The 144,179-nt window shown below is 36.5% G+C and overlaps 8 protein-coding genes and 2 long non-coding RNA genes across 16 annotated transcripts; 5 read left to right on the forward strand and 5 right to left on the reverse strand.

The window, feature by feature from the left end:
- Nucleotides 1-1,182: 1,182 nt before the first annotated feature.
- On the reverse strand, nt 1,183-18,058 carry LOC104089609 (U11/U12 small nuclear ribonucleoprotein 65 kDa protein). 6 transcript variants are annotated; one of them, XM_070194908.1, is made up of 13 exons: nt 17,698-18,058; nt 14,865-15,057; nt 10,691-10,762; nt 10,329-10,553; nt 9,813-9,894; nt 9,518-9,691; nt 9,142-9,300; nt 8,885-9,052; nt 4,191-4,278; nt 3,916-3,974; nt 2,696-2,761; nt 1,885-2,023; nt 1,183-1,734 (listed from the first exon to the last, which is right to left on the reverse strand). In XM_070194908.1, exons 2-12 carry the CDS (start codon nt 15,029-15,031, stop codon nt 1,940-1,942), a joined length of 1,344 nt encoding a protein of 447 aa, XP_070051009.1. In that variant the 5' UTR covers nt 15,032-15,057; nt 17,698-18,058; the 3' UTR covers nt 1,183-1,734; nt 1,885-1,939. The 6 variants fall into 6 exon arrangements, with proteins under 6 accessions (XP_070051009.1, XP_070051008.1, XP_070051007.1 ...); XM_070194907.1 differs by having other exon boundaries at nt 1,920-2,023; nt 3,916-3,989; XM_070194906.1 differs by having other exon boundaries at nt 3,916-3,989.
- Nucleotides 18,059-18,395: 337 nt separating this feature from the next.
- On the forward strand, nt 18,396-23,176 carry LOC138906351 (U11/U12 small nuclear ribonucleoprotein 65 kDa protein-like). The gene is made up of 4 exons (XM_070194912.1): nt 18,396-18,511; nt 22,424-22,495; nt 22,632-22,811; nt 23,084-23,176. The coding sequence occupies exons 2-4, from the start codon at nt 22,428-22,430 to the stop codon at nt 23,115-23,117; spliced, it is 282 nt and encodes a 93-aa protein (XP_070051013.1). The 5' UTR covers nt 18,396-18,511; nt 22,424-22,427; the 3' UTR covers nt 23,118-23,176.
- On the forward strand, nt 23,149-31,029 carry LOC104088542 (U11/U12 small nuclear ribonucleoprotein 65 kDa protein-like; the record flags this gene model as incomplete). Its single annotated transcript, XM_070196553.1, has 7 exons — nt 23,149-23,289; nt 23,379-23,546; nt 26,386-26,473; nt 26,689-26,747; nt 27,956-28,021; nt 29,217-29,355; nt 30,727-31,029. Coding segments are annotated over 6 exons (606 nt in total), but the record flags the coding sequence as incomplete, so codon positions are not given.
- On the forward strand, nt 28,028-28,571 carry LOC138906352 (uncharacterized). Its single transcript, XR_011413612.1, has 2 exons — nt 28,028-28,217; nt 28,349-28,571. It is a non-coding gene; the product is annotated as an uncharacterized lncRNA (long non-coding RNA).
- Nucleotides 31,030-35,284: 4,255 nt separating the features above from the next.
- Nucleotides 35,285-39,438, reverse strand: LOC104088539 (ricin B-like lectin EULS3). Of its 2 annotated transcripts, none has more exons than XM_009593233.3 (4): nt 38,760-39,438; nt 38,540-38,662; nt 36,378-36,612; nt 35,285-35,546 (listed from the first exon to the last, which is right to left on the reverse strand). In XM_009593233.3, coding segments are annotated over exons 1-4 (969 nt in total). In that variant the 5' UTR covers nt 39,369-39,438; the 3' UTR covers nt 35,285-35,544. The 2 variants fall into 2 exon arrangements, with proteins under 2 accessions (XP_009591528.1, XP_018623776.1); XM_018768260.3 differs by having other exon boundaries at nt 36,364-36,612; nt 38,760-39,434.
- A 10,651-nt stretch (nt 39,439-50,089) lies between these two features.
- Nucleotides 50,090-52,669, forward strand: LOC104088538 (WEB family protein At5g16730, chloroplastic-like). The gene is made up of 2 exons (XM_033654076.2): nt 50,090-50,408; nt 50,879-52,669. Exons 1-2 carry the CDS (start codon nt 50,337-50,339, stop codon nt 52,196-52,198), a joined length of 1,392 nt encoding a protein of 463 aa, XP_033509967.2. The 5' UTR covers nt 50,090-50,336; the 3' UTR covers nt 52,199-52,669.
- Nucleotides 52,670-58,591: 5,922 nt separating this feature from the next.
- On the reverse strand, nt 58,592-59,683 carry LOC104090520 (ethylene-responsive transcription factor ERN1-like). Its single transcript, XM_009595629.4, has one exon. It carries the CDS (start codon nt 59,592-59,594, stop codon nt 58,665-58,667), a length of 930 nt encoding a protein of 309 aa, XP_009593924.2. The 5' UTR covers nt 59,595-59,683; the 3' UTR covers nt 58,592-58,664.
- Nucleotides 59,684-74,361: 14,678 nt separating this feature from the next.
- Nucleotides 74,362-85,872, reverse strand: LOC104108396 (mediator of RNA polymerase II transcription subunit 7a-like). Its single transcript, XM_009617418.4, has 5 exons — nt 85,508-85,872; nt 84,725-84,794; nt 77,646-77,812; nt 77,481-77,554; nt 74,362-74,852 (listed from the first exon to the last, which is right to left on the reverse strand). Exons 1-5 carry the CDS (start codon nt 85,640-85,642, stop codon nt 74,792-74,794), a joined length of 507 nt encoding a protein of 168 aa, XP_009615713.1. The 5' UTR covers nt 85,643-85,872; the 3' UTR covers nt 74,362-74,791.
- A 30,961-nt stretch (nt 85,873-116,833) lies between these two features.
- Nucleotides 116,834-120,789, forward strand: LOC104108395 (AUGMIN subunit 1-like). Its single transcript, XM_009617417.4, has 6 exons — nt 116,834-117,275; nt 117,728-117,860; nt 117,942-118,076; nt 118,275-118,398; nt 120,219-120,356; nt 120,438-120,789. The coding sequence occupies exons 1-6, from the start codon at nt 117,008-117,010 to the stop codon at nt 120,543-120,545; spliced, it is 906 nt and encodes a 301-aa protein (XP_009615712.2). The 5' UTR covers nt 116,834-117,007; the 3' UTR covers nt 120,546-120,789.
- A 2,990-nt stretch (nt 120,790-123,779) lies between these two features.
- On the reverse strand, nt 123,780-124,988 carry LOC104108394 (uncharacterized). Its single transcript, XR_689005.4, has 3 exons — nt 124,849-124,988; nt 124,524-124,620; nt 123,780-124,014 (listed from the first exon to the last, which is right to left on the reverse strand). It is a non-coding gene; the product is annotated as an uncharacterized lncRNA (long non-coding RNA).
- Nucleotides 124,989-144,179: the final 19,191 nt, after the last annotated feature.

Consider the following 144,179-nt stretch of genomic DNA (forward strand, 5'->3'; position numbering starts at 1 on the left):
TGATTAATACTTGAACAAAATCAGTCCACTGCATATGGAGATCATATAGTAGCGACATTTGGAGGACGATGCAGACTTCAACTCTGCGGTGGAGATGTTTGGAATTCATTTTAGCCTATGGACAATATACCTTGGCGCCTGGTGAGAGCTTGATAGGTGCTGCTTGGTATTTGCCAATGACAATTCGATTCACATACACTAATAGGAGAAGGAAGCATTCAACTTATCATATTGTAATAGTTAGTTCATTAGATTTTAGCTTTTCTATCTTTTTTAATAACTAGTAGCTTCGTGCAACTTCTATTTTGGTTTGGACATCTTGTAAGCATTGGACCCATTTTGGGATTTTATTTATATATTAGCCATTAGGCAAAAAAAAATTAAAAAAAATTAAGCAATTCAATAATCAAGAGGGAATTGAGAGAGAATCAGAGTAGAAGAAGAGCGCAAGTTGTGAGAAAAAATGAAAATGATGGAGGCTATTTATAGTTTTTAAAAGGTTAAAAATATAATTTATCAATTATTAGGGGTGGGGGCTATTTATTAATAGGTAGGCCAAAATAACTAAAATTGCAAAAAATGGTCGTTGCCCAACGGTCATTTTTGAATTTGACAATTGGCAAAGGTCAAACAAAAAAGAATTACCCAACACTAACCCTACTGGACCGGGCTGGAACCCGATAAAAACCCGTGAACGAGTTACCAGGCTAGCCGGGTTCCGGTGTACCAGAAGCCAAAAATGGCCTGACCCCGTCCAGCACAACCCCCTACCTTGCCAACCCGTCCGACCCACATGAAGAGAGAGTTTGTACCTTATTGTCCAAGAAAAAAGTACCCCAAGATTCCTTGTAGAAGGTAGACAACTACGTTTTCCTTAATTGGGGGTGAAATTTAAATAAAAGTACTCCAAGTAATTAAGAGTAAGCTTAATTCTCAAAAACAAAATTCTTTAATCGGTTGAGCCTTTACCTTTCTATATATGGAATTTTTGAAAATTCTTTTGTTGTCTTCTCTATGTATATTAACCTCATTGACAGAATAAAGACGGTATACACTCATGCTTTATCTCCCACAAAGAGTTGTTTTTAGTTTTCCTAAGAGTAAAAGAAAAACGATAGACAACATCTCAAAGAACGTCGCCAATTTTTTAAAGTGTTTAACAACCAAGTACTTACTAGGATATTGTTTTGTTACTTACTCTAGTGTAAGCAAGAGTTTGGGATTAAATAATTCATGATAGCTATTTTACCACACTGTTCTTATAAACTAGTAGAAGCTGAAGCTCCAACTATTTTACATTGCACAGAGTCCTTGCACCTATTTCATCGACTCACCACTGAAACAACATTGTTCTCATAAACTATAAACAAAGAATTAACCAAACATTGAGGCTCCATCATATCAATTGTGCTTCAATGTAGTGATCACAATAACTTAGTGTGTGTTTTTGGCTCCAGACACAAATCTTGTGAAACCGCTGTGTAGGTAAAACCTGACAGCCTGCCCATATTTTGACCTTCTCCAGTCTTGGAAGGACTCCCTACTTTCCTTGCTTCCCTCAGCAACATCTTCATTAGCTTGACTGACTCCTTTAATGTTACCAGGGCACAAGCTATCTAGTAACCAAAATGATGTTTGCAGCAATTACAGCCAAAAGCAAAAGATATTAAGATACAATAAACTCTATAAGCACAACTTTGCCGAAGTCGCTGTCCAAAATATAATCTCATCGTACTGCATTCATTACAAACAAGAGATGAGTTGCATATAGATACCATGGATTAAGGAATAATTACTTTGGTACAGTATTGAGGTTATTTAAGATATACGCGGAAAAAAACAATAATTAAAGCAAACTAAGCAATTCACCGTGTGCTTATATACCTGACTTAGAATGTTGAGCTGAGGGCTTAAATTACCTTTGTTGCAACTATTCTCTCTAGCTTGTTTTTGCTTTAGCAGGATCACGACCGAACTGAATGACGATAGGTTTGCCTTTAAAGACATACCCATTCACCAGATTCTGCAGTCATTCACTTCTTTGTATTAAATTTTTACAAGCATCATCAGGTGTAGTATACACCTTCACATAATTCTAGATAGTTGGATGTGATATAAATTAAAGTATATGACTGAAATGATTTCCTTCAATCCATATGACACATTTTTAGGCAACTTCAGGAAACTAACCATATACATGAATAATCTCGCGTTAAACAACCATTGGAAATTTGACACAAGTTCACGATTAAATTCAGAAGGTTTCTCACCTTCTGAATAAATCTATGATTTTGCTAGAATTAGGTTGAGAACTGTTGAGGTAGGCACTTGCACCATTAAGGTACACCAAGAACAAATTACTATTGTGCCAGGAACAAATTACCAAGAACAAAATAGCTTTGATTCGGAGTAGTATTTTAATAATGGAAGCATGATTCTTCTTTATTTTATAATTAAGATTAGATTGAGAATTACTATTGTGCCATTGTAGATAAATACCTCCAACTTTATCAGGTTCTTTCAAATTTCATGAACAAATATTTTTCTTCCAGTGGAAGGATAACCTATACAAGCAGTCATTCCAAAATCAGGCTCGTAACAGTAACTTTAAGAAATACATCAAATGAAAATTTTACTACGTATAGACCATCAAAGGAAATGAAATGAAGACAAGAAGCAAATTTAAATAACATACTAAAGCATCTTGAGCAAGTTCAACCGAGGGAAATGTAACAAAAGCTTGTCCACGCATTCTCCCTTCCTGGAAATGAAATCAGATAATCGGCAGCATTTAAGTCATGAATAAACAGCAAATTAGCAATGGAAAGGGAGTACTGATTACTATCTCACCCTTCTACATGAGAATACAATTTTTATGCCACAGAACAAGAAGAAAGTGAAACTTATGGTTAAATAGAGAAGTAGATTACCAATTGATTTTCACATCAAGTTTATGAAATTGGCCCTAAATTAGCTTTAGATATAATGAGCTTTTGCTGGGTCAGATAATGTTTAACCAGTCCCCTGACATCATACCCTACACCAAGCAGGGAGTTCGTGCTAATTGTACAAAGTGCATCACACCATTTAAGTCATCAATTCAGTTAAATCTTCCTCAATTGTTCCAGAAGAAATATAGAGACCAGGGTTTGGTTCATTAAGAGTGTCATGATTTTTGTTATCAAGAAGCAACTAAGGAAAAAGGAGAAACATTAAACGGAAGAAAATGTGATGAGAATATCAATAACACAACCTTTCAAGCCTTGTAACGAAGATAGTCAGTGATATCATTAACCGCGCTAGCCTCGGTATGGAAGTCATACTTGAACGTACTGCTCATTACTTCCCTCTAGACCTAGCAGCTATCAAAGCTCCATCTACGAATGGAAATTTTTCCAGATGCTTCACACGAAGAGAGGTCATTCTCTCCTTCGTATAGATAGAAGAACATTATAAACTTTCTTTCAACCTTCCTTTGACTGGGTTTATCACTCTCTTTCACCAAACTATTTATCATTCTAACTCAAACTCCTGAGCTTAGAGTCTCAATTTATTGTCAGCCAATGCCAATAGAGCCTAATGGGTGGCATTATGTAGTTGACTGGCACTGTAACCAGCTTGCCAGATTGACAATTTTCTTTATGTAACAGAAGACTTTACAATTTTAAGAAGCACACATATTCTCAATGGGCCCATGTATATCACATATCAACCAAACCAACAGAGGAGCCATGTGTCACAAAAGTGGAGCCAAGACCTCACATCTGATGATCACATAGGGTGATTCAGATAGTGTTACTTATATTTTTCCAGCATATACTCCCAAAAGAATTTGAGATGTATCAAATAGTGGATATATAAAGCTTCAAGTTTTCACAGTATTATTAAAGGTAGAGAAATACAGATGAACCTCACCTGCATTAACTTCACTGCCAGTCTGGATTTAGCTTCATCGATGCTTCCAAATAAAGATCCTGCAAAAATTATAGCTGAGAAGAAATATAATGATTCTAGTGCAAAAACAGGAGTTTCTAGTAAGTAGCATATATCCATTGAAGTAACTTCCTGTTATCCATTTTTTTGAAGGGGAAAAAAAAAAGTTGTCGATGTATTGAACTACAAGGAACTCTGAGGAAAAAGTCAGAAAAACCTGTTTTAACTTGTTAATGGATATGTACATTAATGCTTACCAAATATGAAGTAAAAATCATCAACAACCACTTCTTTTGCTAAGTTCTTCAAGTACAAGATAGGAGAAGGATTACCAGCACAATAATTCTGCATAAAGGAAAGCCCATGAGTTAAATATCCATCAGCGCTTTGCTGGGGATGTCCAAGAACCAACTTAATGCTTGGCTTTGCTCATTAAAAAAAAACTTTTGATTTACTGATTACGAAAAATGAATTAGTATAGCACAATTTATAGACTGGAAAGATACAATCTTAATGAATTCCTAATAGCAACGACTTGTCAGCTTAAGTAATCTAAACCGAAACCCTACTTATCAACAAGAAAGTGAATTCTTCTCACAAAGGAGGCTAAGCAGTTAAAAAACTACTAGAAATAGTCTGCTGTATTTAGGATGAACAATCTCATAACCTCATAAACAATTTTTCAGCAACCAGTTTAGTTCTATTCTTTTTCCTGCCATTTCCCCAAAATCAAGAACGTTTTATGGAGATGATTAGCCATCTATAGAAGTAAAGATAAACTTTATGGACATCATTTTTGGTTTCCACATACATAACTTCAAGCAATTCAAAGTAATTAGCCAAGAGCCTCTACACTTAAGAATCTTAAAAAACAAAATTAAATAGGAAAGCAGGTGTTTGCTCAGAACACTCGGATCCCTAATTTACATATTTCCCCAGTGACCTAGTTAGTATTTAGAAGTTAAACAGATAGGACTCTTTTTCCATGATTTTTAGTATTTTATTTCTGTCATACCTAATTTTCAAAAGTGGTAGTTCGTACCCCATCTTCATGCAAATTCCACACTTCTATCTTAAATTAATCTATTCATTGGTCTGAACAGACCAACATTCATCAAGTCAATCATCATCAATAAGACTAGGTGGGAAATGATACCCCTAGAGGCATACTTAAGAAAATTAAAAAATAACTACTCCCTCTGTCCCATATTATGTGACATAGTTTGACGGGGTAATGACGTTAAGAAAGACTTTTGAACCTTGTGGTCAAAAGCAAGCCATAGACATATGTGTGGCGGTAGATCATCTCAAAACGTATAAATGGGAAGTTAAATTATTTCTAAATATATTAAGGCATCATTCTTTTTAAACAAACTAAAAAGGAAAGTGTGCTACGTAAATGTAACAGAGAGAGTATAATGTATTAGAATTATTAATGAGATAGAATAGGATGGTATTATTTTAGTGTGCCCTATGCCTGTTGCCCCTCTAATGATGCAGTCCAAGAAGAACTGCTGAAGAAACTATGTAATGAAAGCATAATTTAAGAAGAATGGTTGATTCTTGAATACAAACAAAAAGGGAGTTACACTCTGATTTAGTGTCTGATTACTTTATCATAGTTGTTGGTTTCTGAAAACTTCTGCTGCAAGGTGTTATATGATTCACAGTTCACATACTATACCTCATTAAATAAAAAAATAAAAAGATTCACAGTCCACATAACTCACAAAATCCTTTAGAAGAGCCTGATTTGATAAACCTCGTTTAATTTTCCCTTAGGTGCCAATTATGTTTTGGTGACTTGAATTTACTGAAATAAACAACCAGAAGAATTCATTTCCTAGTTGTTGGTTTATTAATCCTTCATGGCAAAAAAGAAATCCTTCATGGGGTAGGATTGGATAGATTCTTAACTGAGAAATCCCTGAAGGCCAGTGGTGCATGGTTGGAAAGTCGGTGATAATGGGCCCGGCTGTTACGCTCAACTTAATAACCCAGCTATTGTTTGTGGCAGGTTTGAACCTGTGACATGCGCTTAATCCACACATCACGTGATGTGCTCTTACCACGAGGCAAAGTCCCTGAGGCAATTAGATTTTTTGATGAAAAAAGGTACTCCCTCCGTTTCAATTTATGTGAACATATTTGACTGGACACGAAATTTAAGAAAAGAAGGAAGACTTTTGGAACTTGAGATCTTAAACATACACATTTGAGTGGTTAGAAGACTTTTGAAATTTTATGGTCTTAGACATGCCATAACATTGCTATAAAAGGTTCTCATTAAGATAAAACGGAAAGTTCAAATAAAATTGTTTCCAAATTTAAAAAGGAGTCATTCTTTTTTAAACGGACTTAAGAGGAAATATGTTTACATAAATTAAAATGGAGGGAGTAATAGATTTCATTAAAGGGTACCAAGAACTACCATAGAAAAGTAAAATCTAGGAAGTTTTGTTGTATATGTTGAAGGAATGCAAAAGATTTAACATAGAGTTCATATCCGATAAGGGTACCAAGAACTACCATAGAAAAGTAAAATCTAGGAAGTTTTGTTGTATATGTTGAAGGAATGCAAAAGATCTAACATAGAGTTCATATCCGATACAATGTTTTTCCTACACCATAAGTATAGACTCTTCAAACATCTAGATTTAACATTAACTACGTTTTCTCTCCTATTATTAAAACATCTGTTATTCCTTGTTATTTCTCTCCTGCCAGATATTGCAGAAAAAGTTGCAGTGGGACTTTCCTCCAGAAAGTCTTCATTGTAAAATTGCTCCAAAGTCTTAAAGATATCCTCTCTCAAGATGTGCCAACAGTTTTGAAAGAAAGCCATATTGAAATCATCGGGCCCAGGCGCTTTGTCACCATTCTTGATCACAGCATCAAGTTCAAATAAAATTGTTTCCAAATTTAAAAAGGAGTCATTCTTTTTTAAACGGACTTAAGAGGAAATATGTTTACATAAATTGAAATGGAAGGAGTAATAGATTTCATTAAAGGGTACCAAGAACTACCATAGAAAAGTAAAATCTAGGAAGTTTTGTTGTATATGTTGAAGGAATGCAAAAGATTTAACATAGAGTTCATATCCGATAAGGGTACCAAGAACTACCATAGAAAAGTAAAATCTAGGAAGTTTTGTTGTATATGTTGAAGGAATGCAAAAGATCTAACATAGAGTTCATATCCGATACAATGTTTTTCCTACACCATAAGTATAGACTCTTCAAACATCTAGATTTAACATTAACTACGTTTTCTCTCCTATTATTAAAACATCTGTTATTCCTTGTTATTTCTCTCCTGCCAGATATTGCAGAAAAAGTTGCAGTGGGACTTTCCTCCAGAAAGTCTTCATTGTAAAATTGCTCCAAAGTCTTAAAGATATCCTCTCTCAAGATGTGCCAACAGTTTTGAAAGAAAGCCATATTGAAATCATCGGGCCCAGGCGCTTTGTCACCATTCTTGATCACAGCATCAAGTTCAAATAAAATTGTTTCCAAATTTAAAAAGGAGTCATTCTTTTTTAAACGGACTTAAGAGGAAATATGTTTACATAAATTGAAATGGAGGGAGTAATAGATTTCATTAAAGGGTACCAAGAACTACCATAGAAAAGTAAAATCTAGAAAGTTTTGTTGTATATGTTGAAGGAATGCAAAAGATTTAACATAGAGTTCATATCCGATAAGGGTACCAAGAACTACCATAGAAAAGTAAAATCTAGGAAGTTTTGTTGTATATGTTGAAGGAATGCAAAAGATCTAACATAGAGTTCATATCCGATACAATGTTTTTCCTACACCATAAGTATAGACTCTTCAAACATCTAGATTTAACATTAACTACGTTTTCTCTCCTATTATTAAAACATCTGTTATTCCTTGTTATTTCTCTCCTGCCAGATATTGCAGAAAAAGTTGCAGTGGGACTTTCCTCCAGAAAGTCTTCATTGTAAAATTGCTCCAAAGTCTTAAAGATATCCTCTCTCAAGATGTGCCAACAGTTTTGAAAGAAAGCCATATTGAAATCATCGGGCCCAGGCGCTTTGTCACCATTCTTGATCACAGCATCAAGTTCAAATAAAATTGTTTCCAAATTTAAAAAGGAGTCATTCTTTTTTAAACGGACTTAAGAGGAAATATGTTTACATAAATTGAAATGGAGGGAGTAATAGATTTCATTAAAGGGTACCAAGAACTACCATAGAAAAGTAAAATCTAGGAAGTTTTGTTGTATATGTTGAAGGAATGCAAAAGATTTAACATAGAGTTCATATCCGATAAGGGTACCAAGAACTACCATAGAAAAGTAAAATCTAGGAAGTTTTGTTGTATATGTTGAAGGAATGCAAAAGATCTAACATAGAGTTCATATCCGATACAATGTTTTTCCTACACCATAAGTATAGACTCTTCAAACATCTAGATTTAACATTAACTACGTTTTCTCTCCTATTATTAAAACATCTGTTATTCCTTGTTATTTCTCTCCTGCCAGATATTGCAGAAAAAGTTGCAGTGGGACTTTCCTCCAGAAAGTCTTCATTGTAAAATTGCTCCAAAGTCTTAAAGATATCCTCTCTCAAGATGTGCCAACAGTTTTGAAAGAAAGCCATATTGAAATCATCGGGCCCAGGCGCTTTGTCACCATTCTTGATCACAGCATCAAGTTCTTCAAAGGTGAATGCCCTTTGCAGCCATTTACTATCTTCTATGGATTAGGTTCCAAGGATTGTCCTATCCCTAAAGGAACTAAGTCATTCCATTACAAGACCTTGCCCTAGATCCACTTCATTTAGCTCTTAATAAATTAACTAATGAATACCATAAGAAACATGAACAACCAAGTAACAGGACCGCAACTAAAACTTAAAAGTAAATCCAATCTGCACACAAGCGGTTCATGGGCAAAAGTAAAATGCCCAAACTTCCAATACCTTAAACATAGGAAGCGACAGAATCTCTTCTGGGGGCAATCTTCCACTTTTTAATTCTTCAAGGGTCGCAAAAGGTTTATTATCATTCTCTTTATCTTCCACTGGCAATGATATTTCCCTCATGTCACCCTTCTCTTCATTCTGTACCTGCTTAGGTGCTACTTTAATCTGCAAGCACAGAGATCAACAACATAGTATCACAAACTTCAATGAAGAACAAAGGGGGAAGGAGGCTTTTGGAGATGCAAGGCTATCACCTGAATTATTGGGTTCTTTTTCTTAACTACTGGCATCTCTTTAGGAACCAAGGCAGCAGCTCTCAATCCAACAGCTTCATGAGCAACATCCTTGTCAACTGCAGGGCCTAAGATAGCCTCACGTCTGGTACGCTTTTGTTTAGGCCCGCCAACATTACTCTAATAGCAAAAGGAAATAGTTTAGGGTGAAAAATTAAAACACAAGGAACAAAGACAGAAACTTTAAGCCTGAGATACACTGCATAGACCATTAAAATTTAAGTCGGCTCCCCAGTATCGTTGAGCTTTTATACATTATATTTAAAGTCCCAGTTAACTGCATTTATCAAATTCAATTCAAGAGTAAACGGATGCCAAACAGCATAGGAAATATCACCTCATCTGAAGACTCCATTTCTGATTCACTACTTGATAAATTTTCCATCCTACTCTCAGAAACTGTTGGAGGAGGGGGTGGAGGTGGAACAGATAGGGAAGTTGGTAGAGGTGGAGTTGGCAGAGCCATCCGAAATGGAGCTGGAATATTCATCTTGTTCATCAAGTGTAAGACCTATAACATGCCACAATATAGGTATAAAAAGATGTTAGATAGACAAGTAGACAACACACACGAATAGCAAGGAAACGAGAAATATGAATTTGAGAAGCAGAATGGAAATAGTATAGATAACCTGTGTGTAGAACCGAGGAACAGCAATGAGAGCATTCACAATATTTGTAAGTATATGCCCATCAGGTGGGGGGTAAACATATCTGAATCACAAGCAGGATAGTCAGGATTATGAAGAATAAGCAGAAGCTGGTACTGTTTAAGAGTACATATGAAACTATATAAAGAACTATCAAGTGCTAGATCAAGCAGAATGACTGTCTAAATCCTCTTAATACTTTAGCTTCTTCTTCTCTTCTAGTTTTCTATGCATATACCAAACAGAACAAGAATAAAGTCTATAATTTACAAGTCAAACAAAGCTGGCATGCCTACAGACATGAGAAATATCTGGCATACAGGGATGATGCTAATCAGCTGTGATGTAAAAGAAAATCATGAGAAATGTTGTAATGTTTAGGTCAGGGGATGTTCAGGACAAAGAGAATGAGGAGCTACTTCTAGCCACTTATCCACCAAATCTGGATAGAAATTTAAAAAGATGGTTAAAAAAATCATGAAGTAGCTGAAAACATACTCGAGGTGAGGAGGAAATGGATAATCCACCCCAAGTCTTTCAGCAATGGGTTCGCTGCCAGGATAAGGACCTCTTCTAGATCCTACACCAAATTCTTTAGCAGTAGCATCGTTGATCAAAGAGACAGAGTCTTCTACAATCCGAGGTTCACTTTGTCGATATTTATCTCTCTCTATGCTTTTATTAGCTCGTTCAACTGCTAATGTTTTGCCAAGAAATCGTACCCTAACAACCACAAAACTTGGCAATCAGTCTTGCTTAATCTCCAAAGATAAATATAAATAAAGAGGAGCTCATTTGAATATATTTTATCTAAGATGATCACAAACAGGATACTCCGAAGATTCCAAAAGAAACAATACCCATTCAAATGCTGTTGCGCTTGATGTGCCAGACTTTCATCCTTGAAATCCACAAACACACAATTCATCACTCTGTCCAGGAAACATAAGATCCAGATTCAAACCTATTTATGTTTAAATCATAAAATATGTGATACTAGAGCTCAAGAATCGAGTAGCATTCATTTAACTTTTTTAACAGGTAAATAAGAACTTTTAATAAGCAGTCAAGCACAAAGTTAGTGCTTAAACATCATAAAGAGGGTGTTTGGATTGGCTTATTTTAAGTGCTTATTAGCTTTTAAGCACTTTTCTAGTTTTTTGTGATGTTTGTGATGGTAGGCTACAAAACCCATATTTTAGTCATAGTTTGCACTCTAATTACTAAATTTTACTTGGGGTTGAGCTTAAATAATGGTGATTTGCGCTTATTACGTGTTTTATGCCTTGCAGAAAATGATTCCGAGCTATTAAGATAATTTGGAGCTAATTTGAACAAGTTAAAGCTTTGAAGTCTAAGTAAAAGCCCAAGAAATAAAGTCGGGATCACGTTCGGGGGTCGAGGACCAAGTCTGGATGTCAAAAAGTGAGAAAACAAAAATCACTCTAAGATAATTGCACTACCGCGTCGCGCCATGCGTAGCGGGGCGCTAGTGCAAAATTCCTACAGAGTGTATTCTCCACATGCGCACCGCGTGGGGCGGCGCGCCATGCACCGCGCATGTGCAAATTTTAGAGAGTATTTCTCCTACTTCGGCTTGAAAAGGATAGTTTCGTCCGGGCCCGTTCCTACATGATATAAATATACCAAAAACACGATTTTTAGAGGACTTTTGACCTTGGAAACTTTGGGAGAGCATTGGAGGCTATAAGACACAGAATTTCATCATCTTTCCATCAATTCAATACGGGAGTTTGGATTGTAACGCTAGATTGATACTTTCTTACTCTTTAATTATAATTGTGATCACTTCTTCCATGATTATGGAATAGTTTACCGTAGGGTTTGACGGATATGGTATTTTGATATTATTTGTGGATTTTAACTCTAGTTCTTTGCTTGAATTTGTTTATGGAGCTTTGAATTGTTGCAACTTTATTCACGAGGAATATTTTGGCGATTATCTTTGCATTATTTTGTTTGATTTAATTCACTGATTCTCTTAAGTAATCGAAAGAGCTTGTGAATTGTTAATTAAATCAAGTTAGGAGAATATTCGAGAGACGTTTTCCTGAAGACTAATCCATTGACGCATGCTTGCATATTTTCACAGTGCTTATATTAGTTCACCTCGTAGAGTTAAGATTTAATTGAGAGAGGAGTCTTGACTACACGTTTGAACTAATCATCGAGTGAATTCGTGAGAATCATTAGAACAATAGAGTGAATTAAACTAGAGTTAAATCCCAAATAGCCATCTTGCACCTATCATGTCATGACACTTGTTCCTCACATTGATAAGAAATCAACTCTGTTAATCTCTAATTCTCTGCAGCCAATTGTCAATTGCTTTATTTTAGTAGTTAATCATAGTTCGTAACCAATCCAAATCAATTTTTGATCATCATGAATAGCAACTAAATCAGAAATTACAAGAACATTGTTTAAATCTCATCCCTATGGAGACGATAATTTAACTATACTATCTTTGGCTAGCGAGCAATAACTTTGTGCTGTGTTTTGAGCTCGTCGGTTTGGCAATGATAAAAAGTGCTTAAAAGCACATACTTTTATGAAAAGTACAAAAATAAGCCAAAAGCAAAAGTTGGGTATCATTTTTCAAAAAAGAAAAAGCCAAAACTTGGGTATTACCAACTTATGGCTTTTAGCTTATAAGTTGCTTTTTAAAAGCTAATCCAAACACCCTCAAGGTCAGGAACCCCCTATACATTAGCATTAACTTCATATCTAAGATGGCATATGGCTTTTAGCTTATAAGCTGCTTTTTAAAAGCTAATCCAAACACCCTCAAGGTCAGGACCCCCTATACATTAGCATTAACTTCATATCTAAAATGGCTAAAGAGGATTTTTGAAGAATTAGGCGTTACCTAAAGAATTTTGAGCGTCAATTAATGCTAATCAAGGAATTTTGCCCATGACTTGCACAGAAACTGCTGAGGATAATCCTGAGCGCTTGGGTTTTTTCTTTTTCTTGGGGGGGGGGGGGGGGATTAGAGCATAAGCTTTACGAGACGAGCCTTCCATATATGCCTCAGGTTTGTTTCGCGAACGCTTTGCAGTGAGGCGAGTTCCTAAAAAAGTCTTTTTAAGGACTAATCACAAGCACATTGATATATACAGAAATGTATGTCTGGATCAGACACTCAAGATCTTGCGAGTCGGGACAAAGTTTATTTTATGGGGGCGGCAAGACCTTTACCCTACGGCACTGGAAATTTCAACCAGAGACGTAGTATCAAGATCAAAAAGAGCAGGGCCTGTGCACATAAAGAATTTATTGAACAGGTAGCACACCCAAATATAGATTCCGCTCAAGAGATATATACATGATAAAATAATTCGCAGCTCCCACAGCAATGTACAGAGATGCAGAAAATCTACTGTTTGGTTATCCTTCAGCAGGGAAAAGCAAAATATGCTAGTCTAAGCTTTTAAGATGTAGAATTAACCATATACAGTTTGACACTGTTACATATCTGTTATATCCGCTTAAAGGTCATTACTACCTAATGTCTAGCAACATCAATCCCGAGTATAATTTGTGCATTGGTAAACTCAAGACATAAAATTGGAAAATTCATGCAAACTAATGGATTGCGAAATCAGGTAAGCTAACTATTTTTTTTTTTTTTGATAACCGTGGTGTCTGCACCAATTTGCGCGCACCTCGACTAATTCCACGGGATACCTGCCACCAGCAACAGGTACCAGGTAATTCTACCACCAAGGCTTGGACAGATGGGAAGAAATAACCTAATATTTTTTATCTCTGCTGGGGTTTGAACCTGAGACCTCATGGTTCTCAGCCCACTTCATTGACCACTAGGCAACACCCTTGGGTGCGTAAGCTAACTATTCTTTGATAAGTAATATTAAAGGCGAGTATCTCAACAATTTGAGTATAAGATGACAACTAGTTGATTCGCTATAAATAAAAAAGAAGTTGACAAGCACAAAGAAAAGGGATCAGAAACACATCATAGCTTCCGGAAGCATCACAATCTTATTAAATCATCTAAAATCTACTTTTTAGAAAGGCAATACAAGTTAGAAAATATTAGTATAGAAGAGGTTCCTTGAAACCAGTTGTCCAAAACAATATGTTGCTGTGAGAACATACTTTTTCTAGTTGTATTAACTTTAGAAGTCACAACGAAAGTCAATTCTTTATCGAGCCTAGTCCCGCTAATTCATATCCTCACACAAAAGAACAGTTTGCCATCATTTTGGATTGGGGAGAGTAATAGGAAACTTGATTAGGAAAAAGCAACTTTCACCGATGAAAAGAGGCCTTAGTCTAGTGGTTAATGTTGAAGTGCTTAAGACTACAAGCCTCAAGCTTAAAACCCATCTAGGTGTGAATATGCATCCAACTCATATTATGCTCTTTCTACTAGTTTGTTCTAGAAGCAGGGACGGATGCACATGGGTGGAGGCGGTGTCGCTGGAAAAAATATTAAATGTTTATACTAATATTCTGAAAAATGAAGCAAGATATAACAATGACACCGCTTCCTGCTAGAGAGTACTTCTTGGTCTGCTAGTCAAGCTCGTATTTGGGCTTGTAAAGGTGTAGATTCGAAACTGGACCTAGACATTCTATTTTTTGAAGATATTTGAGCGAACATTTTTGTTAAAATTTGAGGCTAAGGAGAATTGAAGCTACACCTCCCTTTGCAGTAATATTCAACTAAACTATTGGGAGAAGGCTTTCAACTTGTGAAAAAATGATATTAAATAATACTTATTTATTTTTCTTATTTATGTAGATACGACACAGCTTACAAAAAGTTCTACGTATGCCCCTGTCTATAAGGAGCCGATTTCCTCCGATCAATAGTGCGAAAATACAGTAGACATATTCCCGTTGATTTTTAAATAATACAAATTACACCAAACAAATGAGCACATAAACAGTTTTAAGAACATAAGAAAGCCAACCTTCTATACTGGGTATTAAAAAGAAAAGTAGCAGTGAAATTGATAATTAAGGAATCATTCTTTGGAATACCTGCCAGTAGTACAAGGACGAATAGAAGATGCGCCGTAATTGGAGAGCAATCTAGAAAGGGTTTCATGAGGAACTGCTTCTGGAAGATGCCGAATCAACAGGGTACACTCTTTAGCTTCCTCCCTCGGCCAATGATGAAGATGAATCCCAGTCGTGTAAGCATCCATTACAGTTCCTTGTACTCACTGAAGTTCTATGCTCAACAAAAATGACAGTCAAATTTTGGTTGACAAATCACAAAACTTCAAAATGCATTGAGGCAGGCAAGGGATTTAATTGGCAATGGGGCAGTGCGTGTACTGCGCGGGCGGGTCGAAATCAAAGCCCATGTTAAGATCCACTTTTTTAGTTAGACTATTTTGATTACATTATAAATTAACCAAAACTCACAGGAAATAATAGAAAAGGGACCAAAATACAAAAAAAAAAATCTTCTTCAAGCCACTTTTGCATAATGTGCAACAACTGATGTGCTGCTGGTGTATTGTGCATCGCAAACGCAAGCTAGTCTCGCATTCGCGAAAGATAAATTGGGGAAGGGCTGTTTTCTTCTACGTGAACGCGATGGATGGCTCACATACGCGACGGATGGAGGAATTGGCCTTCGCGAAACCGGTTGTTCTCACGTAAACGCGTAGGCCTGGGCTTGTTGGGAAAGCTGTGAGATTTTCTTCATCGCAAACGCGACCAATCGATCGTGAACACTGAAGATTAGGGGCGATGCCTTCGCAAACGCGATGGCCAGTGTCTTCGCGAATGCGACAGGTGATTCGTGAATGCGAAGAACACCTAACGCTCACGTATTTAAAGGGCTGAAATTTGAGATTTAACCATTTTCACTATTTTCGAGACCTAGATCACAGATTGAGAGATTTGCATCCCAACTTTGATTCGGGTGGTTTGGTGGCTTGTTCTAAGAGGGAAATTGTGTTGGATTATTAACTTGGTTTAAGGAAAGAGGTAAGTATCGTGGTTAACCTTTACTTGAGTAATTTAGGTGTGATTGGTGTCATGCCCCAACCTGGGGAGGCGTGGCCGACACCCGGTGTCGTACTTGCCCGAGTGAACCACTCTATAACGCATGATCGTTCGACAAAAACTAGAACATACATAGGCCGACTTGGCTCAACTCATTCTCTCTATAACTATCATGGGCTAACATGGCCACTGCCACACCTCCTTTTTCGAAATGGAAGGTTTGACTCTATTATTATTGGTCTGCAAAAAACAAAGTCCGGGTAAGGAATTCCGTTGACCGGGGAGAAGGTGTAAGGCATTCCCCGAGTCCCGTGGTTCTAGCACGATCGCTTTATTGACTACAATTGGCTTATATTATTTTTTGAGCAAACTGTGTTTTAATGGATTTTCATGTTTTACCTATCCGCTTTTAATTATCGCATTTTATGGATTTATCTTTGAAACGGGTCACATGTGCGTGACTTTGTTTTATTTGGGGCGTTAAAATCATGTCACGCGTACGTGTACACAATTAATCGCACTTTATTAATTATCAAGATTGTTTGGTCAAAGTCGCGCGAACGCGTACTTTGATTTATTTTTGGGAGTCATAGTCATGTCACGCGAACGTGTACACAATTACGACAGACGATTAAGTGCGCGCCTAAAGCATTGCTCCTAGCGAATAATATAACAAAACAAATAAATAAATAAATAAATAAATAAATAAAAGAAATAAAAGAAAATTTCTAAATCATGCTCAAATTCTTTTGACTTTTCATTTTCATGTGTTTGGACCGAGCCCAATTCCTAAAGCATGCCAGAAATATTTGATTACTAATGGGCTAAGTCTTTCCCAACTCCCACAACCCAACAAGCAATTCACATTCTACATACAAATGACGAAAATACAGGATAAATCTAGATAAGCACACATTCAATCACTTAAAGAAAACAGGTACTGAGAAAGGTAAAAGATCAAAGCTATCGGAAGAGCCGTTAAAGATACTACCCCACACGATCAATTTATGCTTTCAATTGCGTTCCATCCCTAGAGCTAAAATTATGACCGAGTTATTTACCTACTTTCTAACACACACTTCTTTTCCTAAATTGCTCCTCCTCGCTCAATTCAGCACTAGCACGAACAGAGAATTCAAGACCCTATTCACATGAATATTATGTTAGTTCATTCATTCTAAAAGAAACACATGTCTGTGCTAGAATTCAACCGAAGAAATAGTTCTTCAAATGCATATAACTTGGAAATGACAGAGAATTTAAAAAAGAGCTAACAAAAATCTTCTTTGATCAATCACAATGGAAAGAACACTCAATAACTAAAGTGAAGTAGAAACCACATGCTGGGAATTTCATTTGGGTACTCAACTCATTCAAATCAGTACATTATTTTAAAGCTAAAAGAAGAAAAACTTGAAATATGACCTTAGCTCAAATATTGTTAAATTCTTCCAAGTGCTTGATTAATTAAACCCAAACAGTAGTGCATAAATCTTAAAACAGTAAAAATTCTACTATATTCATCTCTTAAGATCCAAGCTAAAACAATATTAAAAATACAAAAGAAATAATAGCCAAAATCCGAAAATTACTATCTAGGGAATAAAGCCACTTCCAAATTCAAAGTTAATGCGTTGTCAGAAGATTCACTATGTGAGCATTTCACTAAGTGAGATTGAGCAACAAATAAGAAAACATAACTCTGATTTTTTTTATTTCGGATGAACAAGTTTGTAGATATCAACTTTTTTACTTAAACAACTTATACTCCCCAGATCTTACCCATCGTTAACAGCTTTTCCAAAGCTTATATAAAAATAAGATTAATATAGAGATGATAGTCATAGAGATGAACCTGTTAGGCCAAAATTTCCTTAATAGCAGTTGCAGAACCAACGGATACACTGTTTTCGACTCCAAAATACCGACGAGAATCGACAATTGAATTCGGACAGAACCGCGAACCAGTAACAACACTCGAACGGCGCCGGAAAACTTGAAGAGATCTTTTTATCCAGAAAATTTTGAGAAAACGTGGTTTTGGAAATGGGGCAGAGGCGTTTTTGGGGTTGAATTTCTGCTAGGTTTGAGCTGGGATTTTTTGATCATTTATGGAGGAAGAAAAGTTGTGCTCTGTGCGTCGAGTCCAGAAGAAGAAAGGCGCAGCCACTCCCTCTTTTTCTTCGTCTATGTGTCGCTCCTCCTTCAAGAAATTTGGGTTTAAATTTGGGCTAAGAATACTAAAATAATATAAAATATAAAAATTACTCTTAATTAATAAAAAAATAAAATTAAATATTAAAAGTAAAACTATTTTTTGTATTTTAAGATGTTATAATAAAGTAAAAAGTAGAGAAAATAGGCTAAAGTTGTAGTAAAATTAAAATAATATAAACATAAATATACTAATTGACATTAAACTAAAAATGAAAAAACTAAATTTAAGTCAAATAAATATTTTAAAACTAAAAATAGCTATAAAAAAAATGTCACGTCCAAAAATTACGTGCTTACAACTTGGATTCATCTTCATCATTGGGGCCGAGAGAGGAAGCTAAAGAGTGTACCCTATTGATTCGGCATCTTCCAGAAGCAATTCCTCATGAAATTCTTTCTAGATTGCTCTACAATTACAGCGGATCTTCTATTCGTCCTTGTACTAGTGGCACGTATTTCAAAGAATGATTCCTTAATTATCAATTTCACTGCTACTTTTTTTTTTTAATACCCAGTATAGAAGGTTGGCTTTCTTATGTTCTTAAAACTGTTTATGTGCTCATTTGTTTGGTGTAATTTGTATTATTTAAAAATCAACGGGAATATGTCTACTGTATTTTCGCACTATTGACCGGAGGAAATCGGCTCCTTATAGACAGGGGTATACGTATAACTTTTTGTAAGCTGTGTCGTATCTACATAAATAAGAAAAATAAATAAGTATTATTTAATATCATTTTTTCACAAGTTGAAAGTCTTCTCCCAATTGTTTAGTTGAATATTACTGCAAAGGGAGGTGTAGGTTCAATTATCCTTAGCCTCAATTTTTAACAAAAATGTTCGCTGAAAGATCTTCAAAAAATAGAATGTCTAAGTCTAGATTCGAACATACGACCTTTACAAGCCCAAATACGAGCTTGACCAGCAGACCAAGAAGTACTCTCTAGCAGGAAGCAGTGTCATTGCTATATCTTGCTTCATTTTTCAGAATATTAGTATAAACATTTAATATTTTTTACAGCGACACCGCCTTCACCCATGTGCATCCGCCCCTGCTTCTAGAACAAACTAGTAGAAAGAGCATAATATGAGTTGGATGCATATTCACACCTAGATGGGTTTTAAGCTTGAGGCTTGTAGTTTTAAGCACTTCAACATTAACCACTAGACTAAGGCCTTTTTTCATCAATAAAAGCTGCTTTTTCTTAATCAAGTTTCCTATTACTCTCCCCAATCCAAAATGATGGCAAATTGTTCTTTTGTGTGAGGATATGAATTAGCGGGACTAGGCTCGATAAAGAATTGACTTTCGTTGTGACTTCTAAAGTTAATACAACTAGAAAAAATATGTTCTCACAGCAACATATTATTTTGGACAACTGGTTTCAAGGAACCTCTTCTATACTAATGTTTTCTAACTTGTATTGCCTTTCTAAAAAGTAGATTTTAGATGATTTAATAAGATTGTGATGCTTCCGGAAGCTATGATGTGTTTCTGATCCCTTTTCTTTGTGCTTGTCAACTTCTTTTTTATTTATAGCGAATCAACTAGTTGTCATCTTATACTCAAATTGTTGAGATACTCGCCTTTAATATTACTTATCAAAGAATAGTTAGCTTACGCACCCAAGGGTGTTGCCTAGTGGTCAATGAAGTGGGCTGAGAACCATGAGGTCTCAGGTTCAAACCCCAGCAGAGATAAAAAATATTAGGTTATTTCTTCCCATCTGTCCAAGCCTTGGTGGTAGAATTACCTGGTACCTGTTGCTGGTGGCAGGTATCCCGTGGAATTAGTCGAGGTGCGCGCAAATTGGTGCAGACACCACGGTTATAAAAAAAAAATAGTTAGCTTACCTGATTTCGCAATCCATTACTTTGCATGAATTTTCCAATTTTATGTATGAGTTTACCAATGCACAAATTATACTCGGGATTGATGTTGCTAGACATTGGGTAGTAATGACCTTTAAGCGGATATAACAGATATGTAACAGTGTGAAACTGTATATGGTTAATTCTACATCTTAAAAGCTTAGACTTGCATATTTTGCTTTTCCCTGCTGAAGGATAACCAAACAGTAGATTTTCTGCATCCCCGTACATTGCTGTGGGAGCATCCCCGTACATTGTTGTGGGAGCTGCGAATTATTTTATCATGTATATATCTCTTGAGCGGAATCTATATTTGGATGTGCTACCTGTTCAATAAATTCTTTATGTGCACAAGCCCTACTCTTTTTGATCTTGATACTACGTCTCTGGTTGAAATTTCCAGTGCCGTAGGATAAAGGTCCTGCCGCCCCTATAAAATAAACTTTGTTCCGACTCGCAAGAGCTTGAGTGTCTGATCCAGACATACATTTCTGTATATATCAATGTGCTTGTGATTAGTCCTTAAAAAGACTTTTTTAGGAACTCGCCTCACTGCAAGGCGTTCGCGAAACAAACCTGAGGGTGTTTGGATTAGCTTGATGGGCAAAATTCCTTGATTAGCAGTAATTGACGCTCAAAATTCTTTAGGTAACACCTAATTCTTCAAAAATCCTCTTTAGCCATCTTAGATATGAAGTTAATGCTAATGTATCGGGGATCTTGACCTTGAGGGTGTTTGGATTAGCTTTTAAAAAGTAGCTTATAAGCTAAAAGCCATAAGTTGGTAATACCCAACTTTTGGCTTTTGGCTTATTTTTGTACTTTTCATAAAAGTATGTGCTTTTAAGCACTTTTTATCATTGCCAAACTGACGAGCTCAAAACATAGCACAAAATTATTGCTCGCTAGCCAAAGATAGTATAGTTAATTTATCGTCTCCACAGGGATGAGATTTAAACAATGCTCTAGTAATTTCTGGTTTAGCTGCTATTCAGGATGATCAAAACTTGATTTGGATTGGTTACGAACTATGATTAACTACTAAAATAAAGCAATTGACAATTGGCTGCAGAGAATTAGAGATTAACATAGTTGGTTTCTTATCAATGTGAGGAATAAGGGTCATGACATGATAGGTGCAAGATGGCTATTTGGGATTTAACTCTAGTTTAATTCACTCTATTGTTCTAATGATTCTCACGAATTCACTCGATGATTAGTTCAAACGTGTAGTCAAGACTCCTCTCTCAATTAAATATTAACTCTACGAGGTGAACTAATATAAGCACTATGAAAATATGCAAGCATGCGTCAATGGATTAGTCTTCAGGAAAACATCTCTCGAATATTCTCCTAACTTGATTTAATCAACAATTCACAAGCTCTTTCGATTACTTTAAGAGAATCATTGAATTAAATCAAACAAAATAATGCAAAGATAATCACCAAAATATTCCTCTTTCGATTAAATAAACCGGTGAATAAAGTCGTAACAATTCAAAGCTCCATAAAAGAATTCAAGCAAAGAACTAGAGTTAAAATCCACTAATAATATCAAATACCATATCCGTCAATCCCTAAGGTAAACTACTCCATAATCACGGAGGAAGTCAACACAATTATAATTAAATAGTATGAAAGCATCAATCTAACATTACAATCCAAACTCCCACATTGAATTGATGGAAAGATGATGAAATTATGTGTCTTGTAGCCTCCAATGCTCTCCCAAAGTTTCCAAGGTCAGAAGTCCTCTAAAAATAGTGTTTTTGGTATATTTATATCATGTAGGAACGGGCCCGGACGAAACTATCATTTTCAAGCCGAAATAGGAGAAATACTCTCTAAAATTTGCACATGCGCGGTGCATGGCGCGCCGCCCCACGCGGTGCGCCTGTGGAGAAGTTCAGAGAGTTGATTCTTACACTATGTAGGAATTTTGCACTAGCGCCCCGCTACGCATGGCGCGACGCGGTAGTGCAATTTTCTTAGAGTGATTTTTGTTTTCTCACTTTTTGACATCCACACTTGATCCTCGACCCCCGAACGTGATCCCGACTTTATTTCTTGGGCTTTTAATTAGACTTCAAAGCTCTAATTTGTTTAAATTAGCTCCAAATTATCTTAATAGCTCGGAATTATTTTCTGCAAGGCATAAAACACGTAATAAGCGCAAATCACCATTATTTAAGCTCAAACCCAAGTAAAATGGAGCGATTAAAGTGCAAACTATGACTAAAATATGTGTTTCTAGCCTACCATCACAAACATCACAAAAAACTAGAAAAATGGTTAAAAGCTAATAAGGCCAATTCAAACAATCTCTCTATAATGTTTAAGCACTAACTTTGTGCTTGACTACTTATTAAAAGTTCTTCTTTACCTGTTAAAAAAATGAAATGAATGCTACTCGATTCTTGAGCTCTAGTATCACATATTTTATGATTTAAACATAAATAGGTTTGAATCTGGATCTTATGTTTCCTGGACAGAGTGATGAATTGTGTGTTTGTGGATTTCAAGGATGAAAGTCTGGCACATCAAGCGCAACAGCATTTGAATGTGTATTGTTTCTTTGGAATCTTCTGAGTATCCTGTTTGTGATCATCTTAGATAAAATATATTCAAATGAGCTCCTCTTTATTTATATTTATCTTTGGAGATTAAGCAAGACTGATTGCCAAGTTTTGTGGTTGTTAGGGTACGGTTTCTTGGCAAAACATTAGCAGTTGAACCTCGGATTGTAGAAGACTCTGTCTCTTTGATCAACGATGCTACTGCTAAAGAATTTGGTGGAGGATCTAGAAGAGGTCCTTATCCTGGCAGCGAACCCATTGCTGAAAGACTTGGGGTGGATTATCCATTTCCTCCTCACCTCGAGTATGTTTTCAGCTACTTCATGATTTTTTTAACCATCTTTTTAAATTTCTATCCAGATTTGGTGGATAAGTGGCTAGAAGTAGCTCCTCATTCTATTTGTCCTGAACATCCCCTGACCTAAACATTACAACATTTCTCATGATTTTCCTTTACATCACAGCTGATTAGCATCATCCCTGTATGCCAGATATTTCTCATGTCTGTAGGCATGCCAGCTTTGTTTGTCTTGTAAATTATAGACTCTATTCTTGTTCTGTTTGGTATATGCATAGAAAACTAGAAGAGAAGAAGAAGCTAAAGTATTAAGAGGATTTAGACAGTCATTCTGTTGGATTGAGAGCTGTTGAGAAGAGAAGAAGAAGCTATCTTAGGCCCTGCAGTTGACAAGGATGTTGTTCATGAAGCTGTTGGATTGAGAGCTGCTGCCTTGGTTCCTAAAGAGATGCCAGTAGTTAAGAAAACGAACCCAATAATTCAGGTGATAGCCTTGCATCTCCAAAAGCCTCCTTCCCCCTTTGTTCTTCATTGAAGTTTGTGATACTACGTTGTTGATCGCTGTGCTTGCAGATTAAAGTAGCACCTAAGCAGGTACAGAATGAAGAGAAGGGTGACACGAGGGAAATATCATTGCCAGTGGAAGATAAAGAGAATGATAATAAACCTTTTGCGACCCTTGAAGAATTAAAAAGTGGAAGATTTCCCCCAGAAGAGATTCTGTCGCTTCCTATGTTTAAGGTATTGGAAGTTTGGGCATTTTACTTTTGCCCATGAACCCCTTGTGTGCAGATTGGATTTGCAGTTAGTCTTTTAAGTTTTAGCTGTGGTCCTGTTACTTGGTTGTTCATGTTTCTTATGATATTCATTAGTTAATTTATTAAGAGCTAAATGAAGTGGATCCAGGGCAAGGTCTTGTAATGGAATGACTTAGTTCCTTTAGGGATAGGACAATCCTTGGAACCTTATCCATAGAAGATAGTAAATGGCTGCAAAGGGCATTCACCTTTGAAGAACTTGATGCTGTGATCAAGAATGGTGACAAAGCGCCTGGGCCCGATGATTTCAATATGGCCTTCTTTCATAACTGTTGGCACATCTTGAGAGAGGATATCTTTAAGACTTTGGAGCAATTTTACAATGAAGACTTTCTGGAGGAAAGTCCCACTGCAACTTTTTCTGGAATATCTGGCAGGAGAGAAATAACCAGGAATAACAGATGTTTTAATAATAGGAGAGAAAACATAGTTAATGTTAAATCTAGATGTTTGAAGAGTCTATACTTATGGTGTAGGAAAAACATTGTATCGGAAATGAACTCTATGTTAGATCTTTTGCATTCCTTCAACATATACAACAAAACTTCCTAGATTTTACTTTTCTATGGTAGTTCTTGGTACCCTTATCGGATATGAACTCTATGTTAGATCTTTTGCATTCCTTCAATATATACAACAAAACTTCCTAGATTTTACTTTTCTATGGTAGTTCTTGGTACTCTTTAATGAAATCTATTACTCCCTCTATTTCAATTTATGTAAACATGTTTCCTCTTAAGTCCGTTTAAAAAAGAATGACTCCTTTTTAAATTTGGAAACAATTTTATATGAACTTTCCGTTTTATCTTAATGAGAACCTTTTATAGCAATGTTATGGCATGTCTAAGACCATAAAATTTCAAAAGTCTTCTAACCACTCAAATGTTATAGTATGTTTAAGATCTCATGTTCCAAAAGTCTTCCTTCTTTTCTTAAATTTCGTGTCCAGTCAAATACGTTCACATAAATTGAAACGGAGGGAGTACCTTTTTTCATCAAAAAATGTAATTGCCCCCGGGACTTTGCTTCGTGGTGAGAGCGCATCACGTAATGTTTGGATTAAGCGCATGTCACAGGTTCAAACATGCCACAAACAATAGCTGGGTTATTAAATTGAGCGTAACAGCCGGGCCCATTATCACCGACTTTCGAACCATGCACCAGTGGCCTTCAGGGATTTCTCAGTTAAGAATCTATCCAATCCTACCCCATGAAGGATTTCTTTTTTGCCATGAAGGATTAATAAACCAACAACTAGGAAATGAATTCTGCTGGTTGTTTATTTCAGTAAATTCAAGTCACCAAAACATAATTGGCACCTAAGGGAAATTAAACGAGGTTTATCAAATCAGGCTCTTCTAAAGGATTTTGTGAGTTATGTGGACTGTGAATCTTTTTATTTTTTTATTTAATAAGGTATAGTATGTGAACTGTGAATCATATAACACCTTGCAGCAGAAGTTTTCAGAAACCAACAACTATGATAAAGTAATCAGACACTAAATCAGAGTGTAACTCCCTTTTTGTTTGTATTCAAGAATCAACCATTCTTCTTAAATTATGCTTTCATTACATAGTTTCTTCAGCAGTGCTTCTTGGACTGCATCATTAGAGGGACAACAGGCATAGGGCACACTAAAATAATACCATCCTATTATATCTCATTAATAATTCTAATACATTATACTCTCTCTGTTACATTTACGTAGCACACTTTTCTTTTTAGTTTGTCTTTAAAAGAATGATGCCTGTCTATATTTAGAAATAATTTAACTTCCCATTTTATACGTTTTGAGATGATCTACCGCCACACATATGTCTATGGCTTGCTTCTGACCATAAGGTTCAAAAGTCTTTCTTAACGTCATTACCCCATCAAACTATGTCACATAATTTGGGACAGAGGGAGTAGTTATTTTTTAATTTTCTTAAGTATGCCTCTAGGGGGTATCATTTCCCACCTAGTCTTATTGATGATGATTGACTTGATGAATGTTGGTCTGTATCAGACCAATGAATAGATTAATTTAAGATAGAAGTGTGGAATTTGCATGAAGATGGGGTACGAACTACCACTTTTGAAAATTAGGTATGACAGAAATAAAATACTAAAAAATCTTGGAAAAAGAGTCCTATCTGTTTAACTTCTTAATACTAACTAGGTCACTGGGGAAATATGTAAATTAGGGATCCGAGTGTTCTGAGCAACCACCTGCTTTCCTATTTTTTTTTTATTTTTTTTTATGATTCTTAAGTGTAGAGGCTCTTGGCTAATTACTTTGAATTGCTTGAAGTTATGTATGTGGAAACCAAAAATGATGTACATAAAGTTTATCTTTACTTCTATAGATGGCTAATCATCTCCATAAAACGTTCTTGATTTTGGGGAAATGGCAGGAAAAAGAATAGAACTAAACTGGTTGCTGAAAAATTGTTTATGAGCTTATGAGATTGTTCATCCTAAATACAGCAGACTATTTCTAGTAGTTTTTAACTGCTTAGCCTCCTTTGTGAGAAGAATTCACTTTTTTGTTGATAAGTAGGGTTTCGGTTTAGATTACTTAAGCTGACAAGTAGTTGCTATTAGGAATTCATTAAGATTGTATCTTTCCAGTCTATAAATTGTGCTATACTAATTCATTTTTTGTAATCAGTAAATCAAAAGTTTTTTTTTATGAGCAAAGCCAAGCATTAAGTTGGTTCTTGGACATCCCCAGCAAAGCGCTGATGGATATTTAACTCATGGGCTTTCCTTTATGCAGAATTATTGTGCTGGTAATCCTTCTCCTATCTTGTACTTGAAGAACTTAGCAAAAGAAGTGGTTGTTGATGATTTTTACTTCATATTTGGTAAGCATTAATGTACATATCCATTAACAAGTTAAAACACGTTTTTCTGACTTTTTCCTCAGAGTTCCTTGTAGTTCAATACCTCGACAGCTTTTTTTTTCCCCTTCAAAAAAATGGATAACAAGAAGTTACTTCAATGGATATATGCTACTTACTAGAAACTCATGTTTTGGCACTAGAACCATTATATTTCTTCTCAGCTATAATTTTTGCAGGATCTTTATTTGGAAACATCGATGAAGCTAAATCCAGACTGGCAGTGAAGTTAATGCAGGTGAGGTTCATCTGTATTTCTCTACCTTTAATAATACTGTGAAAACTTGAAGCTTTATATATCCACTATTTGATATATCTCAAATTCTTTTGGGAGTATATAAGTAACACTATCTGAATCACCCTATCTGATCATCAGATGTGAGGTCTTGGCTCCACTCTTGTGACACATGGCTCCTCTGTTGGTTTGGTTGATATGTGATATGTCATACATGGGCCCATTGAGAATATGCGTGCTTCTTAAAATTGTAAAGTCTTCTGTTACATAAAGAAAATTGTCAATCTGGCAAGCTGGTTACAGTGCCAGTCAACTACATAATGCCACCCATTAGGCTCTATTGGCATTGGCTGACAATTAATTGAGACTCTAAGCTCAGGAGTTTGAGTTAGAATGATAAATAGTTTGGTGAAAGAGAGTGATAAACCCAGTCAAAGGAAGGTTGAAAGAAAGTTTATAATGTTCTTCTATCTATACGAAGGGGAGAATGACCTCTCTTCGTGTGAAGCATCTGGAAAAATTTCCATTCGTAGATGGAGCTTTGATAGCTACTAGGTCTAGAGGGAAGTAATGAGCAGTACGTTCAAGTATGACTTCCATACCGAGGCTAGCGCGGTTAATGATATCACTGACTATCTTCGTTACAAGGCTTGAAAGGTTGTGTTACTGATATTCTCATCACATTTTCTTCCGTTTCGTGTTTCTCCTTTTTCCTTAGTTGCTTCTTGATAACAAAAATCATGACACTCTTAATGAACCAAACCCTGGTCTCTATATTTCTTCTGGAACAATTGAGGAAGATTTGTACAATTAGCATGAACTCCCTGCTTGGTGAAGGGTATGATGTCAGGGGACTGGTTAAACATTATCTGACCCAGCAAAAGCTCATTATATCTAAGCTAATTTAGGGCCAATTTCATAAACTTGATGAGAAAATCAATTGGTAATCTACTTCTCTATTTAACCATAAGTTTCACTTTCTTCATTCCAGTGCCATTTTGTTGGTCTGTTTCTTACCTGATCCAGACCACAAAATTGACGTACTCCTTTCTAGTTCCATATGCTATGTTGCCAAGAGATCGATTGTCCTGTGGCATAAAAATTGTATTCTCATGTAGAAGGGTGAGATAGTAATCAGTACTGCCTTTCCATTGCTAATTTGCTGTTTATTCATGACTTAAATGCTGACGATTATCTGATTTCATTTCCAGGAAGGGAGAATGCGTGGACAAGCTTTTGTTACATTTCCCTCGGTTGAACTTGCTCAAGATGCTTTAGTATGTTATTTAAATTTGCTTCTTGTCTTCATTTCATTTCCTTTGATGGTCTATACGTAGTAAAATTTTCATTTGATGTATTTCTTAAAGTTACTGGTATGAGCCTGATTTTGGAATGACTGCTTATATAGGTTATCCTTCCACTGGAAGAAAAATATTTGTTCATGAAATTTGAAAGAACCTGATAAAGTTGGAGGTATTTATCTACAATGGCACAATAGTAATTCTCAATCTAATCTTAATTATAAAATAAAGAAGAATCATGCTTCCATTATTAAAATACTACTCCGAATCAAAGCTATTTCTTCCTCTCTATGATGCCTGCAGGTCAGTCATTTCCTTTTCATTGGGGAAAGAAGGGGGGAGGCCAGAAGGGGATAAAGTAAAAGGATGGTTTAGAAGATTGAAAAACGAAGAAATCAATATGAAACATTAAAATTTATGATATCCACATTCCTCTTTTAAAGTGGCAGTGGATTACTTTTTAAACTGCTGGATCATGGAATCATATATCAAAACATAGCAGAATCTGGGGGAAACAAGAGGAAAAGCAGGTAATTTGGTATTTAGTTTTCATCCTGGGCAGCATGATTGTGAAGTAAACACCGCGAAAGTACTTATAGGCTTTTATGAACCTCTTTCAAAAATAAATCTCTTAATCCGAAAGCACCACATACGAGACAATCTTTTGTCTTTCACGGTTAGCATTTTGGAAGTCTCATTAGATGCAAATCTGAAATTTGAATAATATGACTTATGCTGACATTTTCAAATTGTCGTTTGTGGCGTTTCTGTTAGCCTATTCAAATTTCACTAAGCTGATAAAATTTGCTGTTCAACTCCAGCAGTTGGTATTAAGGTTTTGTTCTTGGTGTACCTTAATGGTGCAAGTGCCTACCTCAACAGTTCTCAACCTAATTCTAGCAAAATCATAGATTTATTCAGAAGGTGAGAAACCTTCTGAATTTAATCGTGAACTTGTGTCAAATTTCCAATGGTTATTTAACACGAGATTATTCATGTATATGGTTAGTTTCCTGAAGTTGCCTAAAAATGTGTCATATGGATTGAAGGAAATCATTTCAGTCATATACTTTAATTTATATCACATCCAACTATCTAGAATTATGTGAAGGTGTATACTACACCTGATGATGCTTGTAAAAATTTAATACAAAGAAGTGAATGACTGCAGAATCTGGTGAATGGGTATGTCTTTAAAGGCAAACCTATCGTCATTCAGTTCGGTCGTGATCCTGCTAAAGCAAAAACAAGCTAGAGAGAATAGTTGCAACTAGGGTAATTTAAGCCCTCAGCTCAACATTCTAAGTCAGGTATATAAGCACACGGTGAATTGCTTAGTTTGCTTTAATTATTATTTTTTTCCGCGTATATCTTAAATAACCTCAATACTGTACCAAAGTAATTATTCCTTAATCCATGGTATCTATATGCGACTCATCTCTTGTTTGTAATGAATGCAGTACGATGAGATTATATTTTGGACAGCGACTTCGGCAAAGCTGTGCTGATAGAGTTTATTGTATCTTTTGCTTTTGGCTGTAATTGCCGCAAACATCATTTTGGTTACTAGATAGCTTGTGCCCTGGTAACATTAAAGGAGTCAGTCAAGCTAATGAAGATGCTGCTGAGGGAAGCAAGGAAAGTAGGGAGTCCTTACAGGACTGGAGAAGGTCAAAATATGGGTAAGCTGTCAGGTTTTACCTACACAACGGTTTCACAAGATTTGTATCTGGAGCCAAAAATACACAGAAGTTACTGCTGAGGGAAGCAAGGAAAGTAGGGAGTCCTTACAGGATTGGAGAAGGTCAAAATATGGGCAGGCTGTCAGGTTTTACCTACACAGCAGTTTCACAAGATTTGTGTCTGAAGCCAAAAACACACAGAAGTTATTGTGATCACTACATTGAAGCACAATTGATATGCTGGAGCACAATGTTTAGTTGTTAATTCTTTGTTGTTTATAGTTTATGAGAACAATGTTGTTTCAGTGGTGAGTCGATGAAATAGGTGCGAGTTCTCTCTACTTATTTCATTAGTGGCGGCTTTGGAGAGAATTCTTGTATTGATAACAGTAGGTATTTGATGCAAATGATATTGATTGCAAATTTCGACTATCAGAATCTGCAGTAGCTTGTTAACTACGAGCTCTCATTTCACTTTGCAGAATCATTTATGCAATGTAAAATAGCTGGAGCTTCAGTTTCTACTAGTTTATGAGAACAGTGTGGTAAAATAATTGTCACGAATTATTTAATCCCAAACTCCTGCTTACACTAGAGTAAGTAACAAGAAAATATCCTAGTAAGTACTTGGTCGTTAAACACTTCAAAAAATTCGTGACGTTCTTTGAGATGTTGTCTATCTTTTTTCTTTTACACTTAGGAAAACAAAAAACAACTCTTTGTGGGAGATAAATCATGAGCGTTTACAGTATTCATTCTGTCAATGAGGTTAATATACATAGAGAAGACAACAAAAGAATTTTGAAAAATTCCATATATAGAAAGGTAAAGGCTCAACCGTCGATTAACGAATTCGTTTTTTGAGAATTAAGGTTAGTTTGCATTAATTATTGTTTTTTCCTGCGTGTATCTTAAATAACCTCAATACTATACCAAAATAGTTATTCCTTAATCCATGGTATCTATATGCGACTCATCTCTTGTTTGTAATGAATGCAGTACGGTGAGATAATATTTTGGACAGCGACTTCGGCAAAGCTGTGCTGATAGAGTTTCTTGTATCTTGTACTTTTGGCTGTAATTGCTGCAAACATCATTTTGGTTACTAGATAGCTTGTGCTCTGGTAACATTAAAGGAGTTAGTCAAGCTAATGAAGATACTGCTGAGGGAAGCAAGGAAAGTAGGGAGTCCTTACAGGACTGGAGAAGGTCGAAATATGGGTAAGCTGTCAGGTTTTACCTACACAACGGTTTCACAAGATTTGTATCTAGAGCCAAAAATACACAGAAGTTACTGCTGAGGGAAGCAAGAAAAGTAGGGAGTCCTTACAGGACTAGAGAAGGTCAAAATATGGGCAGGCTGTCAGGTTTTACCTACACAGCAATTTCACCCAATTAAGGAAAACTTAGATGTCTGGCTTCTACCAAGAACCCTGGGGTACTTTTTTCTTGGACAATAAGGTATAAACTCTCTCTTCACGTGGGTGGGACGGGTTGGCAGGGTAGGGGGTTGTGCCGGACGGGGTCGGGCCATTTTTGGCTATCGGTGTATCGGAACCCGGCTAGCCCGGTAACTCGTTCACGGATTTTTACCGGATTCCAGCCCGGTCCCGCCGGGTTACCGTTGGGTAATGTTTTTTTGTTTGACCGTTGTCAACAGTCAAATTCAAAAATGGCCGTTGGGCAACGACCATGTTTTGCAGTTTTAGCCATTTCGGCCTACCCCGTAATAAAATAGCCACACCCCTAATAATTGATAAATTACATTTTTAACCTTTTAAAAACTATAAATAGCCTCCTATCATCTTTATTTTTCTCACAACTTGCGCTCTTCTTCTACTCTAATTCTCTCTCAATTCCCTTTTGATTATTGAATTGCTTATTTCTCTCAAGTTCGCAATTAATTATTATTTCAAGTATCAATTATTTACGGTAGTCATTAAAAAATTATAATTATCAAGTGAAGTGTGGTTTCAGTATCATTTATATCAATTGAAGTGTGATATCAAATTTAGTGCGGCATCCGGACTCCTGGTACACTCGTTCCGTCTCTTTCTCTTCTTTGGTGTTTATTTTTATTTTATTATTTAGAATTATTAATTTAATTTTTTAAATTTAATTTACATAATGAATATATTTAGAGTAGCCAAAAAAACGTGTACTAGTAGGGGTGGTACTAGTAAGAGTAAAAATACTAAAAAATCAAGAGGTGATACTGGTTCTTCTAGTAGCTTTACACATATTTCTGCTCACCTAAAAATTTAAATGTAGATTATGAGAACCTTCAAGAAGATTATAGTATAGATGATAATTTAGATGATATTTAGTCACCTCATAATCTTGAAACACCACCACCTACATCTGGTACTACTAGTCAAAATACTAGGGCTGGCGGTCGTGGTAATACAGGTAGGCCTCCCCTCCCTATTAAAAAGAATCAAAGATTAAAAAAGTAAGTGTTGACAATTTTTTGAAAGACTAGAAGAAGATAAAAATTATGTAAGATGTACTATTTGTAAGGAAGTTTATAAACATGAGACCGGAGGTAAGCAAGGGGGAACGGGTCAACTTCGTAGGCACATGGTAGATAACCACCCTATTGCTTGAGGTGTTGATGAAGAATCTTGCCAACAAAAACTTAACCCGGGTACTGGCGGTTTAATGAGTAAATACGATATATTGAAAGATCGAGAAGAATTAGCTAAAATGATTGTTTTAGGTTGTTTACCTTTTAGCTTTGCTGCTTCACCATAATTGTTACTTATATTCAAAGAATTTATAACCCTTTGTTTAAAGGTATTCCTAAAAGTACTTGTAGAGCCGATATCTTTAGGCTTTTTGGACAATATCAGACATATATCCGTTATTTGTTCGCTAGTCTTCCTTGTAGAGTTTCTCTTACTTCTGATATTGGTCGTGCTGTTAATGAGAATGATTATTTGACTGTTACATGCCATTGGATAGATGATAATTTTTGTATGCAAAAACGTATTATTGCTTTAAAATATGATGAAGATCAAAGTCATACTGGTGCATTTATAAGTAATATTATCCATGAAGTTGCTATATTTTACAATCTTGAAGAAAAAGTTTTGTGTATATCATTTGATAATGCTTCTAACAATAATGCTGCTATTTCACTATTAAAATTACATTAACACCCACCACTTCCTGAAATATTTCAAGTGAAGAGTGCATGCCATATTATAATTTAATTGTTAAGAGTGACCTTGAATTATTTAGAAATGAGATCACTTTAGTTAGAAGAGCTGTTGGTGTAATTCAAGGAAATAATAGAAGTGCTAGATTAAATGCATTTAAGGATAAATGTGTACATTATGGACTAAAACCAAGACTCATGCTTGAAGAAATAGTTATTAGGTGGAACTATACTTATTTATTCTTAAGATGCTGTTATAAATATAGAACGCCTATAACTGAAGTTGCTAATTCTCATTGTACCGATCCTAGCCGTTTGTTAACAGCTAGTAATTGAGATGTCATTGAAGATATTGTAAAAATTTTACAAAATTTTTATGTAGGTTTTCTTGAGTTTATTATCCTACTATTGCAAATGGTTTAGTACATATAGCTAAAATTTCTCTTTTACTCCATAATTTCAAGAAGAAAGAAAGATATAGTTTGTTGTTGAATCTATGCTAGATAAATTTAAGAAATATTTCTATCCTATCCCCCCTATTTACCTAATTGGTGCTATTTTAAACCCTTCTATCAAAATGACTACTTGTCGCCAATTAATCACTGCTTTATATGCTTATATAGATATCGAACCAAATAAAACCCCTGATATTGAAACTTGCATTTCTGATCTACACAAACATTTACAAGCTTTATATAATTATTATATTAACATTGTTGATGCTTCTTCTGCTGTAGATGCAAATATTCCTTCAAGTTCAGTTTCTACATCTGCATCTGGTGCTATGGAGGATAATGACAGTGTTGAAGATTATTTAATTTGGTCTACACTAGGAAAGCATCAACAAACCAGTAGCAGTAATATTGATGAACTCCAATTCTACTTGCAAAAGGCAACATAGCCCTGCATAAAGGAATTTCTACCGCTGGCTTGGTGGAGGACCAACTCAAATCAATTTCCTATTCTTTTGGCCATGGCTCGAGACGTGCTAAATGTGCCGATTTCAACAGTTGCATAAGAGAGCGCATTTAGCCAAGCAAGACAGCAACTAGGAGATACCCATCATTCATTGGGTAGCAACACTTTGGAAGTTCTATTGTGCTTCAGAGATTGGATAAGATCAGAACGACGAAATCAAGGGTGTGAAGAAGTAGATGAATCGGAGGACCAAGAAATTGAAGATATAAAGGTTTATGGTTCCGATTCAAGCAATGCCGGAAATCAAGAACCTCACATTGACATGGATGAACTTACAAAAATGATGCAAAGCATGTGATGTACTCTTTCTTATTTTTTATAATTGTTGTAAACTTTTAGTTTGCAAGTTCAAAAATAAAAAAATCAAAATAGAACTTGCAAATTAATTTAAAGTATTATTATGCAATGAAAATATGAAACAAAAGCCTTTGAAGTTTGATCCTTAAATATTGATCTTACTAAATAATTTTATGTAGCCACTTAATATCAATTTTCAAATTCAAATTAAAAACTTTAAACTTTAAAAGTTTAATTTTATGCCTTAAAATACTTATTTTATTATTTAAAACTTTGCGAACACTTAAGTATCAATTGCATTCAATAAGGAAATATAATACACTTAAAAAAAACCTCGGCCCGGACCCGATAAGCCCGAACCCCGACAGGTCTAACTTAACCCGAAAAATCCCAGCCCACTAACCAGCCCGCCCCACTAACCGGACGGACTGTTTTTTCCATGTTCAGCCCAGTCAGCACGTCCGGTAAACAGCTCTATTCAAGAATATACCTAGAGCTACGAGTTAGTCACCATTTGGTTCACTATACCTGAGTTAATATGAATATAAATATTTAATATTTGGAAAAAGGTCGTAATATAAAGCAAAGCAGTTTTTACCTAAAAAATTATTACCCAGTAGGTTATGCACAAAACAAAGCATCAGATATGGTGCTTCCCCTCAGAGATCAGGAATGACCCGAAGCACGGAGCTCACAGTTTTCTAACCTGCAAAACATACCGCTCTGCTTAAATTTTCAAAAAAGACAAATCTTGTAACTAATTCAACCCATCCGCGGCGTAAGATCTTCTCCGCCCCGCACCATTGCCATCTTTATGAGGGAGCAGCTAATTCAACTAGTTCAGAAAGCACTTGTTCACTAGGTTTTAACGCCAAATAGCCAGATAGTAAGAAAACAAAGGCCAGAAGTAGTAGTACACCCTTTCCTCCTGGAAAGATGGTAAAACATCGTATTGGTAAAACATAAAAATAAGGAACTGTATCAGCAACTATAAGCACATTCCCAACTGCCGGATGACGGATGGCTAAATTCATGGTAAGGAACATGAGCAATTTCTTTGAACTTCATTAGGCTGTTGTGATCCTTTGTCATATCTTAGTAATAAGAAAGAAGATAGAGAAATAGGCACAAACTACCAAGCTTCAATTTGGTATAACGCCAAATCAAAAATAGAAGTTAAAACACATACATACCATAGCCATGACACCTCCCACACAATACATAGTAATTCCCTTGTTTTCAATTTCTTTTACATTCTTGGAGGGACATTGAATACAATACAAAATACGTAATAAGACACACACACAAAAAAAAGAAGAAAAAACAACGAGCATCAACTCCATTATTTAAACTCATCCAGTCATCATTCACGAGCCAACATATCCTGCAATTATATTATTTAGGGAAAAATTAATTAATATAAATGCATGAAAAAAATATGTGTAAAATTATTGGGATGAAAGCTGATAGTAGCATCCAGTATTGCTTGTTAACTGAGAAGTAAATGACATCTAGCTTAATGAAAATAGGTTTGGTACTGAATCACTAGGTAATAATAAAGTTTATGAGAATGTTCTATAAAGAACACATCTTTCCTACATAAGTTTTGGTTTTTTTGGTCGCACAAACAGTAGGGGATGATGGCGCTTGGTGATAAGGTACTGTGGGAGGGTAGCTATGTTCGTGAAAGAGTATCAGATATAATAAGACAGAGAATTTCTAGTTAAAGCATCTTAAGGCTTATGGTACTGAATCACTAGGTAATAATAAAGTTTATGAGAATGTTCTATAAAGAACACATCTTTCCTACATAAGTTTTGGTTTTTTGGTCGCACAAACAGTAGGGGATGATGGCGCTTGGTGATAAGGCACTGTGGGAGGGTAGCTATGTTGGTGAAAGAGTATCAGATATAATAAGACATAGAATTTCTAGTTAAAGCATCTTAAGGCTTATGGACCTAAGACTACTAAACACAGGAAATATTTCGTTGGAAAAATAATTTTCGTGAAAGTAATTTATATCAAACAACATGGAGGCTAAGTGTGAGAGAAAATCTTGCAAAAAGAAAACAGAAAAAAAAATCAATGGCCTTAAGGGTGAGGATGGCTAAACTTTAAATGGAATATAAACTTGAAGACAAGGAAGAGAGAGGAATTCAGGTTCTAGGCTTTCCAAGCAAAAAAATCATTTTTTGCACGACGTTGCAAGACTTACAGTAGGGAACGATCTTCCAATGTTGGTTCCGGTTGTCTCCTTTCCACCATTCCCAGAGAGCAACAATGGTCCCGTCACGGACACCTCCATGTTCTTTATCAGCATTCCATGCATCTAGATTGAGGCGAATGTTATTAACCATCCTAACTGCTCGATAACCATCACTCACGTCCCTGCTCTCTGTCCACAAGACTGATGCATCAAGAACATCAGGGTCGTAAGGGATGAGCTGCACCTGTAAAGGAATTTTAATAGGAATGTAACTTTCACCTTCCCAGTCAAAAGCCATGTAACATTAGTAAGGCAGGGCCCTTGAACATCAGTGTGTTCATTACCTTCAAGCATATGTAAATTCCATTCTCATGCATTTGCAACAATCAAGGTGCATGGAGCAAGGCTAATATTAGTTGAAATCACATATAGTACTAAAATAGGCAACATGACAATAGCAATTCACATCACAAAGAATCAAGTTTAAGATGCAAATACTTCTTGTATAAACCCAAGCCACAAACGTCTATGTTTCACTAATTTCCTCTTAGCAACTTTAAGGTTTTCTGCAGTTATTGAATTCAAAAATTAAACTCAACTTGGTCATGAGGTCTCTAGTTCTGATTTCACCCATAGCCTCAGCTTATCTCACAACCATTGCACATTATTTCTTAATTGAAGAGAGTGCATATACTGTAGGAGAAAATAGTAGATGAACTAAAGCTAGAGCTAGTATGAAACTGCTTCCAACTATTCTCTCTACAACATGGTCAAACTGGTGTAATGAGGGTGTTGCAGTGAATCAGCATACATACTTGGACGAAGAAATCATCCATGTACTGGAATCAGCATGGAACAATATTGCTCTGCTTTAGTTCTATTTTGATCCTAATTGCTCGAACTCGGGTGCGGATCTAGAGGTCGGCTTCTTCATCATATGAATTTTAGAATTCGGGGGTATGGATCCGAGTGCGAATACGGGTGCTTGGATACGGCTAATGTATGCATGTTACGACATTTATAAGTATATGTTTCTATTAATTAAAGTTAGTGAACAAAGACTAAGAGTAAAGTTTAATTCTTTATAAACACCTAATAAATTCTTCACAAGATATCTCATAAAATAGCAAAGCATTCTCATATTTTATATAACCATATATATGACATAAACCCACAAAATCAAACCAGATACCCCATCAATCGATACTCCTCGGCCATAGATATAGTCAAAGCACCCACGGTAAGTTGTCCAAATCCAGTGTAGATTCTACACCTACACCCATGTAGTGTCGACATGGGTGCGGCGAGGATTTTCAGGAGTCACGCAACATAGCTTTAGATAAAAATAATGCACACATAATCATCATTACCATATTTTCCTTTTTAAAGAGTAAATTCCAATTAATAATAAATGCTCAATAGTGTTTTAACTTCTAGATACTTGTTTAATTTCTAGCTTATGCTCATTACCAATAGACTATAAGTTATGCAAGTTGAAGATCTCATCTATCTAGCCATGCTATGAATAAATCAAAGAGAAATAGTGAAACTTATGAAGCCGTTTTGCGATGATATGGCCTTTGTACAAAAAGTGGTGCTTCCTGATTTAGCAAGACAAAATGTCCATTTCTTCTTGGCACCTAAAATCCATACTATTATGTTTGTCATTTACAAACCCCTCCACCTCCTTTTTTTGTGGATAAAATCAGCCCGTTTTGTATATAGACAGATCAGTACTGATGCCAAGAATTAAGATATTTTCAGGGGTTAGCCGTACTTCTGGAGGGCACCTAAAATCCAAAAAACCATTAATTAAAAAAAACACTTCAGTCTACATATTGGGTTAAACTTTCCTTCAGAACATATAAGGTTTCTCTCCCCCCATAGTGTCCAAACGATGCATACTTGAATCATACTTGAATCCTATACTTCTAAAAGAAGTCATAACTGAGCATCTCAAAAGATCCATTTCTCTGATTTCTCTAGCCAATCTGTGAAAAATTCATAGTATGCATCATTTGCAAGTCATAGCATTTGTATTAGGTGGAAATCTCTAATATCCTTTTCCAGGATAAAGTAATGGGTTGGCTATCAAGGTTTAACAATTCATTCAATAACAAACAAATATCTACTTTATTTTTCAGATATGGTCAACAAAATATAGAACATACAGGGTGAGAGGCGCCAATAGAGTGTTTCATGGCCAGTCCTGCAGCTTTATTAACCAGAGCAAAGCTTGGAAACCCCTCTTCATCCTTCACTTTAGTGCTGTACTTCTCATCTTTATACCAGTGCTGCAAACAAATTCACACAGAAAAAATTACATCATATTCACAGAAAACAAGCAACAAAATTCAAAAACAGGAAAAAAGAAAAAGAAAAAGGACCTACTTGAAAAGGATCGGATGGATCAGAAGAAGCAAGAACGACTTTGCCGTCACGGATAGTGAGAGAGTAATTGGGATCAGCCTTTGTATAAACCCTAAATGAAGGCTTATCGATGAGCTCTGGATGTGGTGAGGTCTCATGGTGGAAGAATGAAGGCACATGTGGTTGAAAACGATGATGATCATGATGACGATGAACAGTCTCACTCTCACTCTCGTGAGACACGTGTTCGACGGAGGAATAACTAGGTGGTTGCGGTGGTGGTGGGCCCTCATAACAAGGCGGTGGACGATTATAAGATCCACCATAGTTCTCCTCCATTCGCGGAGGCGGATAATTAGTACGACCATAACTATCCTCCATTGACGGCGGAGGATAATTAGTCCGGCCATAATCATCCTCCATAGGTGGCGGTGGCGGATAATGAGGACGACTATAATTAGGCTCCATCGGTGGTGGTCCACCTACATGGGAAGTGTGATAGACATGGGTAACTTGAGGCGGTGGTGGTTCGTCGTAGGCTGACGGTGGTGATCGTCGTCCGGGAGGTGGAAATTCTTCTCCACCGTCGTCGTCGCGACGGTGGTGGTGGTGTCCAAAAGGAAATTCCATTATGACAAAATTAGGGCAGTCTGAAGTCTAAACTTACGACTTTTATTCAGTTCTTTATATTGGCTTTTGTTACGTGTGTTTTCCTAATTTATGGTATTGTATTGTACATACAAACAAAAATTATTGTATGAAAAAAATAGGATAAAAAATAAAATATAATTATTTAATAATAAATAAAAATAAAATAAAAGAAAAGAAAGTAAGATAATAATGTTACCACAAAAAATTCCTCATACATTAGTAATTTGACACTCTGAATCCGATGCTGAAAACAATAGAAGTATGAACACGCGTTGTTAAATAAAATATAAAATATATATTTTAAACATACACTCGTGAACGTTTGCTTGCTGAGAGGGTATTTTGGTAAATTCATATGGACTAGTTTAGTTTGATTGGTCCAAAAAATCAATTATTGTGGATGCTTTAACAGTTTTTGGCTTGCGTAGACGCTTTTGCCCGTGCTATCGTGTATGTTTACAATGGGCTCATTTCAATTGATCATTGTGGCTGACAAGTGCACTCTCTCGGTGGGCCCCCTTTCTATCTGTGATTGAACTGAACGTTGAAAACTCCATTTGTTTTTGTAATTTAAAATGTTTAGGCATTGCCAGCTTTCATACATATTCTGTTTTTATTTATTTCAACATTTTTAAACATCAAATTAAGCTTCTGTATTTGTCCAAAGCTTCTAAAATTAATAGACTCTTTGGCCAAGTTTCTTCCTAATCCAATAAAGTACTTTTAAAAAAAAAATTGAGGTGTTTACATAAAAACCCATAAAAAAGGATTTGATCACAAAATTGGACATTGAATTGAGAAATTTTTTATATTTGAGTTCGTGATCCTATGAGTAACATTTATTTTTGAGAATTTTTGAAATTCGGGCGTGTGGGCCTGGGGTGTACTTTTATTTATTTTTCGTGTGGGGTTGAGAATTATTTCTAATTGTTAAATTATAGATTATTGAATATGTTTTGACTGGTTTGCACGTTCTTTGGCTAGTTTCAGATCATTTGGCATTAATTTGAGGTGTTAGAGAAGTGTTGGAGTTGATTATCTAATTTCGGAGTAAGGTAAGTCTTTTGCCTAATCTGATAAGAGTGAACTTATCCCTGTAGATATTCTATTTTCTACATGCTACGTATGTACGAGATAACGAGCGTGTTTGCAAATTTTGAGGTGGTGTTTGCATTACTGTACCTTCAATAACCAACAATTACTAAAAGAAGTGCTGACACACAAGACTAGTTAAAAGGCAGTGTAGATGATAAGGAACTGAACGCAAGCATTATTATGAAAATAAAAAAGATAAAGAAGTATAAGTTACCCGGTTGGTTTGGAGGGCGGTTATCCATACGGATGACCTGAGATCGATTCCCCCCTCAATATCTTCTGGGGTTGAGCCTGTCGCACAGGGCTTGCCTAGTGCGGTTTACATCCTCTGTGTAGTTTGCAGGCTATTATACAGAGGGAGGTTTACTCAGTGCGCACAAAGTGCTCACCACAGAGTACTCACCCGAAGGGCAGAGGCTGTGGCAGAGGTTGTAGCGGCTGCGGGTTTCCCCTCTTACCAAAAAAAATCACAAACTTAACCTATATAAATATCCATACCTTGACAGTAGTTTATAAGATTAAAGAAGCAAGGTGAGACAATTAATGATATTAACAAAGAATATAAGTATGCTTGCCCAGTGCACTAAGCTTCCGCTATACGCCGAATCCGGGGAAGGACCGGACCACAAGGTCTACCGTACAACTTTGTAAGTATGCTACAAAGTTACACTAAATATAATTCAACTGAGTAAGCAAGACAAGTTTCAAATGTTCACTTTGTCAGTCTAAAATTTAGAGTCCTTTAGTACATGCTGGCATATACAGTACTTCTCAACCTTTTTCTTTCTCATGCAATTATAGAAGCGTTTATATAGTCTTTGAAAGGATGAGAGAATCTACTGAATTATTGGTTGGGGAATTATTGGTGGCACAGTGTTATCTGTCATGGTTGAAAATCTTTTTTAACAGTTGTATATTGGTATCGGTGCAATCTCCAAATGATATTGAAGGTGCAAAGAAAGAGAAGAAAGAATTGATGGAAGGAAATGCAGAAGCATATTGAAGAAGCATAGTAGAGATTCTTACTTAAAAAGAAAGAAAGGAGCAACGATACCTTATAAATAACAAAGAACAAAGAAGCTGTCATAAAAATGGGGTCAAAGAAGAGAATAATTTTAAGCAAATCTCCTGATGCATTTGATTTCACATGTCTTTCAAAAGATTTAATTTCTTTTTGTTGAAAATTTAGGGGCAGGAGTAGATTTTTCAGAAAGTTCTATGTTAGCTTTTTGCCTAAGTTTGAAGCATATCTAATGCATTTGGGAAATTAAGCTTTGTTTTGATTGCTATAAGCTGCAGTCCAAACGTTCTTTCTTTTTTTATAATCAAGTTTCTGGAATTGAGATTTTGGAACTTCTTAAATCTTAATGTAAAATTTTGCATTAGGTAAGATAATATCTTTCCTACTTTTATATGGGGTTGTACTTTCCTTATGATACTGAAGTTCCTTGTTCTTTAGACAAGGTACTGAAGTTTCCATATAATTTACTACTAATGCTATATACCACCTCCCAGCAAAAGGTGTGGCCTAAAGGTTTATAAGACCTTTCAATATGGAGTACCTCTGGAGTATTTCGCCAATATTACCTTATGGAGTTACTCCTGGCGGCGAGCCTTGAGAGGAACTCTTACTAGCTTCGACTTCTTTTGAAAGCTACTAGCTATTATAGAAAATATGAGGTTATGTAACGACCCGACTGGTCATTTTAAACTTTAGTAATCTGTTCGGCGGTTTGATATCTTGAGTAACTTCATATGATGTATATGATTTGCGAGTATGGTTGGTTTTGATGTTCGAAATTGATTTGGAAGAGTGATTCCTAAATTGGAAGCTTTAAGTTGGGACAATTGACCAGGGTTGACTTTTGATTAAAGGACCGAATCGGGATTCGAAAGTTTCTATAAGTTCATAAGGTGATTTCGGACTTGGGAGTATGTTCGGGTTGAGTTTTGGGTGGCCCAGGTGTGTTTTGGCGCTTATTGTCAGAAGTTGGCATTTTGAAGGTCATTGAATTCACTAAGTTTGACTTGTAGTGGACTTTGGTATTATTGGACATCCATTGTAGTTTTGAGACCTTGGATAGGTTTATTTAATTGATCGGAACTTGTGTGTGAAGTTTGGTCATAATCCGGAATGTCTAAGTATTATTTGGACGCGTTCGACGAAGTTTGAAAGTTAAGAGAAGGATTTTGGTCGTCGATAATTGATTTTGATATTATTTGTGGCGTTCCAAACCGTTGGATAAGTTTGGATAAGATATTGAGACTGGTTTATATGATATGACAGGGGTCGCGGGGACCTTGGGTGTGTTTCAGGGTGGTTTAGAACCATTTTCCTTTGATTTTAGTTGCTAGTTTCTGGTGGCAATGGTATGCATCACGATCGCGAGGTGAAGCGTGACCGCGGAGAGTGATTTGGGACCTGGGTAGCATTGTGCTACGTGATCGCATGTGGAGAACCATGTTCGCGTAGGGTGCTTGGTAGTTTGGAAGCTGGTTAATCGCATTCGCGCCATGGAGCACGCGTTCGCGTAGTGGCCTGGGCTAGAGCTTTGCTTTCGCATGTCCAATATGTATTTGCATAGGGTTGAAGTCGGGCTGGGGAGAAATGGTCTTCGCGAACGCGAAGAGGTCCCTCGTTCATGGATGCGCGGCTGTTTGTATTTCGCAATCACGGATTGTCAAACGTGATCGCGTAGACAGTTTTGGGCAGCTGGGGTATTTTTGCTTCGCGGCCGTGAGACTGTGAACCACGATCACAATGGGTAATGTTTGGTACAAAATAACAATTTGCTCATTTCATCTCATTTCTCTCTTGTTGAGGCGATTTGGAGCAATTTTAAAGGGTCATTTTCATCATCTATCATAAGGTAAGTGATTCCAACTTGTTGTGAGCTAAATACATAGATTATATATGAATTTTAACATGAAAATTAGTAGAAATTGTAGGATTTTGGAAGAAAACCTGGCAATGGTATTTTTGAGGTTTGACCACGAAATTTGGACATGAAATTTAGAATAATATTACATATTTGAGTTCGTAGTTGTATGGGTAATATTTATTTTCGAGAATTTTCGGAACCCGGAAACGTGGGCCCGAGGTTGAATTTTGTCGAATTTTCATGTGGGTTGAGAATTGTTTCTAATTATTAATTTCGAGTTTTTGAGTATGTTTTGATTGGTTTGCAAGTTCTTTGGCTAGTTTCGGATTGTTTTGGCATTTGTTTGAGGTATTAGAGTCGATTATCGGATTTCAGAGCAAGGTAAGTCTCTTGCCTAACTTTGTAAGAAGAAACTTATCCTCATATGTGCTATATTTGTTACATGCTATATGTTATGGGAGCTAGGTACGTGCGAGGTGATGAGATCCGTGCGTATGCTAGATTTTAACATGTCCGATAGACTTAGATTTTACATCATGCTTTAATTGTGCTACTTGAGATAATATGCATGTTTAAACATTTAAATTCATGTTTTAGCGTGAGACTGGACTTGCATAGGATATCATGCTTTGTTATTCTAGAGACTTTGCGCGCTACTTGATTAGCTGCAAAAATTATACTTTCTCTTACGAATTACTCCCTTGTTGAACTTTAGAAGCATATGGATTAATTGTCAATTAACGACAGTTATCTTGGAGTTACTATCAGAGTTTGATCGTCTTGATTTGAAGCCTATTTCTTCAAGAGTGACTTGATTGGTTCGTGGTTCTCACCTTAACTCCATCTCATTTGCTCACAAATTTATGTTATTTGAATTTAAAATTAGTAATTATTCAAGTAATATAATATCAAGATCCTTTTGATCTTTTCTTTTTTAAATAAATAAGGGGCACAAATACAATCGTTCCTTAAAAACAAAATTTTCAGGAGTTTGAATATGTGTCTTTTTGCAACTTGAGTTTGAATTTGTTTCAAATAAACATGACTTGATAGTGCATATTGAATATTTTGTTCATTTCTTCTAACCCACTTGTTTTACAAAATTCAACATGAAAAAATTAGACGTTATTCTTAATTTCATATTCCCTTTATGTTTAGTTTTCTTAAAGTTCAGGACAAATGGCGGAGAACAAATAAACCATTCCTTCATAGATTAATATAATTTATTAGTTCATAACACCACTTTTGAATAGCTATATAATAGTATTATTTAATAATAATAATAATAATAATAATAATAATATATAAAACAAAATGTTGTATCTTTTTTCTCACAAAATATTGAAAAGTTTATTCCTAACGGCTAAATTGTTTCTTTAAAATTTATGTACTATGTAAAAACAAAACTATTTGGAAAAACACAATATAATCAATATTTTTTGTTAAAAGGGTATTTTGTCTTCTTTCTCAAGAGGTATATCAAATTCATGATAAAAGATCACCAACCTTTAAATAATATCTAAATGTAAATCTAATTTATTTCATAATCTCAAAAATATATTCAAGTATTAATGTAAGACTAACCACGTCTTACCAACTTTAGAACTATAATCTTTCACATAAAACATGCGTGAATTTAAATTGTATACCAAAAACCCAATTTCACATGTCAAAATTAAAAAATAAGTAATATAAACTTTCTTGTTTCTAATCGTAACATATGCATGCAAGACGCAATATATATTATGAAACCATGATCCTCTACCCTAATATTTATAGAAATTGTATTTCATAAATCACCAAGGGTAGAAATTAAACAAGTAAATCATAAGTTGAGTAAAAGAAAATAGAATCTATTTTATCGTCATCAAACCATTCCAATCTCTCCAAATAATGGTCGGGCATAATAGAATCCTTGACAATGTCATGTCACACTTTCTTTCATAAAACCGTATTACTTTAACGTAATATTACCGGGCACTATTCATAGACAACTTTGCAAAGTCAAGCACCGCTCCTTTAATTTGTAGATGCCCTTTTATATTGATGTATCAGTGCTCTTAAAATTAATTCTTTTCAGTTCATCCACCTATGTTCCTTTACTTCTTTTTTTTTGGATCGTTAAAATTATTGAGTTTGTTTTCTATTTGTGTGTCTTTAAGATAATTGCTTTAATTTTCAACAAATAAGATCATGTTTTTCCCCTCTTCAACATAATATTTATTCAAGAAGCTAGGCATCTCATTCAGTCACAATGAACTTGGGTTTTAATGTTTAGAGACAACATAATTTCATCATCTAGTTCATGGGAATCAATATGTACCGGTAATGGTTGCAACCGTTGGTAAAACAATATCTTTCACTATATAAAATTCAACAGTACTAATATTCTCATTTTCTATTCCCTTTAATCTGAAGACCAAAGCAACGTATTGTTCATAAAGGCTGATTCGTGAGTAGCTTTGTTTAACAAAGGCACAATCGTACTTGGAAGGCCCCTAATATGAAGAGTGGTATAAATTTAGAGAGTATGCAGGAATCGTTAGTTAGTAATATAAACATTAGTAACTAATCTTTAAGGGTTGCATCCCTTCAATAAACTTGATATTTTTATTTAACTTTTTTAAAAATAATAAATTGGGTATTTAGATTTTTTGGAAGGATATTTTGGTAATTTAACTTTTAAGTTATGGGCTTCCCACTTTTAATATAATATAGATATATATGTAGTTCTACAACATCCCTGGATCAATTAGAAAATGAAAATTTCTAAATTCTATCACGACCCGAAATTCCCACCATCGGGACCGTGAGGGCGCTTAACATTTCAATTGCTAGGCAAGATATAATTACTAACTATTTTTAACAATTCAAATAAAATGATAATAGTGGAACTGAATAGTCTGAAACATGGTGATAAACTTATAAATGACGTAATCCAAATACAATCCCAGAAACTGGTGTCACGAATACATGAGCGTCTAGAATACTACAAATAATAGTCTGAATAAAACAACTGTCTGAATCATAATAAACAGTTAAGATGACATAGAAGGGGACTTCAGGGCTGCGGACGTCGTGCATCTATACTTCAAGTCTCCACTGATAGCTAGATCCAAGCAATCTTACTCAGCGTTGCTGGGACCAACTCTGGTATCTGCACAAAAAGTGCAGAGTGTAGTATGAGTACAACCGACTCCGTGCACTCTGTAAGTGTCGAGCCTAACCCCGACGAAGTAGTGATAAATCTAAGGCGGGTTACTTACAATAACATGTACGCAATAATAATAATAATAATAACAAGAAATGGAAGTAAAACAGTTAACTCATAAAAACGAACTCGAAATCCACTACCAGAGAGCCCACGATAACAAGTCTCATAAACTTATCTCAAAATACATAGACAATTCAACATGCCACAGACAAATACTACATATACAATCTGTTGCAGCGCGCAACTCGATCCCACCATATCATCATCTGTCAATATCATAATCCGTCCTTATTCCGCCATTTCAATTCATTACCTTTCAATTTCCATTACAACATGCAACTCGCTCCCCAAACAATTTCAATCAACAATAGCGATTCAACAACCAAAATTTACAAGAATTTCTACATCAAGAGAGTAACTGTACGAGGCAATGAAGAATCACATAATAATCAAAGAATCTCTAAAAACTCGAACGTCTCAACCTTACCAACTCATCGGTATCTATCAATTAGACAACTCATACAAGTGAAACCACGTTATAGAAAGCAATAAATATTATAAAACTATAAGGCAAATAAAACATATGGCAATTTAGATATGCAATTAAAGCAAGTAGAGACAAGTAGCAAACAAGCATGGAATCATGGAATGGATGGGAAATTTAATACAAGAATAACTAAATGACAAGTAACAATTATGGCATAAAAGTCAATAAAGCATGTAGCAATTAAGGCATGAAACATGATATATCATGAAGTAACGAAAACATGGAAGCAAGTATCATAACGACATATATACACTCCTTATCCCGCATATACTCCGTTTCTCATATAATTCACATAACACATAGTTCAAGGTTCCCTAATTTCCCAAAATTAAGGTTAGACCCAACAGTTACCTCACTCTGCAATTCAAGCAATCAATCAACCACGACCTTACCTTTTGAACAAGCCCCCATACCAACCAAATCTAGCAAATTATTGACCAAATGATTCAAAATAAGCTTTAGAAACTACTCACAAATGAAAGAGGTTCAATTTTAATCCTTTTTTTAAAAGTCAACAAAGGTCAACCCCATGCTTGCTTGGTCAAAACCCGAGTTCAGGCCAAAACCCGATTACCTATTCACCCCCGAGCTCAGTTATGTGATTTGTTTCGAAATTCGATCTCAATTCGAGGTCTAAATCTCAATTTTACACCCCCCCCCTCCCAATTCCACCAAAATCCTTAATTTCTACCATGGAAATCCTAAATTTAATATTGAAATCTCATGAAATGTAATGGGTAATTGAAAGAAAATGGATTAAAGTCACTTACCAATGAATTTGGGAAGAAAGGCCTCTTGGAAAATCGCCTCTAGAGTGTTTAGGGTTGAGAAATGGTGTGAAATGAGCTAAGTATCGTTTTCCCCCTCTTTTACCCAACTGTAGGTGTCGCAATTGCGAACATGACTTCGCAATTGCAAACACCACAAATGCGAGACAAGGGTCGCAAATGTGAACCCTGCCTCAGAGCCAGATATATTGCAAATACGATAAAATGATCGCAAATGCGAAGTTCTCACCTTCGTAAATGCGACCGACATCTTTGCAATTGCGAAGGAATACTGTTTTGCGAGGCATCACAAATGCGACCAAGTGATCGCAAATGCGATCTTGAGCTGTTCGCAATTGCAAACTCTTTCCTCCAAATGCGAGGTTACCCAATCACATGCCCTACTCGCATATGAGAACTCTTGTTCGCAAAAGTGAGGCTCGCAATTGCGAGCTAGACATCGCAAATATGAGATCTGCAGTAGACACCAAGCAGGTATTGCACGAGAAATCTTCACAGTAGCAAAACTCATCCGAAATACGTCTGAAACTCACCCGAGCACCTCGGGCTCCATACCATACATGAACATAAGTGTAATAATATCATACGAACTTGCTCGCGCAATCAAATCACCAAAAAAATATTTAAATCTACAAATCAATCCTCAAAATGAATGAAATTTGCAAAGTAAAACTCAAGAACACTAGAATTACATCTAAGCGTCTAAATCATGTCAAATCAATTCCGAATTGCACCAAATTTTGCAAACACGTTTCAAATAGCGATATAGACACATTTCAAGTTTCAACATCAAAATCTGAACCCGTTAGTTAAGAAGTCATCTTACGGTCAATCTTAGAAAATTTTCAAACTTTCAAAATACTAGTTTTTGACAAAATGAGTCAAATCAATTTAGGGACTTCCAATTTCAATTCCAGGCATACGCTCAAGTCCAAAATCACGATACAGACCTACCAGAATTGTCAAAATACCGATCCGATATCGTTTTCACAAAATATTGACCGTGGTCAACTCAAGTTGTTTTTAAAGTTAAAAATCATGTTTTCTTTAAATTTTCACATAAAAGCTTTTCAAGTAGTGACGCGGACCACACACGCAAACCAAGAAACATCAAATGAAGCTAATTGAGGTCTCAGAACAGGGAATTAAGGGCTAATACTCAAAATGACCTATAATACTCAAAATGACCTATCGGGTCATCACAAATTCCAATATGATATCTTGTTAAGATGTATGATGCCATCATCTTTAAGCTGTTAGAAAGGTGATACATTTATTTATTTAATTATATCTTAACAAACTTAGATATATAAGGTTGAAACGGTTACTTTTCATGTATTAATGTGAACTTATTACACAAAATCTACAAAAGGCAGTTTGATGTTACATTTCAAACAAAGGGTTTAGGTTACAATTAAAACTTGAAAAGCAATTCATGTAATTAAATTGTGTATTGAATTCAAACCAGGCATTTTTGTCAATAAACATATATCATCTACCTGTCCTATGGAAGTCATTCTTCATTGTCTTTCAACTTGTACTGTTATTTATTTTTTTGCAGTTTATGGAGATTTTTGTCGTTACAACACAATTGCAAATAAAACCAGCCAACTCCCAACTTTGTCATATACGTTACACTCGCGTTTGGCCATAAAATTTGGGAGCCTTTTTTTCAAATTTTGTTTTCGAATATCTGTTTGTTTATAGATTTTAACAATTTTTTGGCAGATTTTAAAAACAAAATCTTCAAATCCCAAAAATAGTTCTAGAGTAGTTTTTGAAGTTTTCTCTTTTGGAGTAAAATGCATGTCCAAATACAAATATAACTTTCAAAAATCATTTTTCATCCCATCTTCAAAAAATTATTTTTCCAAGTTTCAACCAAATCTATGTCCAAACGCTAGCGTAGTGTCTTCTCCCAACACATCAGACCACAACCATTTTGCAATATACACACTAAATGAATATTGATTCCAAACGTATACGGATGATGTTACGTTCAAAGTCAAGGTGCTTCTTATTTGCTGCTATTCATGACATATTTGTCTCATTTTTGCCTTTTGTTTTTTTTATAGTGGTGGTGTCGGGGCGGATACCTGATACCTCCCACTAGCACATATACTAGAATTTATCCACTAAGACTTATACAAACGTGATCTCCTATGTTTGTACTACTCTCATTTATATAGGGTGACAATTTTATTGGATTAAAGTTGTATTCTTGGATTTCATTTGTTGCTTTTGATGTCCTGAAGTTGTGAATATTCATGCATGTTTTTCTGTTGTATCTTTTTTAAAGACTGAATTTTTTTATGTTTTTGGAGGATTTGTAGAGCTGGATCCATTGATTCTGGAAAGAGGAGACATGCTTCTATTTTTTCAAGAACAATTTCTGCATCCAAGCTTTGCAGATGTGATGCAATGGGATCACAAATTGATTCAGATGCTCTTGTTTCTCTTGAAAGAAAACCCACTGTTAAGCATTCGTCTGAGGTATTAAAACCTGTTTATGTCATGTTTGATGCTCCATCACTATTAGTTTTTTTTTCTTCCTGTGGCTAAGTATATATATTCCAAATATTTTAAAGTTTCTTCAACTTTAAAGTAACGGTTTATTTTTTGTTTAGGTTCTCAATATGCAAATTTTATGTCAAAGAATTGATATTTAATTCACAAACATGGAGAAATTGATAGTGAGAATTGATATACCTGACACCAAGTAGCTTGGGATTGTGGCGTAATTGTAGTTGTATTAAGTTGACACAAAACTTAGATGATTTGACTCTCATACATCAAAACCCTGATTCTTTATTGTATGGAGGGAGTAAGTGCATTATAAGGAATTATGCAAATAAATTCTTGATTTTTCCTTTTTGGGAAGTGAATTTTTGGTGAATATGGATAATAAGTATTGTCCAAAAATATTTAATTTTTATTTGTTATATTTATTTTTGTTTGTGTAGAATGGAATCAACAGACTTTTGATTGTGCAAGAGCAAATGGAGAAACTTGAGGAGGAGCTGAGAGAGACAAGAGAGCAACTAAATTTTGTTGAAGAAGAAAAGAGCAGAGCCATTTATGAACTCAGTGAGATGAAACATGTAGCCTATGAGACCAATGTGAAGGCAACTGATGGATTATCGCCAAGAAAATCAAGGGAACTTTATGCAGAAGTTAGGACTTTGAAGGAGTTGCTAACTCACAAACAAGAAGAATTGAAGATAAAAGATAAGAATATCAAGTCTTTGAAGTTGGAGCTCGAAAAGGCGAGACAATGTGAGCTCAAGTTACTAGAGAAAGATCCTAGTTTAGGGAAAGTGAAAGAAGGATTTAGTCATGTAAAAGCATTCAAGATTCGCGTGACAGATTGGTTGTCTGATTTTAGAAGAAGGGTTCAAGAATTAGAAGATGAATTGGAGAGCAGGAAGTTATCAGAGTCCAAAATATTTGATGCTTGGTTGTCAAAGACAAGGCAGTTTGAACAAATCAGGATTGAACTCGAAGAATCCAAGCTCGAGATTGCTTCTCTTCACGAAAAGATTGAATCTTTAGACACTTCTTTCAAGCAAAATGGCAGGTATCTTAATCATTCTTGCAATGAGGAGATTGCTAAATCAATAGAGAAGGAAATGGAAAACCTCAAGTCTGAACTTGAATTGGCAAAAGAGAATGAGAAGGTGGCATTATCAAAGGCCAAGGCTTTGAATATTGAGATGAGCTTGCTGAAAAATGAAATGAAGTTGGCAAATGAGGCAGAAGAAAAGAGCAGAAAGGCCTTAGATGATTTAGCGTTAGCATTGAAGGAAGTTGCTTCGGAAGCATGTGATGCCAAAGAGAAACTTAGTGCTACACAATTAGAACTAGGACAAGTGAAAAAGGAGGCTGGAAATCTGAAGGAGATGATCAAGAGCATTAAGGCTAGATATAAAAAGCTTTTGGATGAAGCAAAAGAGGAAACAGAACTATTTAGAAACATAGCAGACAGATTGAAATTAGAGGTGGAGGAGTCACTATCGGCTTGGAATGGGAAAGAAATGAGCTTCATCGCGTGTATAAAAGAAGCTGAAGAAGAACGGGATCTTGCTCTCCAAGAGGCCGCTAAGCTCAACGAATCTCTTAAAGCAGCCGAGCAAATGACTAAAGCAGCAAGGGAAGAAAACTATAAATTGACAGACATCTTGAAGGAGGCTGTCAATGAAGCAAATGCTGCAAAAGGAATGAATCAATGCCGTTTTCTCTCTCGAGAAAATGCAAGCCTTGTGATTGATGAAGCTGCTTCATGAAAGTAAAATGGTTGCTTTCTTCAGAATCAACAGAATACATAAATGCAGACTAGAAGAATGAGGGTTGAAGTCACCAAAGGCAATAGTAGAGGAACACGAAGATCACAAAAGCCAGGAAAACTTTCAGCTTCAATCTTAGTCAGCTAAAATTGGCTTGTCATCATCCGACTGCATGATTCATTTGCTTTCACATATAATGGAGACAGAACTTCAATAATCCACATCATAGCTATTTTGACAATTTAGATAGTAATATGAATTTAACTAAGAGAAGAAAATTATTCTTCTGAGAGTGTTGGCAACTCTTAATGAGGTATCATTTACACAGGAAGAAAATTAATTTAGTTTTTATTCTTAGGAATTTTTGTATGTTTGTATTTGGGATTGATGTATACTTGATTGATATTGATTTGCTATGTTTTTGGCCTTTTGGGATTGATGAAGGAGGATTTAGAAGCAATTGAAGAACTTGTAATTTACTATTTGGGATGGTGTTAGTGATTTTCTTGTTTAACTACATTCACCAGCAGTTTCCGAACTTGTAATGAGGTTTAGAGGGTTATGACTTAGTTCTATCAACCACTTTTACAAGAAAAGTGGTTGTTTTTTATTTCAAGCTTGGTGTATAGAAGCATTGGTTAATAAGTTTTACTCTCTTGTTTACACCATAAGTTATGATCTTGATGGCTTCAGTAAGTTTTAAATTTCTAGGGAACTTTGATCTCCCAAATTTAATTTTTGTTAGGTTGAATTTCTTTGTTTATGGTTTCGAAAAAAGCTTATAAGTTCAGGATTTCAAAGTGGGGATGTTTAAGTAGCTTCTCTTTAAGCCTTTCCAACTGAAGACCATTTTCAAATTTACCAGTACACCTAGAATGGACTTTCAACAAGAGAAATCCGATAAAAACTAGTTTGTTGCTTTTATTAAAATTTTAGTTTCCTTCTGGATCTTATGAAAATTTGTTAAGTTCTCATCAATTTGGTTACAACTAGGGGAACTTTTCTCTTTCCTTTCTGCTGATCATGACATTCCATGCCGTTTGAATAGATATATGCTTACCACAAAAAACTTGGTAGATTGTGAATTTCTTAAATAAAGCATTCTTGGTAAATTGTGTTATTACTTCAAAAGATGTTTGATGTTCCAGTAAGAATGACTTTATACTGTTGCTGTTCCAGTAAAAAGCATCTTTAGCCCTTCAAGATATTGACTAATCCCTGAATATTAACTTTCTTAAAGTAATCTGGTTTTAGAAATCTCTGAGTGTCCTGCTTGTGATTCTGAATTTTTATGCCTAACTATCATGTCTTTTAACTTGCAGCGACAGATCAGTTGGTGTTACCAATGATTCTTTCAATATATTCTTCAACGAGAACAGTGCTGGCAAAAATGTACCTAGAGCTGTATTTGTTGATCTGGAGCCTGCTATTGTGGATGAAGTGAGGACTGTCGGGGGCGGCCCAACGGTCAAGCCACTAAAGCAACGGCTTTAGGCCCCAAATTTTGAGGGCACCAAATTTTTCTTTTATTTTTCTACTCGTATTTGTATTGAGACCCCGACTAATCTAGATTTGTACCGCGTAATACCTAGTAAAAGAGAGAACACGTTTTAACAGGTAATATATTTAATTAAGGTAAGTTGGATCAAATACATCTCACAACAATCTTTAGAGGTAGAGTCTAAATATATTGGGTATGTTAAAATAAAAAATAAAATATTTTATAAAAATTCAAGATAACTTTTAATTTAGTAGTGATGTAACCGTTTGAGCAAAAAATGCAGAAAAAGAATCACTCTCCCTAAACCCTTGTCGCGAATATAAAACTTTTTATTATTTAAATTTTACGAGTGACATCATTAGTGAGGTATCTATATGAATTTGGTTCTATTATCTAAGATCAACAATATCTTAGGAGAAACTAAATTATTTATAAAAGAAACTATTAACAACTGATGTTAGGCCAAAATTTTATACTTTTAGCACATTACTCGCCCTATATTTTGTTGGTTTAAGTGAGTTATTGTGCGGCAATTGTGCTAAATTGTGTTGTTCTATGTGTAGGAACATCGGAATGAATCATCGATGTTATGATAATTTTTTTTCCTGAAAGGCCCCAAATTAAAAATTGGCTTTAGGCCACCGATCTTCTTGGGCCGCCCCGGACTGCGCATACAAGCAACTCGTCCATTCTGAAAAACTTATTTCTGCAAGGACGATGTATTTTCCAGGGGACAATATACAAGTAAAATTTCATTCTATCAAAGACTCAAGTTAAAATCAGTTTCATCTGCAATCAAATGTTGCGTCTTAACTGTCGGTGCACTGGAAAGAAGTCAAACACTTGGAAATAACATTTATCCGTCTCCTTAGGTAGCTTTCTTTCCTACATATAAGAAACCTTGAGTTGTAAGTCTTTTTATTTGGTCCTGCATGTGTTGTATCCATATTACTGGTTAAACGTATCAAGTGCTGAGCTGTTGCAACATTACTTTCATAAATGAGATCTAATCCCCAGCTTTACGTAAAATGAATCCTGAAATAATTAAAAGAAATGGTAGTATCTAGTGTCATAGTGTGTCAAAGGACAGTCAAAATCATAAGCAGTATAGAGGAGAGGAGAATGATTATGTGAAAAAACTGGAGAACTCGTTTACCCGAAAAATGGATAGAGTTGAATTTATACGCAGTTCCGAGTATATGTGGCGTAACTTAACACAAAATGTAAGGATCAATAGAAATATAAATACAGATTGCAGAGAATGCAAAATAGATAAGGTTGTCAGGGACAATGAATCTTAGGATTCAACAAATAGAATCAATGTAACCCTGGGAAAAACTTGTCCTACAAAAATAATAACCAAACCCTTTTATAGTGGAGGGATTTGGCTCTAAGCATAAAAAAATAAACATTCAGTGGGAGACCCATGATAAGTCAGTTTTTTCATAATTTCTGTCAAGATTCTCTCTAGTGGGATTGCAACGGCTTTTGTGTGCGAGCTCGATCTTGCTTAGAATCCTTGATTTTGGTTTGAGCTTGATTTCGGCTCGAACTCGTGATCTTGGTTCGAGCCCGATCCTGGCTCGAGCCCTCGAATTGATTCGAGATCAATGTTTGTTGGTCTCTGGATTATCAGCATGATAGATCTACTCTGCATCATGGTTCGATTTTGATTCGAGCTCGATGATGATATCGAACTCGATACGGATCGGCATCCCCAGGTTCGAGGTTAGTTTGTTTCACCTTCGGGATCTTGCTTCGATAAATCATCGTTCGAACTCGATCGGACATGCTAAGGCCGAAATCTATTTCGACCGTATACATCGAGAGAGTTAAATAAAATAATCGGTTCTATATTTAAGTGTGTTGTGCTAGTTAATAGAATAACCTGAAAATAAATAACTATTTCCATCTATATGAGTGTATTTGTCTGATTTTAAACTCATAATAAACAGGCCTCAACTGCAGTGTTTGAGCCCTATAATACAGCTGTGTTGTATCTACTCCCTCCCTCCTGCTATAAATGATATAATGCAGGAGCCTACACACACAAAGTTGAACCGTTTGATTTCCCAAATTATCTCATCATTGATCTCTTACCTTGAGGTTTGATGGAGCCGTTAATGTGGAAATCGCAGAGCTAGAAACCAACCTTGTACCTTATTCTCGAATAGTTATCTGTTATGTGCTGTTTGATGTATCATTAGGAAACTCGTTCCTAAGGATGTTATACACTCCTTTTGCTACTGTTGGGACCAAACGCACACGCAAGTATACGCGGTCGTCAAGTAATAAAGTGACTAAAAGTCGGATGTCGAACCCACGAGGACTTATGATTAACTATTAACTAAATTAGACTATCCTAATTATCTAAACAAGAATTAAATCTAAAAATATTTTATTCTAAACTAATTAAATAAAAAATATAAATAATGAACTTTGAACAGAGAAAGAGCAGATTTTTATGATATCAATATAATGAAAACGATCTAGGGTTATGGGCTATCTAACAATCCTATTGTATTCTTCAATTGAATCGACCGACTAATTTATCTAGCTTATTGGTTGACAGGGTTAATATTGCTCATAAGAATCTGTCAAGTTCTTACTCGCCTATTCAAGCTAACCTAACGCCTATATGTCTATGGAGTTAGAATCAACAAGAACGCATTTATAATTCCTGTAAATCAACCAAGCAAGGCAATTAGGTATATGTCTATCCTAACCACGAATCCGTTCCCCGATGCCCGAGTTCAAGAACTTGCCCTACTCAATCCTATATGCAATATAGAATTCCCACTTTCGAGTTCAATTCTAGATTCGTAGATAATATTCAATTGGTGATCAAGCAATCAAATAAATAAGCGCAAGATTGAATAAATAAACTAATATGATAAATCAAGAAGTCAAAATCAATATCCGAATAACAATAGTCATGAAAGAACCACAACCCTAGAACGTGAAGTTTAGCTCCATATAGACATGGTAGCCAAACAACAAATCATACAAAGAAACATAAAGATTACTAAGTTTGGTGGGAGAAAGATGAAACTAGATGAATTCCGGCCTCCACAGCTTTTTCGTGGCTTTTTTCCCTCTTCCCAATATGTTCGATGACCTAAAAGAGGCGTTTTTGGCTTATATATTGTGTACAAAAGTCGTGGGTCAAAGTTCTCCTATTTCTAATCCAAGTCAGCTTCAGGGATTGATGTTAGGGTGGATGCGTCGCATCCACCTCGTCCTCCACTTCTCAGCTTCGCATGCTAGGGTGGATGCTTCGCATCCACCTCGTCCTCCACTTCTCAGCTTTGCCCAGGTGCGGATGCTATGGCGGATGCTATGGGCCGACTTCACTGCTAAGGGTGCACGAAATCTGATCTTTTTCTAGATTGGATGCGACGCATCCAATCTCTCTTCCTCTACCTAGAGCACCTTTTCTTCATATTTTTACACTCCAAACACCCTAATTCACCACACACAACTCAATTAGTCATAAAACCAATAATTAAACCATGTTGGGCATTTTAAAGATCAAATAACATCAAGAAGCGGTTAAAACATGGGTAAAGTAACATCAACACATATCGAAATATGCCAAACATCACCTACCATTAAGACAAAGTGACAGTTCAAATTGTTGATTCATCTGTTTATATTTTAACTCTTCCAGTCCAATCCCCTTCCCTTTTGCTCTCTCCAATGAACTTGCTTTTACTTTCAGGTGCACCACCTGGTTTCAAATGTGGCATCAACTATCAGCCCCTGACGGTGGTGATCTTGCTTGTGTACAGCGCGCTTTCTGCATGATTAGCAACAACACTGCTGTTGCTTAGTTCTTCTCCCAAATTGACATTCATGTAAGCCAATCGTGCATTCGTCCACTGGTATGTTGGTGAAGGTATGGACTAGGGAGGAAGGTGAATTCTCAGAATCCCCGGAGGACCTTGCTGCCCTTGAGAAAGACTACGAGGAAGTTGGAGCAGAAGGTGCTGAAGAAGAGAAAAGGGAAGAATACTAAATATGGTCTTGCTACGACGATGATGATTTGTGTGCCTTAGGCAAATCTTCTTGCTTGTGTATCTTATTTTACTTCGACGGTCTCTAATTTTTTGAAGGCAAAGTAGTCTAGATATGCTCTCCTGAATTGTTTGCCCAGGGATGTTTTGGAAGTAAACTACATTTTTAAGTTGTATGAATAGCCAGATCTACTTTCTTCTCCCTCTTATTTAGCAATCATTCGCAATAAATGATGCGATGAGGAAGAATCTGAATCTCAAGATAACATCCACGAGGACATGTACGAACTTTCATACCAGAAATGTTTGCTAGTCAATGACATGTTGTGGCATCAGATATCCCCAGTAAGCAAAATTTAGCATACAAGTAGCCAATCATTTTCTAGTTTTGGTTCACTTATCCTTGGATGCAGATGCCAAATTCTGATCAGCTATGCTCTTCTTTTACCGGATTACAAGGCTCTAATCTTATCGTTATGTGTATCACCATTTAAACTTCTATAGTACTTGATAATCATTTAACTAGTACTTGCTACAACAACTTAATAACAACTAACCAACTTAAGTAGATCAGCTTTTGCATTTTTTAAGTCGTAAAGATTGTGGACTAGCTAGAAGGAGAAGGTCTATTCACAATCCCAAGTCATATAAACCATATTTAATTCAAAATAATTGCTTAGACCGATGTCATGAGAGGCTCCACATCCATAATATTCTAGTCTAACTCTGTGCCAATTGAAGCAAGAAAACATATTAAGGGTATTCATATTCCTTTCCTTTTCTCTAAAACGTTTATCCTTGTTTTAACTTTGCAATCAGTTCTAAAACTACATTTCAATTGCCCACTCTCTCTTGATTGACAAGGATAGAGGACAAGAAATGAAAGGTAAAATCAAACGAATAGGAAGACATGAGATAGCTAATATTAAAAAAAGACCCTTGAATTTGTTTAGCATAACAAAGAGCACAAAGGGGGAAGATCCCAAAGAGGCTCAGAAGGATCATAGAAATTTTCAATGTATTCTTGAACACCATTCACTGCATATAGTGATGCTGATATAGACCTTTCCATTTTCATTCTCTCAAATTCTACGAGCCCCATCTCAGTTGTCTCATCCAAAACCACATTCTTGGGATGATCCAACAATTCTTGTGCAAAATTCCATGACATTTCAAGCTGTGAGGAATTAGTAAAAGAAAATGAATTAGAAGCAGAAGAAGACGAATATCCCACATCGAATTCATCAGAGCAGTTGCTCAGATCAGGCTTATATGTGTCATCAAACAGTTGACTTTCTTGTAGTTGCAATTCTTGATTACAAGAAAGTGTTATTTGATCATAAGACATGTAATCATCTGCTAGTGCTGCATTTTCAAGAAGATGGATCGGTTCTATATTCTGACTAGAAATAGAATCATCAAAATAACTAGTACTGATCATTGGACTTGAATTATTGCTGTTGTTACTAGTCACACTACTAGTATTTTGATTGATGTTGTGACTACTAGTTGTAGAAGAAGCTGAACTCTGCTCCTTCTGATCATGGCTGCTCGGCTTTGCAGTTTTCTTGCTGTTGAGGAGATTTTTAATCCGCGAAGCAAGTGGTGAATCAACTGAGACTCGAGTAACGAAGTTGGTTCGTGTGTTTGATCCACGAAGAAGGCAAGCAGCTTGATCGTAAGCACGAGCAGCTTCTTCAGCAGTTTCAAAAGTTCCAAGCCACATCCTTATCTTCTGTGTTGTGTCTTTGATCTCAGCTACCCATCTCCCTGAAGGCCTTTGCCTCACACCAACAAACTTGTTACTTCTATTGTTTCTGCCCTTCAATTTGGTCACTTTTGCCTCTTTTTGCTGTTGTTTTTGGAAGTTAATTTCCATTGCAATAAAGGTTTTTAGGGAGAAGAAAATAGTAAGAGCTGAGGAGTATTTGAGGCTTCTTTACTTGGTCTAAATGATAGTAGTGGAGAAAGTTGTCTACATGTCTTTGTTTCTGTTAATGTGGGCTTTATATATATATATCTGAGATACCTATAATTCAAAGTTGTGCTCTTGTCTCATATTCTGTTGCTTTCCTATGTTTGTAAGTTTGTTTGTATTAGGTAATATTCTGGTTTCATTATCTCCAAATAAAAAATAAAGATGGTATTAATGTTAAAGGATGACTTGTTCTTTATTCCCTATTTTAATAAGAAATATTTTATTTTCAAATTTTGGTTTAGTGTTAGTCTGACTGATTAATGATTATATCATGCACCTGAGTGTGGGGATCGATGACCCTCTTTGATCCAAAAGTTGAATCTATCTTTGTTGATTTGGTCATAACTAGGAGAGTTATGGTCATAATACTGTTGATTTGTTTACAAATTTCTTTTCAACTCAAGTTATTTGTGCTTGTAAGTATCGGATAATAGATTATTTTGATTAGTTTTTTGTAGGGATGTAGCACATCTATATATATTTTTTATTTATTTTATGCAATTTTACCCATTTAAAAATATTTACTATAATTATATTATTTTATAAAATATTACAAATTAAATACACATGGGGCTTACGCCTCGCTAAGGCATATATAAAATGCATCGCCTTACGCCAGCGCATTTTAAAACACTAACTATAATAACTAGGTCAAGAATGAAATTTTATGAATTTTAAAATTTGTATGGATCAAATTAAATTGAGTTATAACCTAAGTATTTAATTTCCAAATCATAATCAGTGGCGAAACTAGAAATTATTACAAACGGATTCAAAAAATAAATTAAAAGAGCGTCACACGTAAAACCTACAATCTGAAGCAATTTTTGAACCACCTTTGATTGCTAGGTAAGAAGTTTTTTTTTTATGAAAAAGATTCAACCATTTATATAAATACAAAATAAATTATCTTTCTATCCTATTTGTAATATGTAATTATATTTTTAACGAAGAGATTGAACCTTTTTTGACGCATGTAGCTTCGCTTTTGATCGTAATTATAAGTACACAAGTCCGGGACGAAGCTAAGTTGGGTTAAGGTTGGTCAAATGACCACCCTTTATTGAAAACTTACATTATATATATAGGTAAAATATTAGGTTTTAGAGGTATATAACATATATTGAACACCATTTTTAGGGAATTATTTTTTTCTTTCAAGTTAGAATACCATAGGAAAAATTTCTGACTTCGCCACTGCACAACCCTTACGACTTAAATTGAAATTTTCACAACTATGATGAGGAAAGCAATGTCCTTAAATTGAATATTATTGCTGAGTCGCAATGATAGAATTATATTGAAAAGGATGTGCAAACATAGGGTAGTCAAAATTTCTTTGATTTTACATGCAGTTGGACTTAGTAATAAGGGTTAAAAGTTAAAACAACCTAGTCCTTGTCTTCTTCTTAGGTCCGATATGCTTTGATCTAAGGTCAAAATATTCAAAATAATGAGAAAAGAAAACTGCAAAGGGTACAAAACCTGCCACTTGGAGGCAAAATAGAGATCTTCTAGATAATCCAAATAACAAAGAGTTCAAAATTATGTTTACTTATTTCCTCCTTTTTCTCTTCTTTTTGGTTTTGGTCAGATTATTAGTTAATGAATTAATTAATTGATTAAGAGATAATGACCTAGGCAAAATAGAAAATCTTATCGTGCACGCTGCTCTTGTTACATCACCAAACAAAGAAAATGAATTCCATTTAAATAAATTCCAAGCTTCAATCAACCTTTTTGGCATAAACGCCAAATTTGCACTTTTGGTTGGAAATCACAATCCATCAAAATTTTAAAATTCATGATAAAGACAAGAAGGCTGCTCATCTAAATAATGAAGTATCGAGGATAGGAGATGCTAATTTAGTTAAAGCAAATTTTAGTTTTTCCACCCATATCAAGTTGGGCAAATGAACATTAATATTAATTAGTTTACCTGGTTATTAATTAGTTTACCGGGTCAGGTCAGTTTAATAAAACAAGAGTAATGGGTCAGGTTGGTTTATTATTTAATATCAGGATATAGATGAAATACATCAGATTGTGACACTTGTCAAAATCTGGTGCTAAATATTTTATTAGTAAGGTTTATTACAAAAAAAGGCATGTGTGACCCAACTTATACACGGCAAGGGCAAGACTGAGTCCACCTGTTAATGACGGGCAAATGTGTACAATTTCGTATAGTTTACTGGCATATCTAGACCTTTTTCCGATAAAATTGAGGTGACAATGTATGGTTAACTTACAATAATTTATACAAAGACACTAAATAGCTGGCATGGTTAAATTTTTTTAATTCCATTATAACTTTAAAGAAATCCCTTAAAACAAAAGGAACTAATATGGATTAACAAAAGTAGAATAAGAAGGGAGATAAAAGACATGCCCAAATGGGGTGAGTATTTGTCACTAGTTACAGTTATAGAAAGTAACAAAGAAAATGACATGTTCAAATGAGGACAATGTTGGTCAGTAGTTACAGTTTACTCTTTAAAATGAATAAGGTAATTAAGGAAAGATTATATAAGCTGAAAACATTGAACTTCTCTCAACTCCCTATCATCTTCGTTTGTTCATTTAGGGGTGTACATGGACCGAGTTGATTCGATTTTTATTAAAATCAAATCAAACCAAATCAACTATATCGGTTTGGATTAGTTCGGTTTTGTCGAATTTTTCGAATTTTTTGTTACTTAAATATTATTTCAATCTTTCTTTATTTTTAAAGTAAATATATATTTATTAGAAATTTTAAAAATTGGCAAACATATTATCTATTAAAATATTCATATGAGAGAATTTTCTTACCAACACATGATAGTTATTCTTTTAGTCGTCCGATAATAATTTTTCGTTGATGTACACTTTTAAGGTTAACCGAATTTAGTAATTAAACATAAAAATCAATATGATACCGAAATAATAATAACCATTTCAAATTCGAAAAAGATATAAGAATTTAATAGATCTTGACATATGAATATGAAAGAACAAAGAGATTGATGCATTTCAGTAACACTTGATAAGAAAGTGATCATACAACCCATTATTATAAATATGGAGCACTTCATATTCTATTAAATATTATATCCTAAAAGAGAATCCCAAATATTTCTAGACATTTTTTTAAAAAAAATTCTATATAAAATTTTAAAAGTATATATAAAAATTATATATTTATATGTCGGTTTGGTTCCGTTTTTTTACTCAATACCAAACCAAATCAAACCAAACTTAGTCGTATTTTTTAATCAGTTTGATTTCACTTTTCAGTTTGGTACGATTATCCGGTTCGGTTTGTACACCGTTACTTCATGCATCATCTTTTCTAGCCAACTCCATTTCTTGTCTTCATTTAGAGGATTATTTTGGTTTCTACTCACAAAAATTTCAAATACATGCCTATCGTGCTAATTGCTAAAGGTTAAAGGTCAATTATAAAGGAAGAGAATGTTAATTCACGAATGAGGCAAAGTCAGCGGTAAGTCTAAATAGTAGGTACAGCTTGGGAAGGAATTTAACGAGGGAAGAGGAATATTCTCATTTGATTATTCACAAGTTTTGCTTAGCTCTAGGAGATAATTATAGAAGATTAAATGTCTATTTCAAATGTTATTATCATATCCCTAATTAATGTTTAATATGGCTAAGCCACGAGTGTATGTAATTGGCTTAGCTGGAAAGATGCCCCTTTGATTTGTTTTCTTGAAATGACCTTAACTTTTAGAGGAAATTGATTTTCCCCATTTTTGTTAGTTTATTATTACTTCCTTTTATTATGTGTTAGTTGGGTTTTAGGAGCAAGGAGGACCAAGATTAGGTACTACTACCTCGTCTCTTATTATGTGTTGTTGTGTTTCTCTTTTACACGTCCCTAAAGAAATATTAATTAGAAAAGGGACTTGACTATTCGATCCTTATTTATGTCATAAGATATAATCTTTATTCATTGAATATTATTCTATTTATGTGTTATCTCCATCTTCAAAAACAATTATTACTAAGGGTAAAAAAGAAAAAAAATAATCAGTTTTATCTTGAACTTCTAAAATGACAATTAATTTGAAATTACTATTTTTAATAACCACGACTGTTAATATGAGACGGAGGGAGTATTATTTAAGCTATTTTTGGGCTTCGCTCCCTTTTGAAATATAGAGGCTTTTGCATCTATACCCGATTTTGAGGTCACAATTGAACTTATACCCGCTTTGCAAAAAAATTTGCAAGCGTACTTACTTTACGATCAACTTCAGACTTATCGGGTTTGAAGTTAAAAAAATTAGTCTGAAGTAAAAAAATTGCACTTCAGATGCACTTAAGGCCATAAAGTCTGAAGTCCAATTCACTTAAGGCCAATAAGTCTGAAATGAAAATTTGCACTTGAGATGCACTTAAGGCCAAATAGATCTGAAGTAAAAAATTGCGCTTCAGATGCACTTAAGGCAAAAAGGTCTGAAGTGCAACAAACATTTTGCTATACTTAATGCCAATAAGTCTGAAGTGAAAAATTGCACTTCATATGCACTTAAGGCCAAAAGGTCTGAAGTGCAACAATCGGTTTGCTACACTTAAGGCCAATAAGTCTGAAGTGAAAAATTACACTTCAGATGCACTTAAGACCAAAAGGTCTGAAGAGTAACTAACATTTTTATGAACTTAAGGCCAAATAGGCCTGAAGTGCAAATTGCCCAGAAACAGAAATTTGTTCTTCGAATTATAACAATCCAATATACGATTTAATACATAAATCTACTCCAAATGAGCTCAAATTTGAAATATGTAACGACCCGACTTGTCATTTTAAGAATTTACGCCCTGTTCAGTGACTTAAGGTCTCGAGCAGCCTCGCAATATATATTATGACCCGCGTGTATGGTCGAGTTTAATTTACGGATGATTCGGAGTGATTTGGGATACTTAGTCCCTAAAAAGGAAGCTTAAGTCTTAGGATTTTGATCGTAGTCAGAACTGTATAAATACGACTCCGGAATGGAGTTCTGTCAGTTCCGTTAGCTCCGTATGATAATTTTAGACTTGGGAGCGTATCCGAAAAATTATTTGGAGGTCCGTAGTGGAATTAAGCTTGAAATGGCGAAACTCAAAATTTTAAAAAGTTTGACCGGGGGTTGACTTTTTGATATCGGGGTCGGAATGCGATTCTGAGAGTTAGAACAACTTCGTTATGTCATTGGAGACGTGTCTGCAAAATTTGACGTCATTCCGGGTTGCTTTGATAGGTTTCGACACGAGTTTTAGAAGTTGGAAGTTTTGGAAATTCATAAGTTCGATTTGTGGTGCGATTTGTATTTTCGGCATTATTTGATGTGATTTGAAACCTCGAGCGAGTCTGTGATATGTTATGGGACTGGTTGGTATGATTGGATGGGGTCTCGAGGGGCGCGGGTGTGTTTCGGGGTGGTTTCGGACCAAATTGGAGTTGTTTGGACCGCTGTTGCTGAAGTCTGGTTTCCTTCTTCGCGAACACGAAGAGAGTCACGCGTTCGCGAAGAAGAATTTGAGGGGCTGACAGTTTGGCCTTCGCCAACGCGAAGCTCTGGACGCGAACACGAAGAAGGAGCAGGGCAAGCCTTCGCGACTGCGGCCCAGGCAACGCGAACGCGAAGAAGAAAGGAAGATAGGGGCCTGGGGTCATTTAGCCTTTGCGAACGCGAAGGAGTTGGTCAGCTGGTCATCGCGAACGCGACGAGGAGTTCGCGAACGCGACGAGGAGTTCGCGAACATGAAGAGGAAATGATGGGGCCGAAATAGTTGGCCTTCGCGAACGCGACAAGGAGGTCGCGAACGCGATGAAGGATTTGAGGCAGTTGGGTTTTGGCCTTTGCGAACGCAAAGCAATGGTTGCGAACGCGAAGAAGTCCTATCTGGGCAGAATTAAAAGTTTCAAAAATGGGGGTTTGAGTTCATAACTCAAAATCTAATTTGGAGCTCGGTAGAAGGCGATTTTTAGAGAGATTCTTGCGTGGGTGTTTGGGGTAAGTGATTCTTATCCAGTTTTGATTAATTTTCATGAGTATGTCTTTGAATCCATCATTTAATTCGGATTTAATGGAGGAAAAATCAAGATTTTTGTAAAATCTTCCAAAAACGAAAAATTAAGATTTGGAAGTCGAGTTGTTATTGGAATTCGATAAAATTGGTATGGTTGAACTTGTATTGGAATGGGTATGGAAGTCGAGTTGTCTTTGAATTATTTTTATATAACAATTCGATGTGATTGTTATTTTAATATTTATGTAATTCCTTGAGTTCGTTGGTTTGATAATTCTGGAAATTTAATTTCATTTTGAATTTTTTCTATGCAAATAATTAATTAAGCAAGTTTAAGAAGAAGCGTTAATATAATTATCTAAATTTGGATTAATGAAGGCTTTGATTTATGCTGAATAATTTCTATCTCCGTTGATTATTTTTGTGGTGTTATACACATTGTGTGGAGCCTTCGGCTTTTTGTTGTGAAATTTATTGATTTGGTTGTATCTTTGGAATTTGGTTGTGGCCATTGGGCAAATTGTGATATGAATTGATTTTGTTATGTTGTCGTGATAATTTCCCGTATAAATTATTGTGTTGTGTGAGTTGTTATTTTGAGGATATAAGGGTGGCATTTCACTGTTGTTATTTTAAGGATATAAGGGTGGCATTTCACTGTTGATATTATGTGGGTATAAGGGTGACATTTTACTGTCGTTGTGTTTGTTGGAATATTGTCTAGGCGGAGAGATATGGGTGGCTATAGGAGCGATAAGGGTGGCAATAGGAGCGATAAGGGTGACTATTGATATTGTATGGGCGGAGCGATAAGGGTGGCTATAGGAGTGATAAGGGTGGCAATAGGAGCGATAAGGGTGGCTATTGTCAGGGACGATATGTGATGATGCGGGATTGTGGTATTGATAATTTTTATGTGATGTTGTAATTTTTTTGTATTTATTTCTATACCTTGTGCAACTTGTCTTATTGTTGGTAAATTGATAACAATCTGATTTATGTTGAAATTGAGAGCCTGTAGCTATTGCCAGACGGATTATAAAATGAAATGTGGGCACGAGGTGCCGTGAGTAAATAATGAGAATATTTGGCACGTGAATTGTCCGTGCAGTTGTGATATGAAATATGGGCACGAGGTGCTGTGATGAAATGATAATGATAATTGGCACGTGAACTGTCCGTGCAGTTGTGATATGAAATGAGATCACGAGATATCGAAAAAATATGATGATTTAATTATGGGCACGAGGTGCCGTGGAAATATGAAAATGGGCTGAGACCCGTGGTTACGAAAAATATGAAAATGGGCTGAGACCCGTATTTTTATGATTATGAAATGAGGTGTCACATGGTGACTTTTTAATTGAAAGAATTATATTCAAAATATTTATTTTGAAGTATTTTCACTTAGAAAGTATTTTGTGAAAGAATTATATTTGAAAGATATTTATTTGAGGAAATTATATTTGAAAAGATTTATTGAAAGAATTATATTTGAAAAATAATTATTTGAGAAAACTTATATTTGATAGAGAATTATTTGGAAAAAAATTATATAGAGAGACATTTATTTGAAGGACTTGATTTAATTTGGTGTAATTATACTTATTAATTGTTGAGCGATATTAATGGTATTCTTGTTGTCTGTTGTGCATATCACTGGTTGTTTCATGTTGCCCTCTTGTTATTTGTTTCCTATTATATTGTATATTATATTGCACAGGTTATTAGACTAGTGAGTGTCTTGACTGTATCTCGTCTCTACTCCATTGAGGTTAGTCTTGATACTTACTTGGTACCGACCGTGACGTACAATTACTACACTTCTGCACATTTTTGTGCAGAGCCAGGTATTGAAGATATCGGACTTGAGAAGAGTTAAAGCGCGATCATAAGGATTCAAGGTAGAGCTGCTTGACCGTTGCAGTCCCTTGGATTCTTTTCATTTCATTGTACTATTAATTTGTAATCAAACAGTATTGTATATTCGGTCCTCGTGATCATTCCATGTATTCAGTTAGAGTTCGTGACTCAGTACTACTAGTCTTCGGAGGTTGTGTATTGTAATTATTTTCGCTGTTAGATTTTAATTCAAAAAAAATGGCTTCAAAATGTAGTAGAAATCGGCTTACCTAGTCTTAGAGACTAGGTGCTATCACGACGCCTGTGGTGGGATTTTGGGTCGTGACAAAATATAACCTCCAAATATCATCGGGAATAAACCCCAATCATCAATTTGTCAAAATAACAATAAATCTATTGAACCCATTTTACAATTACGAAAAAGAAGAAGAAGAAACTCTAAGCAATAGTAAAAAAATAAAACGTCATAACAGCTCACCATTGTAAACATTATAAACTACCTTAAAATATATTCACAAACACCATATAAAATCACTGTCATCCGAAGAAGAAGAGGAAGAAGAAGAAGACAAAGGAGGAGGAGGAGGAGGAGGAGAAAAAGACCTGAAATTGTTTAAAAAATAGGTACAAGTTAAAACTTTTTTTAAAAGTAGGTATAGAGTAAATGAGAGCGACCAAATAGGATGCGTGTGCAATATTTTGTGAAATATAGTACCTAATTTAACGTATACGTGACATCGTAGTATTTGATTTTTTTTAACTCTAAAAATGAGTTAGTAACCTTTGCTTAATGAAGTTGTTTAGATGATTATGGAGGGCCATTTGAAAGGAGAAAGGTTGCCAGCAGAAGCGGATTTGAGATTTAAATTCTATGGGTTCAACTTTTAAGGGTTTTAAGCATTGAACTCATTATATTTTTAAAGTTATAAGTTCATATATACTATTTTTATAATTTTAATAAATTTTAACACATAATTTTTTGCTCAGCGTCGAAAGTTATGAGTTCAACTGAACCGTTGGTAATAAATTAAATCCGCCCCTGGTTGCTAGAGTTTCAAGACTAATAAACAGAAGGCTAAATCCACTTTCAATTTTGTCCAAGTGCAAATTAGAGTATCTTGGCATGAGTAGATTAGGATTCAAGTGCAAGTTCTTTTTCTTTCTCCATTGGAAAACTCAATATGAGAATTTGACTGCTCATGTAGTTCTAGAATATGGATAGAGAAGAAGAAGAGGAGGAGGAGAAAGATAGGGGAAAGAAGTGGGAGAAGAAGAGGATAATGGAGAAGATTAGGGTCTGAATTCTCATTTAACAGTCCAAAAAGGATTAACCCAGTAAAATATATTATTGGGAATCTTACAAAAATGTCTCAAAAAAGTCCAACTTACCAACCTTTAACTATTAATTATAAACTTACCAAAACTAGTCAAACACATATAAAAATTAAAAATCCAAAGAAATAAGGTTATTTCTCTCCAAAATCACACACAATGATCTCCTTTCATATTTTTAAGTGTGATTAGCAACATTAGATGCAAGACGGAAAGGAAATTTCATGAATGAGGTAACAAACAAGCTGACGAAATACAAAAAATATATATATACAAGATTTCAAAAATCTAAGCAAAAAAGGACTTTTTTCAATGGGTATGGTTGTGATTCATTGAAAATATATAGATAAGTCAATATACCAAATTTGAGGAAGATTTGAGGTGATTTGGACTGATTTGGTATCAAAATTCGTAGTTAAAATCGAGTTCTAAAACTTCTTCAGCGACACATGTATCACGCATGTATCTCCACATAGATATACATGTGATACACATATAATACAAATATGATACATATATGATATACAGTGTGATACACCTATCATTTTTTCCATGTTCATCTTCTACTTTAAATTTTCAATTCAAACCACATCAAAACTCCACCAAATCATCACAAAAGTTAGATTAAAACTCTTTAATATGTACCCAATCTATTCTAATAACATCCACTCAAACAAAAGCAAAAATTTGACTTTTTTTGGCTATAAATAGCTAATTGGCTAATATTAATAATATTTTATAAATTAGCCAATTTTTATAATAAGCTACTTATAAATGAACATATGCGGTATTTTCTCTATATTATTAGGTGGCACATTGGAATGCTAGCCGATAACCACGTACCATGGCATAATTACTCCCTTCGTCCCAATTTATATGGCGATATTTGATTGGACTGTAAAAAAGAAAAAAAATTAAAATTTATTCAAACAAATTATAAGTATTTTGTATGAGTATAAATCATCTCGTCATAAGTAAAATAAAAAGTTAAATTAATATATTTTTAAATAAGAAAGTATGTCATTCTTTTGGTATAATAGACGCGATGATCGAATTATATCGATGAGGATGTGTAAACATAAGGTGAAGAAAAAGATAAGAAGACATTTTGCATGAAAATTTCTTTGGTTTTACATGGTTGGACTCAGTAAAAGGGTTAGTCCTTATCTTCCTCCTACGTCGTCCATATACTTTAATCTAAGGTCAAAATGTTCAAATAATGGGAAAAGAAAACTGCGAAGGGTTCTAAATCCTGCCACTTGGAGGCAAAATACATGCATTCTGTCTATTAATCCAAATAACAAAGAGTTCAAATTTTAAATTTCATTACTAGTTCCGTTTTCTCTACCTTTGGTGGGTTTGGTCAGATTATTAATTAATTAATTAGCAAATTGATTATTTAGGAGATAATGACGTGGGCAAAATTAAAAATCTCATCGTTCACGCTGCTCTTGTTACATCACCAAACGAAGAAATTAATGATTTCCGTATAAATAAATTCTAAGATTCCTTCCACCTTTATGGCATAAACGCCAAATTTGCACTTTTGGTAAAATTTAAAAATGTCTGATTAAGACAAGAAGACTACTCATCTAAATAATGGAGTATTAGGATAGGAGATGCTAATTTATAGCCTGTTTAGCCAAATTCTAAAATCAGTTTATTTTGAGAAATATTTTTTTTTGAAAGCGCTTTTCTAAAAAATATTTTGGTGAGAAGCAATTTGTATTTGGCTAATTAATTTAAAAAGCACTTCTGAGTAGCATTAATATTTGGCCAAGCTGTAAAAAAGTATTTCTAAGCGTATTTTTCTCAAAAGTATTTTTTTTAAAAATACTTCTAGGGAGAAGCTACTTTTTTCTATTTCTCTAAAACTGCTTCTGCTGCTACTCAAAAGGATTTTTTTTTTTCTTCTAAAAGTTTGGCCAAACACTTCAACTTTAAAAAAAAGTACTTTTTTGAAAGAAAAAAAAATACTTTTGGCATTGGAAAAGCTTGGTCAAACAAGTTATTAGTTTAAGCAAATTACATCTCCCCTTTCAACTTTGGTACGTCGATTATTAGCCTGTTTGATCAAACTCTAAAATCAGTTTAGTTTGAAAAGTACTTTTCAAAAGAATACTTTAAGTAAGAAATAATTTGTGTTTGACTAATTAATTTGAAAAGTACTTTTGAGCAGTACTAATTAGTGTTTGGACAAGCTTTTAAAAGTATTTTTAAGCGTATTTTTTTCAAAAATACTTTTCGAAAAAGTATTTTTGGGAGAAGTTATTTTTTTCTGCATCTCAAAAACTGATTTTGCTTCTACTCAAAGGTAAAAAAAATTTTAGCTAAAAGTTTGACCAAACACCTTAACTTTAGAAAAAAGATATTTTTGGCCAAAAAGAACTTTAGTTAAAAAAAAAAAAAATGGCCAAATATCCTTTAAAAGATACTTTGTTGACTATAGTTACACGATAATAATCATATCATATATACTAAAAGTAGGAACTAACTCAAGTTAATTTACAAATATCCTTTAAAAGCTATATAACCATATTTTTTCTAAAATAAAAAAAAAAATAGTTCTCAATGAATAAGGCATCTTCCATGTGATTTTGATAACGACAAATTAGAAAAGAAAATAGAAAATGAAGAAGTTACGGTCGGAAAAAGACGCTAATTATGGTCATGGGAGGATTCAAAATGGTGATATAAAACCTTCTAAGAGTTTAGAGAGACATCACAAATCATACGATAAAATTAACATACACACAAAAAAAAATTAATATCATATAGTAATAAAATTTCACCCTCTTGTATAGTAAGGGCTAAAGTTGAAAAAGGAAAGAAAGGACATCTTTTTCCCCATGTACACATTTACCCATACACAAAATATCAGAATCTAAAACGAAACATGAATTACACATAGTAAAAGAAGATAAGATATTTTATCCTAGTAGTATAAAAGAAGAAACCGAGAAAAGTAAAAAAAAGTAAACCTGTGATATGCTGCAAAGCGAAGTAGGGGAAGCGACAAAACCAATGTGTTTTGGAAAAAATAGATTTTTTTATAAAAACAAGAGAAATGTGATATAGTGATTAGACAATTTGATGTGTTATTTTATAGAATGAAAAGAAGAATGTGAAAAGACTATGAAAACAAAACTGAAACGTGATTAAAGAAATTTACAGCTGACTGCCTGCATTACTACAGCCTTGGAAGATGAAAGAAATAAAACTAAAATTTGAAAACATTTAAGAACAATAATTAAGAAAATTTAGAGCATGAGAAGCAATTCTTTTTTGCAACTTTTTTTTTTTTTTGCGGTTCTTTTTTCTTGTTGGCGAAAATGAGAATGCCGAGATGGATGTGTGGTCATACTAGGAGAGATAAGATTAGGAATTGATATATCTGAGATAACGTGGGAGTGACATGTGTGGTGGACAAGATGTGGCAAACAAGGATGAAATGGTTCGGACACGTAAAGAGGAGAGGCACAAACGCCCCAAAGAGGAGGTGTGAGAGGTTCGCTATGGTGGGTCCAAGGAGAGGTAGAGGTGGGTCGAAGAAATATTGCGGAGAGGTGATCGGACAGGACATGGTACATCTTCAGCTTACCGAGGACATAACCCTTGATAGGAGAGTGTGGAGATCGAGAATAAGGATTGTAGGTTAGTAAGTAGCCAAGTGTCTTTCCTTTCCAAACTTGTACCTCCTTATATGTCGGTAGTACTAGTGTTATCCTCATGTTCCCTATTTTTAGATTGATATTATTACCTTACTTCCTTTTTATTTTTTCTGGTGGTTGCTACTATCTCGCTTTCCATAGTCCTTTATCATAACTGTTGTGTTTTTGCTTTATTGAGACGGGAGTCTTCCGGAAACAGCCTCTCTATTTTCACAAGGTAGGGGTAAGGTCTGCGTACACACTACCCCAGGACCCCATATTGCGGCCAAACGCACACGCAAGTATACGCGGTCGTCAAGTAATAAAGTGACTAAAAGTCGGATGTCGAACCCACGAGGACTTGTGATTAACTATTAACTAAATTAGACTATCCTAATTATCTAAACAAGAATTAAACCTAAAAATATTTGATTCTAAAATAATTAAATAAAAATAAATAAATAATGAACTTTGAACAGAGAAATAGCAGATTTTTATGATATCAATGTAATGAAAATGATCTAGGGTTATGGGCTATCTAACAATCATATTGTATTCTTCAATTAAATTGGCCGACTAATTTATCTAGCTTATTGGTTGACAGGGTTAATATTGCTCATAAGAATCTGTCGAGTTCTTACTCGCCTATTCAAGCTAACCTAACGCCTATATGTCTATAGAGTTAGAATCAACAAGAACACATTTATAATTCCTGTAAATCAACCAAGCAAGGAAATTAGGTATATGTCTATCCTAACCACGAATCCGTTCCCTGATGCCCGAGTTCAAGAACTTGCTCTACTCAATCCTATATGCAATCTAGAATTCCCACTTTCGAGTTCAATTCTAGATTCGTAGATAGTATTCAATTGGTGATCAAGCAATTAAATAATTAAGCGCAAGATTGAATAAATAAACCAATATGATAAATCAAGAAGGCAAATTCAATATCCGAATAATAATAGTCATGAGAGAACCACAACCCTAGAACGTGAAGTTTAGCTCCACATAGACATGGTAGCCAAACAACAAATCATACAAAGAAACATACTAAGTTTGGTGGGAGAAAGATGGAACTTAATGAATTCCGACCTCCACGGCGGCTCTATGCTTGTGTTTTCCTCTAAAAAAACGTCCTCTCCAAGTATGTTCTCACCCGGTGTGTTCTCCCCTTCTTTCTGGCGTTTTTAGTTCTATTTATATGTGTAGGAAAAGACCTAAACATGTAGGACAAGTCCTAGTCAAACCCGGAAACGAATTAAGTCTTCAAAACTCGGATTGGACCTGGCCCCAGGGTTGGCGTCGCCAGCCTAACGCCAGCTTCAGCCTGGCTTTTGGCTGGCCTCGCCAGGCCTCTCCTTTTCGAGCACACTTCAACGTTTAAGTATCTCTTTTGCTCTACTTTCATCTCCAATTCACCTACACATAAAATAGACTCAATTAAGTACAAATATAGTATAGTTTAGCATTAAAGCCCCAAAATATAAGGTAAGTAATACATTAAAAATATGTAATTATAACCAAACATCACCCCACTTGTAGGAATATACTGAGTATGTTATTGTTGCTCTAGGACAAAATGGTCATATAGCTTTTAAAGGACATTTTTGTAAATTAACTTTAAGACTTAGTAGGTTCCTATTTTTAGTATAGTATGATGATTTAGACTTGGTAGGTTCCTACCTTTAGTATAGTATGATGATATGATGATCGATTATCGTAAGCACCATCTACATTAAGCTTAATAACATAATCATGAGGTAGTTGCCATTTTATAGGAATGAAGGTAGTGCAAGGAGAAGAGGTTACGAAATTGGTAAAATAAAGAAACTCAGTAGCTTACAACATTGGTTACAACTTGAGCAATTTGTTCAAATACATGTATTACTTTTTGACTGCTCATGTATTTCTAGCCCAGACAGGGAATAGGAGGAAGGAACATACAATTTGTTGCTTTCTCCAGTCTCTAACAAAAACATCTTTTTTCTTGGAGAAATCAGTCTCCACTCTCCAACAATGTTTGATCAGGTTATGGAGTGTCAGCAATCTATGCCAAAATCAACATGTCCTCAAACCTAATATGACCAGATAGCTACACAAGAATTGTATGCTAATATAACATTTGCTACTTTTGATGTACAAGAAAAACGTAGGCTTTCAAAGCACCGTGAACACTCTCAACTGTTGAGAAATTTGTCAAAGTCTGCTGTGCCAGCTGAGTGCGCGAAGAGCATGCTACTGTCCCTCGAGGGTACCAAGTGCCTCCTTTAAAAGCTTCTGAGCTTCTCCCCTTCTCCTATACAAGCAAATAGAAAACCAACATCACGAGTTAAATACCATATTATCAAGGATAAAAAGCCAAGTTAGAGAAAATTTATGCCCATAAACAAGCCAACAGATACATAATCACAGCGCAATTCCATGATATTGCTGCATTAATTGAATGAGATTAAACTAGAAGTATGCTTGGTATTTTTCACATCCAAAACTTCAAGGAGATTTTCACAGAATAAAGGAGCAAAAGCGTAAGGTGCAACATACTTGTCTCCAATAGAAGTACTTTAGCAGGGGCAGAAACCATCTACTGATGACAAAAAGTAAATAAGTCAAAGGAGCTTCAAGCATCTAAAGGTTGAGTTAGACATCCAAACCCCACAAGGATGATTAGCAGGGCAAGACTAACTGGTGAAGCTGGTCGCCTCGCCTAAAAAAAAATAAAACCCTAAAAGGATGATTTTAACTGTAAGTGAGAAATAGGAGATTGTAATCTATTAACAACAGACTCAAGCGGTGTAACAGTTAAAAAGGGATATCACAAAGGGCCCACTGATCTGAGGAGGTATCCAAATTCAATGTGAACATTGTCTCCTGGCTGGGATTTTATCCCTCTTAACAAGATACAATGAAGTGGGGGACACTTTTTTTACAGACTGGTAAAAGTATTTAATTTGCCAAAATATATCTAGTATACATGAGGTATACAGAAAACTATGTATGAAAGAGTTCCTTCGCTGTTCCCCATTCCTAGCAAGGTACTTGAGCAGCTACACAAGATCAGGAGGAACTTGGGAAGGAAACAGCAGCTCTCACAAATACCATCTTATCAAATGGTCCAAAGTCACACAATCAAAAAGCAATCGCGGACTGGGTATTAGAGACTTGGCCTTACACAACCAAATCTGCTCATGAAATGGCTATGGAGGTATGGTACAGATGAGACAAGCCTTTGGAAGGAAGTAATTGTTCTGCTAAACACGGTAAAAGGAACAACTGGAGAACAAAAACATCTACTACATCTCATGGGGTTGGTCCTTGGCAACACATCAGAAAGCTGGGAAATGGATTCTTTTGTCAGGCATCTTTCAAAGCAGGAATGGTTTAAACATTAGTTTCTGGAAGGATGAACGGTTAAACAATACTCCACTCATGAAGGTATTCCCAAATATGTTTCAGATTGCACAAGATAAGAATTCCTCTATTGCTCAAAACAGATGTTGGGAACAGCTGGAATGTTTTATTCAGAAGATATGTTTAGGATTGGGAAATAGATAGTCTGTTAGGACTGTTAGCAAGTATGGAGAGGTGCACAATTAATGAAACCAAGGCTGACAGAATGATTTGGGGACACAACAGCATTTTTACCAGCTATTATGTTCTCAGAATCATATATTTGGATACCTGGCCTTGGAAACTAATCTGGAAGACCAAACTGCCTATCAAGGTCATATGCTTCAGCTGGATTGCTCTTAAAGAAGCCTGTTTAACACAAGACAACCTCAACAGAAGGGGATTTCAATTGGTTAACAGATGCTATATGTGTCAAAGCAGTTTGAGGCAGTCAGCCACCTATTCTTCCATTGTAGAGTGGCCAAGTAATTATGGAAAATGTTCTACTCCATCTTTGGCATTTAGCCGGTCATGCCACAGCATATAAGTGAAGCATATGCAAGCTGGAGCCTATGGAGAGTTGACAAGACCATCAAGAAGATCTTGGTGATGATCCCTGCAGTTATTTTCTGGTGTCATAGATGTTTTGATCTGATCTCAACTCCAATTCACTCTCTTAAGGCTAATTGTTTGCTTAACTCCTGTAATTAGCTTTGACCATTTTTTGACTTTGTTAGTTCCCTGATTTTTTTACTGACACAATGTAAAGGGGCTAACAAACTGCATTGTATTTTTGTGCTTTAGGCTTCTTCTTTTTAACTTTGCATCTTCTTGATGCCTTTTTTATTGAAACGCCTTACTTCATCTTATGAAAAGAGTTCCCACCCAATTATCCATACAAGTAGGGGTATTGTCTACTAAATAGTAAATAAACAATTAGAGCCTAGCTCTACGAAATTGTATGCCTGATTTCTCTTTGCCTTTAACGGATTTCCAGTACCTTCCCCTCTAGCTTGCCACACATATAAATGTGGGGCACACCATATATAACGCTTGTCATTCCCCAAAAATTTCATGAAATTTAAAACAATCATTTGACAGAATTTTGTTGCAGTTAATCATAACCAGTAAAATCCATCTTTCTCTTGGTATTAGTTGAATAAAAGGCCTAAAGAAAAAGAACAAGATAAAGCAAAAATGAAAAAGAAGAACTGAACAGTCTGCATTGACTCCAACGAATGTGAATTTAATTTACATTATCAGTGTAACAGTAAATACATATTTCTTTTCTTTTTAATAGGTAGTGATACAGTAATGAAATATATAATCATAACCGAAAGCGTTGCATTCTCACCACAAAAAAAAAACTGAAAGTGACTGAAGCGGCTTAAATCGTTTCTTTCACTTACAATACCTGTTTGTTGCAGCACAACTAGGTAGACACTTCTCATTTAACAAACTCCCTAGTTCTAATCAAAATCTAATGAAGGAAGAAGCTAAAATATATGATAAAAAGAGCATGAAAAACACATCATACCGCTTGATATCCTCTATTGCTTGTTTACGTCGTTGTATTTGAAGTTCTAGAATATGGATAAGTGTAGCTCGAGCCTATAAAAGAAAGAAACCAAGGTAAACTATCTATCTTCCACCCATGCTAAAACCAGGGAATATTCGGAAACTTCGATTCACCAATGTTCACCTGGTGAGGACGCAAAGAATTGAGTAGGTGGTGCAAGTTCTTGAATATAAGAGATATCTCTTCCACTCTCCGGGCATATTGTGATGGGCGCTCCACAAGAACATCAGCAAGCTCCAATATATGCAGCTGCAATTCTCTGTTAAGTGCTCTTAGTTCTTTCTTGAAATCTGTAACACGAATCAGCAAAATCAGAAAGATTACTTTTCAGACAAGTGACAAATAGTATCTAAAATTATCTCTGGCAACATCCCATATGTAGCATCATCCAATAATAGAGGACATCATGGTACATCCTTTCAACTGGAGAACAGATTCTGTAACATAACTTTTGCAATTCGTAGGTGCTCAGAAAGTTGCATATCTTTTGTCTAAGAGTTTGCATAACCTAAATGACTCCTACTTTGTAACTAATGCAATGTGCAACATCCTAGATCCCCCCAAAATCAAGAAGCAGTTTCTAGAGGATATGAAATTCTCATTAGATTTCCCTATTCTTCATTCCAGTCACAAGCTCAGGCAAAGAGAACAGCAATGATAAGAATATAGTTTAACCTTATAGAGAATATTAAATTGGAACTTACAAAGCAAGAAATAAATATGAGCACAATGCTCCATGCAGACTCGGTATGTAAAATGCAGGACGATATATGATGAGACACAAAAAGAATGTGCCTAATAGTAAAAGATCGAAAAAAATATGGGATCTGGGTCTAATAAACGATTCATTCATATCAACCGTTCGCTTCGCTGAGGAGAAACCGAGAAAGCTCTTCTCTTTCAACACTGAGGCAACTCTCTATCCAACTCTCTCCTGACTCCTGAATCAATTCAATCAGTGGGTGAGATCTATTAATCACATACTAGCTTAAGCCTAGAATATGATATTAAGTGTGATTGGCTCTTTCAAGCATCTTGCACTTGCCGAAAATATCTGTAAGATGACAGAGAAGGCAGTGAATTCTTATAACACAGCTGCCGAGCAACCAGAGCTGTCCAAATGGAGGGCCGAAAAAGGAAGATTTGAAGAGACACGACACTGTTGGTCTCACCAATAGAAACTAAAAATGGACCCAGCTTTTGAACTGATCCTTCAGTACTCTCAGTCGAAGATTGGGCCACTGAAAATGGTGAAAGATTGGGAGACAAGGACATGAAGAATGATGCCACGAGTCAAATTTTCTACCCTCGGCGAAGTATAAATTCTGTTCAAACTCTTGTCAAAAGGAGAAGCAAAGAGAATTTGGACGAAGGTAGACGATTTTGGGAGGCTTTTTGGTTGCTTGACTGGTGCTCATTCTTTACTTTCTTATTAGAAGAGAGAAAATGCGGGTAGTGAAAAATTGTAGGAATATACATTTGCCATATATGGAGTACTCTGATAAATAGGTGATATGGAGGTGGCTTTAATGATGTTGACCTGAGTATCAATGTGTTGGATGGTGAAGATAGCAAAGTACCAAAATTAATTTTGGTTGATGAAGGCTAATTTGGCTACTGGGTTTAGATTTTACAAGAGATGGATCTGATCTCACCACGAACCCATGAAATTGACAAAAAATAGATATGCTCAGGAACAAGGGCGAATCAGTGTCGCTGGACGGTGTTAAAATATTAGATAAATTCACTGTATTATAGAATATAGTTATCAACAAATATTCTACATACACTCTGTATGTTATAGCAGAATATTACTCAAATATTTGAATTAGAAAATAACTATTTATCATATTCTATGAGTCAAAAAACTCTTACGCGGGGAGGTTTTTTTTTGGTACATTGTTATTTACACGATGTAAGACTTCTCTCCTTTCTTCCCTTGTATCACATGATACAGGTTCGAGAAAGTTAGGCCAACATTTCTAGTGAAGATAGTACAGTCACCATTCCATACCTCAATACTTATGTGAATCTGTCATCAAAACAAATCTACCAACTAGAGCAATGCGAATATAGAAATTTGTCACTTAGCGCATGGATCCTGTCAGTGTGTCACATCAACTCTACGTCAAGTTCACTTAGCAACAAGGAAAGCAGTCAAGTGCCACATTAACGGTCTGGTTAATCCCACGTCATCAATCCAGTCCAGTCAACACCACTACTATGTCAAATCATCATGAAGAAAACATCATTCCTTGAGTTTTTCAACATCCTGATCAGGTTCTATTATTCTAATAAAAACGGCAATATGAACAAAAATCAGAAATCTCGTTCAAGAGATAAGCCAATTTTGGTTTCTAATTTAGCTTTTGAAGTTTAACGTAACTAAATTCTTGTCTACCATCTCATTCACACAAACCAATAATTAGTTACATGCGTCAATCACTTTTCATCTATTGGGTCCTGGATTCTGAATTTAGAAGCTTCAGATATCTATTAACGTATTTTTCCAACTCTATCAAGAACAGTTACCCCAACCAATCACACCCAAACAATGGCCAAAATCCAAATGAGTTGATCAAATTCCCATTATTCTATCTTTAACTCTTAACTCCTCCTATATGTTTCTGAATTGCCATTAAATCTTATATCTATCAGGAAACTTACTCAGTGCATAGAATATTCTATTACGTTTAAGTAATCAATATGTTCCTGTTCTAGATAATGGAGGATTCGCAGAGGACATTTCGAGGGGCCTTTATTATCTCTTTTAGTGCCTCATCTTCCACTAAATGTACCACCGGTCAGTCTCCTCTTCTTATCCATACGACCATAAGTATCTTGGTCATCCCTATCTGTCTAAGCTTCAACATGTAATTCCTGATTTTTCCTCCATGTCATGAATAGAATGTGAGTTATGCCAATTTAAGGGATCAAAAACATACTTCTTTATCAAAACTAACCAATAGTAGAATATCACTTATTTACACGATAGATAAGAATAATCAAGTCGGGTTAATACTAGTTTCGACTTCTATTATTTTATCACCTTTATTTATAATTATATTTGCAACATTTGAGTATTATTAATGAAAAGTCGTTCCACGCTATTTCCTATATTTAAATAATTTTGTGTCAAAATTGATATCAAAGTTGGAATCCGTAATCGCACCCTACAGAGTGACAATGCCAGAGAGTATTTCACGAGTCATTTCAGAAGATTCATGTCTTTTCAGAAATACTCCATCAATCGATTGGTCCTCTTGTTCCATAATGAAATAAGGTAGTTAATCGTGTACGAAAACGATCACCTAGGTAGGATCACCAGCACCTTATTACTCCATTATAATGTTCCTTTTCAATTCTGCATGGAGTTCTTGTTGTATTTTACCTAATGAACAATATACCTTCATTTTGTTTTTTGGGATAAGGTTAGATTTTATTAAAAAGGTACCAAGATGGTACGAGTTACAACAGTCCAACATCTGCCACTAACATGGCAACTACAAATCTCCTATCTCTTCTAAAAAGTCCAAGTACTGCTCCACATTTTCAATAGCACTTCTATTACACCAAAATTAAAAGTTCAAAAGACAGCTATTTACAATTCTGAAAATATGTTGTCTTCTCCCTTCAAAGCAGACACTATTTCTTTCCAGCCATATCGTCCATAAAACACACAAAGCAATTGTCCTCCATACTGCTTGTCTACTTTTTGCCATTTTCTGATGATGCCATTGTTCCAACAAAATCTTAACACTGTTAGGCATTACCCACTTAACGCCTACAAAATCATCAGCTCTACAAAATCATCTTCTCTATTCTTTCCTTCATCCTAATGAAACGTTCCCTAAATTTCTACCTAGGATTTTTTGGAGCATCAACATGATATGACTAATCAATTGTGTACTTGTTACCTCTCACAGGTATCGGGTATTTCCATCCAACAAGGCTTAGATAAATGAAAGAAACCACCTAAATTTAACTGTGGTCTCCGATGATCAACTCCAACTTCATCGACCACCAAGCCACACTATGGGGAGTTGGGATATATATTATCATTCTATATTGGATGTTGAAATGTTAATTGCAATCTTTATGAAAGTACTACATTCCCAGTTATGTATTTTTGTATTCTATAAATTGCATGTCCTACTTCAGAGAAGCTTACATTTCATTTCTTGCTTCTCGCTTAAAGCCCAATGGACCTTGCTATGCAAATTGGTTTGAGAATGAATATGATCATGTAAATTGGAACTTTCTAACCTATATGTTTCGAAGAATGGGGTTCAATATAAATGGAACACATATAAGACAACTATGTTTTAACGGTAACATTATCTATTTTGCTGAAAGGCACAAATGTGGTTTGGTGGGAGTTTGTTCTCTAACATCTCTAGCATATGCACTGATTACAAGCAGATGGGAAGAAATCATTCCGTGTTAGTTGCTTCTGCTTGGAAGCATAAAAAAGATCTTTTTTATTCCACTCATATTTGTGGTGTACAAAAAGTACACTGATATGTAGATAATGGGACAAACATGATAGATGGTTTGGGATCTAATAATGTGTGACTGTTGGAAGAGATTTTGAATATAATATAATTGAGGAAAGAGATTTATTACCAGAAGCTCCTGGGTCAATGAACCCAAGGATCAAGCACGGAAGATTGACAGACATAGGCAACTTGGCCTAGGTTACCAGTTTGGACAACAGATGCAGATGAGAGTTGTGGAGATATTTGAAACTGTGCCTCCTTATAAGAAACTCTTTTGTATTCAAATAAGGAACATCATATTGCTCAAACAACGTGAGATCACTTTCTTATAAGCTATGTTTCCCAATCAAGGTGACATGGTGATTAGAATGGAAGAAGTTCAAAACTCTGGCAGAAAACCAAAAAAGCTACCAAAAAATCTTTTTTGCCCTAAAAAGTTCCAGAATTTTCTATTGGCTGAATAGCGACCCAGAAATCTTATAGGAGTTTCTTGTACCAAGGGTGTAGCCTAGTGGTAGATGAAGTGGGAGGAGAACCATGAGGTCTTTCCACGCGGAGGCAATAAAAACACTAGGTGATTTCTTCTCATCTGCCTAAATCTTGGTGGGTAGAGTTATCAATACCGATACCTGTGCTGGTGGGAGGTAGTAGGTACCCGGTGGAATAGTCGAGTTGTGCACACACTGGACTGACACCACCGTCATAAAAAAGGAGTTCCTTGGCCAAGTTGACCTTTAGGAGAGCTGGTTGGAAGATCGCCGAAAATTAAAGTGAGGATAGCAGGAAAACTGATCTTGCGGAAAATAGACTGACCCTCTCGACAACTTATATGGCCACCAGAAATGCGCAAAGACGATCTTTTTTTCCTCCATGATGTCGTTGACTGATACCACATGAGAAATGAATAAATACAAAGGAGATCAAAATGGAGAATGTATAACTTGATATTCCTCAAGCTACTGGGTGTATTTAATACTCCCTCCGTTTCAATTTATGTGAACTCATTTGACTGGGTACGGAGTTTAAGAAAAGAGATTAAGACTTTTGAACTTGTGGAGTAAAATGAGGCACATATATTTTGTGTGGCTATAAATCATTGCAAAAAGGTAAATTGTTTCCAAATAGGGAAAGGGGTCATTCTTTTTGGCACGGACTAAAAAGGATATAGGTTCACATAAATTGAAACAGAGGGAGTAGTACATACACCGATTATGAACTATAGGAAAGTAATCAACGCTACATAATTACAAGAAAATGATATCTCACTAATTGATTTTAGTCCTGGTCTTGATCTTGAATCCCACACCGGTTAATGATGCGATGGGGAAAGTTTTTCTTTTTCATCAATACTGGCCCCTATTGAGGACAAGATGCGGGAAGCGCGGTTTAGGTGGTTTGGTCATGTGAGAAGGAGGAGCACAGACGCCCCGATGAGGAGGCGTGAGAGATTGTCATTGGAGGGCCTACGAAGAGGTAGAGGTAGGCCAAAGAAGAGATGGGGAGAGGTGATTAGGCAAGACATAGCGCAGCTTCAGCTGACCGAGGACATGACCCTTGATAGGAAGGTACGGAGGTCGAGGATTAGAATAGTAGAGTAGGTAGTCTGGAGTGTTCATAACAGTAGTATTGGCACGCAGTCTCGCTTTCTGTTGGTAGTAGGTTTTTATGACTAACCGTTGTTTTCTTTCATTGTTGATCACCTTACTGTCTTGTTGCTTTTATTCTGCTTTTATATGGCTTTTTGGTACTGTCCCTTCTTATCTATATTTTCATTAATGTAGTACTTCTGCTTTCCTGAGCCGAGGGTCTATTGGAAACAACCTCTCTATCCTCACAAGGTAGGGGTAAGGTCTGCGTACACATTACCCTACCCAGACCCCACGGTGTGGGATAATACTGGGTATGTTGTTGTATCAATGCTAGCCCAGTTGAGGCTCGTCCATGCCCTATCCCGATGGGCCTTCGATTTGCCCCTACCCTAGCTCTATAATCAACCCATCTTCCCCGGTCCCTGAAAGCCCTCCGGGGGCCTAGCCCTCTTTCTCCACTCGAGTCTGAAGTTCAACAGCTTTCATCATTAGTATACACCATATCTACATGTTTAATTTAATAAAGATCATATCTATACAATATTCTTAATAGTCTGCCTCACATATTTGCTCAAAACCAAAAAGCAAAAAAATGCTTAATAAACATAAGAGGCATTAAAGTGTCCTGTACTGCTATTATCATCTAAAACAAATAAAGAGGGGAAAATTCTATCATGGTACTAGTTAGACAAATTTTAAGGACACTGGACAATTCTAGAATGTCCAGCAACAACAGCGATCTGGCAGAGGAACTACACACTCCTATTTCAGCATACCAATTTTTTTAGTACAGAGGGGATGGGGAAGGCATAGCGCCTTATGAATATTCAGCCTTTCAGAGAAAGCTGAGGAACAGAACCACAGTTAGCAATGGAGAATAAGGTAAATGAAGAAAACTTATCATCAGAGTCAACGATTTAACACTAGTAGCACTAATTATGTCCTATATCAACGAAAGGAAGACTAGCAGAAAATTCTCTTGTTAGTAATTAAAGAAACTTAAGTACTAGGCGATGTTAATAGCCAAATACAACCAGCAAATACCAGAACCTGTTAAAACAACTACACCGTGTCTAATATAATTCTAGAGGGAAGGGATGGTCTAGAACTTTACCAACATTAGACCCTTTTGGGTATAACTGACGAACACCCTGATCTTCCAAACTTGGGAGTGCATCATCAGTCTGCAACCATTGACAAAAACAATACTGAGCCACTTGTACATAGTCATCTAACAGAAACCACCGGGCACAACTTAATTTCAGAAACACAACTGACAAACAAATTCACAAAAGACAAGCACAAAGGAGTGACCAGAAAAAATATTCTTGATAAAAAGTCATTTACCCAATCCAGTTCAATATAATATAAGATAAAGGTGAGAGCCTTATTGAAAGCCTCATTCATATATCGGAATACATAAAATCCAAGCCTTTGCTACTTAAATAGTTCAATGAACTTCATATTAGCATCAGACATTTCCCCCTTTACTCTTTTGCATTATTTTTTTCTGCACACTTGAATTAATTCCAGGCTTTTACCCCAAAAGCAATATGAAAATAATCAGAGTGAAGAAATTGAGAATGTATATGGCTTGTTTTAGACCAAAAATTTCGAAAGTATTTCTTCTTTTCTTAAACTTAGCGCCCAGTCAAACAACACACATAAGATGGGCGGAGGGAGTACAAATATAATCAAAGTGAACAAATTGAGAATGCGATTCAATCTTTCAAGGAAAAAGAGCAAGCAAGAATCTCAAATACACCTTAATTTACATTCAAATACATACCACAATAAGCATAAGTGAGCAATTGGGTATCATGGGGTAGTTTTTCTTTTTTCATTTTTTGGGGGGAGGGAGGGGGGAGGGGGGTAACAGGTGAGAGACATTACATACAGTGTAGTTGCTACCGAAGAGGATATAGGTGCCGTCAATGGGAGGGGGAGGTTCAGGAGCAGAGTTGGGATCTTGAAGATAGTCCTTATACAGCCTGTAATACGGCGGCGGCGGTGGGTATGTCGCTGTCGACATATCTGATCTGACTTTCACTTAACCAACCTTTCTTTTCAACCAAAAATGGTGATTTATCTCGGCGACGAGTCGACACTTGGACGGAGATATATCGGACCTCTGCAGTAGTGTATTGCCGACGGGAACACCTTAAACTATTGTATAGCAAACTTCCTTTTTGTTACTTTGACCCCTTTGACTTATCAAATTGTATCAAGTAAAAAGTTCAAAGTTGTCCGTTAAGTTTGGACAAAAACTCAGAATCGTCTTTATCCTTTAATATAGAGCATTACTAGTCCTTTATATCAATATTTTAAAAGGCTTTTTCGGGAATCGCTTCGGGACGAGCACTACCAAAACGCTATGTGGCTCACGTAGGGCTTAATTATGTGAGTATTACGCACCAAACTTTTGATTGTGCGTCCAAAACACGCCTAACGCTCATCGCTCGGGACTCGTCTAATAGTTCCTAGCGCAATCATGCATCAAATCCCCTAATTAGCATTGTTGACACTCAAACTCTTTAACAAATGAATGACTAAAATTTTTATTCATCTACCGAATACGAAGATTGAGAGTAACTCAAAATAATGAGCTATACTACTGCATAATTACTAATTGAGAACAACGGAGAGTGAATATCATTTGAATAACCAATATTTACATCTTCACTTACTAAAGGTATTTATATTTTAGTTCTATGTCTCTGAAAATTGTACAACATTTCTTGTTTGACTATTTGAAAGTAATTTTATGTTTACTCGCGAGGAGGATATTTTAAATTACAGTATTGAGGGAGTTTATTGATTATTAATTTTTACAAAGGCAAACTGTGTAATTTGATAATATCTTTTAAAAGTATTGTGATCTTTTAATCGTTTGAAAGATAACACATGATAGTTAATTTTTATCTTATAGTAATTTTAATACTATTGCATTATTTATATTTATAAACAATACTAGATATTTTGTTTTTGTGATTTTTTATTCTTTTTAATCTCTCAAGCTTTCAATATACTTTATATATTTTTTGTGGTTACTATTCTATTAATTTATAAATTAAAAAATTTAAAGATCTATGGGGCTTTTTTTCAAATCCAATGACCCGAGCTTTCTAATCTTATGATATTGGGGGGTTCGACATTGATTCCTACCATGTTTAGGTAAAAACTTAACCATATCGGGTGTTTACACCAAATTTAGTTAAGTTAACCATGAGAGATAAGCAAAAGTTTATTAGGAGTTTTAAGTCTATTAAATGTCTTAATTTTAATAAACAAAAAAATTAATATGTGGAGAATCGGAATAACTAGTGTTATCATCTTCGTACTTTTATTTCTCCATTAAAGATCAAAAGAGTAATTCTGAAAGTTAGTATGGGAAGAAGGGGAAGTATAAGGGGTTACTTATATAGAGGAGGAGAGTTCAGAAACAACGGAAAATTGTGAAAAATTACTAGATTTTACAAGGCTTTGGAAAAACCAATAAAGATTGTGATTATTATAATACATTCAGAAAAATTATTTGATTAATATAATAGCAATGCTCTCACCTCAGCAAAACATGTTTTCTTTGATGTATGAAGAAAGAAGGAGATTTGGATACCCTACTGTTTTACACTTCATTTGCTTTCTACGGCACTGTTCATTCTTTTCAATTGATTAAACGTATCGTTAAGATCTTAACGGAAATAGCCGGATGGCATCGTATGAGGCCTTATATGGGAGGCGGTGCCGGTCTCCAGTGGGTTAGTTTGAGCCGGGTGAGGCTAGGCTATTGGGTACATACTTGATTCAGGATGCCTTGGAGAAAGTTAAATTGATTCAAGATCGACATCGTAGTCGTACAGTCTAGTCCAGACAGAAGAGTTATGCGAATCGCAAGGTTCGCGATATTGCATTCATGGTGGGAGAGCGGGTCCTGCTCCGGGTATCACCCATGAAGGGTGTTATGAGATTCGAAAAAAGAGCAAGTTGAGCCCAAGGTTTAACGGTCCATTTGAGGTGTTGCAGCGTGTTGGGGAGGTTGCTTATGAGCTTGTCTTGCCTCCCCATCTAGCAAGAGTTCATCTAGTATTCCATGTCTCGATGCTCCGGAAGTATCACGGCGATCCGTCCCATGTGTTGGATTTCAGCTCAGTCCAGTTGGACAAAGATTTATCTTATGTTGAGGAGTCGGTGGCTATTTTGGACAGGCAGGTTCGAAAGCTAAGGTCAAAGAACATTGCTTCAGTGAAGGTTCAGTGGAGGGGTCAGCCTGTCGAGGAGGCGACTTGGGAGACCGAGCACGATATGCGCAGACGTTATCCTAATCTTTTCACCACTTTAGGTATGTCTCTATGCTCGTTCGAGGACGAACGATTATTTTAAGAAGGGGAGGATGTAATGACCCTGCCGGTCGTTTGGAGAGTAATAGCCCCGATACCCTATTTACTATTTTCCCCGTAACTTTTTATGCTTATGTGACTTGCCGGAAGGTTTTGTTCTTGATTTCAGAGTGTTTTGGGACACTTAGTTCCTAAAACGAAAGCTTAAATTCTAGGATTTTGACCGAAGTTAGAACTGTGTGAAGACGACTCCAGAATGGTGTTTCATCAGTTCCGTTAGATCTGTTGGGTGATTGTGGACTTAGGAGCATATCCCGATTGTGTATTGGAGGTCTGTAGCTGATTTAGACTTGAAATGGCGAAAATCTAATTTTTGGGAAGTTTGACTGGAAGTAGACTTTTTGATATCGGGGTCGAATTTCAATTCCGAAAGTTAGAGTAGGTCCGTAATGTCGAATATAACTTGTGTGCAAAATTTGAGGTCAATCGGTCGTGGTTTGATAGGTTTCGGCATCAGTTGTAGAAATTTTAAAGTTTCAAGTTCATTAAGTTTGAATCGGAGGGTGACTCGTGTTTTTAGCGTTGTTGATGTGATTCGAGGGCTCGACTAAGTTCGTATGGTATTTTAGGACTGGTTGGTATGGTTGGTTGAGGTCCCGGGGGCCTCAGGTGTGTTTCAGACTCTTAACGGATTAAATTTGAACTTATGCAAATTGCTGAAGTTTTCTGGTTTCTGGTGTTTTCGCACCTGTAGTGGGCTGACCGCAGGTGCGGACTCGCATGTGCGAGAGGAGGATCGCAGATGCGGGCTAGAGGAGTTTGGCCTGGGTTCGCATGTGAGACATGAAGGCCACAAAAGCGGAGTCGCTTCTGCGGAAGCTTGAACGCGGAAGCGGAGAGGCCTGTGAGGTTTGGGATCGTAGGAGCGAAAGGGTCTCTGCAGAAGCGAGATCGCACATGCGATCCCTGGTCCGCAGAAGCGGAAACCCTAGCCATAAGTAGAATCCGCACCTACGATGGTTTGTCCGTAGGTGCAACTGGTGGTCCGCAGATGCGGAAATGCTGGACAGAATACTTAAATGCGAGGGTTTGCGATTTTTGCTTATTTTAAACATTTTGAGCTCAGGTTTGGCAATTTCTTGAGAGCATTTTGGAGGGATTTCTTGATGTAAGTCCCTTGTGCTTATTTTTTATCAATAATCTTGCTTCCCCATTTATTTTTCTACCTAGTTAGTGTGTATTTAAGGTAAAATTTGGGAGTTTGAGGCTAGAGATTGGAGAGTGAATTTTAGGGATTTGAAAGGCCATTTGGTGTTGGATTTTAGTAAATTTGATATAGTTAGACTCGTGAGTGAATGGTGTATTTATAATATGTAATTGTTTCTGGCTAGATTTGGTCCATTCGGAGTTGGATAATCGAGGAAAGGGCATTCTTGCCAATTGATTGAGCTTGGTTCGAGGCAAGTGGCTTGCATAACCTTGTGTGAGGGAAATCCCCGTAGGATTTGGTACTGTTGTGATATGTGAGCACCGTGTACGTGAGGTGACGAGTGCGTACACATGCTACTTGTTTGTAAAACCCGATTTTCACTGAGTAGTGATCTGTTTTCATTTTAATTGAGTTATACCAGCATGTGTAGTTATCCTGTAAGTCTAATATCCCATGTCTACGTGCTTTAACTGCTTATTTGAACTCTGTGCAACATGCCTAATTGATTTTCTGCTTTTCCTTGATCTTTATCAGTCTTAACTGTAGAATTCTTACTGTTAACTATTGTATTTATCGGTTTGAGCTGTATGTTTACTTTTGAGATTACGAGACGGTACCTCGGGAGTTCTCCCTGCACATTTACTTTTGAGACTACGAAGCTGTACCTCGGGAGTTCTCCCTGCATATTTACTTTTGAGAATACGAGGCGATACCTCGGGAGTTCTCCCTGTATATTTACTTTTGAGACAACGAGGCGGTACCTCGGGATTTCTCCCTGCATATTTATTTTTGAGACTACGAGGCGGTACCTTAGGAGTTCTCCCTGTATATTTACTTTTGAGACTACGAGGCGGTACCTCGGAATTTCTCCCTGAATATTTACTTTTTAGACTATGAGGCAGTATCTCGGGAGTTCTCCTTGTATAGTTACTTTTGAGACTACGAGGCGGTACCTCGGGAGTTCTCCCTGCATATTTACTTTTGAGACTACGAGGCGGTATCTCGAGAGTTCTCCGTGCACATTTACTTTTGAGACTACGAGGCGGTACCTCGGGAGATCTCTTTGCATATTTATTTTGGGAATACGAGACGGTATCTCGGGAGATCTCCTGTTATTTAATCTTGTGTGTTGCACTACTATTTTTGTTGTGTTTTCCTTTTTGTTAAATTCCAATCTCTTATTATATTGCTGCATTTTCCTGCTTTATTTGTTATATACCAGTGGGCCCTGACCTGACCTCGTCACTACTCTACCGAGGTTAGGCTTGGCACTTACTGGGTACCGTTGTGGTGTACTCATGCTACTCTTTTGCATATGTTTTTGTGTGCAGATCCAGGTACTTCTTATCAACCCCGCTATTAGCTGGGAGTGTTTGTTGCTGTACGGAGACTTCAAGGTACATATACCGTGTCCGCAGACCTTGGAGTCTCATTCTATTCTCTCATATGTCATTTACCTTCCGTACTTCTTTTATTAGACTTTAGTGTATAGAGATACTAGTTTTCTTCTGTAGCTTGTGACTTATGATATTCCGGGTTTTGGGAATACTGTGTATTACTAGAGTGTTCGATATTGTACATGTCGAGTAGCATTGCTACCAGTTATTTAGTTATCTGTTGCACTCAGTTGTTAGGTTTTACTTTCATTTTGTTATTTCCGCATTGTGTTAGGCTTACCTAGTTGTAGAGACTAGGTGTCGTCGCGACGTCTTACGGAGGGAGAATTGGGTCGTGACAATACATCTTTCGACACCAAACTTATTCAATAAAGTTATTTTGTAATAGACAACTCGGGACTTACTAGAACATCGTGGAAATTCAATTTTAAGAGAGAAGTTTAGCCAACATACCTCACCTCGAGCTTTTTAATTTACTACAATGTTTCGGAAATCCTAGCACTTCGATCTATTTATAGATATAGCAAAATTTAACACAAATTAGGAAGGAGTTCAAAGTTTCAGCTCACTTGAGCATTTTATCAAACACTAGGTATGCATTAAGGTTTCAAGGACCTCCTATGGTGGATTCTTTCACCCCACTACCCAAAGTTCACCCCAAAGAGCCCAACAATCTTCCTAGTACCCTAGATGGTACATGCATGTAAAATAAACAACTCTTACACCCAATAAATGCTTGGCTTATTACCCATTTACAATTAAAATCATGAAAATGAGGGCTACAGAGTAGAACCTTACCTATAGGATGGAGACCTAGTGAATTCTCCTTGTAAATTTTTCACTTAAGCAAGAAATAACGGATGGTACCCACCTGTCCTCCACCTCTTGGTGGTCGGACAACTGGTGGAGCAATTGGTCAAGTAATCATAGGTTGCTGACCCTGTTGCACTAGTTTACCCCGAAGCCTGGGGCAAAATCTTCGTATGTGACTCGGATCCCCGCACTCGTAACAACTCTTTGGTGCAATGGGATACTGACTAAGAGTCTGGCCCTGGGGAACTGAATACCCACTGGGAGGACGTTGAATAGCTGGTGGGCGATAAGAAATCTCTGGTATAGCACTGAGATAGGGTCGCACCGCACTGGAGCACCTCGAGGAGGCGGTGGTGCTGGATACGGGGGCCTGCTGGACTGCCCTCTCACGAATTGACCTCTGCCCCCAGACGGAGAACCTCTGAACTCTCCAGAATACCTGAACCGCTTATCTCTCATAACCTGCTCTCGGCTCTACTGACGTACACCCTCAATCCTGCGGGCTATCTCTACTACCATCTCATAAGAAGTACCCATCTCAACCTCTCGAGCCATAGTGGCCTGAATGCCAGTATGTAAACCCGCAACAAACCTCCGCACTCTCTCCGCCTCAGTAGGGAGTATCATAAGGGCATGGCAAGATAACTCAGAGAACCTCTCCTCATAATCGGTCACTGACATCTGACCCTGCTGGAGCTGCTCGAACTAAAACCGCAACTCTTCACTCTAGGAGGATAGAATATACCTGTCCAGGAAGATACGAGTGAACTTGTCCCAAGTCATGGGAGGAGAATCTGCTAGTCTTCCAAGAATATAAGACTGTCACCATCTACGGACCCTGCCCTCTAGCTGAAAAGTAGCAAAGTCAACCCCGTGAGACTCCAATATCCTCATGGTGTGCAGTCCGTCCCTGCACCGATCAATGAAGTCCTGGGGATCCTCATGTCGCTCACCCCCCAAGACAGGAGAATGTAGTCTAATCCATTTGTCCAATAGTTTCTACGGATCAGCGGCTGCAGCTGGCCTGTGCTCAGGTGTAGCTGCTGCCATTGGCTGGGCTCCACCCACGGGTAGTGCACCATTTGTCTGATATACAGTAGTTGCCTGCCCATGAGCCTGTGCGGCAGGGGTCTGTGCTCCCCCGCCCGCCTGGGATGTGGATGGGCTTGCCGGAAATAAACCGGCCTGAGTCATATTGTCCATGAACTGCAGCATACGACCCATAACATCCTGGAATCCCGGTGCAGATGTGAAATCCACCGGAGCTGGTGACAACTAGGGATTTTAGCCTATTATTTGCTCTTTTTTGCTTAGATTTTGGGTAAAGAAAAATGCTAAAGGTAGTCCCGAAACCTAACATAATGTGCTTGCTTGCAGGGCTTGGTCAAAATGAGGCAAAGAAGCCAAAATAAGCTCACGAAAGAGTCAAACTTGCACAAGCCAAAGGCTGAAAATGAACCGCGGACCGCGATAGAAAAGCGCGGCCGCGTAGGGTTCACCGCTAAGGCAGATAATATTCCGCGGTCGACGAGATAGAGGTTCAGAGAAGCTGCAATCCAGAGAAAACACCACCGATGACCGCACTACAAAAGCGCAGCCGCGAAACCAGTGGCGCGGCCGCGAGGGAAATTACGCTGACAGCAAGGTTCGAGGTTCAGAGGCCTTGAAATCTTGGCTCAAATAAAGAATGTGGCCCGCGTCTACATTATGCGGGCCGCGAAGTTATCAGACGCGGACATGTTTGAAATTCCGCTGGGAGCGTGATAAAAGGCTCAGAAACTTGGCAAGTGAAACCTAACTGAAGAACGCAGTCCGCGAACATAATACGCGGTCGCAATTGAAGCTAACGCGGACGCGAATATATTTACGCTGTCCGCGAAACCTAGTCCAGTCCAAGCCCAGTATTGAAGAAACACGGACCGCGCTTATTATTATGCGGCCACGAAAGCTCCAGCACGGACGCAGTCAGAATTACGCGTCCACAAATCCTTTGCAGGGGCATTTTTGTCCGAAAATTGCAACTGTGTATAAATAGATCTTTTTGACATTTTTAGGTCAAGTTTTTGTAGATCAGAGCACGTGAACGGCAGGTTTTTCCCCTTTTGGGCAATTTTATAATAGATTTACCTTCAAACTTTAGATTTTAATCTTGTACTTTAATATTATGGCTTTTATTTCATCTTTACCTTTGATTTCTGTTGTATTCATGAGTAGCTAGACCTCATAGCTAGGGTGGTGACCCAATCCTAGTGTGGGTATTTAATAGATCTTGAATTTTAGGGCTTAATTATTTATGGGTTAGTGATATTTAGCCTAATTCGTGCTAAAATTGTAGAATTAGTGGTTGCAAACACTGATTCATCCCTTTATGACTTAGGCTCTTCTTGAGAAAGAGAGACTAAGTCTAGGAAAATTAGGCTAACAAGGAATTGGGGTGAACTCAAGAGATTGATAGCCCCGATTAAAGGGTTAAACCTAGAGATAGTAATACCCGACTTGAGCCAATTTCATTTGGATTGTACGAACACCTATTTGGGCTTGAGAAAGCCAAATCAGGTAAAGTCACTCAAACTACCGAGAGGTATAGAGTGAGCACTTATGTGTGATGGTTATATCGCGACTCCAATCGTAACAAGCTTGTCCTAAATTCTTGACACCCATTAGATACTCACCTAGACAGAAGTCACTACCCTAGTGCCTTTTAACACTTGAAAACTTTTACCAAAAATATTGTACTTAGCTTACACTTGGCATACAATAGTATAAAAATTAGAATAGAACCAATCACAACAATGTTTGGAAGTGTAATTAGAAACAACACGCACATCTAGATTAGTTAGATACCCGACTCCAAACCAAATTAACTCCCTGTGAAAATCGATCCCGACCTCATCGGGTAAAACTACATCGACCACTCCTTGCTACTATATAGTGGTATGGGTTTGGCCACGATCAGCTGACTCTGCCACAGGCACCTCCCCATGTTCCTCAATAATGGGATTCTCTGCTGGACCCACTGGCGGCATAACTAGAACAGTCCTGGGACGTCCTCGCCCCCTACCACGGGCTGGAGCCCTCCCTCGGCCTCTAGCAACTGGGGGAGTAGCTCTTCCCTAGTGTGGAACCTCATTAGAGTGCGCTCTCACCATTTGTGAGAGAATAAAAGAAGGATATTTAGTACTACATTAATTTCACGAGGGAATATGAAGAAAGGTAGTTTCCTAACAACCTATAGCCTCTCGAAGATAAGTACAGACGTCTCCGTATCAATCTGCAAGACTCTATTATGTCTGCTCATAACTTATGAGACCTACGTGAACCTAGTACTCTAATACCATGTTGTCACGACCCAATTTCACCTATAGGTCATGATGGCGCCCAACACTATAGTTATGCAAGCCAACTAATAAGTTAAACATATATCAATTATATTCAGAAAAAATTTCTAAGTAATTTTATTCTTTTACTAGCAATATTTAAGAGAATAGAAAAGATACCGATTAATTTAAATTCAAGAAAATAATACAAAATCCAAATTCTAACAATGCGTGTGCCAAGACCTAGTGTCACAAGTGTATGAGCATCTATTAGATTATACAAAACTCCAAATACTGTTTGAAATATAATAGACAAAATGTAAATACAAGAAGAGACACTGACAGCTGCAGAACGGCTCAAAAAGGCAGCTCACCACTACGTCCCTGGATAACGTGGGTGTAAGACGATAGGTCATCCACTAGTACTTGCCTCATGTCCTGCACAAAAAGTGCAGCAAGTGTAGTATGAGTACGTAAAAAATGTGTACCTAATAAGTATCAAGCCTAATCTCGAAGTGGGAGAGACGAGATGATCGACTTTGACACTCACTATGGGTCAATAATAATATTTGAAATAAAACTAGAATATCTAAATCAGCATGATTCACATAATTTAACAATAATTTATTTAACCATCAGACATAATTAAATTTCTTTAAATGCAACAATTCCCAATATATTAGTTAAATTCCTTCAATTTCAATAAATTTTTAATTTATCAATTAGCCTCATTTACAGAAATAACAATAATTCCTTAACAAGCAGAGATAATAATTCTTTAAATTCCAAAGATTTTCAATTTATCAATTAGCTTCACAAGCTGCAATAAACTATCAAAGTATCGTGTAATTATTATTATTAGGCACGATTTCTGTCGAGGTCGTACGGCCCGATCCAGAGTATCGTGTACACTGCCGAGGGACGTGCAGCGCGATCCATAGATGCATCTATCCTGCCGAGACGTTCGGCCCACTCTACAAGAAAGGAGGACATTTTCTTATGTACCTCCAGAAGGAGAGCATATTTATTATAAGGTAAATTCGGGAGGAAGAACAATTTCTTTTAACAATTAATTAATTTAAATAGAAAATCAAGCATATGAGATTTCCATCTTTAATATTTTTATCTTACAATTCACAATATATATATATATATATATATATTAATTAAATAAAGAATAAAATTTACACAAGTAATTCATGCTTTGAGTCCTAAACTACCCAGACTTTAGCATTAATAGTAGCTACGCACGGACTCTCGTCATCTCGTGCGTATGTAACCCCCACAATTAGCAATAATTATTACTCTAATTACCTATGAGGTAATTTCCTCCTCACAAGATTAGACAAGAGACTTACCTCGTCTTGCTCCAATTTAATCCACTAGAAGGCCTTTTCCATGATTATCCAACTCTGTCTCGCTCGAATCTAGCCAAAATAATTCGATACAATCACTAAAAATTATAGAAATTAATTCTATAAGAAAATACTACATTTTCAATAAAAATTCCGAAATTAATTAAAAATTCGTCCGTGTGACCCACGTCTCGGAATTCGGCAAAAGTTACGAAATATAAATGCCCACTCAACCACAAGTCTACCCATACCAAAATTACTAAATTCTGATAACAATTCAACCCCAAATCCTCAAATCTATCCAAGAGAGTTTTCAAACTATTCCAACTCAATTCACTAATTAAAACAGTGATGGATTGGGGTAATTTAACCAATATTGAGATAAGAACACTTACCCCGTTATTTTCTCTAAAAATCTTCCAAAACTCGTCCAAATCCGAGCTCCAAATCGATAAAAATGGAAAGTGGGACGAAGTACCATTTTCAGAATTTAAAATCTCTGCCCAATGATTTCTTCTACGCGTTCGCGAACTTCCTCATGCGATCGCATTACACAAATTTTACTGCCCAGAAAATAACCCTACGCGATCGCATAAAGTCCCACGCGACCGCGAAGCACTGAATCCGCAACCCTACGCGATCGCGAATCTCTTCACGCGATCGCGAATAATTAAGCGTGTGGCCTAGCTCCTCCCCAGTTTTCCCTACGCGATCGCAAACAACGACACACGATCATGATGCACAGGCTGGCCTAACCTACGTGATCGCAGACGTGCCTACGCGATTGCATAGAACAAATTTCCAGCTACCCAAATTAAGCCTACGCGATCGCATCCCCATTCATGCGATCGCGTAGAATAAATCTACCTCTGCCCAAATTACTCTACGCGATCGCAGACCAACTTGCGCGATCGCGTAAAAGGAAATCAGAAGAAAAATACCAGCAGCTATCAGCAGTCTCCTAGAGGCCAAAAGTGATCCGTTAACCGTCCGAAACTCACCCGAGCCCCTCAGTACCTCAACCAAATATACCAACAAGTCCCAAAATATCATAAGAATTTAGTCGAACCCTCAAATCACACCAAACAATGCTAAAACCACAAATCATCCTCCAATTCAAGCTTAATGAAACTTAAGATTTTCTAACTTCTACATCCGATGTAGAAACCTATCAAATCAATTTTGATTGACCTCAAATTTTGCACACAAGTCATAAATGACATAACAGAGCTATAAAAAGTTTTGGAACTGGATTCCAACTCAAATATCAAAAAGTCAACTCCTTGGTCAAACTTCCAAACTTAAATTCCTATTTTAACCATTTCAAGCCTAATTTAACTACGAACTTCCAAATAAAATTCCAAACACGCTCCTAAGTCCAAAATTACCATACGGAGCTGTTGGAATCGTCAAAATTCTATTCCGGGGTCATGTTTCTAAAAATATTGGTCGAAGTCAAACTTGATCTTTTAAAGCCATCTTAAGGAACCAAGTGTTCCTATTTCAACCCAAACATTTTCAAATCCCGAACCAACCATCCCCACAAGTCATAAATCATTAAAATCACATACGAAAAGTTTTATTTTTAGGGAATGGGGTTCTAAAAGTCAAAATGACCGGTTGGGACATTACAGAGAAGTTGACAAAGTAGCAAGTTAAATGAGAGGTTAGAGTCAAAGGAGAGCCAATGAGCTTCTCAGTTAATAAAGAGCTTCCCTTGATGTGAGCAGAACTATCTATTTGAATTATTAAGATTGAGGAGTAGATTGAAAGGCTTATCACTTTTCCTACTACTGCTCCCGGCCCCGTCCCGCAGTCGACCGATCTGATGCCTTAACTTTATAAAGATCATTTTTGTTCAACATTTTTTTTCTAGAAGTAGGGAAAGTAAGATAAGAGTGAATGAAGACCCCCACGAAGCGTTAAGGAGATCAATACGTTTTTAATCTTCCTCTTTATGTATGAAATTATAGACATATAGTGAATGGACGAGGCCCTTCAACTTCGAAACAACTTCCTTTGTACTTCCCTTCGTAGGGGAGGTAGAAAAAAAGGATTTTGACCGTAGTCGGAACTGTGGGAAGACGACTCTGGAATGGAGTTTCATCAGTTCCGTTAGCTCCGTCTATAGCTAAATTATGCTTGAAATGGCGAAAGTTGAATTTTTGGAAAATTTGACCGTAAGTGAACTTTTTGAGATCGGGGTTGGATTTTGATTCCGGAAGTTGGAGTAGGTCTGTAATGTCGAATATGACTTGTGTGCAAAATTTGAGGTCAATCGAACATGGTTTGGTAGGTTTCGGCATCAGTTGTAGAAGTTTGAAGTTTCAAAGTTCATTAAGTTTGTATTGGAGGGTGATTCGTGTTTTAGTTGTTGTTCGAGGTGTTTTGAGGGCTTAACTAAATTCGTATGGTATTTTAGGACTTGTTGGTATGCTTGGTTGAGGTCCCCGGGGCCCCCGGGTGAGTTTCAGGTGCTTAACGGATCGAAATTGTACTTGTGTGAGTTGCTGATGCTTTCAAGCTTCTGGTGTAATCGCACTTGCGGTGGGGTGACCGCAAGTGCGGACTCGCATGTGCGAAAGGAAGAGCGCATGTGCGGCTTGGAGAGGCCTGGCCTGTAGACGCAGGTGTAAGACTAGGACCGCAGAAGCGGAGCCGGCCCTCTTAAGTTATTTCCGCACATGCGATGGAATTTTTGCAGGTGCGACTGAAAGCTCGCAGGTGCGAAATCGCTGGGCAGAAAAGGACAAGTTCGAGTGTTTTATCCCATTTTTAATTTTGAGACTTTGAGATCTCGGATTAAGGCGATAATTCAAGGGTTTTTCAAAGAGAACTTTGGGGTAATGATTCTTAACTCTTTTATGGACATATTCCACTAATCTATAGTTGATTTCATCATCTGATTAAGGAATTTGGTTGAGAAATTTGGGAGAAAATGGGAAAAGTTCTTCAAATAAGTTTTTAAGTTTTGATTCGGATTTGGATAATTTTAGTACGAGTGAACTCGTAGTTGAATGAGTGTCCGTATTTTGTAACTTTTACCCGATTCCGAGACGTGGGCCCGAGTCGATTTTTTTAGAATGATTTTTCAAATTCTTGTTAAAGTCTTGATTTCATTAATTATAATAGTCTATTATAGTTGTATTTATGGTATGTAATTATTTTTGGCTAGATTTGAGTCATTCAGAGTCGGATAATCGAGGAAAGGATATTCTTACTGATTGATTGAGCTTGGTTCGAGTTAAGTGGATTGCCTAACCTTGGGGGAGGGGGGGATCCCCTTAGGATTTGGTACTGTCGTGATATGTGAGTGCCATATACGTGAGGTGACGAGTGAATACATGAGCTATTTGTTGTAAAACCTGATTTTTACTGAGTAGTAACCTGTTTCCATCTTAATTGAGTTATACTAGCATGTGTAGTTATCCTGTTTAGTTTAATATCGCATGTCTATGTGCTTTAACGGTTTATTTGAACTATGTGAAGCATGTCTAGTTGATTTTCCCACTTTTCCTTGATCTTTATCAGTTTAGACTGTAGAATTTTTGCTGTTAACTATTGTATTTATCGGTTGAGTTGTATGTTTACTTTTGAGACTACGAGGCTGTACCTTGGGAGTTCTCCCTGCATATTTACTTTTGGGACTACGAGGCGGTATCTCGAGAGATCACCCTACATATTTACTTTTGAGACTATGAGGCGGTACCTCGGGAGATCTCCTCGCATATTTACTTTTGGGACAACGAGACGGTATCTCGGGAGATCCCCTATTGAGTATTTACTTTTGGGACTACGAGAGTATCTCGGGAGCGCCCTGTTGTTATCTCATTGTGCTGTGTTATTATTTCTCTGTTTTACTTCATTTTATTATATCATCTGTCTTATTATTATTTCCCAGTAGGGCCCAGACCTGACCTCGTCACTACTCTACCGAGGTTAGGCTTGGCACTTACTAGGCGCCATTGTGGTGTACTCATGCTACTCTTCTGCACATGTTTGTGTGCAGATCCAGGTGCTTCTTATCAGCCCCGCTATTAGCTGAGAGTGCTTGCTGCTATATAGAGACTTCAAGGTACATCTGCCACATCCACAAACCTCGGAGTCCCCCTCTACTCTCTCCTATTTCATTTACCTTCTCGTATTTTTATTAGACTCTGGTGTATATAGATACTAGTTTTCCTTTTGTAGCTTGTGACTTATGATGTTCCGGGTTTTAGTAATATTATGTTGTAATGACCCAACCGGTCATTTTAACTTTTAGAAACCCATTCCCTAAAATAAAACTCCTCGAACATGCTTTTATTAATTTATGACTCGCGGGGATGGTTGGTTCGGGATTTGGAAGTGTTTGGGTTGAAATCGGAACACTTGGTTCCTTAAGTTGGCTTTAATGGCCAAGTTTGACTTCGATCAACATTTTGAGAAAACAACCCCAGAATTGGGATTTGACGGTTCCAATAGGTTTGTATGATGATATTGGACTTGGGCGTATGTCCGAATCTGGTATTGGATAAATCGGGAGCGTTTTGACGCTTAATAGTAAACAAAATCAACTATTTGAAGGTTTAAAATTCTTTAAATTTGGTTTGGAGTAGGTTTTTGAGTAATTGAAGTCCGTTTGAAATTTCGAGTTTGGGAATAGTTCCGTATAGTGATTTAAGACTTGCACGCAAAATTTTGTGTCATTCCGATTAGTTTAAGTATATTTCGGTGCATTAGAAGTAAATTGAAGAACTTGAAATTCTTAAGTTTGAATCAATTTGGTTTAGGGTATGATTCTTAGATTTGATGTTGTTTAATGCGTTCCGAGAGTTCGAGCAAGTCTGTTTTATGATTTCAAAACTGTTGGTATGTTCGGACGGGGCCCCAGGGGTCCCGAGTGTTAACCAGACGAGGCTCGGACCAATTTTGAGAAATTGAGCACGGATTGAAGCTCCCAGCTACTGTCATAATCGCACCTGCGCTTGGATAGCCGCAGGTGCGAGCTCGCAGGTGCGAGCCACCAACCGCAGTTGCGAAGGAGAGGAGCCTGCCCAGCCATCGCAGGTGCGAAGTATTTTGGCGCACCTTCGAACGCGCATGTGCAAAGGCCTGATGCGCAGGTGCGAAGGAATGCGCAAGTGCGAAGGAATGGGCGCACCTGCGCTTGCGCATAAGCGAGCGCTTATTCTGTAGGTGCGAAACCAGGAAAAGAGGGAAAATGCGCACCTGCGAGGAATTTCTGCAGGTGTGGAAGCCGCATATGCGGTACTCCTTCCGCAAGTGCGAAAAACCTGTCTGGGCAGAACCTTAAAACGGACGAAAACTCAGTCCATTTCTTTCTATTTTCATCCATTGTTGGGCGATTTCAGAGCTTTTGAGAGGGGGGTTTCAACTAGAATAGGAAGGTAAGTTAATTCTACACACCTTGAATTAAATACATAGATTATAGGTAAATTATAACTAGTAAATCTTAGAAATCAAGAGTTTAGGTGAGAAAGCTTGATTTTTATAAAAGTGAGATTTTTAACTACGAAAATAGTTATGGAATTAGGTAAAAATTATATATTTGAGTTCTTGAGGTTATGGGCAACGCTTTCCTCTGAAAATTTTCGGAATCCGGGCACGTGGGCCCGGGGTAAATTTTAGGAATTTTACCATTTTGGATAAGGTAATTTATTTAATAGATAAATTTCAAATCATTTAGCATATATTAATTATTTTGTATAATATTTGGATATTTTCGGATTTTTCGGCATTGAATAGAGAATTCAACGCGGCGTGGTAATCGAAAAGTGGACTTTGAGATGAGGTAAGTCTCTTGTCTAATCTTGTGAGGGGGAAATTACCTCATAGGTGATTAAATTAAATAATTATTGCTAATTATGGGGGCTACGTACGCACGAGATGGCGAGAGTCCGTGCGTAACTACTATTAATGCTAAAGTCCGGGTAGTTTAGGACTCAAACGATGAATTACTTGTGTAAATTGTATTCTTTGTTTAATTAATATTAATTGATATATATGAATATATTGTGAATTGTTAGATAAAAATATTAAAGGATAGAAATCTCATATGCTTGATTTTCTGTTTAATTTAATTAATTATTAAAAGAAATTTTTCTCCCTCCAGAATTTATCTTATAATAAATAAACTCTCCTTCCGGAGGTACATAAGAAAATGTTCTCCTTTCTTGTGGAGCGGGCCGAACGCCTTGGTAGGATAGATGCATCTATGGATCGTGCCGCATGTCCCTCGGCAGTGTACACGATACTCTGGATCGGGTCGTACGACCTCGGCAGAAATCGTGCTTAATAATAATAATTACACGATACTTTAATAGTTTATTTCAGCTTGCGAAACTAATTGATAAATTGGAGAATCCTTAGATTTTAATGAATTATTATTCCTGCTTGTTAAGGAATTAATTATTATTCATATAAATGAGATTAATTGATAAATTAGAATTTATTTGAATTGAAGGAATTTAATTAATATATTGAGCATTGTTGCATTTGAAGGAATTTGATTATTCTGCCGGTTAAATAAATTATTGTAAATTCTGTTAATCATGTTGATTTAGATATTCTAGTTGTATTTCAATTATTATTATTGACCCATAGTGAGTGTCAAAGTCGGCCATCTTATCTCTACCACTTCGAGATTAGGCTTGATACTTATTGGGTACACGTTATTTACGTACCCATACTACACTTGCTGCACTTTTTGTGCAGGACCTGAGGCAAGTACTAGTGGGGGACCTATCGTCTTACACCCACGTTATCCAGGGGCATAGTGGCGAGCTGCCTTTCTGAGCCGTTCTGTAGCTACAAGTGTTTCTCCTTGTATTTTTTTTTAATTTTGTTTATTTTTATTTCAGACACTATTAGAGGTTTTGTATAATCTACTAGATGCTCATACACTTGTGACATGAGGTCTTGGCACACACATTGATAGAATTTGGTGTTTATATTTTTCTTGGATTTAAATTTTATCGATATATGTTTAATTTATTAGTTGGCTTGTCTAGCTATAGTGTTGGGCGTCATCACGACCTATAGGTGAAATTTGGTCGTGACATGTGTATTACTAGAGTGTTGGTTATTGTACATGCCGAGTGGCATTGCTATCAGTTATTTAGTTATCTGTTGCAGTCATCTGTTAAGTTTTACTTTCATTTTTGTTATTTCTGCATTTTATTAGGCTTACCTAGTCGTAGAGATTAGGTGCCATCATGACGTCTTACGAAGGGAGTTTTGGGTCGTGACAGTTTCTTGGCATTTGATTCCACCATCTGTTAAATTGTGTGATCATGAAATTATCCTCCCACCTGATTTGCAACGCCCCCAATAACTCAGTTGAGGTAATTATTATTGATCCATAGTGAGTGTCAAAGTCAGTTATCTCGTCTCTACCATTTCGAGATTAGGCTTCATACTTACTGGGTACATGTTGTTTACGTATTCATACTACACTTGCTGCACTTTTTGTGCAGGACCTGAGAAAAGTACTAGTGGGGGACTTATCGTCTTACACACACATTATCCAGCGGCATAGTGGTGAGCTGCCTTTCTGAGCCGTTCTGCAGCTACTAGTGTCTCTCCTTGTATTTTTGTTTTCATTCTGTCTATTTTTATTTCAGACAATATTAGAGGTTATGTATAATCTACTAGATGCTCATACACTTGTGACACCAGATCTTGGCACACACATTGGTAGAATTTGGTGTTTATATTTTTCTTGGATTTAAATTTTATCGATATATGTTTAATTTATTAGTTGGCTTGCCTAGCTATAGTGTCGGGTGCCATCACGACCTATAAGTGAAATGGGGTAGTGACAACATGGTATCAGAGCACTAGATTCACATAGCTCTCACAAGTTATGAGCATACCTAATAGAGTCTTGCGGATCGGTACAGAGACGTCTGTACTTATCTTTGAGAGGCTATAGGGTGTTAGGAAACTAACTTTCTTCATATTCCATCGTGAAATTAATGTAGTACTAAATATCCTTCTCTTATTCTCTCACAAATGGTGAGAACGTGCTCTAATGAGATTCCAAACCAGGGAAGAGCTACTCCCCCAGTTTCTAGGGGCCAAGGCAGAGTCCGAGAGAGGGATCCAGCCCATGGTAGAGGGCGAGGATGTCCCAGGACCGTTCCAGTTATGTCCCCAGTGGGTCCAGCAGAGAATCCCATTGTTGAGGAACAGGGTGAGGTGCCTGTGGCAGAGCCGGCTCCAGTGGATTTCACATCTACATCGGGATTCCAGGATGTTATGGGTCGTATGATGCGGTTCATGGACAATATGACTCAGACCGGTTTATTTCCGGTAGACCCAGCCACATATCAGGCGGGCGGGGGAGCACAGACCCCTACCGCACAGGCTCATGGACATGCATCTGTTGTATATCAAATCAGGGTGCACTACCTGTGGGTGGAGCCCAGCCAGTGGCAGCAGCTACACTTGAGCCCAGGCCAGCTGCAGCCGCTGACCCACAAAAACTATTGGACCGATGGACTAGAGTGCATCCTCCTGTCTTTGGGGGTGAGCAACATGAGGATACACAGGACTTCATTGATCGTTGCAGGGACAGACTGCACAACATGAGGATATTGGAATCTCATAGGGTTGACTTCGCTACTTTTCAGCTAGATGGCAGGGCCCGTAGATGGTGGTCGTCTTATGTTCTTGGCAGACCAGCAGATTCTCCTCCCATGACTTGGGACAGGTTCACCCGTATCTTCCTGGACAGGTATATTCCACCCTCCCAGAGGAAAGAGTTGCGATTTTATTTTGAGCAGCTCCAGCAGGGTCACATGTCAGTGACCGATTATGAGGCGAGGTTCTCTGAATTATCTCGTCATGCACTTATGATACTCCCTACTGAGGCAGAGAGAGTGCGGAGATTTGTAGCTAGTTTACATACTGGCATTCAGGCCACTATGGCTCGAGAGGTTGGGATGGGTACTTCTTATGAGCTAGTTGTGGAGATAGCCCGGAGGATTGAGGGTGTGCGTCAGCGGAGCCGAGAGCAGATTATGAGAGATAAGCGGTTCAAGTACTCTGGAGAGTTCAAAGGTGCTCCGTCTGGGGGCAGAGGTCAGTTCGTGAGGGGAAAGTCCAGCAGGCCCCCATATCCAGCACCACTACCTACTCAAGGTGCTCCAGTGCGACCTTATCTCAGTTCTATACCAGGGAGTTCTTACCGCCCACCAGCTATTCAGTTTCTTCCAATGGGTATTCAGGTCCCTAGGGCCAGACTCTTAGTCAGCAGCCCATCGCACTGAATAGTTGTTATGAGTGCGGGGATCCAGTCATATGCGGAGATTTTGCCCCAAGCTTCGGGGTAGACCAGTACAGCAGGGTCAGCAGCCTATGCTTACCGGACCAGTTTCTCCACCAGTAGTCCGACCACCAAGAGGTGGAGGACAAGTGGGTAGGGTCCGTCCTAGAGGTGGAGGTCAGCCAGGCGGAGGCCAGCCAGTTGGTGCTCCTGCTCGGTTATATGCTTTTCCGGCTAGACCAGATGTAGAGGCCTCAAATGCTGTGATTACAAGTATTATTTCTGTTTGTGGCAAGGATGCCTCAGTATTATTTGATCCAGGATCCACGTATTCATATGTGTCATCTCTATTGGCTCCATTCCTGGGTGTTTCTCGTGAGTCCTTGAGTACTCATGTTTATGCGTCCACTCTTGTAGGCGAATCTGTTATTGTGAACCGGATCTACCGGTCTTGTATTATTACATTATGTGGTTATGAAACTAGAGCATATATCTTATTGCTCGAGATGACCGATTTTGAAATTAATCTGGATATGGACTGGTTATCTTCATATCATGCTATTCTAGATTGTCATGCCAAAACTGTTACCTTGGCTATTCCATCTTTGCCTAGGCTGAAGTGGAAGGGTTCGTCGGTTAGTTCATTTAATCGGGTTATTTCTTTTATAAAGGCTCAACACATGGCTGAGAAGGGTTGTTTAGCTTATCTAGCTTATGTTCGGGATACCACTGCAGAGACTCCGGCTATTGATTTAGTGCATGTAGTTCGGGAATTCTCTGATGTATTTCCTTCAGATCTTCTAGGTATGCCACTTGATCGTGATATTGATTTCTGTATTGACTTGGCTCCAGATACCCAGCCTATATCTATCCCACCGTATCGCATGACTCCGAAAGAATTGAAAGAACAACTTTATGAGTTACTAGCCAAAGGGTTCGTCAGACCGAGTGTATCGCCTTGGGGTGCACCGATATTATTTGTGAAAAAGAAGGATGGAACAATGCGGATGTGTATTGATTATCATCAATTGAACAAAGTCACTATTAAAAACAAGTACCCATTGCCACGTATTGATGATCTATCTGACCAGTTGTCGGGTGCTAGGATGTTCTCTAAGATAGACTTGAGGTCGGGGTACCATCAGTTGAAGATTCGGGATTCGGATGTTCCGAAAACTGCTTTTCGGACTAGATATGGTCATTATGAGTTTCTGGTGATGTCCTTCAGTTTAACTAATGCCCGGCAACGTTTATGGATATGATAAACAAGGTATTCGGGACATATATTGATTCATTTGTCATTGTCTTCATTGATGACATTTTGATCTACTCGCGCAGTAAGGAGGAGCATGAGCAGCATGAGCAGCATATGAGAGTAGTGCTTCAGACATTGCAGGAACAAAAGCTATATGCTAAGTTCTCCAAACGTGAGTTCTGGCTAGAGTCTGTAGCATATTTGGGACATATTGTATCTGGCGAAGGTATTAAAGTTGATCCCAAAAAGATTGAGACAGTTTAGAATTGGCATCGTCCCACTTTGGCAACTGAGATCAAGAGTTTTCTGGGTTTAGCAGGTTATTATCGTCGGTTCGTGGAAAGTTTTTCATCTATTGCGACACCTTTGACCAAATTAACCCAGAAGGGTGCTCCGTTCCGATGGTCCGATGATTGTGAAGTGAGTTTTTAGAAGCTCAAGACAGCATTGACTACAACACCAGTGTTAGTGTTGCCTTTCGGTTTGGGAATGTATACAGTGTATTGCGACGCTTCACGCATTGGCTCGGGCTGTGTATTGATGCAGGAAGGGTGAGTTATTGCATATTTTTCACGTCAGCTGAAGCCCCACGAGAATAATTATCCGGTACATGATTTGGAGTTAGCTGTGATTGTTCACACTCTTAAGATTTAAAGGCATTATCTTTTATAGGGTGTCTTGTGAAGTTTACACTGATCATCGTAGTTTGCAACATTTGTTCAAGCAGAGGGACCTAAATTTGAGGCAGCGCAAATGGCTGGAGTTACTAAAAGATTATGATATTACTATCCTATATCATCCGGACAAAGCAAATGTGGTTGCAGATGCATTGAGTAGAAAGGCAGAGATTATGGGTAATTTGGCTTTCATTTCAGCAGAGGAGAGGCCATTAGCTTTGGATATTCAGTACTTGGCCAATAGACTTGTGCAGTTGGATATTTCAGAGCCCAGCCGAGTTCTTGCATGTGTTGTAGCTCAGTCTTCACTATTTGAGCAGATCAAGGCTTGCCAGTATGATGATCCACACTTAATGGTTCTTCGAGAAACAGTACTACGAGGTGGTGCCAAAGAAGTTATTGTTGGTGCGGATGGTGTTCTGCGACTCCAGGATCGTCTGTGTGTTCTTAACGTGGATGAACTGAGGAAAAAGATCTTGGAGGAGCACACAGTCCTCAGTATTCTATTCATCCAGGTGCTATGAAGATGTATCGTGATTTGAAGCAGCATTATTGGTGGTGGCGAATGAAAAAAGATATAGTTGAGTATGTAGCTAGGTGTCTGAATTGCCAGCAAGTTAAATATGAGCATCAAAGGTCGGGTAGCCTACTTTAGCAGATGACTATACCAGAGTGGAAATGGGAACACATCACTATGGAGTTTGTAGTTGGGTTGCCGCGGACCTTGCGGAAGTTTGATGCAGTTTGGGTCATTGTCGACAGGTTGACCAAGTCAGCACACTTCATTCCGGTTGTGACTACGTATACTTCAGAGATGTTGGCCCTGATTTATATTCAGGAGATAGTTTGGCTGCACAGTGTGCCAATTTCTATAATATCAGATAGAGGCCCTCAGTTTACTTCACATTTCTGGAGAGCAGTACAAAGTGAATTGGGGACCCGTGTAGAGTTCAGCACATCCTTTCATCCGCAGACCGACGGGCAGTCAGAGCGGACAATTCAGATTTTGAAGGATATGCTCAGGGCATGTGTGATTGACTTTGGAGGTCAGTGGGATCGTTTCTTGTCTTTGGCTGAGTTTGCTTATAATAACAGTTACCAATCCAGCATCGAGATGGCTCCATTTGAGGCTTTATATGGTCGTCGCTGCCGTTCGCCTATCAGATGGTTTGATCCTGGTGAGGCTAAGTTATATGGTACTGATTTGGTGAAGGATGCCTTGGAAAAGGTAACGTTGATTCAGGAGCGACTTTGTACAGCACAGTCCAGACAGAAGAGTTACGCGGATCAAAAAATGCGTGATTTATCATTTATGGTAGGTGAAAAAGTTCTCTTGAAGGTTTCGCCGATGAAGGGAATTATGAGATTCGGGAAGAAGGGCAAGTTGAGCCCAAGGTTTATAGGCCCATTTGAGGTGTTGAGACGAGTTGGGGAGGTTTCTTATGAGCTTGCATTGCCTCCCAGTCTATCGGGAGTTCATCCAGTTTTCCATGTATCTATGCTCTGAAAGTATCATGCTGACCTGTCACATGTGTTGGACTTCAGCACAGTTCAGCTAGATAAGAGTTTGGGTTATGAAGAAGAGCCATTTGCCATTGTTGATAAACAGGTTCGCCAGTTGAGGTCCAAGAGAATTTCTACAGTAAAGGTCCAGTGGAGGGGCCAACCAGTCGAGGAAGCGACTTGGGAGGCCGAGGAGGACATGCAGAGCAAATATCCACACTTATTTAGCACTCCATGTATTATTCTAAACCCGTTCGAGGACGAATGTTTGTTTAATAGGTGGAGAATGTAATGACCCAACCAATTATTTTAACTTTTAGAAACCTATTCCCTAAAATAAAACTCCCCGAACGTGCTTTTATTAATTTATGACTCGCGGGGATAGTTGGTTCGGGATTTAAAAGTGTTTAGGTTGAAATCGGAACACTTGGTTCCTTAAGTTGGCTTTAAATGGTCAAGTTTGACTTCGGTCAACATTTTGAGGAAACGACCCCGAAATCGGGATTTGACGGTTCCAATAGGTTCGTATGATAATTTTGGACTTGGGCGTATATCTGAATCGGATTTTGGATAACCCGGGAGCGTTTTGACGCTTAATAGTAAAACAATCAACTATTTGAAGGTTTAAAATTCTTTAAATTTGGTTTGGACTAGATTTTTGAGTAATTGAAGTCCGTTTGGAATTCCGAGTTTGGGAATAGTTTCGTATAGTAATTTAAGACTTGCACGCAAAATTTCGTGTCATTCCGAGTAGTTTAAATATATTTCGGCGTATTGGAAGTAAATTGAAGAACTTGAAATTCTTAAGTTTGAATCAATTTGGTTTAGGGTATGATTCTTAGATTTGATGTTGTTTTACGCGTTCCGAGAGTTCGAGCAAGTCCGTTTTATGATTTCAAACTTGTTGGTATGTTCAGGCGGGGCCCGGGGGTCCCGAGTGTTAACCGGACGAGGATCGGACCAATTTTGGAAAATTGAGCAAGGACTGAAGCTCCCAGCTACTGTCATAATCGCACCTGCGCTTGGACAGCCGCATGTGCGAGCCACCAACCGCAGGTGTGAAGGAGAGGAACCTGCCCAGCCATCGCAGGTGCGAAGTATTTTGGCTCACCTGCAAACGCGCAGGTGCGAAGGTATGATGCGCAGGTGCGAAGGAATGGGCGCACCTGCGCTTGCGCAGAAGCGAGCACGTCTTCCACAGGTGCGGAACTAGGAAAAGAGAGAAAATGCTCACCTGCGAGGAATTTTCGCAGGTGCGGAAGCCGCATGTGCGGTACTCCTTCCGTATGTGCGAAAAACCTGTGTGGGCAGAACCTTAAAACGGACGAAAACTCAGTCTATTTTTTTCTATTTTTTATCCGTTGTTGGGCGATTTCAGAGCTTTTGAGAGAGGGGTTTCAACTAGCAATCGGAAGGTAAGTTAATTCTACATACCTTGAGTTAAATACATAGATTATAGGTAGATTATAACTAGTAAATCTTAGAAATCAAGAGTTTAGGTAAAAAAACTTTGATTTTTATAAAAGTGAGATTTTAACCACGAAAATAGTTATGGAATTGGGTAGAAATTATATATTTGAGTTCTTGAGGTTATGGGCAACGTTTTCATCTAAAAATTTCTAGAATCTGGGCACGTGGGTCCGGGGTAAATTTTAAGAATTTTACCATTTTGGATAAGGTAATTTATTTAATAGATAAATTTCGAATCATTTAGCATATATTAATTATTTTGTATAATATTTGGATAGTTTCGGAATTTTCGGCGTCGAATTGAGAATTCAATGCGACGTGGTAATCGGAAAGTGAACTTTGAGACGAGGTAAGTCTCTTGTCTAATGTGAGGGAGAAATTACCTCATAGGTTATTAAATTAAATAATTATTACTAATTGTGGGGGCTACGTACGCACGAGGTGACGAGAGTCCATGCGTAACTACTATTAATGCTAAAGTCCGAGTAGTTTAGGACTCAAAGTATGAATTACTTGTGTAAATTGTATTCTTTATTTAATTAATATTAATTGATATATATGAATATATTGTGAATTGTAAGATAAAGATATTAAAGGATGGAAATCTCATATGCTTGATTTTCTGTTTAAATTAATTAATTATTAAAAGAAATTATTCTCCCTCCCGAATTTATCTTATAATAAATATACTCTCCTTCCGGAGGTACATAAGAAAATGTCCTCCTTTCTTGTGAAGCGGACTGAACACCTCGGCAGGATAGATGCATATATGGATCATGCCGCACGTCCCTCGGCAATGTACACGACAATCTGGATCGGACCGTACGACCTCGATAGAAATCGTGCTTAATAATAATAATTACACGATACTTTAATAGTTATGTTAGATTGCGAAGCTAATTGATAAATTAGAGAATCCTTGGAATTTAATGAATTATTATTCCTGCTTGTTAAGGAATTAATTGTTATTCCTGTAAATGAGATTAATTGATAAATTGGAAATTATTTGAATTGAAGAAATTTAATTAATATATCGAGAGTTGTTGCATTTGAAGGAATTTGATTATTCTGCCGGTTAAATAAATTATTGTAAATTCTGTGAATCATGATGATTTAGATATTTTAGTTGTATTTCAATTATTATTATTGACCCATAGTGAGTGTCAAAGTCGGCCATCTCGTCTCTACCACTTCTAGATTAGGCTTGATACTTACTGGGTACACGTTGTTTACGTACTCATACTACACTTGCTGCACTTTTTGTGCAGGACCTGAGGCAAGTACTAGTGGGGGACCTATCATCTTACACCCACGTTATCCAGGGGTATAGTGGTGAGCTGCCTTTCTGAGCTGTTCTGCAGCTACTAGTGTCTCTCCTTGTATGTTTTTTTCATTCTGTCTATTTTTATTTCAGACAATATTAGAGGTTTTGTATAATCTACTAGATGCTCATACACTTGTGACACCAGCTCTTGGCACACACATTAGTAGAATTTGGTGTTTATATTTTTCTTGGATTTAAATTTTATCGATATATGTTTAATTTATTCGTTGGCTTGCCTAGCTATAGTGTTGGGCGCCATCACGACCTATATGTGAAATTTGGTCGTGACATATGTATTACTAGAGTGTTGGTTATTGTACATGCCGAGTGGCATTGCTATCAGTTATTTAGTTATCTGTTGCAGTCATCTGTTAAGTTTTACTTTTATTTTTGTTAGTTCTGCATTTTATTAGGCTTACCTAGTCATAGAGACTAGGTGCCGTTACGACGTCTTACGAAGGGAGTTTTGGGTCGTGACAGTTTCTTGGCATTTGATTCCACTATCTGTTAAATTGTGTGATCATCAAATTATCCTCCCACCTGATTTGCAACGCCCCCAATAACTCAGTTGAGGTAATTAAAATGTTGAACAATGGTAATTTTATTTATGACCTAATCATTTTTTTTATGCAGGTTGCTAATGGAGAGGTTGGAAAACCCAACCGTTAAGTACAACTATCATGAGCAGAATTCAGAGGCAGGGCAAGGATTTCAACTTTATGAGTTCTGAATTTTAGATCGACAACAACTTTATGGGTTATGAATTAGTATTTGTATATATTTAATAAATATTTTAATACAAATACAATATTTGAGCAAAAGTTACTGGGCTCGGCCGAACCCATACATAGACTTCTAGCTCCGCCCCTGGCAGAATCAAGTAGCGGACCTACTCGCGAAGGAAGGAATAAGGAAACTATTTGGCAGCTCACACTTTTTGGTAGTTATTCTTGTGTTTGTCGCAAATACAGTATGGGCAAATATATTAAGAATTATTTTTGAAAGAACTACGTCGTCTTGTAATAGTACTAATAATTTGACTTACAATAATACTCAACGAAGGAGCAATGCTCCCCAGCATATGTAATTTCGTTATACTAATTTTAGTTTACGTACGTTGCGCGTGTTCCCCATCTCAATAAGTAATTCTTTTTGTAAAAACAAATCACATATATATTTTTAAAATTGTATTTGAGTTAAAAAATAAAGTGTAAGCTTATAAAATTGATGAACACTGATCATAAATTCAATAAAGGAAATACTCTGTTCGTAAAAGTCTTATGCCATTCACCTTAAATGATGTCCCAGTTCAATTTCACAAGTTCTTGTGCTTCTTTTTTAGTTTCTTAAAAAACACATAGGCCTTAATGATTTTAAACTTTTCTGAAGTTTTCTTGAAATTATATTCTCAAGTTGATTCGAAAAGACATAATAAGGTATAGACTTTTATTACGATTCTTTAAAGATTCATCAAATAACATAAATTAAAAATTTGAGTCTTATGTTTTCTCATTTATCTCCCTTCAAAGGTTTTAATATTATTCATTTACTGAGATTTTAGCTGTTGAAATAAAAAAAAATTATAATTTTATGACTTTGTTGAAACGTGCATCGACAAAGAAATCATTACTAAACATAAAAATTAAATAGGACGAACAAATTACTATGAAAAGCTATTGAATTCATTGAGTGTGTGCATACATATTAAGTTAGACATTTTGTTTATATTATTCATTTTAAAGTCTTAAATATTTGGACTTTTTACATAGTTCAAATAAAAAATAATCTAGTAAGTAAAATTTTAATTTTTTTTAAAGTCCTAAATATTAGTAAAATATTTATATTATATTTTTATTTAATATAAAATTTACTTTTCAAGGTAAAAAATTCAATCAATATTTCATATAGAGATTACATGCTTTTATAACATTGATTTAGGCTTGTTTGATTTTGTATGATTAAATATGGTATCAAAATAATTTTTTTGGGTGCCTATATGAATTGGATTAATTATTTTGTATGATTGAAAGGAGAATTTTACAAATAAATATTTAGTTATTTTGCATTGAAATAATTTTAGTTTAGATGTTATTGTATTAAATAATTTTAATTTAATATGCAATTTTATGTCCCCATATTACAATTTTATTAGAAATCATTGAAGTCACCGTATTAGTTCTTATCTTGATTCTATAAGAATGCACAAAGAAGTTATTTTAGATTAGTACAAATTATTAAAGGTAAAAGATTTTTAATTTTAAATTTCTAAATATTAGGAGTTCTTACCTAATTTTACAAGGAAAGATTTAATATACAAAATTTTAATTGATTTTATCAAGTCCTAAATATTAGGAAAATAATTTAAATTACAAGTTTGTTAGTTGTAAAGGTTGTCATTAAAGGATAAAAAATGCGAACAACATTTCACTAAATTCCTTCGTGCTTTTAATGTCGTACTAACTTTAGTGTACGTGCATTGCACGTGTGGCTGGCGCCAATCAGTAAAATATGTGTATATGAAGAACATTTAAATCAAGCTATCAAATGCTAAGTTTTAAAAATATCTACGTTAAGTTAATATTTTAAAATAAGTAACTTTGTACAGAGAAAAGTATAGGGAGTTGTCATTTATTTGAACTAATACCAGAAAGAAAATTAATTAATGACAACTAACTTAGAATATATTTTGTCTTCTAATATTTCATTCGTATTTTTTTTAACGTTTGTATTTTTAACAGTTTGACTCTTACTACTATATTATAATCTATTTTATTATAAATTTTGAAAAGGCTGACTTGGATTTTTCGCAAATTAGTTAAATCAAAGACTTTTTTGGTTAATTAGGATTGTTCTTAATGTTAAAGAGATTTTCTTGTTGTTCATTCAAATCTTAATAATAGCTCATCCCAAGTTTTAAATATTTAATTGTAATTATAATTTTTATCCAAAAAGAATTTTACGTTCAATATAATAAAAAAATCATTCAGGGTACGCGCATCGCGCGTGTATCCTATCTCAATTAGTTTTTGAATTATGAAATAAAAGTATAAGTTCCTGACAATAGTCATTAATATTGACATTGTACGTATAACTAACTCAATTAAAAAAAATATCTCACAGAAATCCTCAATCATCAGTTAATAATTCAACTTAAAATTTATTTCACTTTTTTAATAAATAAAGTTAGCATGCTTCATTTGCAGTTTTAGTAGTACACATAGTCATTGAAAACATAAATAGTGGATATAACTTCACACATATAGCAAACAACTAATAATTCATGAATTTCAGATGAACACAAAATCAAAGTGCCCTGAAAATGAGAAAAGATATTCATAAAGAATACTAAAATAACCTAGTAAAATACATCGGAGAATGACTCGGAATTATATTTGAAAGAGTATATTTAGTTTCGATATATCATTATTCAAGTGGAATTAGTATTTAAATAATTCTAAATATTCATTAACTCCATTTGTCGTTATATTTGAAAATAATTAGTTTTATAACAATTCTAAAATTTATTTTTAAAAGGTAAAATGATCGATACACATTTCGATTGGAGAACACATATTTCTTCTTTATTTGAAGGGCATATCTTTGGAAAAAATCTTACGAAAATTGTAGTAATTCCTATAACATGATATTGAATCTAAAATGATTGATATATCTGTTTTTTGGCTAATTAAATTCCGATATTTATATTATATTTTTATTATGATTCTTCAAAAGGCCATCAATAAAAATAATTATATTTCTTTAGAGATTTGGAATAAACAGGGTCGTCATATAGTTTTTAGAAGAAACTGGTTCAAACATAAAACATTTGAGCACATATATTTTATATTAATTTGAAGGGCATATCCTTTGGGGTAAGTTTACAAAAATTGTAATCATTTTTGTGACATAATATTAAATCTAATATGATAGAAATTATTATATATTTTTAATTATAATTCTTCAAACAGTCATCAAATTAACACTAATTAAAAAAATTATATCTTTCTTTTAGAGCTATTGGAATGAACCGTTAGGTCATATAGTTTCTAGAGAAAAAATGAATAATTAAGTAACAATGTAAAGTCTAAAACTGACTAACACTGAATGTGTATTTTACAACCAATAACTTAATTCATATACATAAAACTATAGAGGGCCATTTATTGGAATAGATAAAAAATAAAAATAATAATAAATATGAACTTTATTTTGAATACTTATTATTTCATTCTTATTTTTTTTATTTTGAATTTTAACCAAGTTAATTTTTAATACTATATTATAATTGATTCGACTTTATTTTCTTATTTCTTTTATCATTGGTGATCTTTTTTTATTGAAATATATCTATTTAAGCCAAAAGTTTTGTCAACTTGAAGATAGTTTTACTTGTATGATGAATTTGAAAAATAATAAAATTAATATTTTTGCTAATTAGCTATTCCAAATACTTAATTATTTATTTTCAGCAATAAAAGATATAATTATATTTTATTGATTTAAATTCTTAATATTAGCTCATACCAAATTTTAAATGTTCGATTATAATTATATTTTATCGAATAAAATTCTTTTGTCAAATTGTAAGAAAATCAAATGAGTGGGAAATAGTTTTGTATATTTTAAAGTATTTTAGTATATAAAAAGGTTTCACCTAAATCAAAACATAAAAAAAGTTACTCCTTCATCTTCCAAGAACGTAGTACGTCCTCTTTCTTTTTTTGATTGAATTATTGGTATCTGTCCAAAGGGATAAACTTCTAAATACCAAGTGGTTACGTCCTATTGGTTAGTATTTTTAATTCTTTCCTTTTCTTGCCATTTATTTATATAATTTAAGTGTAAACATTTATATAAAATAAAATGTTAATATTTTTGACGTTCTAAATATTAAATTTTTCTACGTAATCCAAATAAGGAAGAATGTAATATATAAAATTTAGTCGATTTTGTAGTCTTAAATATTAAGAAAATAATTAAATGAGTATTCTTACATATTAGGAAAATAATTAAATGAGTGACATTTCGCTAAGGGGCCTTCGTGCTTTTAATATAATATAGATAGATATATGAGTAAAAAAAAAGCAGGGGGGGAGGGGGGGAGGGATTGTGTTCTCATTTTTGCACTGAAAACTCATCCTGAACAATTTTTCTTTTTCAATTTATTGGAATTTTTATTTTAAGGAAAAAAGTTTTTTTTACGCAAATGCCCCAAATTGTTGCATGTAGGTCCCAGAGACACTCCTTTCCTCTCAGTTCTTAAAACTCTCCCCTCATATTTCCAAATTCAAATTGAAGATTTATATTCGTGAATGAATCAACTACTCTCTTCGCCTCACTGTTTCACCGCTAACAATTAAAGCTTCAAGCCTCCAAGCCTCCAGAGAATCGTATATCCTCCTTTGAAATCAGTATCTTTCTCTACAATTCAGCGCCCTAAGTTTCGCTTCTTTTCCTATATTATAGAGATGAGTGATATAGCCGGGGGACTTGATCCTTCTGGTACTACAGAAGCATCAAAAACTACTGGTTTTGATGCAAATCGAATTGCTGAAGTGAAATCTTGGCTTACTTCCCAATTTGACGCTGTGGGTAAAAATGTCCCTGATTTTGAGTATACTCCTAGAAGTATCGCTGAATTACACAAGATTGCCACTCTATCACAAGCCAAAACTCAAGCTGCTGTTATTGTTGCCAATGATTACCGTCAAAAGGCAGCTGAGTACAGGTCCCAAGGTCATATTTTCAGTTTAATGTTTTCCTAAAAGATGATTTCCTAGAAAATAAGTGATTTTCTTTCTTATTTTCTGGTGTTTGGTAAGTAAGCAGAAAATGTTATCCTAAGAGCATTTATATATAAACTATGCGACCCTATGGAGAGTTGGGGGTTGGTTTGGAGGGGTGGGTTTGGGGGTTGTTGGGTGTGCGGGCGAAGAGGGGGTGAGGGGGGTTGGGGTTGGACGAGGTGGTGGGAGGATTGAAACTATCCATTTGAGAGTTACGGCAAATGTTTTCCCTTCTCTTGCTAGGGAAGTCATTATCGTAAAATTAGAGGAAAATGTGTTCAAAACATTTAAGCCAACCAAACATGGAAATTTTGAAATACATTTTTCTCCATACCAAACACACCCTTGGTTGAAAATTGAGGTTCTTGTCCGAGCGAGCTGATTGTGTGTTTGTAATTACAGCTGCAAGGATGAGAGAGATACTGGAGAGTGTGGGATTGGCTCAAGAGAGTTTACCATCTAATGTGGTTTCATCTGCACATGTTCTTGCGAAGGTTGCAAATTTATTGGATATTCGAGATACTGAATTAAGTAGGTGGGTCACCTTTTTTCACTAATTAATTTTTTTAATTCTTTCTTTTAATTTTGTTTGTACTTACTAGGAGAAACATTGTAGTTTTCTTGTTGCAGCGGCAGATCTTTCTTTACGGAAAACAGCAGTAGAAGAGAAGAGGGCTAAAGTCCAGCAGGAATCAAAAGTCCTTCTTGAATACACTCGGAAGGCAATAGCAAGATTGACTTATTTGAAAAGGTGAATTTTTAGTTTCCTCTCTCTTGCTCATTGTGAAATAAATCCTGCTGAATGTGGTAGTAGTTTTGACCTCATGGCACTATGTTAGTGTGTTATGTTGTTTCTAGAAATAGATACTTTCCGTGGCATAAAGAAATTCTGAGTCTTTCAGTTAAGCAATGTCATACTTTCTTCTCTTAACTATCTGTGTTTTAGCAGAACACTTTCACAGCTTGAAGATGATATTTCTCCTTGCGAAGCTCAAATGGAGAACTGGAAAACAAACTTGGCAATTATGGAGTCGAAAGAACGGCAGTATTTGCAAGAATATGTTTATTACAAGGTAAGCTTATTGTTGTCTTGAATATTATTACTGTGAATTTGGGGACTTCATTTTCTGTTCCAAGTTAAAGGACAAGATGCTGTTATACAATTTAGTATATATTGAGCTGTTATGAGGACATCTTCTATTGAAGTAGTATATCCTGCAATCTTGTGGTTCTAGGGCTTAAAGTTTATTGGTTTTCATGGCACATCCTTTTAAACATTTGCTAGTGTCGGTGGAATTTATACATGTGCGTGTGTATGAATTTCACATCTCTAAGTTATATTTACTTTGTGAAGAAATTTGATGCAAGTTTTTCTCTATAATAGAAAAGATTCAATATCCTCAAGACGATAGTCTGCATCATTTTGACTTGTGAGTGAGTCTGTCTTATTTTATTTCTATTCTTCTGTGCCAACAGAGATAGGAGATTTTTTGGCACTATTTTTTGATGATGATAAAATCGTCCAGCACTGTTTCTCTTCAATTCTCCTGCTAAATGGAGGTTCTTGGCTAGGTTAAAGCCTTGAGTTGGCTGCATGTAGGGATTGGTGAAAGGCCTCTAGGGCTGTGCTATCTGTAACTTGAAATCTAACCCCCAATTTCTCCCCAGTGTTGGACAAATGTAAGTGAAAAAGTAGTTCAGTCATTGAAAGTTGTTGCGGACCTTATAAGAAAAAGGAAAAGGACTTTACACGTGGAATGGAAGAGTGGAAGTTATATGAATCTTGGGTAGATGGTCAATGGGAAGTTGGAAGTCATGTGGGAGAGACTAGAGCTAATGCTACTAGTGTTGTATATTTTTCTATCCGAATTTATATTGGGGCGCACTTGTTTAAGATCTTAATATCATACAACTATCTAGTAGATTGGAGGGTAATAGCATCACAATGTGCTGGTTAGGAAATTTTGCAAGCCGTTCATGTTCTTGAAAAACATTTGGTTGTTATGTAGTAACACTTGACTTTCATCCCTCTGTTTTGAAGATATTCTCTGATTTTCTCTATCTAATCCTTGGTGGATAGAGTTACGGTGGGAGATAGCAGGTGCCCGGTGGATTAGTCAAGGTGCGCACAAGCTGGCTGAGACTCCGCAATTATTATAAAAGAAAAAGAATAGTCTACTGTCAAACCTTATCATGCTACTTTCTTCATACCTACATCCACACACTTCCCACACCCACCATGGATAGAAGACCCAAAGTACTGAATTTGGTGTGTGCACGATGTTTTTTAGATGTTGTCTTTAAGGTTGGACTATAGCTCATGTCCGAAATACAGCTGCTTCTTTTTTGGGGCTTTGAACAGATGCCTATCATTTAGTTGTATATAAGGGATATAAAAGGAAATGGAGATAGCACTACATAAACATGGTGAGAACAAGTAATCCAAAAACTCTGCACAGTCTAATTACAAATGATAAACGGTTCTAGGTCTTGTAAACAAAACTTTTGCAGATAGAAAGAATTACAAAATGCAACTGCAGCTCGTAAACTAAGTCCCTAAATAGGGGATTATGGCAGAGGACTGGCTAATGTGTGCACATTGGGATAATTGCGATGAGTCAGAAGGAGCATGTGTAGAACCAGACAAATTGCTTAATGGGCTCAAATTATCGTTCCATGGAGCAGCAATGTTCATCTTTCATCTTCTATCACAAGAGAACTGCTGCGAAACATATTTTATATGATGCTCTATTCATCACAGGAGCGGGTCCCTTTGGCTTAACAAGCTAGAAACTTAATTGATCTGAATGTATACCTGGCACTGGATCATAATTTTGTTACTCATGTATACCTGAAACTGTGAAGTGGATGTTAAAAAGGTCTTTGGATGCAGGCAGTGCTTAATCGGGTTGGTTACACGCCAGAGATTAGACATGGGGTATTGGTTGAGATGGCAGAGCATAAGAAGGACTTGGAGAAGAAGACAAAACCAATTCTTGATACTCTGAGAAGCTACCAAGACTTGCCTCCTGTAATTATTCTAAACATGACATGAATCCCATTATTCTTCTCAATTAGATTATGCTGTTGACTTTGAGACTTCCATCTGCAGGATAAAGCCTTGGCAGCGTTGGCAATCGAGGACAAGAAAAGGCAGTATGCTGCTGCTGAGAAGTATCTTGAAGATGTGTTGCAGTCAGCTCTTGCCTCCTCAGAGTGACGTAGAATTGCTTTTCTGCAAACATTTCATTTTTCCTTTACTGGGGCTTTTAGTGCCTTACCTATTAAACGTTTAGATAATTGAGATTATGATTGATTCTCTTTTGACGCTTGTGCTATGATATCCTTTCTGTATTTCCCCTGACAGTGTATTCTCAAGACTGAAAACTCTTAAAATTGACTCATAATGATTTGTGTAATTTGAATAGAAAAGAAGCTTGCAAAGCTCATCTCCTTCGCAGAGAGATACTGTTCTTATTTTCCCCTCCATTTTCATTTATAGTTTTTTTTTTTGTATATCTCTCTCTTGTTTTATTTTATATCACAAACTTGCCTTAAAAGTGAATATCAGTTTCAAAAGAGTCGAAGTTGTATACTTACATAATTGGTTCTTATTAACTTATCAGAAAAAGAAGGTAATTGGTTCTTATTATAAAGACAGGAACAGTAAAGGGATACTGCATCTTGTTAGTCTACTGATTTCTCAGTTGATATGAATGAAAGGAATTGATATATCATTTTGTTTCAGTCCAAGAAAACAAAACGAAAGTGATACCTAATCAGAGAATTTCTGGTTAACATTTGTTATGTCGCGTATCCAGCGATGAAATGGTTAGGACGCAGCAAACAGAAATTATGTTAAATAAAGGCATTCCCCATTCATTTCTGGATTTAAAGTAAGAATAATAATGAGCAACATCAAGGTTTGACAACAATACTTTGAGATATGCTTTTTGCTTGAAAATCAAATCCCATTCTGGATTCTCAAGCTCTTGATTACGTTGAGGTACCATAGAAACAAAGCAGATGAATTGCTTAGCAATTTTTCAGCTTATGTTCTTTTTGGGGAATTCAAGTATTTTCGCGTCTAGGATTTGAACCCGAGACCTCTTGGTTCTCAACTCACTTCATTGACCACTAAGACACATCCGTAGGCACAAATGCATGGGTAGTTAATGGTACGTAATTCATTAAATTTGTGAAGATTATCAAAATTGTTCATTTTAAAATTAAAGTTAAATGTGTTTATCCGAATGTTACAAGAACCAAATTATAAAATTTGTCAATTTTTTAGAGACTAAAAATGCAGATTTCCCCTTTTTCATTAAAGACGCTAATTTTAAGTTATATGCACTGTTGGTTCTAAACAATTTTTACTCTCTGAGGCCACCTAATGGATATCTACAACAAAGCCTCCTTAAAAATGTGAGAATTGTAATCTTGAATATAAGACTACAACAGGTAAAAGTAAAGAAGCCTGATTATTTTCTTGATGCTTTACGGAGATTGCTTGTTCCTGATTGTAGTGAAGTTAATCAAACTTTACATGGCCAACCACATAATATTTACAACTCTAAGTGGCTTAGAAAAAGATGATGAAGAAGAGTGTATAAACTAAAATTTAGTTTTTAGTGTCAAATCAGTAAAATAAATATTTCGGGTTACTAGCGACCGATTTACTACAATTTTCCAAATATAAATTATATGAAATGGTAATAAATACGAAATAGAAGCAAATTACGAGATAAAAGGAAATAGAAATGTTATTGATTATCATAGCCTTTCTTCCGTATGAACGAGATAATAATTTGCCAGAAATAGTAATCTCATTCATTCGTAACTGTTTGCCTTGTTCAGCTCCTGGGCCTTACTGTCATTTATTGCATTAATTGTGCATTACGTGACTGATTTGTAACGGTTGAAATAGTGATGACAAAGTATAATCAGGGATGAAATAATTCTTTCCATATTCGTAGCAATTAATGACCCTTTCCATCAGGTCCGAGACTGTCTTCTTATGTTTTATTCCGAAACTATTAGGCACGGTATGAACTTGTTTGACCCGAGGGTGTTTCACGTATCATCATTGCATGTCACTCTCTACTTTGCTGACACACGTCACCATCTAAATAAACACACGTGGCGAGTCTATTTTCCACTAGTACAAAGAGCCAGGGATGAAAAACTTTGGAAAAAATCTGTTCGTTCATTTGGATGAAAGCAAAACGGATTTGCTTTAGGGCAAGCTCTACTGATTCTCTGAAGGACATTATTGTCTAGAGGATAGACTGAAATACTGAATAATGAGATATTTCTACATATACCAGGATCGATGGTTAACAGGGATTAATATGGAAATTTTATGAAGAGAGTAAAATGCATCTATATTTTCAAAGTTTGGGACAGCAGTAGCTGTCCTTGCCTTAACATGTTGTGTGGTTTCCTTCACAGCCTCAAGTCTAGACTAGCTGAATCAGTTTAATGCTCAGGCGAGGTGAGGTGAGGTGAGGTGCCTTAACATGATCTCAGTCAGGATATGCAAAATCAATGCAAACCTGTTGTAAAAAGAAATTTTGCATTAAAATTCTCGTCGAGTTCCTGGCACAGTCCCCCAAAATGCTCGTCGTCCTCTTGAGCAAGTGCTGGGTAGTATCGTTGATGTTCCCAGAAGTCCACCTGTTGCTGCTTTGCAACAATAATTATGGGGAATACATCAACTTAATTTTCATGACAGTTTGCACAACTGGAAAACAAGGTTGAAGATTGGAACTTTTCGTATTCAGTACCAGGATACAGATGATGATTGGATACTCATAGCTTGTAATGATGATTTAGAAAGTTGTCTAAGCGAATGTAAATTAATCAAAATGTTGGTACAAGCCATAAACTTGTAAAGTTTAACTGAGGTATGTATGTGAATTGTGTGTCCAAAATACAAGACTTTTCCTTTTGGGGTAGTTGTAATAGCAATTCATGCTGTTCCCCAGCAGATAGAGAAGCCTCTAATATCTGAGATTACTCATACTGATATGGTAATTCAGTAATCTATTAAAAGCAATATTGACTTCGTTTGGGTCCTGCATCTCCTAATTAAGTTCATTTTTGCATTATTACAGTAATGGCTTGCTGATTATAATTTGCGATGACAACCACCTCAAAAGTTTATCTGGAAACCAACTGCATATATCCTTTCTAATAAGATGGTGAAGCAGTTGTTTTCTTCTTGGGAAATGGTGTAGAAACGGCTTTCATTGTTATACATCATATATGCTTGATGCAAGTTCCACACTTTATTTTAAAAATCAACTTATTATTGAATCTAACAAGCTTCAAGTTGTTATACATGAAAAATGAGAAAGAAAAATGTTGTTGCAGTGAGGATCCAAAAGAGGAATGTTTTCTTGATCAATTTTCTGAGGATTCTGATGTGTTCTTGATTTCGGATTGCTATTCATTTTCTTGATATATTTTAGTACTTTATTCTTCATTAAACAACTATGCTGCATCAATACAAAGTCTCAAATCCTAAGAACATATTTGGTTACATGATAAAATGTCACATACGAGTACATATATATTGCATCACTAGCTAGTTGAATAAACCAACACCAGTTGATTCCTTTATATTCCAAACATACGTTTAGTCAAAACAAGCTTCACATAGCCAGCAGCAGCATAGTGCAAAGAGGCTGCACAAAACAAAGGCAATATTAGTTAAGAATTCAGGATATTATAGTTGTTAGAGAATTCTATAGACTTGATTTTGCTTGGCAGAGAACTATATCTCTGCCTGTTGAAACCATATTTATAGCCTATTTGGCCAAACTTCTAAAATCTAGAAGTATTTTTTTCAAAAGAGCTTTTAAAAAAAATATTCTCGGTGAGAAGCAGTTTGGGTTTGGCTAATTAATTTGGAAAGCACTTTTGAGCAACAATTAATGTTTGGCCAAACTTTTTAAAAGTGCTTGAAAGTGTATTTTTGTCAAAAGTGTTTTTCAAAAACGTGCTTACGGGGAGAATCTACTTTTTTCTGCTTCTCAAAAACTGTTTCTGCTTCTATTCAAAAATACTTTTTTTTTCCTTAGAAAAACTTGGCCAAACACCTTTAACTTCGAGAAAAAAACACTTTTGGCCAAGAAAAAAGCTTGGCCAAATAGGCTATTAATTTGCAAATATTTTGATGACTTAATAAATTTACCATCCTTCCAGAAACCCCCTTTCTCCTCTTGGCTTGCTTCTTGGCCGGCCCTTCATCTTGTTCTTGTTCTTATTTGGAGTAAATTCGGTGGGATAGCCTTTAATAAAAAAAACAAAAAAAAGAAGTGAGTCTAGCACGAGCATAGGCGAATTCAGAATCTAAAATCACTTCGAAATGAGTGTGATATTATTTTGTATATATATTTTAAATGTTATTTTTACGTGTCTCATAGTTCGAATTGATAGTAATGAATTTAATTGAACTCACAGTACCGTCTTAGATTTGCCTCTATATGGGGAGGGGTTGTGGGGGAAGAAATACATACCTGGAGGAGGTTGGTTTACTTGGTTTTCTTGCTTTTGCATCTTGAAAGATGAAAAACAAAGGCCAAGACAAGATAAAAATGTGGGACAAAAGTGTATATGTTTAAGTTACAACCAATTACTTGTTTCTATTTGCAAATGCCACCCTCTATTTATATACAATTTCAGTTGTATGTACAAGAAGCAAAAGAGAAGTTTTGTCTAGAAGTTCTGTTTTCTTGACAATCCATAGTGTAAATAGAATGTTAATTTACCCACATAAAAGTGTTTTTCAAGAATAGGCGAATCGAATATGTTGCTTAATCGTGTAGGAATGGTGTCATTTGTTTTTGGAGAATATTACGCATAAAGAAGCCCAAATGCCTAAAAGGGCAAAAAAAGGGAAAAATAATGAAAATAAAGTGGGTTTGAACTGAACTATGAAGTCGGTATTCTGTGCTGAAATATTGATTTATTGGAACTATTTTAACTACTTTTCTCGTAAGTAAACTAAGAAAGATTGTGAAGAATGAATATATTCGCTAACTTTATAGTATGCTTTTTGATTAGTGAAAGTTTGAAACGTCCAAAGTTTTCAAATCTATTGAGAAGAAAGACATCTGTAAGTTTTCTGTGCAAACTATAAAAGATATTTGTCACTAATAGTCTGTTTGGTTGTGCGTTTTTTTTTTTTTCAAAATTATTTTTTTTTGTCAAAAGTATTTTTTCTCTCCAAAATTAAGGTATTTGGCCAAACTTTTAGGAGAGAAAAAAAGTACTTTTGAGAAAAAGCAAAAACAATTGTTGAAAAGCAGAAAAGTTTTTCCCAAAAGTACTTTTTAAAAAAATACTTTTGGAAAAATATATACTTAGAAAAACTTTTTAAAAGTTTGAACAAATACTAATTGCTGTTCAAAAGTGATTCTTAAATTGATTAGCCAAAACAAACTATTTCTCATCAAATATACTTATTAGAAAAAATATTTTTTAAAATAAGCTGATTTTAAAAGCACAGCAAACAAGCTATAATTTTCCTTCTTGTCCCACCAATCTTTTCTTTTTCTTTAAAAATATTTATTTCTAATTAATTTAATATCTGGTTTTGATTTAAAACTTTGACTAAGATAAATCAAAGTAGTTTAAATATAGTGCTAAAAATTACCATTACAATGAAATAAGACTATTTAGTCATTATGGGTCAATAGGAAATAATCTCTCTACGTTACCCAAGGCCATAATAATAACTGTGTACATTTTCTCTCCCTAGACTAAGGCTGTCTAATGGTACGGTATTACCGGTATCGGACCGTATCGCTCTGGTGGTTGGGTAGGGGTGGGGAATTTGGGGTGGAGGGTAAAGGTAATGGTAGGGTATCCGATTTAGTACCCTTAGTACCGGTACCGGAAGTACCCTTAAGGTACCATACCGATATCGCCCCCACACCCTTATCGGTACCGAACCGGTACCCAACGATTTTTTTCATTTTAATTCTAGTCGTTTTTGTACCGTTAGCCAAGGGCTATTTTTTAATAGCCGTTGGTAACTGCTAAAAACGGCTATTGTTGCCTCCCTAGCCCTCCTCCCCAACATCCCTCACCCCCTAATTTATATTTTTAACCCTCAAGTTTGTTCAAATACACTTTAGCCCTATTTTAAAACTATAAATATCCCATTTCATTCTTTCAATTTTCATTCAAAAACTCTCATATCTCTCTAATTCTCTATCTATCTCTATCTCTAATTGCAATTAACGTCGGGTCGTCGGCGTTTGGTACATTCGTTCCAACTCATAATAATTTTTGTATTTATCTTTATTATACTTGTGTTGCTATTTATTGTAATTTTAATCATTTATCATTAAAAGTGTCTCATAAACTGGTAAAACAAGGTGGGTAATAGATCTACTAAGGATAATGCTTGGTGGTGGGGGTGATGGTGGTGGTGGTCAATTCCTAGAACAACTATTAGAAATAATGTTTGCAATAAAGACTTGCAGAAATATTTGAAGAGAAAAACTTTAGCCTTCCAGAAATAATTCAAGAAGACAACGATGTCTGTAGTGAAATACTATCTACCGGAGACAGGAGGGACGCAGAAGAACAAGTGCTATCAATTTCAAGCAAAGAACCAATAAAAATTATTGAAAATCTCCGTAAATTAAAAAAAATATGTAATTTTATTTTTATAAGTATTGAAATAAAAGTATTGAATTTTTTTCATCTATTAAAGCTTGTTTGTATTTAAATATAATTTTCTTTTTTAATTTTTAGTTTAAAATACCCCTAAGTACCCCTAAAGTATCGGTACCGCACCCTTAAGTACCGACACCCTTAGGACTGGTAGGGATACTGGTAGGGTACCCAAAAAATACCCTTAACCTTTACCCTTAAATACCTTTAGGAAAAGTACCCTTAAGGAACCCTTCCCTTACCCTTATCCTCCCCTTAACCCTTAACCCTTAATGTCCCCTTACCCTCTCTTAGACAACCCTACCCTAGATCCACTTGTAAAATCATATTGGATATGTTATTGTTCTTCAAAATTGGAGGAACTTATATATCATAAAATCTAGGGCTACTTATCGGGCGGATTGGGCGGTTAATTACTCTTAACGGTTTGGCTTAACGGTTATCGGTTTTTAAATGTATTAATCCGCTAGCCACCTGATAAGATATCAGGCGGATTGGTATCGGTTTAACTCTTATCGGGCGGTTATTGGGCAGTTTATCGGCCTAATTCAATATATATTGCGTGTATTAATTATTTTCTGACCGCCTAGCATACAAATTCAAAATAAAAAATTATACGTTGAGTCCAGACATACATGTCTGTTAACGCCTACATAAGAATAATGTAGTGTCATGTGTTGTAGAGTGAAAAAAGATGTGGCACAACACTGTTGTTCTTCTATTAAACATAGACAACATGCATTAGTTTTAAAAAATAAAAGCAGAGGTGAACCATAGACATCAATTTAAACAATCGTGTTGTAGGGTGTGAGAATAAGCTAAGCTAAGCCAAGCCTGGGATCTTCTGATGCATAATACGTAAGGGTTCTGATTATTTAGGAATTAGGCGTTAGAACTTAGAGATAGAGTACTAGAAGAAGTGGAAGGGTTTTTGATCTTTAATATATATATATATATATATATATATATATATATATATATATATATATATATATATATATATTCTTAACGGGTTAACGGATTATCCGTTAAGAAAATTGAATAATCCGCCCCCAAATCGATAAGCCGTTAATAAAAAAAATTCAATCCGTTCCCCGTCCGTTAAACCGTTAACCCGATACCAATAAGCCATTAAGTTTCGATTTCGATTCGGTTTTCGGTTTCGATTTGGTTTTGAACACCCCTAATAAAATCAACATATAAAATGGTAGACTGCATTTCACAGAATAAAAAAGAATTACTAAGAATTAAGGAAGACATTGTAAGAGTAGGATTTCTACACCTTACTGAGTGAGGCTATTGTACTATTGTGATCAGTGAAAATTTTGCATGGATCACCAAATAAGTAATGATGCCATATTTTAAGTGTAAAAATAACTATCGCAAGCTCCAAATCGTTGCGCTCCCCGTATTTGATTGCTTCACTTCCTTTCACCTAACATGCTAAGACTCATTTCTTCAAAGTAAATGACCAAAGAGTTTTTAGACCAGATTCTATTTGTTTAAAGTCATGCTTGTCGACCTATTTGTCGAAAAAATATTACACTGAAGGGTTTGGGGAGGGGAAGGACAAACGAGAAAGGAATAAAAAGAATTGAATTCACACTTATTGTACGGAAATTTTCACTAATATCACTAGTGTATAAGGTAAAATATATTCATATTTAATACTCACATAATAAAGCGACACGTGGAGCCGGAAGCAGATGGAAAGCTAAGCAAATGACAGTCAAGTCCGAGGGCAACAATCTCGTTTGTTCCCGAAGGGAGTATTGCTCATAAAGACAAAATAAATGGCTGCCACCCGATAACATTTAATGGAGAATAATGTATAGCATTAAGTACATAATACGTTATAGAGAATATGTCATTCATGGCCTGCCATTACACATTCTTCAATGACCTCCATAATTGTCATTTAAGAGGGGCTTGATCCTAGGACCTTGTTCCCTAGGAACAACTATAAATAGTGAGTTCAACAACCATTATAGAACACGAATTTTCTGACAATTATATGCTATATACTATTCAAAGCTCAATAATATTTTATCTTCTTGCTTATTAATATCGTTACTACTACCTCCAGAAGCTCTACTCCCAAAGCCAGGATTTCTACTGTCTTATCTCGATTTCAATGCTAAGTCTTACATTCTTTCATAATTTATTTATCATTTTGGGATCAAATCGATTCACTTGTCTATAAACCACATATAAATTCAACTGTGCCATTTTACGGGTAAATGGTTTGGCGCCCACCGTGGGGGTTTAGACAGTTGTGTAATTGAGTTGATCCTTGCACCTGTTACTAACCTGTTTGATTCTTTGTTCTTAGCTAAAATCATAAAAAATGGTAGATAATGATGTCAACATCGCACACAATGTTGAGGTCCAAGGAAATCAACCTCAGCACGAAGACTCGATCAGTGATACCCGCAACGAGGGGGATGAGGCCACGCTGGTACATGGAGGGCAATATCCGCGACATGTTCGAGAGGCAACTCTTGATGATGCTGAGGACGAGCATGTCGGTGAAACAGTAAGGATCTTGAGGGAGCAACAAAAGGCTATTATGGGCCATCTCTCGTGACAGCATCATGTCATGACGGAGTTGAGGCAGGCGTTGTCGGGTGCTTCTACCAATGCGGATGGACGAGGTCCAGTTCCTCCTAGTGCTCCCGCAAACCAAACAATGCAGAGGTTCGACAATAACACCCCGATGGGCAAAGTCGACTTCGATAGGGATGGGAGGAATGATAATGGATCCGGTAACAACAATGAGAATGATCCCTTTAAAACCGATCTCATGATATTTATGAGGTAAATAAATGCCCGAATGGATCAAATTACGGGTGCGCCACTAGTATTAAAAGGATCAGACTCAAAGAAATACACCAGTTGTTGTTCAAACCAAGCGCGACCCCAGAATTGATCCTGAAGCGGTTCAAGATGCCAAATGTGCCAAAATATGATGGGATTTTGGATCCTCAGGAGCACATCACCACCTATACAATAGCGGTGGAAGGGAATGATTTAGCCCTGCACGAGATTGAGTTGGTCTTGCTGAAGAAATTTGGGGAAACCACGAAGGGGCCCCTGACATGGTATTCACTTTTACATGAGCACTCAATAGATTCTTTCGAGATGCTCACAGATTCTTTTATCAAGGCTCATGCTAGGTCCAGAAAGGTACATGCCCGAAAGGTCGACATATTCAGGATGCACAAGGAGAGTCCGAATTGCTGCGGGAGTTCATGACCAGCTTTTAGAAAGAAAGGATGCTGCTACTGGCCATACCGAAAAAATGGGTAGCTGAAGCATTTACTAAATGGCTGAATCCGAGAAGTTCCGACGCTTCCCGAAAATTGAAAGAAAGTTTGCTCGAGTTCCAAGCAATAACATGGGCGGATGTTCATAACCGGTACGAGTCTAAGAAAAGAATTGAAGATGATCAGCTTGGTTTCCCGACATCAACCAAGGGCTGGGACCGGGAGAAGAATAAGGTGAAATCAAAGGATGACTTTGACATAGATCGACGGTCTTCATTAGGTTGGTTTTAGCCTTATGAAAGGGCCGAAGGATGCGACAGAAGTTTTTAATCGACGGATAGATTCGCTACCGATATGAGAGCTGATCGCGGCCGGAATAACAAATCATTGCAGGACAAGGAGATGTCGGCATAGTGGAACTGATGTCGGCAATGAGAAACATTAAGGAAGCATGGTTCCCAAAACCAATGAGATCCGGTCCCAGTCACAGGGATCCTAATTTGTGGTGCGAATACCATGGGACCAACGGTCACCGGACTAGGGACTGCCGACATCTGCACGGGGATGTGGTGACATCGTTGAAAAATGGCCATCTCAGAGAATTCGTAAGTGACTGGGCTAAAAACAACTACGGCCGCGATCGTAATAATGCAGAACCTTCCAAAACAGGAGAAGATCCTCCTCGTCTGAAAATCAACATGATTTTCGGGGGAACGAGATTAATGGTGAGAGATTTTTGGCGAAAAAAAGACTAAGGTGTCAGTAACCCACAGTAAGAGACTCCTGGAAGTCACTGAGGACGACATTACCTTCACGAAGGAAGACGCAAATGGACTACTACTTCCGCACTAGGATGCCTTGGTAATCTCTCTTAATGTCTTAGATTTTAAAATTAAATGTGTTTTGGTGGATGAAGGAAGTTCGACCAATATTAGCCAGTGGAGAGTGCTAGATCAAGCCAAGCTGACCAGAAGTATCATCCCGGCCACAAAACACCTTGCCGGGTTTAATTTGGCAAACATGACAACCCGATAAGAGATCCTGCTTCCCACGAATACTTGGGGGGGGGTAACGAAGACGACCCTTTTCGAGGTAGTATACGGCGATATGGGCTATAATATTATCCTGGGGAGACCATGGTTTCACGAGATGAAGGCTGTGCCATCAACATATCATCAATTACAGAAGTTCCCAACTCCTGAGGGAATTAAACAAATAAGAGGAGACCAACCGGCAGCAAGGGAGATGAATGCAATCTCTATTTCCAGTAGCAAGGGAACAAAGCATGCATCATAGAAATTACAGGAACCGACGCTTGTTCCCGAGCCGAGCGAAGTCAACCAGGGGGAGGAGTCGTCGGAATCCAATTAGGTACCAAGATATTTCCAGGTACTAGAAGAAACGGACGCATCAAAGTCCACATCGAAAGAACTTGAGCAAGTCGCATTGTTCGAAAAGTTCTTAGAGAGGAAGTTCCACTTGGGGACAGGACTAAACCCCGAGCTCAGGTAAGGATTTATATAATTTCTTAAATTTAACGTTGACTGTTTTGCGTGGTCACATGCAGATATGACAGGTAGCCCACTAGAAGTAGCCGTGCACAAACTAAGCCTGGATCCTAACATCCCTCCGGTGAGGCAGACAAAACATCCTATTGCCGAGGTCAGAAACAAATTCGTCAAAGAAAAGGTAACTCGTTTGCTTGATATCGGTTCAATTCGAGAGGTAAAGTATCCTGACTGGATAGCTAACATAGTAGTAGTTCCAAAGAAGAATAGTAAATTTTGCATGTACGTAGACTATAAGTATCTAATTAAGGCGTGCCCAAAAGACTCGTTCCTATTGCTGAACATTGATCAAATAATTGATACGACGGCCAAGCACGAGTTAATGAATTTCCTTGATTCTTACTCTGGGTACAACCGAATCAAGATGAACTCGTAGGATCAGGAATATACTTCATTCATAACGAACTTGGGCACATATTGCTATAATGTGATACTTTTCGGGCTAAAAAATGTCATAGCCACTTATCAGCGGCTCGTAAACAAAATATTTGAAAAGCAAATAGGGAAAACCATGGAAATATACATAGATGATATTTTGGTTAAGTCTTTTAGCGAAGGTGATCATCTTAAACACCTGTAAGAAACCTTTGACATCCTAAGGAAGCACAACAAGAAGCTTAACCTCGAGAAGTGTGCATTCGGAGTCAGCCCCAGTAAGTTCTTGGGATTTCTGGTGTCGCAAAGGAGGATCAAAATTAATCCCGATAAAATTAAAGCCATCGAAGACATCCCTGACCAGCTATCAAGCGTAAAAAAGGTTCAAAGGTTGACAGAAATACTGGCCGCTTTAAGTAGGTTCATTTCCCGGTCTTCAGAAAAATGTCATCACTTATTTTCACTCCTAAAAAAAAAGAACAACTTCAAATGGACTTCGGAATTTCGGCAGGCTCTGAAGGATTTGAAAAGGTATTTATTGAGTCCTCTATTACTGTCAAAACCGAAGGAAGGCGAATAGATGCTAATTTACTTAGCGGCCTTGGAGGTAGTGGTAAGTGCAATTTTAGTCCGTGAGAATGAATGTACGCAATCTCCTATCTATTATGTTAGTAAAATTTTAACGGGAGCAGAAACTCGCTCCCCGTATCTAAACAAATTGGCCTTAGCTCTCGTGGTTGCCGCTTGGAAGCTTAACCCTTATTTCCAATGTCATGCGATAGCCGTGGTGATAATCTTTTCCCTGCGGAATATCCTTCATAAACCTGAACTTTCAGGTCGGTTGGCCAAGTGGACAGTCAAAATGAGTGAATTTGACAGAGAATATAAACCTAGGACTACGATTAAGTCACACGTTTTGGCCGACTTTATGGCCGATTTCAGTCTGGGATTGTTACACGTAGCTACCAAAAAAGCAGTGAGGGTGTCATAATCGACATCAGGAGTTTGGACCTTATTCACGGACGAAGCTTCCGATATGAAAGGGTCCGGGCTCGGCGTAGTGCTAATCACACTTTCGTGGAAACCCTAAGACAGGCCATAAGAATAGTTCTTTTGACTAACAATAAAGCATAGTATGAAGCTTTGATTGCAGGACTCGAGATGGACCAGTGATTGGACTCCAAGGTTATAGAAATCAAATACGATTCCCAATTGGTAGTAAATCATGTCCACAGGATCTTTGAAACCAAAGGGGAATGCATGCAACAATATGTAGTGAAAGTCCAAGCTCTGCTCGCACGATTCAGGGAATGGTCGATTACCCACATCCCGAGGAAAGAAAATGCGGATGCAGAAGCACGTGCCAATCTAGGGTCGTCCACAAAAATGAAGGGATCAGACTCAGGTACGATCGTGAAGTTTATGCATTCGGTATTGGACGCAGACGGCTTTTACTAAGTAAACGCGACCAATTTGGTCTGGATAAATGAGATTATTGACTATCGCGAGCACGGAAAATTGCCTGAAGATCCCAAGGCATCTCGGGCACTGCGCACTAAAGCAGCTCGATACAGCTTCCAGGGAGGTTAATTGCATAGAACATCTTTCCAAGGCCCGTTGGCCCGATGTTTGGGAGCTTCGGAAGCTAACTATGTCGTGAGAGAAGTCCATGAAGGGATCTGCGTAAATCACTCGGACGCGGATTCCTTAGTGTTAAAGATAATTAGGGCAGGATACTACTATCCCCAGATGAAACACGACGCTAAGGCTTATGCTCAGAAATGCGATAAGTGGCAACGCCATGCACCGTTGGTATATCAACCAACAGAGTTACTGCACTCAGTTTTGTCGCCCTGGCCATTCATGAAGTAGGGAATGGATATAGTTGGTCCACTACCACCAACCCCCGGTAAGGTAATACTTTTTTTGATTTTAATTGACTATTTTTCTATGTGGGTTGAAGCAGGTACTTACCAGAAAATTGGTGAGCGCGGAGTGGTAGATATCTTGTAGGGAATATAATCTGCAGAATCGGAATACCAAAAGAGATAGCATGTGACAACGAGCCGCAATTTATAGGAGCAAAGGTCACAAAATTCCTTAAAGACCTGAAAATCAAAAGAAACACATCATCACCTTATCATCCGAGCGCAAACGGTCAAGCAGAATCACCGAACAAGGTAATTATTCAAAATCTCAAAAAGAGATTGGAAGCATGGCCCGAAGAGCTACCAAGAGTACTATGGGCATATCGAATAACGGCCAAATCAAGTACGTGGGAGACTTCTTTCTCTCTCATATACGAATAAGAAGACTTGATCCCGATGGAAGTAAAAGAACCTACCTTGAGATACTTCCAAGCGGATGAAGAAACAAAGAACGAAGCCTTATTGGTCAAATTGAGCTACTCGACGAACGCATGGACTAGGCGCATATAAGGATAGCAGCCCAAAAATAGAGAATGAAAAGATATTATAATCGAAGATCTAACCTCCGTTATTTCAAAGTAGGGGACTTGGTTTTAAGGAGAGTAACTTAGAACACCCAGGAGCTCAACGCAGGAAAATTAGGTCCGACGTGGGAAGGCCCCTACTAGGTTTCAGCTGTCACCGGAAAAGGGTCATACAAATTGGAAAATCAAGATGGGGTAATGTTGCCGAGAAACTGGAATGTAGCACACCACAAAAGATACTATTGATGATGAGAACCGCCTATTGATTACGTCCAAATCCACTACTAAAAAATGGTCGCATGCAATATAATTTACCCAACTATGAGTCGGGGACGAATCCCATAGAGAACAATATGTAGGCGATTAGGCGTGTAAAAGAATTATCACTTATTATGCTAAGCCAAACACTTAGAATTGTTTTGAGAAAATATTTATGTCGAAATACGAAAATGTAAACTAACCTAGAAAGCAAGTAAAATGATCAATGGAAACAAGCATGGATACACGAGGAATTACACTCAAGTAACGATCCAATGTATTTTATATTTTACAAATATGAGCGAGTTTATGTTAATTAGCCTCGGGTAATAATTCTATATTAGCTTTTTCCAAAGACTAACAAGACTTCTTAATTGATTTATCCCTAAAACAATTAAGAGATTAAGCACACCCGATCATGGTTACAAGTAGTTCAATCCTATCCCTAGGTAGAATCTATAAAGTGAGGGTTAAAGCCTCAAGTTCTTGTTAATTAATCTTTCCCAACCCCAAATTATCTTTTCCAAAATCAATTCGAAGTAAATGGGTGAGTCCTAGGGTTTGCTAATCCCTTTGAAAATATTAAAGAACAAGAATAATTAAAGAAATAATAACTCACTTCATAATAAATAAAAATCGTTTAATACATAAGCACATCAAGATATTTAATCCACACTTTAAACATGAATATTTTCATAAACAAGATTCAAGTGTTGAAAAAAATACTACACACTTAGATATTCAATACAAAGTAAGGAATTGAAGAAATTAGCATAAATAAGTAAGGAATTCTCAACCAAAAGCTTCAAATCTTCAAGACCCAAGTGTGTGTGCAAGAACCCTAGCTCCAAAACTTGTGTTCTTCTCTCAAAATAGGTCCAAGACTGCCCAAGATTTGCCAAAGATGTGTTTCCAATAAGCTAGGTCGTGTATTTGTGGGTTTGGAGTTGAAAAAATATGAATTGTCAATCCTGTCCAAGTCTGAAGCCCGTTGACCGCACCTGTGGAAGTATCCTCACAGGTGCGGCCCGCAGATGCAGATATCCTATCGTAGAAGCGAACTGAGAAGGGAACACTGACTCTGCAGAAGCGGACTTGCACGCGCAGATGCGCTACTGCAAATGCGGTGAATCGATTTCAGAAGCGGTTTCTGCCTTCCGAGCCTTCTTCCGCAAATGCGGCCATTTCCTCATGGATGAGCGGTCGCAAAATTTTGCATTGTTTCAACTCTTTTTTGTTCAATTCCACTTCGATTGAATTCAACTCTCTTCGTGGCATCATTTACCTGAAAATCTAGCAATACACACCATAAACAACCTCATATTATAATTAAAGGGCGCAAAATCTAAAGAAAAGATACTAAAATAAGTGGTAAAATCACCACTCATCAGCACCCACAACTTAAAACTTTTGCTTGTCCTCAAGTAAATCAAAACCAACAATTCAATGAGGTTCTACCATTTAAAGCACAAGTAGTATTACTATCATTTATGAATCACATTCTCCAATTAAGCACCATACTTATGGATTTGGTTGGTACTAATAAATAGGCTCAAGCATGTGAATCTTAACCAAATAACTACCTCATTTAGAAACATCTTCAAGAAATTCAAAGAAGTTTCAAAATAATCAAGTGACAACAAAAAGCCTCAAGAAGGGACTCAAAAGCACTAGTCTACTATATATGCTCAATTTACTCAATTCGGGATATATCAATATCACCAATCTATCCTAATCCATATGCCCTCACAAGAAAGAATGTCCCAAAATCACCATATTTACAATAACAATACAAGGGACAAATGCACAAAGACACTCACTCTCAACAAAGAATTTTAAGTGTTATAAAATATCATGCCATAAGCTTGCCCTTATTTTAATTCGCCGCCCATTCAAGAACATTCGGTTGGAGATCTCATAAGAATTTTTTAATCTTGTAATGTAGGTTTAGAAAAGGGTAGGATAGGCATTTGGGACACAAGTGACTACACCCTCCTTGAACACTACTCACATTTGTCTTTCTTCTTGCTCTTTGCTTCTTTTTAAACTACATAGCCTTTATTGACATCTAGTTACCAACATAGAACCACTTTAAAGTACCTCTCTAATTTTTTCAAAACTCCATATATATATATATATATATATATATATATATATTATACACTTATTTTCTTTTGGAGCTTGAGTATTTTCATATAAGCAACTTTGATGTATATGTTTCTACACCCAATGTACAACCTTACTAATTTTCAAATTGGCACCAACACCCCCAACTTAGGCTTTTAGCCTCATTCTCAACATTTAAGGAGGGACGGGTTCAAAAGATGCAATTATTTCACAAAAGGGTAAAGGTTTGTAATGAGGTAGCCAAAGAAAAGGCTAAAGGCTCAAATGGGGTAAACTATTGATAATATTTATGCAATGGTAGGCTTTAAAGGCTAAAGAGGCTTTTTCAAAGATCACAAAGAATGCCTAAGGTCATCCCTCCAACCAAACATAATTAACATTAGCATTGAAAGACCAACCGGGCAAGTTCTAGATGATAGAAGTAAACACAAGAATTTTTTTAAACAAAAACTAACACACATGGCACATGAACTAATCAAGACGGATCAACTTCACTTCTTAATAAGAGCATTTAGAGCAATATCATGTCAACTAGTGGGCAAAGAGTCATCGAAAGAGCCAAAAAGCTATCACAAAAATTATTCTTCCCCATGCAACTTACTTTTTCAATTTAAAACCAAAATTCGAAGGGGTATTCTTAATTCACACTTCACATACAAGAGACTAATTTTATTAGTACCAAACAATCCAAAAGTCTCCACATAACAAAACAAGACTAATTCCTTTAAGAAAGTCGTCACGCCATCCATCATAAGGAAAAGTCACCCGGTTCGACACAAAAATGTTCCTCGGGAAAGAATCGTAGCATAAAGAAAACCCAAGGAAATACTACTAAAGAAATAAAAATAATATAAACTAAAACTACTAAAATATATAAAATAAACGCTAAAGACATAAAAATAAAATAACAAAAACTACTAAAGAAAATAAAATAACAAAAGCAACTAATACTAAAGGAACAAAAATAACATAAACTAAAAACTACTAAGGAAAATAAAATATAATAACAAAAGTGACTAATCTGCAAATATATAACCAATCACAACTGCGCTCAGCAATAGCACATGATAAGCAATAATAAAACACGCCCGGTAAAGGCATACAATATCCATACCACAACATAAACCTGACAAGGGAACAAATTAAGCATCAATATACGAATAAAGTATACTCCCTAAAGCCACCCCAACTAAAAACATTGCAGTGTCCTCACTGCACAATATCAAAATGAAATAAGAGTAGTTTGAGGGTCTCCCCGAGGTCTTCATCAGACTAGTTGACTGCGGGGTGAGGTATAAATACCCGAATAGTGATTTCACATAACTTATCGTAGTGAAATCATATGATTATTATGATATAGTAACTATTATAAGTAATAATCATAGTATATAATACTCTATATAACCATATATAGAGTTATTAGTTATAATACATTAGTGTATGGTGATAGTTAGCCCTATTATGTCATTGGTGGATACGATCATAATATGATGAACATTTATCAATTCAATAACCATATAGGTTTGGGAAATATATTAGATATTAAATAGTATCTAATATAACTCATTATGGTATAGTTCAATTTTCATTAGTTGCTGAGTAATTGTCAAATAATATTCACCTATTTATCCATGGTTATGGTATAATATTGATAATTACCTATATAACATTAAATAATAATATTAATATTGATAATTATTATATTAAGGTTAAGCATAATGACCATAGTTATAATATGGTCATTATAACTAACTTAAATAATATGCATATAGTATAATTAGAGTATGATTGATATAGTATAATGGTTAAATTAGTATGATTATAATAATCACTTATTATGATTTATACAATTATGTACTACCCTTTCATGTTACTCTCAACGGATGAAAGGGTTTGTCGGCCAACAACCAATGATCGGTGTTGCGCACTGCACAATTCAGTAATCAATGAAGGAACATCAACCCTAGGCTGTCGTCTAGCAAATACTCTCTTAGCTCCCGCAGGATATAGTGACCGACATTCACAGGAATGCCATCTAGAATGCATGCAATGATCAAGGCTATAGTGTATGAGACATCGAAAACATTTCCACAGGGTGATACCTTGTTGCAGAGGATGTAGAGCCATATTTTGGCTTCAGCTGTGAAGTCGATCGACTTTAAACCCCTTCTCTTGTTGGCCCATTTTGCTCTCATGCTTGTGGGATAGAGTTTAGAAACAAGCCATTCTCCATTGTTGCAATGATCCTTTTCTCGCACTAGCTCAAGTGGATGGTTAGGAAGCCCGAGAATGTCATTAATCTCCTCAGTCCCAAACCTCACTGTTTTGCCCCTTATGGTGAGTTGTGGGTCGACGAAGTTTGGACACTTAATATTAGCGTAAAATTCACTAACCCACTCCTCATTGGCTTTGCACGGAGTAGGCATGAAGCACGACCAGCCGGAGGCTTGTAGACGGCCATAGAATTCTGGAAGTAGCTCGGCCAATTTCTCCTCGGCGATCCCCTTTTAAAGCACGATTGTTTTGTGAGAAGGTTGTCATAATACCATCGATGACAGTCAGCTGACATGAAGCGTGAGTTATCAAATGGTTCCTCCACAGCCTCCTCCTCAATTTCATGATCAAGCGGAGCATTTTCGTTCATGTTCGAGTATATTTTAGCTCAAAGTACCTTCAAAAAATCAAAACAATGTTAGTCGGGCAGTATAATCATGTTAAGAAATTCAGAACAATGCAATTAGGCCAAAGAATCAAGTCGAATGGGCCTCGGAAGCTCCAGTTGCAAAGCTACTGGTTTTGGAAAAACTGCCCAGTTTCCGCACCTGCGGAAACACCATTGCAGGTGCGGGCTCGCTTTTGCGACGCTTCTTACGCATCTGCGGATTTACCCAGTTGACCAGAAACCGCACCTTCAGAAGTTTCAACGCAGGTGCGAGGCCGCATCTACGACACTTCTCGCACATCTGCGGTGTTCATCAGTGGGTTCAAAAGCCCAGAATTTTTGACTCTTTTCACTTCTTAAACAAGATTTTAGTACATAATTTATACTCAAGAATTCTAAATTAGTGTACTACATGAACCTACGACTCTATTAAGACTGATTTTGTGGTACTTATCATAAAAAAATTTCTTTTGGACAATTCATCGAACACATTGCAAGTAGTGAGAAGTTATGCTTCTTTAAACAAATAGGGTACTCAAAATTCCCTTATTATTTTTAAATCATCAACAACACACACAAGTATACTCTCAACCAATATCCCTCACTCCTAAAACTAAAATTGATAATAACAAAATTATGGGGAAAATGGGATTGTGGGAAAAAATAGCAGTGGATATGAAGAAGAAGAAACAAAGATGATGAAGAGGAAATAGATAAAAGTAGAAGAGAGGAGTAGAAAAAAGAACTGAGCTTGATACCTGTGTGGTCTTGTGCATGAGAACTCAAGTGTGAGCAGTGGTGAAGAGCAGTAGCGTGAGAGAGGAGAGGGAGTTTTGAGATTTGGGAAAAAATTAGAGTCTCACCTGACTGATGAATGGTTTTAAAATTTACCCGTTCGACCGCTTATGTGGAAATTTTAGCGCTTCTGCAGGAGCTCTTTTGCGGCTGCTAAACTGCTTCTGCGATATTTTCCACATCTGCGCTTCAGTGGGCGCTTCTGTGAAGACGCATCTATGGCGAATGTTCCGCTGATGCAGTTACACCAGTTGATTGGTGCACATATTTTTTAGCCACTATTTTTGTGCACTCCAACACCTCAAACTTCTCAATCCAACTCCAAAAAATCTGAAACTTGGCAGATTAGTCAAAAATAGTATACTAAGCTATTCAAAAAAATAAAATTAAGAAACGACTACAAATTTTGAAAACGATGGGTTGCCTCCCACCAAGCGCCGCATTTAATGTCGTGGCATGACGCAGATCAACTTTATCACTTTTCTCGTCACTTGGACGATATGAATTGGGCACCTAACTTGGAATCAAGCTTGTGACCACGAGCGGTGGGGGGTGATAGGTAGATGGTCAAGCCAAACTTTAATTTCTTCATTTTGCATTTTTTGGCTTTCATGTGAGGAATGTCATTTTGCCTTCTTGTTCCCTCAAATTGTAAGATGTATGGCCTTTGCCTTTCCTCATCGCAATCCCTTATTGACTTGTGTAGTTCAATTCCCATATCACCACACCATTCCAATATTGAAAAATACTTGGAATGTGACATCAAACCTCCAAATTGTAATTCTTCCTGGATTTTTACATCATCTTTTTCCCCCGTACTAGAGTCAATATCAACCATATTTTCAATTATACCGGTTGACTCTAATTCCATATTTTTCTTGGCACTACTAATAAGCATGTAGTCGATTGGCGAATGTTCAATTCTTGATTCCTCAAAATAAAGCTCACTTTCTTCCTCGATGTCGGACTCTTCTTGGTCTCTTTCCACACTCTCAAGTTGGTGGGCATAGTGAGCCTCAACCAATATTTTCATTTGCTTTTCCAAGGTGCGGATATCATCATCATTTTGAGTTAGTGCTTGTTTTAAGTCCTCGAGTTCCAAGTTGTGCTTCTCCTCATTTTCAAGAATGGCCTCCAACATGAGCATCATCCTCTTATTTTGAGCATTTGAGAGTTCTTATTGGTTTTGATCAAGTGCCAAGGAAGGATTTTCGGCTTCTACATCTAAGGAAGGTTCTTGGCTATCATTCACTTTCAAGGCTTTTTGGAACTCTAAAGCTTTAAGCATTTCTCCCATTTGTAAGTTCAACCTTTCAAGCGCCAAGTCATTTTAGAGACTATTTTCCAAAAGCTCCTCCAAGACACTTTGCTCTTTGTTTCCTCCTTCAAGTAGGCATTCCACCATGAGCTTGAACTCTCCATTTTTACCATGCTCCACTTCTTCCACTTCCATATCCCTATACTTGTGATCACAAAAAGTAGAATCAATATAGCGAGGGTTTGGGGAAGGGAAGGACAAATAAGCAATATTATCCAAATGACCATTTTGACGACCACACTTATCACAAATACTCAACTCATGGGTTTGAGGTTGTGCGCACAATCCGCCCTTGGGAGAATTTAAACAATCTTGCCATGAGTGTGGTCCTCCACAATAAGGACAAGGGTCATCAAAGTATGAACAACTACCATCCGACTAATTTTCATTATATGATGCCATTTTGTTTTTCAAAAACTAAGAAAATAAACAAGAAAACAAATAAGAAGATATACAAATATAAGAAAATAATTACACAAATATTCATAAGTTTGGACCAAAGAACTTACGCTTAATTCTCAAACAACCTAAATACGCCAAATTATTCCCCGGCAGTGGCGCCAATTTTGATGACGTCCAAATCCACTACTAAGAAGTAAACGGACATGATCGCATGCAATATAATTTATCCAACTATGAGCCGGGATTGAATCCCACAGAGAACAATATATGTAGGCGATTAGGCGTGTAAGAGAATTATCACTTATTATGCTAAGCCAAACACTTAGAAATATTTTGAGAAAATATTTATATCTAAATGCGAAAATATAAACTAACCTAGAAAGCAAGTAAAATGATCAATGGCTACAAGCATGGATACACGAGGAATTACACTCAAGTGACGATCCAATGTATTTTACGATTTTACAAATATGAGCGAGTTTATGTTAATTAGCCTCTGGTAATAATTCTATATTAGCTTCTTCCAAAGACTAACAAGACTATCTAATTGATTTATCCCTAAAACAATTAAGAGATTAAGCACACCTGATTATGGCTACAAGTAGTTCAATCCTATCCCTAGGTAGAATCTATAAAGTGAGGGTTAAAACCTCAAGTTCTTGTTAATTAATCTTTCTCAACCCCAAAATATCTTTCCCAAAATCAACTCGAAGTAAATGGGCGAGTCCTAGGGTTAGCTAATCCCTTTGGAAATATTAAAGAACAAGAATAATTAAAGAAACAATAACTCACTTCATAATAAATAAAAATCGTTCAATACATAAGCACAACAAGATATTTAATCCACACTTTAAATATGAATATTTCCATAAACAAGATTCAAGTGTTGAAAAAAAATACTACACACTTATATATTCAATACAAAGCAAGGAAATGAAGAAATGAGCATAAATGAGTAAGAAATTCTCAACCAAAAGCTTCAAATCTTCAAGACCCAATGTGTGTGCAAGAACCCTAGCTCCAAAACTTGTGTTCTTCTCTCAAAATAGGTCTAAGACTGCCCAAGATTTGCCAAAGATGTGTTTCCAATAAGTTAAGTCGTGTATTTGTGGGGTTGGAGTTGAGAAAATGTGAATTGTCAATCCTTTCCAGGTCTGAATCCCGTTGACCGCACCTGCGGAAGTATCCTCGCAGGTGCGGCTCCACAGATGCGGATAGCCTATCGTAGATCACTTATCCAGCTCTGGAAGGACATGAGTGGAGAATTGTACGATCAAGGGCTAACCCACGCACAGAGAAGGAAAGGGAATACTAACTCCGCAGAAGCGGACTTGCACGCGCAGATGCGCAATCGCTGATGCTAATTTTGAGCGCAGATGCACTACCGCAGATGCGGTGAATCGATCGCAAAAGCAGTTTCTGCCTTCCAGGCCTTCTTCCGCAAATGCGGCCATTTCCTAGCGTATGCGAGGTCGGAAAAGCGACCAGTGTTCCGCATATGCAGAATCACTGAAAAGTTTTGCATTGTTTCAACTCTTTTTTGCTCAATTCCACTTCAATTGAATTCAACTCTCTCCGTGGCATAATTTACCAGAAAATCTATCAATACACACCATAAACAACCTCATATTATAATTAAAGGATTCGAAATCTAAAGAAACGAGACTAAAATAACTGGTAAAATCACCACTCATCACCTATATTGAAATTATGTACTGCACATTTTTCCCCTTCGTCCAGTTTTTGTCCCAATTGGGTTTTTCTGGCAAAGGTTTTAACGAGGCAACAAAAAAAAGCATACTACGAAGGAAATATCATCAGCATAAGTAAGACCTTTAAATAACAAGGCATGTAAGTGGAGAACTACTACAGGACGATTAGATAATCTTTTACTCGGTAGCAAAGTTCCTATCGGGAAGTACAGTTTGCTACCGGGCAAAA

The sequence above is a fragment of the Nicotiana tomentosiformis genome, chromosome 2, assembly GCF_000390325.3.
Source record: "Nicotiana tomentosiformis chromosome 2, ASM39032v3, whole genome shotgun sequence".
Classification (NCBI taxonomy): Eukaryota; Viridiplantae; Streptophyta; class Magnoliopsida; order Solanales; family Solanaceae; genus Nicotiana; species Nicotiana tomentosiformis.

Excerpts from the sequence above, each read along its gene's own strand:
- LOC138906351 (XM_070194912.1), top strand. The coding sequence starts at position 22,428 with ATGAATTGTGTGTTTGTGGATTTCAAGGATGAAAGTCTGGCACATCAA. Across the intron at positions 22,496-22,631 it reads GCGCAACAGCATTTGAATGT|GGTACGGTTTCTTGGCAAAA; the intron begins GTATTGTTTCTT and ends TGTGGTTGTTAG. Across the intron at positions 22,812-23,083 it reads CCATTTCCTCCTCACCTCGA|AAAACTAGAAGAGAAGAAGA; the intron begins GTATGTTTTCAG and ends GTATATGCATAG.
- LOC104088539 (XM_018768260.3), bottom strand. The coding sequence starts at position 39,368 with ATGGAATTTCCTTTTGGACACCACCACCACCGTCGCGACGACGACGGT. Across the intron at positions 38,663-38,759 it reads ATCCATCCGATCCTTTTCAA|CACTGGTATAAAGATGAGAA; the intron begins GTAGGTCCTTTT and ends ATTTGTTTGCAG. Across the intron at positions 36,613-38,539 it reads CTATTGGCGCCTCTCACCCT|GTGCAGCTCATCCCTTACGA; the intron begins GTATGTTCTATA and ends ATTCCTTTACAG.
- LOC104088538 (XM_033654076.2), top strand. The coding sequence starts at position 50,337 with ATGGGATCACAAATTGATTCAGATGCTCTTGTTTCTCTTGAAAGAAAA. Across the intron at positions 50,409-50,878 it reads CTGTTAAGCATTCGTCTGAG|AATGGAATCAACAGACTTTT; the intron begins GTATTAAAACCT and ends TTGTTTGTGTAG.
- LOC104089609 (XM_070194907.1), bottom strand. The coding sequence starts at position 15,031 with ATGGATGCTTACACGACTGGGATTCATCTTCATCATTGGCCGAGGGAG. Across the intron at positions 9,301-9,517 it reads AAATGGAGTCTTCAGATGAG|AGTAATGTTGGCGGGCCTAA; the intron begins GTGATATTTCCT and ends TTTTGCTATTAG. Across the intron at positions 2,762-3,915 it reads TGGCAGTGAAGTTAATGCAG|GAAGGGAGAATGCGTGGACA; the intron begins GTGAGGTTCATC and ends TTTCATTTCCAG.
- LOC104108395 (XM_009617417.4), top strand. The coding sequence starts at position 117,008 with ATGAGTGATATAGCCGGGGGACTTGATCCTTCTGGTACTACAGAAGCA. Across the intron at positions 117,861-117,941 it reads CGAGATACTGAATTAAGTAG|TTTTCTTGTTGCAGCGGCAG; the intron begins GTGGGTCACCTT and ends GAAACATTGTAG. Across the intron at positions 120,357-120,437 it reads GCTACCAAGACTTGCCTCCT|GATAAAGCCTTGGCAGCGTT; the intron begins GTAATTATTCTA and ends TTCCATCTGCAG.
- LOC104090520 (XM_009595629.4), bottom strand. The coding sequence starts at position 59,594 with ATGGAAATTAACTTCCAAAAACAACAGCAAAAAGAGGCAAAAGTGACC.
- LOC104108396 (XM_009617418.4), bottom strand. The coding sequence starts at position 85,642 with ATGTCGACAGCGACATACCCACCGCCGCCGCCGTATTACAGGCTGTAT. Across the intron at positions 84,795-85,507 it reads TCTTCGGTAGCAACTACACT|ACTGATGATGCACTCCCAAG; the intron begins GTATGTAATGTC and ends CAATGGTTGCAG. Across the intron at positions 77,813-84,724 it reads CCCAAAAGGGTCTAATGTTG|ATTTCAAGAAAGAACTAAGA; the intron begins GTAAAGTTCTAG and ends TTCGTGTTACAG.